Genomic DNA, 117061 nt, shown 5'->3' on the forward strand with positions numbered 1-117061 from the left:
TTCCAGAAGTCGGTGGAGACCAAAACAAAGCTAAAAAAGAGATTTGACTTACATTCTTCTTTTTCAAGTGGCCAAAAAATCAGTTAATGCAGCTTTAAAATTTTGCACTCAGTATAGGCTACCATGTGGAAACCAAAGCCTTGTTGAACTGTACAGATGTGACCTGAGGCTTTAAGGGCCTTTGACATGTGCCTGCTGCTGTTAATCCAGACACATTTACAGATAGGATGAATGATGCCAAAATAATTTGATTACTTGTCTTCTGAACACTTGAGGTATTTGTTTGCAAATATATAAAACAATGAAGAGGGGTCATAGCAATATGTCAGGTAGTAATGGAAAATATAATATAAAAATAAATAAAAAATACAATAAAAACCGAAGGTTCAGGAGGATTAACACATTGTAGATAATGCTTTTGTTTTAAATTGCAGACATCATAAAAACCAAAAAGCACTTTGCAATGAAAAATTACTATAAATGTTATAATGAACATATCTTTTAAAAAAAAACAGTATGGAGACAACTCCAAGTCAAACGTTTTTGACTGTTTGTGTGTCTTTTAAAAATAAATTATTACATTATAACAAAATAAGAATTCAAAGAAATGCCATTCAAAAGCTATATACATTATACATTAAATTACTTGTGCAAACGTATATGTGCAGAAGTAATTTTAGTAGATTTATGTTCCTTTGTATATGTTGCTGTATGCATTGAGTTTACTTGCAATGAAATGTGCGATATAAAAAATGTGCCTTGCCTTTTTTCACCAGTAAATCCACAGAGAGGCCAATTATCAATGTATTTTCTTGTTTTCATTAAATGTTTCGGGGTTGTTGTTTTTTTTGCTGAAAAGCAGTTGGTCGATGGGAGCTCTGAGATGTAGACAGCTTAGTGAGACAAACCTAACCAATAACACCCGGCTCCATATTCTCATTGAGCCTCATGATCGCACTGGCGGGACGGTACAGGATGGGATCAGAGAGATGCTCCCACACGCCCCTCCCATCCAGAGACACAGCCTGCATGTGATCTCTCTCTCTCTCTCTCTCCATCTCTCTCCCTCTTTCTGCTCGGGCTTTGACGTCAGACGTGCTCCTGTTCGGTTGCTACGGCAACATATTTCCCTATACCCCCTTCCTCTTCCCTCCCTCTCTCTCTGCTCTGGTAGGTCCACAATGGTACAGCCAGCATCCTGCAGCACAATGGTTGCAAGGTGGTGAGCGGTGGGGAGAGTGATTCAGCATCAGCAAACCTCGGTTCCGTCCACCTCTGCCTTTAGCTTTCCTCATCGCCTTTTTTGGGGGGGGGATCTTTTTCCCCTTTCGCCATCTTGATGAACGTTTAAATTAAGCCTTCAGCTATGGTCACCGCAATGTTTCCCATCGGGATGTTTTGAAAAGGACTGTCACCGGACTGGGATCGTCATCAGCTGGCACGGAATGGTAAGGCCGGGTGGGTTTGTTTAATGTGGATGCGATGCTTGGACCCCAGCTGCCTGGAGGGTGGAGTGATGAATATTGATTGGAAGGGAAGGTTAATGAAGTCCACTAGCGATGCCTCGGTGGGAAAGGGACGAAAAAAAAAATCAACCCCATCTTGATACATTCACCGTTGATGTTGTTTTATAACAACTAGCAGCACTGTGCGGGGATTTCATTATGGCGTTAGTCTTGGCCTAACAAGACTAAACATTGTCCATCCGCTCTCCATCTCTATACAAACATCCTACAATAGGCTAAAATATTACAGAGCTTAATCATTAGTTTGTTCCCAAATGGACATAGAGAATAACATCACATAATAGGCTGTTATCTACTTCTCTTTATTTATTCTTACTTTAAAATCTGTACCAATTAATCATGCATTTATTTCTGTGAACCACAGCCACAAATTCTGACTAGTGTTAGGGCGAATAAACAATGAATAAAACACTTGACTGTTGTGAAGCACGTTATGCATTTTTGATTAGAAGTGAAGGAGTGGTGCAAATGGATGATGGGTGAATGTTGCTTTTCAAAACACAAGCCTTACATGGGCAACATACTGTCGGCCTGCAGAGTTTGTCCATCCTCCCCCTCAGAAGTCAGCTGCGCACCTTGTGCATTATGCAGACCATCACTACTTCACCAGGGATATGGGACCAGCCTCAGATCCATCATAAGTAGTGCTTGAAAAGCAGATAGCCATATTCTCAGGCAAACAGTCTGAATTAATGGTGATTTATTAATTAATATAGGTATTTTTTTCCTCAGTGGTGGTTTTGATACTGGAGCCTTAAGTGTTTGTGGAGGCTTTGTCATTAACACTGAACAATCATAGCAATCATAATGCAGAGGGGATGGGATGTTATTCACCCTAATGTGGGCTGCATTCTGTGCAGGACACATTGGATTAAAAGAGATTAAGCTACAGAGGAAGGTAATTTGTCGAAATCTGCTTTGTTTTGGGCATTCTTCTGCACATGGATTATTGGAAAGACATATCATTTGACTGTGAACCCGCGTTGCCTATCATGCTGATTGCACAGGTGCAAGTATACAGAGGTGTTAGGATCGCATCACATTGAACTTTCAGGTATTTGTGAACATAAACAACTGGTTTTGTTATGTTTATATTTCCAAATTTCACATTCTTCCCCGAATTTGTTTGATGCATGCCCACAGTCGCGGACTAATTACTGGTGTTGTGCTGTGGAGTCAGTAAAGGTTTAAAGGTGTCACAACAAACTCTCCATGTTCAGGACAGAAAAGAGAGAGGTTTTAGCGCTGTGACCTTGGGTGCTGAATTATTCAGGAGCAGGCTTCAATGCTTGTGAAAGTGCTGCAGAGAAAGCTTAACAATTAAAGCTTTTTGTGGGTGTTTCTGCAGTGGCTGAAGTGAGGGACATCTTTCTTTTAATAGATAAATAGGTTAACCTTACTTCTCTTCATCCTCTGCAAGTGGCAAATCATGTGTCTTGAATAGTTCTTAAATATTTCTGCTGAATTGCTAAAATAGCTTCAGTTTATAAACACTGTTTTATTTTAGGTAGAAGCCACTGCAGGTCTACACAAAATGATATTCACTGATATAGATTTTTAGGTAGGCAGCTTGTTTATCCAATGGAAAATCATCAGTGGAAATAGCCAACAGCAGACTAATGATATTTTGCAGTAGATGATGCTTGCATTTTAATTCCATTTTGTTTTGCAGACTTGCTGATGATCATCAGTATACTAATCCTTTGTTATGTAACAAAATAAGGCAATGTATTAAGACAAAATAATGGTGGGATTGCAGGCAAGATTAATCAGCAAAGTAAGGAACTAATGATTATTTTCATCATTAAATAATCTTCTGATTATTTTCGACTATTTGTTTCGTCTGAAACATGTCACAAAATAGTCAAAAATTCTCATCCCATTTTCCCAGAGTCTAACGGTACGTCTTCAGATGTCTTGTTTTCCAACCAACAGTCCAAATACATTTAGTTTACAATGGTGTAAAACAGAGAAAACCAGCAAATCCTCACAATTAAGAAGTTGACATGATCGAACAATATAATTCAGCTCTTAAAGGAACATAGAATTGTGGATTTAATGAGAAAAGAATGGGAATGACATGTATTGGAAATTGATAAATGTAATGGGTTAAATAGTGTGAAGTGGATAAACACAATAGAAAGAAGTGGTCTACAGAACTTGAATGAATTATGGTCTTGTGGAACTGCCTGGAAGACACCAACAAAACAGGCCAGCATCTTCATTTAAACTTGGGAATTAGGCAAATCAGGAACAGTCATAGCAGCATGAACTACATATAATATTATGCTGTCAATGTTTTCAGACGAGAGGAGCATAACCAAAGAAAAAAATGACAAATAATGAAATACCAGTTCAGTTCAGGCTGAATGTGAAAAGTTCAGAATCTTTTCCTAAACAATTCTTGCTGACCATCAATTACTTAAAATGTCCTCATCAGTCTTTTGGAGGCCATTCTGCCAATGTTCTCATGATTATATGGAAGCTCAAAGTCGTCATTAAAAGAGGATGGATTACTGCTGAACACCGGCACAGTCTATCATCACCCAATGACCCCGGCTGAGTATTGTTCCTTGCGGTGTATTACTGTGGTTTTAATAATCCATCCCTCCATGAAGAAATAGCAGCTCAAATATTAACACAGATTAATTAAATTCAACAGTTGCGTCATGGTACATAACTAAACAAGGAGGAATAAAAGAAGATAGGCAAATATCTTAGGACACCCAGTATCATCTTTGTGAAGTTGTGCTGCTAGTTTGTGCATAGTACAATAAGGCAGGAACGAGACAGAAGGAAGGAATAATAACATCTCAAGTATGATAGTCTGATGTGTTTCTCTTTATCACTGATGTAGTGTTTGGTTGATGTAATTATGCCAAAAGTTGTTTTATGTTTAGCAGAAGAAACAGTGACACAGTATTGCATGTTTTCACACACTTATTTATTAATTATTTACCTTGCCTGATGTTGAGCAAACTGTACTTCTTAATGCTTTTAGGATTGTAACTTCTGGCATTAAATTACACATAGTTATTATTACTGTATTGGACAATTACTGTTTTAATACAGTGACTATATTTAGATCTGAACTGAAAGTTATGTGTGGGAAACTTTCACATCACTTTCACTGATACTATCATTTTATTCTGTTAGTTTTTTTTTCTTTTTTACCATATTCTAATAAATAAAATGAAATTCTTGCTGCATGAAATTTGATTCCCCCAGGCTGCAGTATTGCTTACCACTACAGTCAGAGAATTGTGCCTGCAGAGTGAGATGCACAGTTACATAATTGGATTTGATCTGACAAATATGCAGCTTTTATTTGCTTTGGCACATAGTTGAGTGCAAGACTTTAAGCTGTGTTAGATTCAGTCCCAATCTCCTCGCAGCACATCTGCAAAGAGAATTAGGAGTCACTAAAGGTCAGACATTGTAGCAACTCAGAGGCCATCAAAGGATTTTAGAGGAGTCATTAACTCCAGACTAAATTCAATGCTGAAAACCTTCCTTATATCACCAAATTTTCTCTCAATGCACTCTCATTAAAGATTGGTGTTATTAAAAGCTGCTAAAGCTAAATTCATAGCAGCAGATATTAAAGAAATCCATAATCCAATTTGTTATTAGGATGCACATATGAGTGATTTGGGCAACTCTGTTAATACATCAAGTACAAGGTGTGGTAAAATCTATTGAGAGAATAGACATACTTTTGCAGCAGTGGTCTATTTTAGAAAGCATTATCTACTGTAACCATGGCATCAGAATAGCACTGTGATCATGTCAAATTAAATATTTTTATCATCTTGTGTTTTATAGATGATAGGTTTGTTTTACAGAAAGCACAGTGGTTTCAACAGAGTGCTCCGGTCTTGCTCTCTTCAGAAAAGCTGTAAATCAGATGAATGTGCTCATGCACCTGTCAAAGCTGTACATGTTGTTACCATGTGGCTTATCAGAAAATAGCAGTGTAAGCAGTTTTTCAGCTAACATGTCTGTTGTTTACTTAAAGTGAATCAAGGGATGTGAGCGTGACGACAGACGTGAGCAGAGACAGAGGATAAGTGTATTTCAGCTCTTAAGAAACAAATCAATAGATGTCAGTGAACATTCAGATTCTCACAGTCTGTAGATGAACTTGGGATTCAGTGTTGTCTTGTTCTCCTGGCTGGATCTGCAGTTTGAAGTGCTCTCCTTCCCCTCCCCTGAGCCCAAATGGGAGGCTTTACTGCGTTTGGCTCGGGCTGCACAGTAAAGGCAAGGCAAGGCAAGGCTGCATACTGCAGGAGAGGCTGAGGCTGCTGAACCAAGCACTCACAATGGAGCGCCGAGGGTGGGGGAGGGGAGACGGTTGCAGCGAGGCTGGGAGCCTGGGAGCAGGAATGGTGGGAGCGAGGAAGGGACAAAAGAGAGGCAGGAAAGCGAGAACGCAGGCTCTCATCAGTGTTAAGGATGGAGGGAAGAATGAAGACATAGATGAATATGGAGAATATTGTGGTGCACATTGTGTGGCCTTAACAAAATGTGTATAAGCCTGAAAGCATGAGAATGACAGAGGGAAGAAGAGTGGTGAGAAGAGAGGAAGCAAAGATGGATACGACAGGAAACAATAACACTGGTGTGCAGTGGACATTTAGACAGACACACTGTGTTTTATCAGTAGCCCATAGTGCAATAGCAGTAAATCAAGCTATTTAATGCAGACATAAAACATTGTCTATCACTCAACTTAAATCCTATGTGGCTATATGGATTACAGCGACTGAAACACACAACACTGACATCTTCCTGTATATAGGAACTGTAGGTACTGTGGGCTACGCTGAGCCAGAAACTGCATACTGAAAGCAGAGTGGATGATAGTGGGACCTAACTGCTGCTCAAAGATGCACCTCATTATTGTATATTTCAAACACCTGCTGCTGTAACACTGTTGCCACACATGCACTTGTTATTAAGAGTAAGACAAGATATCCCTTTTTTTCGCAGTCCGTGTAAAATGTTACGATCTATGAGATATTTCACTGTCAATGTTTCAGTGAAATTCATTTCTAGTCAAACACGCTTTTCAGTCAAGAGACATTTTCAGTAGATATTGCCATGCCATGTCCCCTGGCTACACTTCTCCAACAAGTAATGGAATGGACTATCATGACAAATGGTTAAATGTTTTTTTTAAATATCACAGGTGTAACTAATAACATTAAAATAAGCTCCATTATATTTAGTTATGCCAGTGAGCCAGCATGCGCAAAAGACCTTTATCACAGCAGACATTTTGACATCTCATAGCAGGAAAACCACAGGTGTAACAAATAACATTCCCTGGTATTGTGCATCCTGACTCAGTGGTATGTCTTACTGGCACACTAAAATGGAATGGAGGCATCATTTATGTCATTCAGTTACACCTGCCACTGTCTCTGGCACACTTAAATGAAATGCAGCCATTGTGTCATGTTATTAGTTACACCTGTGTTTGACAAGTCAAAATGTCCAGTGTCTAAATACAAGCATGTTCACCTTTGCCTGCTGATTTTCTTTACCTTTTGGCCTGTTTGATAATGCTGCTTTCACGTCATCGTTCAGACCGTAATTACGAGCAACTGAGTGGGTGAAACCGTTCACGTCAGCATCAGAGTCGAAGATGTTAGGAATTTCTTACAGCAACGATATCTCCCACTTGGCGTAAGGAACCATCGCTGGTGGTTACATCTAAATAAAATCCAATATTAACACTAATAGAAACAATTCAGCAAATGTTTTTGTTTATATCTTGTTTCACTTTGTAACAACAACAAAAGAAGCTAATTTAAGCTATTTATCTGACAGCATAAACTACAAGACGTTTGGGACACTAGTGCATTGGGTCATAACAGTTTAATTACTAATTAATTAATTTGACCATGCCATCATCAAATGTTTTAATAGTGGTGGCTCTTATTCCTGATCCTCCAGCCGTCCAATCAGAGGCTTTATATGCACCTTGGCTGCCAGGCATGTGCAATAAACTAGCAGGTAAAACAGAAATCCAAAAGTATCCTTTGGTAGGTCATACTGGATATGAAGAGCTACTGCTGTGCAACGGGACAGTGCAGAGCATGCAGAGATGCAGAGTGATCACTGGTTTGCCTGAGGTATTGTTATGCCCGTGAGGGTGGATGTAACAGAATGCCCAGGATCAAAATACCGAGGATCAGCCACAACTGCAGAGCACACACACATGCATGCACACACACACCAGCACAATTCAGCATCAGCAAGGCCAGCACTGGAGATTAATGGTCTGCTGTATCAGTAATATGCATTAGCCCATTCCAGATAATTAAAACGTTCTCTTCGTTTTATCTGTCTTTTTCTTTGTTTCATTCTTGAGTTTTTCTTAATAACAGTTGTCTCATCAGTGTAACACACCTGGCCTTTTGTAATTGTGCAATACATTTGCGTCTGAATGTGTTAATGAAAGAGAGACAGAGACTATGAGTGCGTGTGACTTTAGTGTGTGAGCTGAACTGCATTTGTGTGTTCTTGTGTGCAGGACATACTGCGATACTGCACATCTTTTCATATATTTTCAATTTTCTGTAAGAGGCCCATCATCAGTTTGAAAAAGTAATTGAGTGTGGCACAGTATGTTCTGATGCCTGCTTAAATAGATAATTGGAACCAAATCAGTGTCATTGCAGCTTTTATTTTTGAAAATCTTCAATCCTTAGCAGTAATGTCCTTTTTTAAATCATCAGGTGATTTGGTTTGCCAATGGTGCAATCACCACTGTGTCGATCACCACTCTGATCACCAATTAAAATGATACATTCCACCCAGATATTCATCGATCATAGGTTACATCCAAACATGACACAGTAATTACATGGTGGTGTGAGCCTGAGGGGAGCATACTCACTTGTTTCTATTGGTCCTGCATGAAATTGCTTTGGCACAGGCTATGAGTTGTCTCTTAAACTAGTTTGAATTTGTGATCACAGGCTGGTAAATTCAAAAGACACTAGCATCAACAATTCCAGAAGCAGTACTAACATCCTACTGACTGCTACAAATTGGCAATTTTATACAATCCATACTACAAAGAGTCCAGAACCCCTGTACATCCTGCCGAAGCACTGTTGCTTTCTAAACTATGATGCAACACTAAGCAACACTCTTGAGCAAGTCTCAAGAGCAGAATACAGAAGGGAAAACTTAAAAAAAAAAAGTGGTTGATGCTCATATCATGCCAAAGTTATCTAATCCCGGTATCTTCCTCTGATTCTCTCCTCTGTTTTTCACTGAAGATCAAGCCACCATGTCATCTTTCCACTTTTTAAAAAACTTTTGAGAAGGGCTGGATACTGAAACTCAATACTATTTGAGTACCAACCATATGGTGTCTGTGGAACAGTACAGAGAGTAAATCTGGCTCAAAACAAGTATTGTAGTATCACTTACAAATGGGCACTGTATTTGCACTGGGATTCAAATAATACACAGCTATAGTTTTTAATAGAGTTTCAAAACAAACAATGTAGTAGCACTGGCATGTGAAGTTAGGAAATACCACTCTTTAGGGACTTTGTAGTATTACACTATAGTTTTGTCAAAGCTTACATTAATTGTAATTGTGTCATTAACTTAAAGTTGATCAACAGTTTTACCCCTGGTGCTAACTGATCCTCACCACTAAACACTAAACTCACAGTACAAAAAGCTGAAGATACCCCGTGCACAGCAGTGCTTCTCTCCTGGGTGCCAGCTGGTGCAGAGCAAACCACAGTAAACCAAAAAATAAATATTCCAGCAGATTATCTCTGTCACAGAGCAAATCTGATGAAGCACTTAACTCACAGCCACAGTCCTTCACAAAGGGAATAAATAGCTGTAGCGTGATTAAATTTGTCATTTTCGTTGCATCTTCATGATTAACTGTTCAAATCAATTCATCTTTTTCATGACATGACAGTCAGCCACTTCCTAACTCATTATTGTTAAGCTGTGTAAATGATAGCTGCAAGGTAAATTGTTTATTGTCTTTATCCAGTTAAGATGCTGCATAGTTTTATGGTTCTGCTCCATACTTTCTGGTCAAACACCTACAGGGTTGACATCACTTCTGAGATAATCCATCAGATATTTTATTATTTGAAATGAAAAACATATGAAAACGACATATAAGACAAACATTGTCATGAGTTGATTTTTAACACAAAAATGAAATGCTATAACATCGTGATTCTGTTTTTCTTTCCTCTTCATCAGTGTTTTTCTCTCTTTCTCACTAAAGGGATGTCATGATACTGCATATGAGTACATCCAAGCAGGGTTCATTCTGGTGAAACCATGCAGTATATTCACCATATATTTGTCCTGTTGGTGGTGAGAGGCCTGTGCTAATCTGTTGATCCTGTTATCAAAATGCATTCCATCAGAAAAAAAGCCATTTATTGAACAGCTCAGTTACAATTTAGCAACATTATGACCTATTTCTTATTTCTACATTAACCTGTTTCTACATTACATGACCTATTTCTACATACATACATGTTGTTGTTTTACAGTGACATAATTTGATTATATTGTGAAATAAAGAGAAAACCACCATCTAAACCAGATAGGTTTGTCCAGTCTTAATGTAGGAATGTAGCGCTAAAGTTTGCCCACACAGCCTACTATCATCTTCAGAGATCATCCAGGTGGTGTTTGAATTATTATAGTGTATACTGCTGGAAGACAAATATTTTGGCCATGTGAGAGGTTTAATATCTTATGTACACACATGGCTGAAGATTAAAATGGCACAGATATAGCTAGCTAGGTGGCCGGGCTTATTCGGTATTGACCTGTTAGATTAATAGCAAATATTGTGCTGGTTAATTTGGTGGCAGTGATGTTAGTCATGTCAAACATACAGCTGTGATGTGAAATTACAATAGCAGTTTGGGGAATTGCAACTGATGCATGGATTATGCACAAAAATCTAAAACCCTCTCTCCTCATAACCTAACCTATAATCCTCGTACCCTTCCCTGTGCATTATTTCTTACTCTTAATTTATCATGTCTCCCTCCCTCCCTCCCTCCCTCCCTAATTCCTGCCTGGTTCCTCCAGTAATACAGGCAATATAGTGATTCAGTCAGTCTTCAAATTGCTCAAAATTTAAGGGCACAAATTACTATGGCATATGGCTCATACAAATGCAGCACAAAAAAATGCAGACGGTAGGAATGCCAGCCATCACTTTGTACTGTGACACTGCATGGGTCTAAAGTAAAAGGCCAGCCTAAATAGGCCAAACCAAAAATCTCACTCCTTTGTGTCCCACATCTCTTTTTTAATGCTGCCCTGCTCCCTTTGGATTTAGCACAGACACTAAAGCCTTGACTGTGACATAATTGGAGGGGCTGGTGGAGCTAAGTGATACATTTGTGTTCAGAAAGTCCTAGATTTACCTCCTGAGAGCAAATTGCAAAACCATATTCTTTCAACTGTTGGACACACCAAACCATTTGGAGACATTTGTTGCTGTTTTAAGACCACACCCCCACTCTTGCTAGGCCAGCGAAAATCTTTTTTCTGTTATTTTCAATGCCAACATTAACACCACATATCAATTTATTCAGAGGACATAATCATTAGCACATTGGGAGCTTCATTACCTAGAAAACCCTTGAAGCCAGAGTCATAGCGATAGCTGCAGCCTATCTAACTCCTGCTTAATGTGGGAGCCAGTGTCATTCAGAGCTTTCTTTCCTCTTTATTCCTCTCTTACAATGTTTTGAACTGATCTGCCAACAAAAAAAGCTGTAAAGAAAGAAAATGTGCAAATCTACATTTAAACCAAATTGACCAATTAACTGCCCCTTCACAGTAAAAGCCTCCCAGCTTTGCCAAAAATGACTACAGTACTTTTATGCAAATGCAATGTCTGATGGTACAAGCTCTTTGGAAGCTTGCTTCATTTATGATAACAGTATTAAATATAACCCTGTGAAACTGCATGCATTATCTCCTCCGTGTCTAAATAAACTCCTAACTCATAGGTCCCCTGAAGGTTGAAGAGGTTAATGAGTTTAATGTCAAAATGATACAATGACAGAAGAAATGTTATGTATATATTACATTCATATTATGTATTTGTTGAGTGCATTCTTTATATATGTATTCATAGTGCTAAGATTGAAATCACTCACAAATGTATGGGGTTGCACAACTCATATGTCATAGATTTCTTTACTTTAAATAATCAATAGACACCGAGGACATATATGTACACTTTCAAATGGATACATATTAAAGCTTTCACTTTTTTAAAGGAATAGTTAGAACACTTTCTAAATAAGCATATTGGCTTTCATGCTGAGAATTAGATGAGAAGATCGATACCACTCATTTCTGTATGCTAAATATGAAGCTACAGCCAGCCGCGGGTTAGCTTAGCATAAAGACAGGAGCCGAAATCAGCCTACTAGCACCTCTAAAGCTTGCTAATTAACACGTTATATCTAGTTTGTTAAATCATGCGGTTACTTCCTGGAATCTCCGCTGTGTCAGGGTGACGACATGACTCCAGGAAGTGACTGCGCCAAACCAAGAAATAGTCCAGCACATAACCCTTTGTAAAACCACAACTTGTCATTTTCACATTTAGTGTTTTCTACGAATTAAACAATTGAGATATAGTGTGTTAATTAGTTACCTTTGGACAGAAAGCCAGGCTAGCTGTTTCCGCCATTTCCAGTCTTTATGCTAAGCTAAGCCAACCAGCTGCTAGCTGTAGCTTCATATTTAACAGACAGACACGAGAGTGGTATCAGTCTTCTCATCTTACTCTCAGCAAGTGAAAAGCATTTTTCCCAAAATGTGAAACTATTCCTTTAGGGGGCTAATACAACTCCAGAAAACCCCCAGAAAGTACTGACATCTTGACATGATGTTATGATATCAGCCTTATTGCAGATAGAGGGGAGTACAAGGAGGAGAAATATTAGCCAGGAAGTCTTCATCAAACATTACAATATTGTCTTTCCCTCCTCGATAGTACCAGCTATTCGGGTCTTTTTTTCAACCCAAGTCATCTTGAAACACATAGACATTGGTCATTGTAGCCATGCTATATTGTACTCTGATGAAGAATCAATATATTGGTCAGTTCTTGTATATAGAGGAGTGGGTAGTGATGACTTGTTTTTCTCACTTTCATTGAGAATGATGGAGACAGAGTAGAGAGAACACAGCAGTGAATTCTCTGGGAGAATTTAATCCCACACCAGGAAAGGTACAAGGGTCCAAACAACTATTCCATCACTGTACACATAAAAGACCATGATAAAATAAACTGCTCTATTGTATAGTATATGGACTGTTTTGCAATTGATTCTGGATAAATCCAGATGTAGATGAATGTACCACTCTCTGTGTTCATCTATACAATAGAGTACAGTTTATATGTTTGGGGTCAGTTTATTTCCCATCATATATATATATATATATATATATATATATATAAGAAATTTCAGCTCACATACTGTAAGTTCCTGTTACTGATGTCCACACCACACACGCTCTCTGACTCTGGCTCTCTCTCTGTTTGTGTCTTGCAGGTATTTATGAGCAGACATTTCTTATATAACTGCAGCCAACCAATCCTGGATGTGAAGATAGCCTTTTGTCAGGTGTGTGTTCCTTACAGGTAAAAAAGGTACAGTATTCATTCACTTCCATTTCCCCTTCACTGCTCTATATGTTGTGATATTGTTGTGTTTCTGTGTGTAAAAAAGTGAGATAACCCAAGAACTGTTTGAGTTTACAAACATTAGCAACATTTACTGAAGAATAAAGATAAAAAGGAGCATAATCCTGTTAGATTTTTTAATGTGAAATGCAAAACGGTTTCCACTTGTGATTAAGAGCTCTAGTGTAAATATCCCGCAGAAAAGATAATTTTTTCAGAAGGTGAAGAGTTTCTAGCCTTGTGTTGATAATTAATTTCATGCAAAGCTAAAATAATTCAGGCAGACCTGATTTGCCATTAAGTTCAATACCTTAGTTTATCTGACACTGAGATCTCAGCTAAAGGCGAAACAGTGACTTCCTAACTGAAGCTTAATCGCCCATCTCCTCTTGAGTTGTGACAGTGTGAATACAAAACTCCTGTGGGCATATAATTTCATAAACTCCACAGTCTATATCACAAGTCTCTCTGTGTGAGAACTGCGTGGTATGCTACAGGCTATTCCACTGTAGCTCAAATTATTAAGACGCTTTGCATGTGATCTTCACATTACATATGCATGTAAAGCTTGATGTTTAATAGCCACTTTAGGTACCACTGGCTGTACATTAAAGGTTGCAGTCCAGTGTATTGAAATAATTAGATCATAGGTTTGGATGACTTGCCATGTTGAATTTAAATGTATTATATCACAAATATACATTTTTCATGGCGTCTGTGGGAAGTGTTTCAAACTTGTGCCTCTCAGTAATACACAGTGACACAGATTTGTTTGGTTTGTGAGCTGTGTTGTAATTACCCAGTCTGTAATTAACTGATATTTTTGTTGTGGCACCATTTGTTCGACTGCTCTGCCCAAATAATTATAGCCTGATTATTGTGTGCATAAAAGAATAATGTATTTAGTTAATACAGTAAAGACATTAGTGGCACTAATGTCATTACATGGCTATTATAGAGTCTACATTTCTGCATGGAAACAATGTAAATGTAAACTCAACTCTACTGTATGTCCTGTCCTGTTTATGCCCCTAACACACACTTTTTTGTTGTTTGGAAAGTACCAATATAGACTAATATTAAATGCAGACAAGGCGTCGATAATGTAGCAGCAGCTAAATACATATTGACTGTTAATTGGTTAAACAATTTATTGATAGTTGATGATTTAACAATAATAACAACATAAAATTTACAATATGAATTTTAGTGGTACCATTTACTGTTATTTTGCGAATTGATGATTCCCTTCCAGATGTTTTATTACTTGCCAGGTAAGTAAACACATAAATGGTCTTCATCATCACTAACAGAGTTTTTCCTGTTGTGTTTACTTCATGCAGGGTTTTGGAAAACAAGTGGATGTGTCATATATTGCCAAACATTACAACATGAGCAAAAGCAAAGTGGACAACCAGTTCTACAGCGTGGAAGTGGGAGACTCCACCTTCACAGTTTTAAAACGTTACCAGAATTTAAAGCCCATTGGCTCTGGAGCTCAGGGAATTGTCTGGTAAGTACTTAACTGTGCATTTATTTTATGTCCTGTTTTACATCATGTCATGCTATTTCATGTGTTTTTAATGTAGTATTTAATGTGTGATTATCTCATTTAGATGTAAGTTGTTTTTCTAATTGTCTTGTACTTTATTGCTATGGGAGATTATTAAGGGAGGAGAATATCTGTTTATTATTTTCCCTGTTATGTGAGTGAAGGGCTGCAAAATTTAATTTTAGAAAACTGTGGTGTAATGGTGTAATTCAGTTTTCCTGAAAACCCTGATGTGGTCCCATTATGCCTAGCCAATCATAACATCTGAAAGCACAGCATGCAGCCATGTGACTCATCTTTGCAGAAATGTTGTGATGAGCAAAGTGAAAAGAGAATGAATAGATCAGCTCAACTTAAAGCTTGTGAATGTAGAAACCCTTTATTTCTTTAAAGGATCATTTGGTCATTTTGACATACTTTGAGTTTTTATCCTGTAATGGCAAACAGGTTCCTTTAAAGGGGTAAATACATCTGAATAATTAATGTTTTCTGTTGTTGGTAAATGTTTATTTTCTATCAGTAATGTTTTAAATGCAACAGTAAAACAAGCCTATATTTTATACTATGATCAGTTGAGAGGCACAAGAATTATAGGTGAACATCTCAAATTATTGCTGTGAATATATCTGCAATTAACATGGTTAAAAAAATACTGATTAGGCTTTAGCGAAACCACAAAGTAATGAGGTAGTAATGTGTTTGTTTCCCCAAAACTAAATCAGGAAAATGGCAGCACTCCAGTGGTAAAAAAGCAAAAGAATCTCCTTATGTCTTGATTGTTTTGGTGAATTTTAATTTCAACTGACTGACTGACTGACTGATGGACCTTTTTGAAGCAGAGCACCCAACTAAGAAGTGTACCTGTTTCCACTTATGAATTAATAAGCAGTGATATTTATTTTATATTTGAATTAAAGTAAAATAATAAATAAGAGTAAGCCAACAAGAAAATTAAAGTGAGTTGTTAATACTTAAAGAAAGTGTCAAAATACCAGTAGTGTTTCTCAGTAGAAGTGCATAAATGTGGAGCATTTGGCCACTTATGGTATTTGGATTCACCACAGGTTCATATCCTCTCCAGCGCTATGAGCCGATGACATGTCTGTTGTTTAGAATATGGATGTGTGGGCCATAAGGGCCTAACAGGAAGGCCACTTAAGTGAATCCTTAATCCGGATTGCAGAGAGAGCTCGTATTCATTGTAATTCAACTCATGCCTGCCCTGTCAGAACGCAGTGAAAACACTGCCAAAGCTCCACTTAAAGGAATGCATCTTACAGTCTTTGTCAAATGACCCAACGGATCTATAAATTATATTTATGTTAATGCTGTGTCACTGTTGTGATATATTTGCCTCAGAGATGTTTATTTTCTGCATTTCTTTATATACTGTTTGAAGAATCACTGGCTCTCAACACTCTAAACTCCCCTGCCCTCCACTCACACTCTCCCATTGTCCTTTCTTTGCTTCCCATGCCCTCGGCCCTCTGCCCTTCTCCCCTTCCGCTCCAAAGCAATTTTGTGCATTTGCAAAGGAGCTTGGGCAGGCTGTAACTGCTAATGCTGGGATTGTGCCCATTTGAAGGATATTGTAGAGATGGATGGCAGGGAGACAGTGCAAATCTAATTTAACCTGCTCTGCTGTGTGCTGCTTGGCTCTGTCCACAGCTGTCATCTGGTGTCATATGGTGATGGTATTACCACAACCAAACAACATAAAACCCCAAAGACTGATATAATGTCTTACTGATTATAGAGATCAAATGGGATACACTATGGAAATAGTCTCATTTAGATTAGCAAGCACATCAACAACATACCACAAGACCGTGACGTGTATTTATGCTGGATGGTTTTGTCATAATATGATGATAAAATAATTAGAGTGACTTGCTTACCATGCTTCAGCATAATCCCCAACTGGAGGACACAATCACATCTACATAAACATCTGTCTGTTTTTGCACAGACAGTTGAATTGCTTTCCACTATCAGTTATACATGCACTCACAGCAGCTTACTGTACACAGAGGAAATGACAATACACATACAAGCAGTTATCCAAAAGCTTATCAACAGTGAGTACAGTAAGTATGTATTCTGCTTTTCTTATGCAATCAGGAGACTCTTGCCCCTGTAAAGCCTGAGAACACGGTAATGAGAGAAAACTTGTAACACTGACGCAGCTAAGACTCACTCTGCCAATGTTGTCGCCCACAAACATCCCAATCTGTGCACATCTCTGCCCTTATGACTTGTGTGCTCGGTCAAGATGAGCTTTCAGAAGCATCTTAGGAGGGATGAAGGCTTTAAGTAGTTTAGCTGGTCATGACATCATCTTTCTCTCAGCTAGAAAAGTGATGACAGACTCATATCCCTATTGGATCAATGCTTTTATGAAGGCTCCACTGTTTCCATGGTCACTAACCATCCCGGGCCTGCAGTCTCCAGAGACATAACGAACTACAGTGTATCCAACTCAGCCATCCACAAACCCACAGACAGCGTCATCTTGAGTAGGGTTGCAATAAGCCTGCATACAGATGCCTTGAAACCTATGCTTGAGACACAATTTGTAGCTTCTTTTAGGGAGAATTTATCAAAAGGCACAGTCTAAGATATAGCTGAGAATGTGATGTGCATGGCATCTTTATGGCTGCTTTTTCTCATCTAGGTACTGCCTTTCATTGAAAGAAAACATAAATCTACACAAAGAGCCAAAATCCCAAAGGTTCTCAGGGGTTGGGATTGTGTTGAGCCAGCAAAGAACTCACTCTGCTGTAATGACCTCTAAAATAGGTTGAGCCACTTGGTGGAAAAACAAAACATCTACTTATAATAAACTTACATTTCACCCTCTATTTCATTGTATTGTACTATTCATTGCTGTTTATAATACAGCAACATCAATAATGTTAATCATATCATAATCAAATATCGTCATCAATGGATATTTAATACTAATAATTAGAAATTGGAGAAGTCAGTGTTCATGGTAGGCTGTCGCATCTGAATGGTTGTAAGTGGAATGAAAGGAATAGTTTGACATTTTGGGAAATACGCTTACTTTGAATAATCAATAGACACTGAAGACATATAGTATATGTACTATGTCACTATGCCACTTTCATGTCTGTATGGTAAATATGAAGCTACTGCCAGCAGCAGGGTAACAGGAGGAAACAGGGGCAAAACAGCTAGCCTGGCTCTGTGCAAAGGTAAATATATCTACCTACTAGCACCTCTAAAGTTAGCTAATTAACACATTAACACAATTAACACAACACAAAAACGTACAGTAAACAGACAAACTGTGGTTTTATGATAACGGTTATCGATACTACTCTCTTATCTGTCCGTTAAATATGAAGCTGGAGACTGGAGAAGCTTAGTTTAGCTGGGAGCAGCTAGCCTGGCTCTGTCCAATGGTAAAATGTGCTGGACTGCTTCTTTAGCCGGTCACAGTGACTTCTTGGAGTCTTGTGCTGCATTCACTTAATGTCGGCAGAATGGCAAGAACAGGTATTCACGCACTATTTCAAGATGGTTATTACTGGATTTGAGTAGTAGTGTTAATATTGAATTTGATCTAGATGTAAGTACCAGCAATTTTAATCTTCTCATCTAACTCTGCAAGAAAGCGAACAAGCATATTTCCCTAAATATCTGAGTATGATTTTGATGTTTCTTTTGTTTCTGACAAGATCGTACTCATTCTATGGAGGAAAATGTTTTCTAGATGAAATTCCGAGTTTAAAACAAAGTCATCTGTCATCTGTTTCCATGAGTCTTTGTTTGCTTGGAGATGTGGAAAATAATCCTTTTGTTTTTGGGACCAATGACTTTCAGGGTGGATTGTCATAATGTCATGCAATCACACATCACAGTGTGAATCATCCAGTTATGAATACTAAATTGTTCTGCTGTTCTCTATGCTTTTTCTTCTGCAGTGCGGGCTATGATGCTGTCCTGGACAGAAATGTAGCCATCAAGAAGCTGAGCAGACCCTTCCAGAACCAGACCCATGCCAAGAGGGCATACCGGGAGTTGGTGCTCATGAAATGTGTCAATCACAAAAATGTAAGTGACTCAGCTGAGGGGTAACAGTGGTAGGAAGGAATGCAGAAAGAAGGAAAATGTATCCATTGTCAGTTTTAAGCTATACCCCAGTCCGTGTCTATTTTTGGTTCTCGATAAATCCCTTCGCTACAAAACAGAGACGAGCGACTGCAATGTTGTGGCTCTGCTAAATTCCATGCCTCCAGAAATGTACCAAACTGGCAGGAGAGTGAAACAGAGAGCACTTCAAGGCATTAATGTAATCTCCAGTGCCGCAGTTTGTGCTCTTTTCTTCTCCGTCTCTTTTTCCTCTCCTCCACATTTATCCCCACTCTTTTGTTCTAACTCACTTCTTCGGTTTACTCTGTCTCTCGCTCAGCAGTGTCCTTCATCAGGGTCATTACCAACTTGAATCCCCGTCCCTTGCTGTAACTCTGAATTTGTGTGTATATTTAACTAGCCATATGTTGATCCTTTCCATGCTCTTCTCTCTTTCAGATTATCAGTTTATTAAATGTCTTCACACCACAGAAATCATTAGAGGAATTCCAGGATGTGTGAGTATAGTAAAATCTTCATGCGTAATTACTTTTCCATGAAAAATATTAATTTAGCTCATGTAACAGGCAAAGAAAAGCTAGTCAATAACTCAATCATACCTTTCAGGTACCTAGTGATGGAACTGATGGATGCCAACTTGTGCCAGGTGATTCAGATGGAGCTTGACCACGAGAGAATGTCCTACCTGCTCTACCAGATGCTGTGTGGTATCAAACATCTGCACTCAGCTGGCATTATTCACAGGGTAGGAAAGCAAGACACCTCAATTTTCTTGTTTAACTACTGAATATCGTTTGGGTTATGGGTTTTATCTTTTGGGATAGCAATTTACAGTCTAACATCAGTAGACTTGCCATAAACCTTGACATACCCTTGGTCACCCATTTGGCGATCCACGTGGCACAGAGGAAACATTGCAGTGACCAGGGTTCATGACCGATCATGTCCTTGTCAATGCACCAGCAGATTTGACTAGTTTGGCCAGACCACCTACATGAAGGGAAATAGGATCGAGGGGATATAGCATGTGTTACATCTTCCCAGTGAAGCTCCTCGCCGGCAGGTCAAATGGAGGAAGCACATGGCCCTTTACAATCACCCCAGGTCAACAGTGGGAATTAGCAGAGACATTGCCACAGTGCACGGGTAAATGGCAAATCCAGATTGGCAAGAAAACGTAATCATTACTTTAAAACTGTTTCACAGTTTCAGGTAGTTTTGATTAAAATAAAAAATTTAACTAACACAGGCAGGTATTGAAACTTAAAACAAAGATTTGACATTTTTGACATTCGCTTTCTAGAAGAGAGTTAGATGAGAAGATTGATACCTCTTTCATGTCTTTACAGTAGATATGTAGCTAGATCCAGCAGTCTGTTAGCTTATCTTAGCATAAAGACTGGAAACAGAAGAAAACAGCTAGCTGGCTCTGTTAAAGCTCAGCCTAAAAATTGTCCTGCACACTCCTTGTAAAATGCCAAATTGTTGTTTTTACACTTTGTTTTTTGTATGGATTGCACAAACGATATATAACGTGTTAATTATTGAGCCTTAGAGGTGCTGGTAGGTGTATTTTGTTACCTCTGGAAAGAGCCAGGCTAGCTGTTCCTCCTGTTTCCAGTCTTTGTGCTAAGCTAAGCTAACAGTACAGTATTTAACGGCCACATAACTTGAAGCAAATAAGCGCATTTCCCAAAACGTCAAACTATTCCTTTAAAAAGAAGAAAAGAAGGTTTGTAAATTACCTAAATATGCACAGTTTCTCATGCAAGTCTTTTCTCATCTCCAGGACCTCAAACCAAGCAATATAGTGGTGAAGTCAGACTGCACCCTGAAGATCCTGGACTTTGGTCTGGCCAGGACTGCAGGCACCAGCTTCATGATGACCCCTTATGTGGTGACTAGATACTACAGAGCCCCAGAGGTTATCCTGGGCATGGGATACAAAGAGAATGGTGAGAATTCATGATAATTCAGTGCGATTAAATCTTGCATGGAAGATGAAATTCAGACATATTTAAAGGATAACACTTGAGTCATTCTATTTTTTGCTCTCTTTATTAATGCACACAAAAAGTCTAACACCCGCTGATGAATATGCCACAGTCAATTATAACAGCTCACAGATATTGATAAGTGTATGTATAGCAGTATTTGCTACAATGGTGTATCACTAAATGAGTTTATTGGAGCTATTTTTTCCCCAAAACTGCACTCTTTCTTGTGGTGGCAGTGAAGAGGGGAGCCAACATCTACCTGTAGCCAGTACTAAAACTTGATTCAACTGTGCTACAGTCATTTTAAGAAGTGAATTACCTTATAGCAGCAGTATGTCTATGTGAGTCGTATGTAATGTATTTTTAAACCAGTGGGACGCAATGACTTACCTGCAGTAGAACAGAGAGCAGGAGCTTCTGACTGTAGCAAAAAATGTAATTGTCCGTGTTTTCATGGGCATTAATGGTGAGGGAAAAAAAAGATAAAATTACATGTGGCATTATCTGTGAAACCTAACAAACAACTCTTTGAGTTGCACTTTGCAAATAAACTAAAGTGAATTGAAGTGATGGAGGCATGAGTCACTGATTAAAAGCCCCCAGAACATCAGACATGAGATTGAATGCCAGCCTAAGCTATGACTCAGTAGCCATATTCCTCCCATGGATAGAAGCCTGTAGGCTCCAAGGCTTTGAATTTCCTGTTGCTAGTTAGCCCTTCTAAGGCTTTGCTTTTCTCTTTTTTGCTCTTCCTCTGCTGTCTATATCTGTATTTCATTCTAATTTATCTCCATGCAACATGCTCCTTGCGAATTATTTCTCCCTCACTAAATAACAGCTAGTTTCTAATCACTGTTGCTTCTCCCAGAAAGCTTGGAGTGTCTAACACTAACCTTAGTCTTCCTCTCTTTCCTTTTGCTCCCTCTTCGTCTCACTGTCACCTCTATGCGTGCAGTGGATATATGGTCGGTGGGGTGCATAATGGGAGAAATGGTGCGCCACAAAATCCTCTTCCCTGGGCGGGACTGTATCCTTGTCCGACAGCGACGTTATCTGATGGTAACATTATTTTTGTTTATAGGTTTATGTCTGCTGTATATAAAATGAAGAATAAAATTCTTTGTTTTAAATACTGCCATCCATGTTGGGTTTCAACATGGATGATGGGTTTCAAGTGTCTGACTCAAGACAGATTCAACTGCCTTTTAAAACATTCTTAGAATCAAGTGCTTGGAGAGTTTGGAATTAATGAAATAGTAGCTACAAACATTTTGTCCATTATTCCTTTAAAAAATGTAAATGTTTAATTCATACAGTAATAGCCATAACGTACCTTTCACATGGTATTTTGGTAAATTTTTACTTTAGTTCCATCATTTTACATTTCTTAGTTACATTTACTTTGAAGATTACTCTGTGCCTGGCCTGATGTTCTCTGTATGTTACTGAGGTGAACTAAACCACACTCACATCTGGCTGTCTTTATAACACATTTCCTTATCAATTCCAACTGATCTTCTTTTAACACTTTTAATTTAACCTGCAATAACCTAATACAATAAGCATCTTAAGTCAGTATGTCTGAATCTTAAACTTTTTTCAGTCTAATATTTTGGCAAGAGGAAGCTCTCTCTGTCTCTGAATATTTAAGTGTGTGCTATTTGTTGTATTGAGAGTGCTTCCTGGTGTGTTCTCCTGCAGTGAGGGGGCTGTAGTTGCATCCCTGAGATGACTTCTTTCAGAAGGATGGATTTAGATAAATAGTCCCCATGCTGAGTTTGTGTTCATGTGTGCACACGTGAAGTACATCTTGCCATCTGAGGGTGCCCACATATGTGAGTCAGACATAGTTATTTAGCATTCAGTGAATTAATAATGAATGATTAATGTATTCATTTTGAGAATCTGTTAATAGCAGCTTAGCTGAACTCACTTGGAAGTGTGAGGAAAATTCAAAGGTTAAAGGTGTAGACCGTTGGCATGTTAGCGTCTAATTAAAAAAATTAGACAGCTGCCATGATGGAGACGTATTAAAACCAGGATGTTGCAAAGTAGAAATTATTTATGTGTTAAAGGATAAGTATTGTCTGTGTAGCCAAAGCCTGATATAGCTAAATCGTTAGTGCCATAGAACTCCACTGTTGTCCAAAAGCTATTAAAAACACATGAATGAGCCACACCATTGTACTGGGTGACACATTCCTTCTTTATGATGAACATGGGTATTGTAGTTCATTTTGAGTCAGTCCCACATACACCATCCTGCTGCTGCTGCTAACTACTCACAAGCTCACAAAATCCCTAGTTGAAAATAATAGTCTTCATCAAATGCACTATTTACTCCAGTTTGAGTAACACCTCTTAAAAACGACACTGTCCAGACTTGTGACACGTTTTTGAAGATTTACGTGTTCAGTAGGAACTGGGAGCCACAGACTCGGTCAGAAAGTATTGTCATGTTATGGACTAACGCATTGTTGGTTTTGGTCTTTTTATGGGATTTGTTGACAATAACAAAAATATAACGTATCGCCAGCATCATCCTTTAAACTTTTTACTGTAAGCTTTTTAGAGGCAGATAAGCAGTGAGAAGTGCTAGTGCTCTGGTCTCTGCTCTGGTCTCTGCATCCCTGAACATGCAGTCCCTGAAAGATTAATGCACTGGAGAACTAGAAAACCCCTGCAATGAGCTCGACAATATCTCTCTCCTTCTCGCTCTGCTCTCATAACGACCTGAAATTCTTAGCATCTAACACTCCATCCTTCCTTACTGTAGATCAATGAACTTTAGTCATGCACACTTGTGTTAATCTTCTGTTTATAGATCAGTTCAGGCAGACAGGTACCCTGTTGTTGCTAATCTTAATTTACTTCATAGCCTTTTCGACCTTAAGTATTGACCTGACTGAGGTTATCTGCACCTGCCTGAGTGTCTGTCAAATGATGATATAGGACAGCAGTCTACATACACAGGTCACTGCACCGTGAGCCTCAGGGTGATCGGGTGCTTGATGGCCATTTAGTACAGCAGAGTGTTAAATAAGTGGCTATGGAGTGATGGCAAGGGAAGTGAAGTATATCTATTTTGTTTGTGGCTTACATGTGGCATAAATATAGACAGGTAATTACTGGCAAAATGCACAGCTATGCGATATTGTCTTGTTGCAGAAGTAGCATAGTATTACTTAATTTTAGGAATGTATCACACCTTATTTGTTATTCATTTATAAAGTGCCAAGTCACAGTGAAACGGAAGTGAGAGCATCTTTAGCTTCAGTAATGTGACATATTCCTAGTGAAAATGGATTTGGATTTGGTCGGGTTTAGTTACGCAAGGGATTTAAATCACATCCCACACAAGTTGTTAGATCTAGAGGAGGATAAGGGTGAAATGATAGATTAGACCTGTAATGTAAACAGAAATGTAAGCAAAGTTTTTTGCCTGCAGAAATACAAACACACGCCTCCTACTAATATATCGCTCTGCTTGCTACCAAGCTAGCTACGTATGCAGTCTATGCTAGCTACCCACAAGCTAATTGTCAAGTAGGCTAATGGGCAGAGTTAGCTAGCCCCAAATCACCAAGAGGGTGCAGCTGCAGAGGAAACGGAAGAGAGTAGGGTCCCTTTAGGTGAAATGCATCACTTCCTTTTCTACCACAAAAGAAGAAAATAGGAAAAAAAAATTATTAAAAAATAAAATTAAAGCAAATAGGCTACTACTTTTCCTTTTAACTCCTTTTCGCTCTGAATGAGAGGGTAATAGTGCCCTCTGTGTAAAAAAATTGCTATAAATGAAATAAAAAACCAAGAAAGGCACACAAAGAGCCACACAGAGTGAAACGTTCAGGTATTCAGTCTTTTATAAAGATGTTTTGTAACTAGCTAAAATTAGCATTTTAACATTAGCAAAGTGTGGCAAAACTATCCAACTTTATGCTAACATTAAACATTATCAGTTAATGTGCTGTTAAAGATTAGCTTGTTGTATATAATGATTTTGTGTTTGTCAATTAAGTAACTGTACTGTTTATCCTGAGCGGGAAAATATTGGAAAATATGTTTTTTGATTTCCATAATTACATTTTATGTATGTTCAGAAGGCAGTAGGAGCACACATAATTCAAAAGAATCAAACACTGTCACTAGCAACACAAGAGAGGTTTATGTTTTCAGTTTTATTTCAGAGGATATATTATATTACAGTCTTTTTCACATGGTTTTATATATAGCTTCAACCAACAGGCTAACATCACCTGCAATTTATGTTTGTATTTTTTAGGTAATTTATCATGTATTTCTTTCATAGCTAGCACACAACAAGAAAGAATTCTAAGTTAGTTTTTTACCTGACAAAAAACATTACATTAATACTACATAAAGTCTTGAGCAGAGAAACGTGACTGTTTTCTGGTAAAATAAAATGATAATAATAAAAAAAAAGAAAAATGAAAAAAACAACCCTCATGTATAGGGAAGTGATCGCATATATTGGGACCCTACTCTCTTCCCATTGGTTTGCAGACCTGGGGTCCGCAGTTCTCCAAATCACATTTGATGGGATACATTTATGTAACCCCACCTGAGTTCAAGATGAGTCATCAAAAATATTATCAGGTTTTACAGTAAAGGAAAGAGAGGGTTTTTTACACATATTTCGCAAAAATTAACAAATATAGGCTTAGAACATGTATTTATATGTACTTATATATAAGTAATTTAGGAGGTAGAAGTGTTAAGTGATTTTTGATAAATGTTGGTAATGCGAGTGTGTGTGTGCATGTGTGTGTGCTTGTGTGACCCTAGTGGACATGTGGTCAGTCGGCTGCATCTTTGGAGAGGTGATAAGAGGGACAGTGCTGTTCCCTGGGACTGACCGTATCCTTCTGACCTCTCAGACCCTCACTCTGTTTCACATGTAAACCTCAATATTGTAGAAACCCCACAGCATTTTCTTGAGAGCAGTTTCGTTCAGGTGCACGAAGCCCTGTTTCAAGACCTGAATAACTCCAAACACAGTGGAGCGTCATGCATTTTGGCACTGACACACTGTGGAAAAACACCTCAAGCTGTCTGAGCGAATCCAACAACTTGCCAAAGAGCCATGGATAAGAACCTTAGTGGGTGAAAAAAAAAATGCCTGACTGAGCACTGGGTGGATCATGGCCAATGTGCAATGGAGACAAAAAGGAGGTGGAAGTGTGTAGCGTTCCAGCAAGATGAAGTAATGGGGATCTCTGGTGGCCCTGGCAGCTAACTTCCTCAACTGGCACCCTCTGTGAGAACACTGAGAGGGGAGGGGTTCATTCAGAGTGTGTGGAGGGGTAAGAGAGGAAATATTTGTTGCCAGCAGGGAGGGGAAACACAAGCTGACACACCCCACAACCATGTTTGCACACACAAACACAACCACATGTACATTTTACAGGTCTATTGTTAATTTAAAACTCATATATTTTCGCCAGGAGGCTCATCAGCACGTCTGTTCCTGCTTGTTAGGTAAGCATTGCAAAGGGAATGTACAGTAGGCATGTCATGTATTTTAAACAGATATCAAGGCAAAATGAATGTGTCATATGGAACAAGGGATCACTTGAGATCTATTTGAGTCCCAGGAAGCCAAAAAATAATAATAATTCCCACAAAACTGGTAGTTTTTGATGAAAGGGAAAGTCATATAAGGGACAGAGAAAGTGAAAAGAAAAGCTTAAATACATTTAAAAAGAGATGTATTAATAGAACTTCGTATACACACATAAAATGATTTTTTGTCATTTATTGGCGGAATATTGATCGGATGCATATTGAGGCCCATAATTCTCAAAATGATCTTATTTCACTTAAAGAGAAAAACTTCTACCTTTTGTCATTTCTCATGGATGCTTAGATGGGACTTAGCTGTTTGAGATCAGAAATACTTTAAGTAACTTAGTGAGACTTGGTGATCATGCTTTTTAGCACTCCACCTATTTGTATCCTTGGTCATTATACTCTAACAGACCCAGTTCTTAATTTATTTTAATTAATTTTATTTGGTCTCACAACCTCCATTATCATTAGTACAACCTTTTATGAGTAAATCAAAAGACAAGTTGTTTTTTTTGTTTTTTTTTACTTGTCTTAAATACACATAATATTGTGTGGGAGTAGTACCTGAGTGGAGGCATACAGGATGCTGCATAGTCCATGTGTGTTTCCCTTAATCCTGACCCACCACACCAGACATCGACCAGTGGAACAAGGTGATTGAGCAGCTGGGCACACCCTCACCAGAGTTCATGAAGAAGCTTCAGCCCACAGTGAGGAACTATGTCGAGAACCGGCCAAAGTATGCAGGCCTCACCTTTCCCAAGCTCTTCCCTGACTGCCTTTTCCCTGCTGACTCTGAGCACAACAAACTCAAAGGTGAGAACTTGAACTGTCTGAATGAACTGTTTTTTAGCCATTTTATCAGACTGCAGTGACGTGTTTGTGAGGTATTGTCATGCATGTAATTGTCCACTGTCTATGTGTCCTCCATTTTATTGATTGATTATTTGAATTTAAAACCTTTGCACGTCTATATAGACAGACACACATAATGTCCCTGTGGTGCGATTCTGTAGTGTAGAGCTCTGCAGTATTAACAGGATGATCTCACAAAAAAGTAATTACCCACACCGTAAAATCACTCATAGGATTTTTTTTTATGCCAACATCTTTGTTAACTACAGAAGCACTGAAACATAAGGTGTATAAAATTACAGTTTATCTCTCAAATTACACACAAGATAATCATGTGAGAGATAAAGTTATATTTTAGCAAGGCAACTGTAAAAACAAGTTTTTTACAACTCACACCACACATGACTGAGTACCGAGGAGGTGCCATTAAAATCATAATGCCTGCTATAAATCATAACAGAAATATGATGTTTGTCCAATAAATGTTTCAATAAAATATATAGCCAGTCTTTGAGCAGTTTTGACTACCTCTGATTCATAGCACTTGATACTAGTTTGTCGAATACTGAATGCCTGCAAAACTAATGACATTCCCATCAGCCTCAGCTGTACTTTGTGTTTAGTGCTAATTAGCAAATGTTAGCATGCTAACACTCTAAACTAAGATGTAGAACATCACAAACATTATACCTGCTAAACTCTTTGTGAGCATGTTTGTTTGCTAATGTTAGCATGTAGCTCAAAGCACCGCTGTGCCTAAGTACAGTCTCAAACAGCAGCTAGCGTGGCTGTGGACTCTTAGTTTTGTTTGTTCATATATAGGAAATAAAACTTTTGTTTTGGTCAACTTTTACCTCAAAAGACATTTATTTTACATTTTGCCTTTGGACCTCCACATTAAACTGAAATGTGTTAGCTAAAGTGTATTTTCTGAACCCCATTCTGTGAGCTTTGGTGAATTCAATCTATTCTAATGCAAAAGGTTAACCAAGACATAATTTCTTATCCCTGTCTCAGTTGCGAAGTGCAATCTCTCTTCCCAGTATTTTAAAAAGTGGAAATTCCCTCCAATGAGATATAGCAAAATATGCTTTTTCTGTTGCCCTGCTCCTACATCAAAGCTCCTGTCTGGTAAAATGATCATGAATCACTTTCGTATTCCGGCTGCTTCCTGCTGGATTGACAGTGTTAAAGGAGATACACCTAGAGAGAGAGAGAGAGAGAGAGAGAGTGGGAGGGTGTGAGACCAGGTTGAAGTGCTGCTGTTTTGTATGTTTTGTACTGTGCGCGGTAGGAACTGAGGCAGATATCCTTTGGGCTTTGGTATTTTTGAACTGAAGGAGGAAGAGACACATAGACAGTACTGTTGGATAGAGAGACGGGAAGAAAGATAGATTAGGAATAAGGAAAGGTGGAAGGAGAGCGATAGAGGAGTCGTCTTACAGATTTACCATCCTTTTGTTATTGACTGATTGATGCTGAGGCAGAACGCAGAGGGTGCGCCTGGCTCATCTGTCCATCTCTGTCCTCAGTTCAGTTTCTTCAGTCCTTTGCTGCTGTAGAGCTATTTATAGTGGGGTCAGTGTCTATAGGAAAGGGATGGTGTGTGGTTGAAGGGTTCTCGATTTCAGATCAGTCCAACGGGGCCTGAGGGTAGAGAGACTGAGCGACTGCTGATGCTGATGGCATTTTTGTATGTTGTGAAGCCAAATGCTTAAAAAAAAAATACAGCGCTTTCAAAATACTTGATGCCCTTATAAAACTACATTTAGAAAGACACCAATGGGAGCAGGTCATTTCTAAGATTTCATAAATTATTTCAGACCAAGTTAACTGAATCAGACTGTAAGAAATAGCAACAAGACCTACATTTTGCATTAATCAGAGATACGAATATGGGACAGAATCTTGAATTTCAATTAGATCAAAAAGGAAGAGATATCTGCATGGCTGATAAAGTATTGCAGAATCATCTTCACTACATACATGTTATCAATTTTGCCCACATAATTCACAATAACAAATAGTCAAAATACTCTTTTCTAAAGCTCCCGCTCTGAAAACGTCTGTTTATTTGCTAATCCACATGTGATTGAGGCTTTGTGAGAATCTGTTGTTTATTATTCTCTTTAGTCCCTGACATCTCTCTCTTCCTCCCTTTCTGCCTTATTGTGTTTCACTTTCCCTTTGGCATATTAGTGGCACAGAGGAATATTTTCTTGCCTCATGATCTCAACCAGATGTTTTTTTTTCAAACCACAGCTAGCCAGGCCAGAGACCTGCTGTCAAAGATGCTGATCATCGACCCCGCTAAACGGATATCGGTGGACGAGGCCTTACAGCACCCCTACATCAACGTGTGGTATGATCCAGCTGAGGTGGAGGCGGTGAGTAGGCAGAGCAGTGAATTGATTACTATCCCAAGCGCAGTCCTCTCCCCCTGTCTTTGAATGGTCAGCACTGTTTACTTTGCATTCGTTGTGGTGTACAAAAAATAATGATGATGACTCCCCTCATTTTATTTTTGTTTTTTAAACAAAATCAATTATAGTGATTTACAACACAACTACAGTATGTTCTGTATCAGTGAAAATTGCTGCATCAGTACATTTATGATTGTGTTTAAAATTTTTGGTTCACATCTCATTTTCATTTTTCTCTCACTTATGGTTTTATACTTTATATCTGAGTTCTGAACTTTAATAGTTTTTTAGATTTAGTAAAATAACCCCCAATTTTTGCTACTCCTTTAGATAAAGAAAGTCACCTTTTGCTGCTATTTATAAAAGACTGACTGGTTCTGTTTTTTTACTGTAAGAGTGGTGGTGTTTCTGGTTGATTTGGTGAAGTCTAATTTCTTATTTCACTTCATCAGTTCCTCATTAGTATGAGGTGACAGTGAGATTGGGAAAAAGCCATCTGCAGCTCCATAAAGTTGTACAGATACCACTTCTACTTGCAGCAATACACTAGTGCATGACCAGCTGATGAATTTCAGCGTTACTCTTTGCTACGTGAAATGTCCTGCTGGTTAGTAGTAGCTTTTGTAAAGATGCCACATGACACACCTCCATTGCAGTTATTAATCATTTTTAGAGGATTTCATGACTGTGCACTTGTCTAAGTTGTCGAATTGTTGATGGTTTTAATGATATTGTTGTTAGAGTTGATGTGGTATGTATGATATGGCATTTCAACACATTTTCTGCTGTTTTCCCTTTCTCTAATGTCATCTCATGCTGATGAAGGCCAGAGATCTCATCCAAATATCCATGGTAAATAACAACCGCCCTGCATCAAAGAAAATTATTCAATGGGACCTTTGTTTATAAAGATTGTAGATTAAAGGAGACGCTTGGACATATTTGGGTCAGCACTGTCAATCATTAATCATGATTAAAAAAGAATCATAATATACATATTATCGAGAACAGAATACAATCTGCATATGGCATTGTTCTAAAATGTCATCATTGGAATGAAGAGGCTTTATTGTAGTGTGTAGAAGAGGTGCAGCTATGCTTGTGTGCAAATCCACACGGCTGCATATAAACCATCTTTAGGATGGTAAGAAGCTGAGATGTGATAACACCTGTACTAGGAAATTTATTTGATAAGTCCTTGTTTGAGGAAACCCCCTCACTTCTGTCTTGCTGTAGCTGCTGAAAGCTGACCTGTAACTGTCCCTCCAAGGTCATATCAGAGAGTTTTATGGGTGGTCCTGTCACCTGCAGTGAGATTATGGTGTCAGAGTCTGGGGCAGGATCACTATGAATGAGTGATAAGGAGGGTTGACTGGGTGCCAGACAGCATATTTGTGTCCTGTTAGATGAAATGACAATCCTATGGGAGATGGACTTAGGCACTTTAGCTGGACAACCCACCACATTTGTTCTTATCTCATTGTCTGTCAGTTGTTTAATGAAATATTCTGATATATGTGTGTGAGGGCAAACAATGTATTGATGTTTAAATTATGTAAATCAATCACCATTTTATGTGATTAAGGATAAATAAAGTACTGTCTGATTATGTTCCTTCATTTACATTATTTATTTCCTTCATAATCCACATGTGCCTACTTTGTAACCCAGCATGTCTTTGTGTACATACAATGCAATGTTAAAGTGTCAAATTATGTTAATAGATGAATGTGCATCTCATGTTCAGATATTTTTTTCATCCCCATATTTTTATTCATTCGTCAACAATTTCATATTACCAAATTTGATGCATCATTATGTAAGCTTTTAAAACCTCTTGTTTCTAAGTCGTTTTCGTCTGGATATTCCACCTGGAGATATCCAGTGATATCAGCCATATAAATGTTATGTTAAATGAATCTTGTTGACTGGATTGGTCGCTAAACCCTTGCTAAAATGATGGTTGTGCTCTCTCCCGTTTAGCCTCCACCTCAGATCTATGACAAGCAGCTGGATGAAAGAGAACACTCCATTGATGAATGGAAAGGTGAGAATTACTTATCCAAACTAAAAACAAATATTGTATTACAACAGGAAATCACCAAAAGTGGGTGATCTGGCAATATTAGAACACACTGTACTCTGTATGCGCTGTAATCTTTTTTTAACAGTGTGTCAGACAAAAATAAAAAATTGTTGTATTTATATTTTAAACATATCTTTTTCTCGATTGTCTGACATTCAAATTCTCTGGTTTATTATCTGCTTGTATGTTATCATGCAGTGTTTTCTTTGTGCTGTTTGACAACATTGTCCTTAAAGCCAGTCCAGGGAATAGTCCAGGGAACAAAAGGGATAAATTACTGTCTTCTTTTCCTTGTCCTGCATATATATATACCTTTTTGAATGACTTTCTCTCCTAATTTTCCTTGGCAGAACTAATCTACAAAGAGGTGATGAATTTTGAGGAGAGAACGAAGAATGGCGTTGTGAAGGGACAGCCTTCACCTTCAGGTACTCTCAGTGCATAACCCTAATCGCTCTGTAAGTGAATTTACTATAACCTTACTGGAGTTACTTGTAAATAGATAAACCCATCGTGTTGTTGACCATGTGTCTATGTCCCTTGCATCTCCTGTTTTTAAACAAGTTAAATGTTGTGTAGTGTTGTCATTTTGTGCCAAGTGTATTTGTTAAATGGCATTGTAGGACAGCTAATTAGTAATTGCTAATTGCCTCTTAATTCAGAATATTTAATGGTAGAATGTGTGAGTACTTTTTTGAGTGTGTAAGTGTATATGTTTAACACGTCATGACTTAAGATTTGGGTCCTTTGGGATCCATCACAGGAAATGTCAGTCCTCAGCTGCATCTGACATTTTATACTGTTCTGATCTCTGCAAAGGACCTTAAGTGTTGTTCTCATGGTTTGCCACAGAGAGGCAGTATGGAGTCAAGTTAGCATATTGACCAACCAGAGGCCACTTTGATCCATGTGAAAAAGAGCTCATTCCTAGGTTAAAACAACAGCCATTCTACATAAAAAAACAGGTGTATTTTGATATAAACAAACGTAGTCTCTCACAATACCCTCCTGTATAGACGCCCTCTTCTTGTAGAAAGTTGTTAAACTTTTAAACTTTCTGACAGCTGAGTCAAAAATATCAAATATTAGTATCTTAGATAACTTTTAGTTTAAAGAGCAAATACGTGTTGTCTTGCTCTGAAATATTACAAGATGAGACTTCAGACATTATAATGAGTAAATAGCGCATACTTTGGGAATCATTTAACACACAACAGCAACAGCTGTTTTTCATCTCTTGATCTTCTTCACTCTGCCTCTCACAAATTCATCACCTTCATCTTTCTTCTTTTTTTTGCCATTAACTAGTAATTGAGCAGATTGGCTGGCGGCCTAGTGTCTGACACTGAGTGTGGCAGATACAGTGCAGTAGCTGCAGACGGCAGTGTTTTACTGTAGCAGGAAAACAAAAGAGCTGAGAGTACACATCATGCCTCATTCAGAACCAGGCAGGTCCTGGAGCTCTTTTTGTATTATTACATGTGTGTGTGTGTTGGAGATTTTAACATCTTTAATGCAGTAATATTATTTATAGACATATTTTCTGGCCAGTGCTACAGTATTTGTTTGTGCCACACTGTATACTTATATTATCTACAATATTATTAACACATTCACTTGTATTCCTAGTCTTCACTTTACCTCACACAATCCTTTCATACCTCTGGAAATATCAAAAGAAAAGTAGTTAAATGTGTGCAGAGGGCGGCTGATTGAGAAATGGTTTAGACCTTGTTAGCAGTGCCAAAGAAGTACACAACAAGAGTTATAATCCCACATCTCAATTAATTATTTTTAATTAACTTGTGATTTAGAAGCTCAATTAGTCTTCCATTTTATTAATCTTTCTTACAACTACCAGTGAAGTTTATGCTCAAGCCAGCTTTCAAGATTTAAACTTATGCTGCACCAGCATGGTGACTTTTAACAGATATTTCTGATGTTTTTTTCTGTAAGTAAACCTTCAAGTGAAGTGACTGCTGGAATTAATGCCAGCCATTAATCCTGCTTTGTTCTCCGTTTTATTTTGGGTCAGCTGAAGTGCCCACTAGTCTCCATTAAGCAATAACCTCCCACAGGGAACGGACACAAACAGCAGATTTATAGTTTGCCTGCACTGTACATGTCCTCTGTAGAAATTACGGGACTACCAGTATGCTTGGAAGTAAAAATGATTGTTTTAGTGATTTCCTCATATTGGCAATACCCTTATATTCTCATCCTTATCCTTTTTAATCAGGCTTTACTTTTTCAACTCCCATGGCAAAAGCAGACTGCCTGTTTTTCTATTGATTTGCTCATAAACCTTTCAAAGAGAGCAGAATCCACTCACTGAGGATTTGATGAAAGTGTTCTCCAAACCCACAGAGGTTGAGCAGTGTGGTTCCTTGACAGATCCCCAGATCCACGTAACACTGAAGATTTGTGTCAACCTCCAAACCTCCAATAATATTCAAAACGTTCCACATTTATGGACAAATCCCATTCCACCTCCAGTACCATCTGTCTGATCTTATCCCCCTCAGTCTTTATGCCATCTGTACCATGGCATGTCAGGTCCAGAAAGAGTCAGTTTATGCAAGAAAATCATCAAACAGAGACGTCCAGGGACTTCAGTGAAGTGTTAATCTCATTACTAATGACAAAATAGCAGCTGAGTAGACTGAATTAAGAGTTCTTTAATGAAATCTCAAAACGTTTACTCTGCCAGCTGCTTCCACCTTTGACTTCAAAGCAACATCATTATGAGAATATCGGATTGTTATTTAAAAAAGGGTGAATGCCTGAGCAAAAAAAATGACATATAACTGTGTCATTGAAGAATGCTTTCCACTAAGCCCAGCCATAGCAGACCCCTTTTGTGGTACATAAATTATACTTGCTGTCATATCAACACGTTTATGGCATCAAAACAAAATAACTTGACTTATGCCAGTATGATAAAATCCTAACCATGTCCGGGTTTATACTGAAATTAATAACCATTAAGTAGCTACTTGCTGGCGTGTAAATGATTACAAGCCCACTCTTGTGGATTGCTGAAACAATGCAGCCTTTGACGACCTTTCCTGTGAAATCTTTTGGACCCAAACCTTACTTACCCCTGTCTCATCATAGACACACTGTGATTGTTGTGTCCCACAGGTGTTGTTGATGTTGTTGACGTCTCGATGTCGTGGAACAAATTCAGCTATATTCAACATTTTTCTCACTGTACCCTTTGTGTGCACTTACAAAATACTGTATATCTTTTTGTTGTATTTCTGCACCTGTCTTTGCCAGGACTCTTTTACGTTGTAACCCCCTGCTGCTGTTGATTCCCTTAGCACAGGTGCAGCCGTGAACAGCAGCGAGAGCCTCCCTCCCTCCTCCTCCATAAACGACATCTCCTCCATGTCCACCGACCAGACCCTGGCCTCAGACACTGACAGCAGCCTGGAGACCTCTGCAGGACCCCTGGGGTGTTGCAGGTGACTAGCCGCCTGCCTGCGCAACCCCATGTTCTTCCGAAGGTGAAGAACCCAACTGAAATGACCAACTGAAAATACGAGAAAAAAAAAGAGTAAAGATCAAAATGAATATATTAAGAACAAAAACAGTTATGGAAACACAGAATCTGAAATGATGAAATCTAAAGCCTGTGCATTGTCATTCAAAAACAGCAGTGGTATTTAAACTGAAGTAAATGAGCTGAGATATATGTTAATGATCCTCTAGTTGCTTTGCTTATATTACCCCACATACTTTGTATATGGCATCCAAACAAAAATGACCAAATGCTTAGACTTGTATCTCCTGTAAAGTGCATATTGACTGGCTGCTGGTCTCCCAATTCCTTACAAAAGCATTTATGCTCCAATCATTGTGGCGAGGTGGGCTGCCATTTTGCTCATCACTACTGTACAATACAAACTTCATTCTCCTTTTCCCCTTTCCCTATCCAATCCTTATGTAATGACAATGCTGTATTTTAACCTCTAGGCTTGGTCTTAGACACCCTCATCTCTACCCAACACAATCCCCAATGTAAGGTTGCCTGATTTGAGTGTTTTTATGTGGTTATTCTGCAGGGAAATGTAGTCGCTCTCACTTAGAGCGGCGCTCCCTGCGCTACTTGTAAATAATGTAATTCTGTACAGCTGAAGGGCACACAGAGTGGGACTGACGGCCAGTACACTGGGAGTTTTTTTCTGACTAGCGCACCTTGCCACATCACTTTTTTCCACCTCAGTTGCCCCTGCCTATTGCTGTAGTCCTGCATGATTAGATTTAAAACAATGCTAATCTCACTGTATGCTAAAATGAGTCTGTATAGAGACTATTGTTTATACACGATGTAAACTAACTCAAATCCAGACATGGGGGGTCTGGTCACAGGATAGGACGTGTGAGTGTGTGTGTGTGTGTGTGTTTGTTAACCACAGGCAAGCCGTTAAGACATTAGTAAATGTCAGGGCAGAGTTTGGGACTTAAAGGGTCAGTACACTCAGTAGAGTGAATTATTTTGATTGTGCTCAGACTTGATAAGATTACCTTTAAGGAGTTTAAAAAGTCTGATTTGTGTGTAATGTCCCTTTTATTTCTCCTGGCAGTGTATGATCGGTCCCTCCACCACCCCACAGGCTGGCCCACAGCCCTGCATGTCATTATCTACCATTAACCCCTCATAGACACAGGAGGTTGGTCGGTTTCACTGTGGTGTTACCACAAGGACACTATGCCTATTTATTTGACTGAAACATACAAGGCTTTTAGAAAGAGATACAAATGATGCAGTAGGTACTTTAAGGGTGAAGGGCAAAGAGTGTAGCAGTGTATCATTTTGTTCTAAAGTAAACTCATTTATCATTATTTCACTACACACTACACACTTAATCATTTTAACATTTGTTAATAAAAAAGGAAGTGGTTAGAGGTTACCCAACAGTTATGTTGACTACATTATTTCTTAGCTGGAAGATTTATTTATTGATTTATTTATTTTGACAGATGGAACCTGAATATGGCAAGTGCCTTTTTGAAATGAAGCATTGTAAGTGCAGAAATTACATTATTTTTGGTATTTTTTCCTCCTGCTTCTTCTTTTTCTGCCTTAAAACTTTCCAAATCCCCAAGCCACTACATCTGGTGGAAACATTTAAGAAAAAAACACTGTTTGGCCAGATGTCGGCGCTTTAACTTTGTGGTGTAAAATCAAATTGCTTTCCTCAGATGCATATTGATTTAATTAAATTTTTCAATCAAACTGAATCACTAGCTTGCACACAAACACTTACATACATTGTTTGCATTGATCTTTGCAAAGGCTTGGCAGCTGTAGTACACTCTTTCTCTCTCACTCTAAATCCATTGTTTTTAAATTAAAGAAGATGTACAGTATGTTTGGCAGACTGGAATAAGAGGAGACAAAATCCTCACCTACATACAATATTGCACCCAGAACCAGCCATCTGATGCCCATCGCATTCAAAACATAGTATATTTTCACTACTCACAAGAGCATTACAGCTACAGAATATGCAATGGTTGATTGCAAATAAGGTGTTACTACAGCTTTCTTTTCATGCTTTAGATAAAATACACTCCAACTAGAAACCATGTAGGTGATCTATTAGTTGTGTATATGTTATTTATACTTAGTTAAAAATGTGAATGAAGACAGGAATTCTCATTATCTTGGTTTCCACTGCCATATTTCATGTTCTCATGCAGGTTTGGTGGGTTTATGGGCAAAAACCCCTTGACAAGAAATCACATTTACAAGCAAAGAAAACATTTCAAATGCGGACATCTGTGTTTGTTTCTCGCACGTCAAAACACTATTTACAACAATTTCTAAGAACATCACTGTATTTCCTACTCATGGAAATTGCATGGCTCATATGTCCACTGGTTTAGAGTAAAGGTTCAATCCCAGTCATGACATTGTTAAAACATCCTTGAGGAGATGTGGTGACGGCACTGTTTGGGTAGACATTTCACGTATTTGTTTCTTAACATGTCAATCGACATGTCAATGTACAGTCTAACTGTATATCTGTGATCTCCGGTTCAGCTCTTACAACACAGTGGTTTACTTTTTGCATGGAGTCTACCTAAATCACCCTGTCACTGTACATACAATGTCTCAGAATACCTCCCCAAAATTATATACATAACTTTAACAAATAGCTACATTGTTAATACTCTTTCTGCCTGTGGCTTGTGTACAGTGAACCGCACACAGACTTACAGTACCTTCACAGAGCTAAGAGGGTAACTGAGGGTGGATTCTCCAGAATAAGCTACGGCTAGCTTGGCTTTCTGTTCAGGGTCTGGCCAGGGCAATCCTTCAAAAACAGGGTGCAACTTTGAAATTTTTTGTGTTTTGAAAATGTTCAGATGAATTTCTCACAAAGGGGTCTAGTGTTTGTGTTGACTCCTATACCACAAATACACATGGTACTGTTGCAGTTATTCTACAGGGCATTTTAACCATCCAAACTACATTATTCTTTTCCTATCTTTACATGTTCTGGTCACTGAGTACAAATACTGAAACATATTCTGTCTTTTTTTAATTTCTCTGAATGTGATCTTTTTATAAGACATCCCTCCAGACAATTTTGTTGTAATAAAAAGGTGCTTTTGGTACTGTTTATTGCGCCTGAAGTAGAGATGAACACAGAAACAGCTGGGTTGTCAGCACTGAATGTAGAAATGAATTGTTTCACTCACATCATTGCTGCTCTGCTTTGTCATCAGTGTGTGTGTGTGTGTGTGTGTGTGTGTGTGTGTGTATGTGTGTGTGTGTGTGATTTCAAGTTAACCAGCATTGAACACAAACTGTCAGGTTGTATTGGAAGATGCGATCTGGCATCTGGACAGATTATTTTACAGTATATGTTTTCAGATCTTTCTTTCAACGCAAGATCATGACTTTTGTGGGATTGCTTTTAAGAATGTTTGATGGAGAGTCAGTACAGTCATGTATTTGGAAGTAGATCATGTGTGTATTCATGTTCAGTCACATAAACCTTAGACTTAGAAATGTGTCAACTACCAATCCTGCTCCTAATTTTTGTCACGAGGGAATTAAAATGATCTCTCGTGGATTCAGGATTAGCCAAATTCATGTCTATTAGCCATTTATTTGTAATCTGAAGATGGCTGACTTGTCATTCAGCCATAATATTATTGCCAATATGAAATACATGTCACAAGTTAGAATACATCTTGTACTCAGCTGTGCCAACATAAAATCTTTGGACTCAGTACTTGTGATCCTTTAGTTTATTAATTTTCACTTCTTTCTTTCAAGTCATATCGTAAATAACAACAATCCAACAATGCAATAAACACTTTATTGCACTCAAACAGGGAGGCAAGCTACTGCAAGGGTCAGGTGATGCTAAAATGTTTAGAGTCTTAAATGTGGACTGAAATGTGGAACTCTACAAATGAAACCCTGTATAGCTCATCTGAATCAGGTGATGTTGTTCTTCGATTCTTTTATGATTCCTTCTCTCTTGTTTCTTTTACTCCGTGCTGTTTTAATGAATCATTCTTTTGACATAGTCAGGTTGAAAAAAAAATTGTATCCGTTTCACGCTGATCTCAAAGCTTCAGGCTATAGCGTTTCAAATAAAGTCAAAACAAATGCAAAAGAAAAAGAAAAAAATTACTGAAAGCTGTTACTGTAAACACAATATTTTAAAGGAACTGTGTATGTAAAAATAGTATATGTATGTGATTGAAAATAAACAAAACCTTTGATCTTGGACTACAGTGTACCTTTTTTTTCTTTTACCTTGGGTGATTTGCAATTTAATATGTTTGATTTATATGTGCCTTTAGTGTTGTTTCTGCTTCTTCTCAACCATCTGTCCAAACTGTCACAGTGACGCTGAGTCCCACCTACACAGACTCTAATTCAGTTTCAGGCCCTCTCAGTTCTGCTGGACACACAATCTAAAGGCTGGCATCCATTAGCCACTTGTCAGGCAGAATGAGTAAAAAATGTTGCCTGGTGTTATACACATGAGAGAGGTTTGCCCTCAGGGCTTTCTGTCAGAAAGCCTTACTACTTAGTTAGGTTCAGGCACCAAAACTACTTGGTTAGGTTTAAGGAAAAAAGAAAGGCAGAAAGCCCTGAAGGCAAAGTTCTCCCATGTGCTGGTGTTGCAGGATGAAAGCAAGTGCACTGACCTTTTACCACTTCAGTGTTATGTTCATGTTAGAAGTGGGCAGTGGTGGAATATAACTAAGGACATTTACTCAAGTTCTGTACTTAAGTACGAATTCAAGGTACTAGTATTTCTAGTTTATACAATTTTATACTTCTATTCCACTACATCTCAGAGGCAAATATTGTACTTTTTTCTCCACTACATTTATCTGACAGCTTTAGTTACTTTTCAAATTACAATTTTTCCTTCCTGTCCAGTGAAAACCGTGTATCGCCAAATTTTGTGATTTTTAATTTTTCTAAAAAACGTAAGGATTAAGTGTTCCCTTATGGGTTGAGAAAATTCTCCTATTTCTTAAAATAACTACACTATTTAAAAAAAAACCTTGGATTTGCTGGAAAATGCATCGTCACAAAGCTGAAAACAGGGCTGTTTTTCTGAGCTCATGAAAAGTTGAGTTTTTGGAGACACATGGTTCTCACAGGACAGTGACACTACAAAGTAATATTAATCTAAAAACATCAAGTAAATTACTGACAGGGAACATTTTACTGCACAATGCCTACTTTTACTTTGATACTTACATTTTGCTGATAGTACTTAAACACTTTCACTTAAGTTAGGTTGTGAATGCAGGACTTTTACTTGTAGTGAAGTATTTTCACATAAGTACTTTTACTAAATACTGTGGGCGATAAGATGATAAACACCATGGGATGATATAAATTTGCTTACTCTCACAAATTTTCCTATATCCTTTATACTGTGGTAACGTTTTCTGGATGTATATTAAGCAATTGTAGACAAGGTTGTAAATTCCTGAGCAGGGCTACTTTTTATATCACACAGTTATCACACAGAGTTCACAAAAAAATTACTCCACAACAATTGTTATTAATTGTCAAAACATTTGATGATTCAATCTTATCAAATGTGAGGATTTGCTGCTTTTGTCTGTTTTATATCATTGTAAATTGAATATCTTTTGGTTTTGGACTTCTGGTCAGACAATGACAATTTTGCTGAGCGTTTTTCACAATTTTCAACATGTTATAAACTAAACCATTAATTTAGCAATTGAAAAATAATCGCTGCCAGTCCTATTATCCACTCATGTGGTAAGTGTGAAATACAAAAAGTTCCAACCTTGAAAGATACACTCTAAAAGTAAAACAACAAAGGGAGACTCACATGAAAATGCATTTTTATTCATATTGTCATTTTTTTTCGGTTATTTTGTGGATCAAGTATCATGTCATGAAAATATTCCACTATCCCAGTCCTCCTCTCCCTCGCCCTGTGTCCATAATCTGCTCTTTTGTGTGGAATTCACAGAACGAGGTGCCACTGTCAGCTTTGCTTAAGCCTATTACTTCCCGGTGAAGGGTGCAAAATGAGAAGCGCAGGCTCCCCTCCCTCCTTCAGTTGTTCAGGCACTTTTTTCCCCTCCATGTGCACATTCCAGATGTCCTGCATTGACCAGCAGCAGGTTTAAATGGGACCTGGTCTTCGGAGGAGTAGAGAGTAGCTAGAGGCAGACCTGTGCACACATAAAACTTCTTTTGACAGATGTCCAGCTCAGGTCTGTAAGATGTGTCCTGTTTTGTACACATTAGCAAATCCACATCGGGTGTACACATTTGGTTTAAAGCTACATAAATACACTTATAAAAGACTTCATCAATATGCAGTCACTTTACAGACATTCACTTATTGTACACTGGCCCTCGTGGACTCATCATGCACACACCACTTGCTACTAAATCTAGCAAACAGGCTGTTAATGTCCTCAATATTACCACACTTGATGCTGTAATCCCCTTTTTTCACAGTTATGACCCACAAACACAACTCTGTGTTGGTACTTCGTTGCTGCAGCTTGTTATTCTGTGCTAGGTTAGTATGAAAACCAGTTGTGTCAGGTGGATAAATGATCAGAAGACTACAGGAGAGTATTTTTTAAAAGTGGCATCTCATATGCTCAGAGGCAGCCTGTAAACTGCAATTCCCAAGAGCATTCGTAGAGTGACAACAGCTACACATCTGTTAATGGGAAGAGTACAATTTGTCACCTGAAATTCTGAATTCATGACAGACATTTTTATTTTATCTGGGATTTTTGCCAATGACCCATTGTGCAAGTCTTAAATTTCATTTTTACAAGCTACAAAACATTCTTCAATCAGCATCAACTTAACACGTGCCAAAACACAGTGCAGACTAACAAGTAGTGTCTACAATTATCTATAAAATATTTACAGTACAGGCTCTTTTTTTTGGTCATGGGGTAAATGAAACAGCACAGATGCACAGGCACATATACAATATATTGTCCAATTTAAATGGTACACACATTGACCGACAAACATTCAGTACCACCTTGCTGAGACTAAACAAACATGTAAGTGCAAGGAAAAATCTTAATATAAAATATCACACATTGATAACTTTGCTTAAATATCAGATAAACATTTAAGTATTATTTTCAATTATTTTTACATACATATGACACTGTTTTCTGCATTGTTTCCCTCTATGTACATGAGCAGATACAGAATTACATGGAACAATAAGATGTTGTTGTTGTTGATGTTAGATTTTAAAAGTTAATTAAGATAGGGAGGGGTTTTTGCATGGTCTTTATGTGTCCAAGGTTGGTATTTGTTTTAGTTTTTTACTGAATACAACATTTTTAAATGTTTTGCCTTCCCTCGTATATGGCTCTAGGTAGGAGCTAAAGTAAAATAATAGCAGTACTGTGTATCATCATAGATGGTGTACTGTGCCTTTACGCGACCTCCCAGTCAGATGAGTGATTTCCACCACAGTTTCTGAGTAGGTTGGAGACAGTCTGTGAGTTGTTTAAATAATGCTGTATTTACAGATAATAGTCTGGCATCACTCCAGGTGATGTCTACATTTATACAGGCGGCTTGCATTAGCCCTACACCTCCCATTTCTTAAATTAAAACATGCCATTAACCATTGTAATGCAACTTCCCTACTTGCCCTCTACAACCAGCAGCCAAATCCAGTTTGGAGCCCTCATAATGTTCACATCATATAATAAACCATTTCCAGTCTTTACTAGCATTTCAGCCCACATTCCCCCGCCTTTCTTCACTGTATCCAGATGCTGTTGTTACGATCTGGTCGGCGGGGGTCGGTGGCTGTAGTGTTGCCAGTTGCAGTGAGGTCACTAAATGTGGAGAAAAACTGTTCCATCTCTTTCTGCAGCATCTGATTTCGCCGCTCAGCATCATCCTTGGCGCGCTCAGCGTTGCGCAGCTTGATCTCTGCCATGGTGTACTTCTTCCTCTCCTGGTCCAGCTCTTCATGGAGGCTCACCATTTCTGTCTCCAGCTCCAGGTTACACTGCTCCAAGCTGCAAAGGAGGTTAACACAGGGTTAGAAGAAGAGATGGCATTCACTGAACAGGCAATGGCTCATCTGAGAGCAGAGTGTAATGACAAAACAAGTGGAAAACAGCTGCGGTTCATTTTCAGTAAGCTTAATGAACCGCTGCAGCTTAAGTTCTTAAAACGTGTCCAATGCTGTTGAATTGTTTAAGAGGTCACCCTGAAATGTAACTGGAATATCTGTTTAATCCAGTGGTTCTCAAACCCCCCTGGGGGGCATAGAGCCACAGCAGGGGGAGTGTGAAAGACCAGGGGAGAAATATGGAGTGGAACTAAATTGAATGAATATGATTTATGTAGGGAAATAAAAAACAAGAGTTTGCTGACACTATCGTGCTGACTTGAATCATTTCTTTTATTTCAATCGTATTCAACTTGGCTCCTTTTTTATTTGTTGCTCACCCAATATTGTTAATGATGGATAGGAATTCAATCCGTTTACGGAGGTGTGGGGGGCATGAATTTTTTTGAGCTTCTGATCAGGGGCATGACAGAAAAAGTCAAACAGAACGTCCTGTTTGAAGTATTAATTAAACCAGTGGTTCTCTTTTGAGGAAGTCTATCACACAATATCCAGTCCTGTTTCATTGTTATACAGCAGTATTTTAGCACATGCTCCATTGCAGTCATGTATAGCTTTCTTGCACATTCCCTTTGCATTGTACTGTATGTGAAATCCTTTTGTTTTTGTACAGTACATTATCTGCCAGTGTGCCCTGTCAAAGATATCAAAGTAAATAAGAAAAAGTGCAGTACTGTATTCAGAGATTAAAGTACTAAGTATTCATATTTGCCTGTCATCTTTTCTTTTTTTAGATTTTTATTTTTTTGTATAGTGACAGCAGAGATAGACAGGAAAGGCGAGAGAGAGAGGGGATGACATACAGCAAAGAGCCGGAATTGAACCCGGGCTGCTGCGGTAATGACTCCCCGGTAATGGTACATACACTTCCAGATGAGCTATCGGGGCGCCCTTTTGCCCGTCATCTTTAAAGGAATAGTTCAATGTTTTGGGAAATATACTTGTTGCTTTTTAGCAAGAGTTAAGAGTTAGATGAGAAGATCGACACCGCTCTCATAACTATACATTAAATATGAAGCTAGAGCCAGCAGCGTGTTAACTTAGCATGTGGACTGGAGGCAGGGGGAAACAGCTAGCCTGGCTCTGTCCAAAGGTAAAACAAATCTGCCAATCAGCACCTCTAAAACTCACTAATTAGCATGAAATATCTCATTGGGGTAATTTGTACAAAAGCCCAAGTGTAAAAACAACTTGTGGTGGATGTCTTGAAGTCACTGCGCCCAGCCAAGAAACATTCCAGCAGACAACCTCCTGTAAAACCACAACTGCACTTTGGTTTTTACAAATAAGATTATCTGTTGATATTGATTTAGATGCCATTTGGAGACATACACTCAGTGGCCAATTTATTAGGTACACCTAGCTAGTTTAATACCTAGCTGCACCTAATAAACTGGTGACTGAGTGTACTGTATGATTTCATTTCTATTTTCGATACAGATGTAAAGACAATGATGTACAGTAGATACAAAGTTGCAGAGTCATTGCTGGCCAGCATAGGTGGCAATATTACAACTGTCACTGTGTGTATGTTCATGCCCTTCATTTATCTTTAGCAACTTCTGTCTAATGTCATCAAAAAACACTATTTTTCACAGATGGGCCCCTACCTCTTTATCCTGGCCTCATACTCTGTCTTCTGCTTGTGCATCTCCTGTTTAAGACTGGCCACTAAACTGTGCAGAGCACTGTGACTGCCGGGTCCATTACCAACAGTGAAACAGTCACTATTATCACTACTGCTGGTGTCCCGACTGCTCCTCTCTGCTCCATCTCTGCTTCCTTCTCTGTTGCTGTTTCTGCCCTCCCCCTCTCCTCCTCCACCAGACTGGGGAGGCTCATTATCCTGTGCTGGTCCATCCAGGTCTTCATAGTGACCTCCGTAGAAGTCCTGCTCAGGGCAGGTAGTGGTGGAGGAGCGACAGGAAGTGGAGTTGTCGGGAAGAGAAATTTCACAGGAGGAGGTGGACCAGGTGGCGCTGTCTACGCTCTGCTTGTCCTCACAGCTGCTGTTCAGACACGTGTTGGTGATCTGGTTCTGCTGCTGAAGGTTCTGATGGTTTAAGTGGACATTGTCATACGTGGACAGACGGTTTTGATTGGATGTTTGATCCCCATTGGAGCAGTCACGCATTTTGTTGTTCTCGCGTAACGTGACGCAGCCATTTGGTACCCAAAGACCACTGCGGCTGTTCAGACCCCCTGTGACCACATCAGCGCTGGAAATGCCCATGCGCACAATTCCAGTCCCGTTCCCTCCAGTGCTGCTTCCACTCGTCACGCCACTGGTGCCCATTTTTGTGCCGGAGCTTTTGAGCGCCCCACTACGTCGCATTGGTAAACTCCCACCTCCAGTCAAAGTCTGGCTCTTTTCTTGACTGGGGTCTGAAGAGGGTGAGGAGCTGAAGGAGCCGTTGGTAACGATCCCACTGCCTTTACTGAAAGCCGGGTTCTTTTTAACAGTCAGCGGTGGACTGCGGGTGATGTCAAAGCGTCCTAAGACACCATTACGAGGGCTTGCTGATCGCGGGGAGCCACTGTTGTCTACATGCGCGCGGTGCGAAAGAGACTCGGGTGTTTCCCAAACACACTGCCGCACCACCTGCGTGTTGTTGTTCTCAGCGTTCTGAGACACTGTAGTGATGGCCGAGGTAGTTGTGGTGGCTTGTCGCCGTTGTAGTTCGATGTTATTGTTGTTAACAAGCTCGAGGGCCGTGGGGCTGTCCTCATCCCGAGGGAATAGCACATCATGACGGCCAATCAAAACGGCCATTAGCTGCTGGACCAGAACGGTACCTGACAACATGGGACCACACATCATTATCTTTACTTTTAAAATGTTCATTCAGTTAAGCTCAACATTAAAACTAAATGTCAGAAAGCAAGACACATGTGCACGATTAGCATGAATACTGACCTTCCATAATAGCTACTGGATCCTCAACCTTCGACCTCAAGATATTTGGCCCAAAAACTGTGGCCAAGTTTTGGACACTCATTTTATTCACTCCTGAATATGACTGAACTTCATCTAGAAATCTGGCAAACAGGAAAAAAAAAAATCAACTTTTCACTGTTCAATAATGTTCACAATTTGAAATATCATCCACTTTAACAATCAGTTAATACCTGCAGATGTACTTGAGAAGGTTGTAGTTTACTGGAGGTAGACATTCCACAAGCCTTCTTAACTCCTTCATACCCTGCAGATGATGGAAACTTTTTAGGTAATACAAGCTCCATCAAGAACAATAATTCATATCAATTCATACTGCAAGTTATGATCAATCACGGGCAATTTACATAATATTATATCAAATATAACAATCACGCCCACAGACCGAATAGAGAACAAAACAAATCAGTAAAAAAAAAAAAAGAAAGAAAAAAGCTTTGTGCACAGCATGTACTACCGAGCTAGATATATTGGCAACTGCATGATGAATATTAAGTCAGAAAACACATTTCACTTAGTGATTCATCAGGCTCTTTAAAATATATTTTTATGAAAGCAATGAGAACAAAACAAATTCAGAATTCATCATCTGTCATCTAAAAACAATGAGTACTAAATTCTTCCCATCACAAAAACATGAAAGCAAAGAACTAATCAAATATAAAAAAAAAGATCAAACAATATGATGATTTATATACTTTCTATATTTTTGTATCATGGTCACCGGTGAATCTGAAGTGATTGCACTGGATTAGTCACAACCAAAAAACCTGTGGCAATCCGCTGACATACGTAACATTTTCCCTTTTCAGGAATATTGTGAATTCTTTTCACTGTGTTCCTCCTTTAGTTCAAAGTCCTAGGAGGTTTAAAAGGCAGGGCAGCTTTAATCTACATTTGAGGTGTACACAAAAGGCACAAACTTGGGCTCTTAAGTGAAAATGAGAGAAAGATGTTTTGGACATTGCAAAGAAGCACAAGACTTGTCCCCTGCTGTGACACATGCCTTATGGTGTGAAATAAATCCTATTTAGACGTTAGAAGTCAAGACAGGCACAGCAAAGTCATTGTGTGAGAAACAGCAGAACAGAGCATGGATGACCGGGCAGCAAGAGGCCAGCTTTAATGCCACAGAACAGGGCTTATGTGAGAGCTTTTCAGTGCTGACTTCTGCTGATATATAAATTGAACTTGAAAAAATTTTACGCAGAGGAATAAAGTGTGTGAAAGCCAATTCGTTGGTAGATATAGGTAAACAGAAGGTCATCAAGTACTCTTTCTTACCATTTCATCATCTTTGCTGAGGAGCTTGGCGCAGGCCAGGAACTCATCATACTTGTTGAAGGGGATGACAGGCTCCGGCAGCTCTCTGAGATACAGCTTCAGTAGAGAGGCTACTGTATGCACATCTGTGTTACTATACAGAAACAAGAGACAGACAGAGGTAGAAATGGGGGAGGGTTAAAGTTATAATTTATTATGGATGCATGGCATGGGGGCAAAGACAAATCATCATGAATACTCCTGCAGCTAGAGGACTGTTGGAATGGGTGGAATCAGAAGGAAAAATAATGTAAGAATTGGCCACCTGTCGAATTCATACTCCAAACAAATAGCGGGTAGCATATCAGCAGAGTAACGACTAACTGTAGCTGCCGTTAGATAGTTAGCTCAGTCAGCCATGCAGCTAGCGGTCCTATTGCTCGCTGATTCTGCCTGGACTGGGAGTCACCACTAGCACAGGAGCTTTGGGCCGCCGGGGCGGGGGTTGGGATCGCGGGGAATGGGCACCAGAACCGGAGCTGAGCGAGAGGGCAAGGAAATGGGACCAGCAGCTGACATAATGGTGGCACTTCTGAGTGTGATTTTATATCCTGTCTTTCTAGGAAGTGGTAAGGTGTTGATGTATAGCCTGGATCCTGACAGTCCTATCTAGGTTTTATTTATGGTCAACAGAGTAGATGGTGGGAGTGGTGGATGGAGGGCAGAGAAGAAGAAATGTGGAGGTGGTATGTTCCATCACCCATCATTTCTCTGTCACTCTGAGTTACTGATTGTTGCTTGATCAGTACAGCCACCTATACACCACATAATATGAAGGCAGATTGTAACTCCAATTTAGTTGATTTTTAAGATTGTGGAGCGTTTGTACTGGTTTGGAGACATATCGTGTAAACTGTGTGAATTTAGGATTTAAATGTCTTGCCTCCCCTTCACAATTCTATCAAACAATTTAGCTTTGTTTACACTAACATCTGTGTAAACATGAATGATTTTTCATTCATGCCCCTGACCATAGGTGTTTTCACTTGTTCATTTGATTAGACCTCTGCTCACGTTTAAGTTGTGCAGAGCCATGCCACTAACAAAAATAATAAAGGTGTGCTGGTCACCCCAGCATCTAAAACAGTGGTGTTAGAAATGGTGGTGAAGAAATCAATTTCAGTGGATTCAATGGAATCTCCATGAACAAAGAATTTGCATGCAAAGGTAAATCTAAGTGGATTTTTCACGTCAAGTTCAGGGAATTCATCTTCGCAAACCATCTTGACAGTGCTTACCATTGAGGTAATGGAGAAACCAAGCATCCAAAATAGAGGACACTATCGCAACTTATTAGCTGTGTCACCATCCACTTTTATTTCACCCACCTCTGTTGGAGTATAAACGTACAAAAGAGGCATAGTTTTTGGACAGTTATGTGTTTCAATTTAAGTTTTCCTTTATTGTAATTCCTTCATGTATTTGCATACATAAAAAACCCAAAATGCTGTTCCCTAAAGTGCCAGTTGTTAGTAAAAAAACAATAAATAATAAAAACAGTAACAATACATACAAAATAAAAAAATGTTATGGTAGTCTATTGTACAAAGATGTCTCAATATGACAGTTAGCAAGCTAGCTGGCTCGAAGAGCTTTTTTACCCCCTTTTCAGTAACAATTTTTTTAATGAAATGATGTACAATATGACACACATTTTAAATAGAAAGAGGCAGAGCTATTGTGACCAACTAGCATGTTCCTGACTTGCTAGCATGTTAGTTAACTACTGTAGCTAGCAAGCTAACTATCCTGCGAGTATTCCTTTATGCAATCAACCTTCTAGCACCACCTATTTTGCTATGACGCATAAATTAATTTAGCTGTTCCCCTTTCTGTGTGACCGGGCCTAAACAAGAGAGTGAGAGAGATGTCAATGAAGCATGATGTTCACACACCCACACAGACCTGAGGAGAGGTGTAATCAAGCAAGTAGAAACACCTGTGGGGGTGGACAGAGGGTGTGTAAGCTCTTTAATTGTACAATGTGGTCAGTGCCTGCATTTGCTATGTATTTGTTCTAATGCTCATGCAAGTTGGACTTACTAAAAATGATCAATTTAGAAAAGCTTGACCTAAGATTGACTTTTAATGTAGATCTGTTGTAAAATTGTTCTTAAACTTTTCAATCTGTAACAAACAGGCCTCTTCCTCCACAATCATTTTGACTTATCATGGCAGGAAAAGCACAGGCGGATCTAATAACATTAACAACTGATCGGTTTCATGTGTCTCAGTGAGTCAGCAAGCAACACAACTAAATGGAATGCATTTCATTATCAACCTGATTAATTACACCTGTGCTTTGCCTGTGATGACAAAGTGTCTGCAGAGTTTTTCCCAAAGTTCCTTGGTTTGTCACAAAGGATCCTTCCTAATGTCTTTGTTGTGTAAGGCAGGTTTCTGGTGCATAACAGGTATTCAAAACCTCTATCATTCAAGTCTCTAACTGGATGCAACTAAACCTTATGCCTACTCACCCACCTTTGATTTTTGTAAACTTCTGGAGGCATTTGTTCCAGGCCAACAGGAGCACCCATGTGGTTCCAGAGGTGCAGAACTTGACCAGTCAACAGTCTGAACATATCAACTTCACATTAAAATACACTGAGGAAATCCAAGAAGCCAGTACGCTCATGTGTTTCCTTACCAATCAAAAGAGGGTTTTTCTCCACAGTCGAAGGCATCCTGCAGCTCTTTGACCAGGTTGGCCTGTCCTGGCAGCCTGAATAGACCCTCCTCCCGAAGGCCCCATTGCCGAATGAAATCCACACACTGCTCTACTAGCATAGGGGCCAGCTTGTTCCCAAACCGGCGTTCAAACCGCACAGTTTCCTCCAACTTCTGACCAAAGATCCCTGAAACACAAGACACAATGTTTAATGATGGTATGAGATGGATAAATGGCAATGCTACAAGAAATCAGCATTAGGTGATTCAGTTTTTACCCCATATTTGAACATTTATTCATAGCAGCCAAGCTTATTTGTATAAGTTATTTATAATAGGAGAATATGCTGTTAACCGCAGGGTGCAATGAGTGAGTTCAACATATCAAAGAAGCTGAGAGCAGTGTTTCAGGGTTTAATAATGTTTTTTTTATCACAGATATATATAATTTGGTTCTCTCTTTGCAGCTAAATTATTTAGGGTATGATTCTGAAATGACTGAAAATTATGGTTTAAATATTAATGCTGTTTAACATCCTGTACCATTTAACTTTCTCTCCCAAAGGGAAAGGAGCATTTTTCAAAGTAGTGGAAACATTTTTTTTGCCTAGCATCTGCAGCTTAAGGCACATCAAAGAGAGAAGTTCTATCGATTGAAAAAAATAAATAAAATTCTGATAAGGCCGGCTAGACAGTCCAAGCAAAAAATATGTACACCCACAAAGCCTTAGTCTGATGATCAAATCTCTAACTTCCTGCTGAGCACCTCTCCCCTTTTGTCTGAAAAAAGGACTGATTTCCATTTGCAGCCGTCTCATGTGGATGCAACACAAGAGGGGATTAAGGCAGCCTTCCTGAGAGATTTGGATCTGCATACTTTTCCGGTCTCCAGATACAGACAGAGGCTACTCACATACATGCATACACGTGGTACGACGAGTGACTGAATTAAACTGAGCTTACCAGGATCCTTGTGCTTTTGACAGCATTTGGCACAGCAAGAAATCGCTTAAAAACAACTGGTGTTAACACAATTGTAGTGATATGGTTGCTTTTTCGCCAATAATGTCATGGTATGTTGTCATACTCACCCCTCTTGAAACTGACAACTTGTAAGCTTCCGGAAGAAACGCCTATTAATAAATTTGTGATAAGATAACACACCAGAGGTGCAGAATTTAAAGTGCCTGCAATCTCTATTTTCAAAAAAACAGCCTCAGTTGTTGCAGTTATGACAGAAAGCAAAAAAAACAATGCAGAAATAAAAGAGATGAATGAGTTTCATAGCAGGTCAGTCAAACTGTCTTCATTTCCATCTCTTATCTCTCTTTTTTTAAATCGTCTTTCATGGAAAAGAAGCTGCACAGAACTTAACAGTGGAGTCTTGTGTTCTTTTCTTTCTCCTCTGTGTCAGCCGCTTTAGGGACTTTTCCAATTCAATCTTGCAACACAGCAACACAAATAAGACAAAACAGTAAACAGTCACAAATTCCCCAAAAATATTTGAAGCTGTGTATCGATTTTCTAAATGTTAGACGGATCAGAGTGAAATATAGATAAGTCAAGCTCCCCCAGAGTAAAGAATGATGAATATTCTCATGTATTGAAAAGAGCATCAGAGAACAAATGAGAAAGTGTGACTGGATGAAAACGAGGTCATCCCTCCAGACGTTCTGGTCATGAGTCTAGGAATTTTTTCCAGGGGTCACATGTAACTGTGTGTGTGGACCAGCTTATGATGAGTGTGTATTGTGTTTATATGTATGTTTGCTGTTCCCACTCAGCAGGTTCCTTTAACACTCACGTTCTGTCAGCTACACAGAGCGACTGCTGTACACACACGCACACACACACACACGCGCACACACACACACACACACACACACACACACACACACACACACACACACACACACACTTACTTCACTAAATGCTAATGTTACATATTCATAGAAATATACAGTGAATATACAAAACAGCCTCAGCTGTGTACATATTATACACTGACCCAAGGGGTGAATCAATATTTAGGGGAGGAAAAATGTTGACCGTAGAGCTTGGTGAGATTTTATGTTACTGCAATGAGTTAGAAGAAGGCTTTAAACAATGTTCAAACATTCAATGAAACAAACTCAAGTTGGTCTAAGCCCTCTCCTCAAAGGCTCACAGCATACTGTATCACTGCTATGTTGCACTGACATGCATGCACTAGAATAGATACTGGATTGTATTTTGTATTAGAATGAATATTTAAACCCTGCAACATGGGAAGACATTGTCATATTTTGAGTGACATTTCATATGCAAATATTTGAAAATCCAATAGCGCTAGAAGAAGAAGATTTACATCATTTTATCACAACATGGTCATAGACAGCTACTGTATATTAAGCCTCTCAGGCTTATAGTCATACCTGGGAAATATCATTTTAAATGTTAAAAAGACAAGAAATCACTATGGGTGAATGGACTGCTCACTATCTTTTTAGAATCATGAAATAGACATAATAATTAAGAAAATGAGAACTTCTCGGCTTTCTGTGCTTATTTGTCTTCTATGTCTGGTGTGGAGAACTCAATCCACAACCTAAAGGCAGGTAAACATCACATTTCACTGTGAAGTAACTTTAACTGCAGTGTTATAACTAAATATTAACTGTAAATTAGTTTGTTGGCTGTCAAATGATGTTGAAGCCAGACTGAAACAGACATCACACACATCAGAAATGTAAGGGTGATTGTCTGCGGTGAAACATTTTGTCAAAACCAACCAAAAAGGTTGTGGAATATGTGGAAATTATTACCATGATTTCCACCAGTACTGAATGTCACTGCACCACAACCATTACACAAAAATGGATGCAATCAACAAAACAGTCCTGAAAAGACATGGCTGGAAATAAAAAAAAAACCTTAAATATACACAGGATGTGGCACTGTAGTGTTTTAACATGACGAACTGTTTAAAATGGTCTTTTTAATGTTCTACATAGCATTAATCCAACAGCAACAACAGTTCAAACTCTTTCCCAAATTACAAATAAACAATTGATAATTACCATGAAATAAATCTCCAAAGATCCAGATGGAGAGGCCACAGCTGCACATTTCTCAGAGGTCTTACTTCGAACTTTCTCTTGTCCAAATGTTTGTTCAAGCTGGCCAGTAATTAATTCAACATCATAGCAAGTGTTGAGCACAACATGACAGCAAACCATCAGGGGCTCCGAGCTCTTCTGTGGGTCAAACACAGGGACTTCGTTTTGGGAGCTCCCTCCCTGCCTGTCACTCTCTGAATAGAATTTTTTATCACACTTCAGGGGCACTGACCAGCCAATCAGAGCTCAGTTAGTCTCTGCTGCTACTGCAAAATGTGAAAGCCTGTAATATGTGTGTGTGTGTGTGTGTGTGAGAGACAGAGAAAGCACGGCTCTGCTCCAACTTGGAGCCACCTTTCTTGTGGCATCTTTGACAAATGGCTCGTCCTTTTGAAGAGCAGTCAACTGCAATAGACATCAAACTCCCTGCACTGAAAACAGAGGGGCCAGCTCAGCCTTATCTATTCACTGTGTCACCGAGAACGGCTCGAACTGCCTGTCCTGTTACAAACGCTGCACTTGTGCCCCGCTCATACACAATGTAGGCCAATGTCTGCCAGTAAAGTCAATAACAAGTCGTAGCGGCGGAGCGGGAGACTCCCACCAAAGTCAGGAACAACTTCATGAGAACAACTGAAACATCATGCACTTCAGCTATGAATCACTATATATTTATTTGATGATTAATACGTTGACATTTTCTGTTAGTTTATTTGATGTAATTAATTTTAACACAGTACTACGTTGTTTATTAGCATGAGCAGGTTGGATAGAAAGCGAAAACAAACATGCTGGATGAAGACGCAAACATGAGAGTGGAGATTCAAGCAGCACAAATCTGGTGCTGGTTTGGATTTCACAATTGAAAAGACAAAGCAAATATTCCTATGACATCTCGTCATGGTGAAGTCACGCATTGTAGTGATGCAACCAACATGTGGCAGGACACCACCATATGGATGAAAACATGGACGAGGAAAAAAGGAGGCAAACACACAGTTGCTAAACCTACCAACAGACTCTGGAAACATGCTTATTTCAGATACAACTTTGAAGATACAGTACTGTAAAAGTTATGATAAAAAGTACTGTGGAAAAATACAGTCAACTATTCCTCATAGTCCTCTAAAATAAAGTAAAACTTGAAATATGTAATCACAATATTACAGAATGGTAAAACAGGCGTATCTAGGTGGCAAATGCAATATTGTACCTGGAAATTACTGCTAAGTCCCGTCTCTATCATGCACCCACAAATGGAATTAGGTTATACTATTATCATTGTGCACAAGGCAACTAAAGATGCTTTCTTTCCGTCTCTGCACATAAAATATGCATTTTGTCAGTGGGATCAGAGCACACAGTCAGCAGTTTATGGGGTTGTGTCTTGCTCAAAAACCCTTAGTAGAGATGGTGGTGAGAAGGTAGCTCGCTCAAAGATTGAATACACACACTTATCCATCCTCTGGCACGGCTACTGGAAACTCTTCCAAATGAACACCAAACTGGTTACACAAATCTCATCCACATCAACAAGTTAACAAGTCATTCAGCTAATAAAAACAATGGCTGTGTGGATACTGACCTCCACCAAAAGGAGCCCAGATGACCCTGCGGATCGTCTTCACCCAATCCTCCATGTCATTCTGGGTGCTGGCCATAAGAAGGTAGGTCTCATGGTTGGCTGTCATCCGCTCTCTGTCTCCCCCTGTTCAAATAAAAGAGACAGAAACATAGATGATTAAAATATCCTGTAGATAGTAGCCAAAGTCTATCTAGTGGCAAAACTCTCATTGTTAAATTCACAGAGAATCAAACTGTCCAACACAAAGAGAAATCGTCAGACTGTATGCTATTTGGATCTCTTAATCCAGTGAAAGAAGTTAAAAGGTCCCCTCCAGACATGTTTGCCAGACATGCTTGAATTAATCATTTGGGTTTGATATGTTTTTTCCAGAAAAATTATAAATTCTTAAATGACATTTACTCCTTGTGCCTAATCAAAAAAATCCAGAATCTTTGAATATGCAAATATTTTTCATTTCAAAAGTTTAACTACTAGACACAAGATGTCTCCTTCTTGACTGAAAAGTCCATTTTCATTGTATGTGCGCTGGAGGCTTTTAGTTTCCACAATACATTTGTGCAAGTTGCAGACTGGACTCCGATTGGCTTAGAAACTAGTTGTGATGTCACAAAATCAAACTCAGACTTAAGGTGAGCACTGAGAAACGTTCCCCCTTCAGCAGATGAATGTGAAAACATCCTTCTAGCATCAAACTCTTAGCATACAATATTCTGTACAGTGAAGGTTAAACATCTAAATGACATAAACAATAAGAAAAAGACAATTTTGAATGGAAGGTGCCTTTAAGGAAAAGCTCCAAACAGTGTCCGACCTCCCGGTAACCAACACAGCACTAAATTTAAATATCCTTGGATGACAATAATTTACTTGAACCTAACCACTAGGTGTCTCTAAAAATATGGCAATTTTGGACACACACACACACACACACACACACACACACACACACAGCCCTTTTAACTCACCCACAGTTATAAATCAAAAGAAATGTTTATATTTCTGGGCTCTGCCCCAGTGTATGCTCCATTAGAGGCAGGCTCAGCTATCCTGACTCGACTTGTGGATAATGGCCACAAGCACTCTGCTGTCATGTGATACCGGACAGATCTGAGTGGAGGACCTGTTTCACATAACGAATCTGGTTGCAGCAATTACTATGACAACAGAACGATTTGCACGCCTCCACATCAGCTTTATTAAGATGAAGCAAACAAACAACAACTCGTGGCATTTCACTGGAAGGCACCTGGTTGAATTATTCATGACTTTGACCAGAAGGGATCCTGCTCAATTGATTATATCCCAGGATGAGATCTGTGTGTTGCATATAAAAATATTTATAGACTACTACAACACAACATGAAAGGCCAGTTAAGCGATCTGATTTACCAATATGAAGTCCTAATGACTTGCAATGAAGCAATATTGATACTTAAACAGATTTCTGATACAAACCAAAAGAGTCACTACTTCCATGCAAGCTTTTAAAGTGAAGTTCAAATCATCAGAATGGGATTACGCTAAAATCTCCACACTTTCATCACCAGTGAATGTGGTCAGACTACCAGTGATGTAGGACGCAAGATTGATGAGGTTCTACTTAATAGACGTGCAAGAGACTTTTAAGAGATAATCATAAGCCTGCTATGAAAATGAAACCTTACTACAATCTCTTAAAAAAAGCAGCTTTAATTGCATGAACAATGCGAGTTCTGCAGTTAATCATTTAATAAGTTTTAATGTTCTAATGACCAATTCCAATTTGAATATCAAATTAAATGCCATATGTTCTGGCTCCATTGCTCTTTTAACAGTACCTCAGACTAAATTTGGCTTTGCTCCTTTTTAGCGTACAAACTTGATTTTATTGTATTTTTCTATCATGTATACAGTAAGTATAGGTAACTCTTCATTATGAAAATTAAATTGTGATAAATACACCAACAGATCACAGTGATTTATCAGCAACCTGCATGCCATCATCTAAAATCATAACACTTTCATTATAAATCTAAGAAAGCGAGCCATTTGTATTTGAAAATGAGTTCATATATAGGCTGGCTAGCACTTACTTATGTCTCGTCTCTTAAAAAAAAAAAAACATCTCGAAGCACTTGTACTGCAGCACTTAACAGGCTTTTAGTTATTTGTTTAAAAAGGGATACACTCCCAATTTTGGTTGATATCTAGCTGTTCCTCCTACGTGGTTTGAATAAACTTACTGTAACAAAATTGGACAAATCTTCCGAGTGACTGTAATCTAATGGGTTCAACCTAAAACTTCTTTGTCATGATCCAGCTAACTGTCATTAAGCCTGTACTTTTGCAGGTTTGGGCTTAAGGACTTGTTGCTCTGAAAACAGCTCCAGATTTTAAACCAGCTTCGAAGAACCAAAAAATCCAGACTCATGCCAAATCGCCAACAGTCTAATCTGGATAACTCAGTTATCCATAGACAAAGAACGGGAGCCCAGGACAGCTATATTTGGAGCCAAACTTTGACAGTGAGATTGATGCTCCCTGTCAGTCTTGATGAGATCTCATTAGCAGGCAGCAGATGCCAGTGTTTGCCCTGTGTGGCATGTTCACAATGTTCAGGCTCCCTTTACAAACACAGACAATGTTAACTCAATAATAATAATAAAGCTACAGTAAATCCAGCCGATATGTCTCAGAGAGTCAAGAGGTTTCAAGTGAGGAGTCATTTTACAGTAAAAGAGTAAGTGGAGCTAATTTGAGATATTCAGGGTCATGTTGCCGTCTTCTGGTAACATTAAAAAAATGACATTTCCTTGGCATCATTAAGTGCTGCATGGTTTCTATAGTCTGTAGTTTCACCTCATGAAGCAGGTAAAATCAATACTTTATGCTGCAATCCTTAACAACTTGTTTGTAGCATTGTATACCTCACCTCGCAGGCATGATGGCATGTATCAGCAGGTAGTGATTTAGTGTGTTTTTGTGTATGCTTGATGGTGCGCCTGTGTGTGGAAGCTAGTTGGTTTGGCTTATTGGCTTAATATTCAGTCCTCTTTACAATCACTAATATTGCTCTGTCTTATCCTCAACATGACTTTTACTGTACACTCTCACATACAGCATTTCCTAACTGCTCCAATACACTGTAATATACTTAAGTCAATTAGGAACGTTTTTCAAGCAAAACTGCCAAATGTTCTCTGGTTCCAAGTGCCCAGGACTATGTCTTCAAATTAATTACGTCCAACAAATAGTCTAAAACCTAAAGATATTCAATTTACAATGATGTAAAACAGATACAAGCAGCAAATCCTCACAAGAAGCTTGGAAATTGTAAACTTTTAAGCAGATTTATCAATAATGAAAACAATCATCAGTTGCAGCCTTAAATAAAACAGTAACAACAGGATTTATGGTATCTATATAATAGAATTTGGGGTATCTATGTCTGCACAAACTAAATCAACACAAACCGATACATAATGAATCTGTGTTTTGTTTTGTTTTTTAACAGAGCAACTATGAAATTTGCTGTTCATGTTAAGTTCAGGTTCAAGATAATAATATTTGGCGAGTTTGAAAAGTCACAGCTTACACAATATTGTAAAAAGCAGAAGAATGTTGCTTATATGGTTCACATATATCATTGCAGCCAGTTCAAACAATTCATGCTTCATCCATCCACTAATGCATCCACACTGTGCCTGGAGTAGCAGTGAGGATGCCTAATTAAAGCTTGCACAGACCAACTCTCACATTAAAGACATAGAAGTTTTGACCCATATTGTTATTTGCATACAGGAAGCAAGCTCTTACCTTTATTAGTAGGTTAATGCCCTCTGTTCCTGATCCAGTAATTAGTCACTACCCACTACTCATCTATTACACCTCACATTATGGAGTAGACACAATTGATTAACGTTGTCAATCACGCCCCCAATCTTTAGACTTGGACATGCAAAGCAACACTTGTGTTTGAGCTACATCTGCATTAAACTTGCATGAAATTATCTCTACTAATATTTGAACGTTCGCTATTTCTCCATTTATGACTAAAATATAAACAAAGTGGCAGCTTCACCTCACCTCTTAAGTGCAGCAATCACACCCACGATGTCATTTCATCTTTCGCTTCCTCAACCTGCGTGCAACAGATTTTCAACGACGCACTGATCTGCCGGTTAATGTGCAGCTCACTTACATTCGCACATGTGAGTCTTTCAGCCGATGTAAACGCTCCGTCGCTCCAAAATGCCTCGTTTGTGAGACTTCACACTTTTAGATTATCAACCCGGAGTCCTCCGTACAACAAACTCCTCACATGATCGCTGATAAAACATGGATTTAATTCAGAGAGAGAGGAAGAGATTATCGATGTGTTAGTGTGTCCACTGTGAGAGGGAGACCGTGTGACTACCAGGGCCGTGCCAAGCTTTTTTAAGGGTCCGAAGCAAGTCAGCACTGAGCCCATGTTCCTACTAAACTTTAAATCTTTAAAAATGGCTCACAAATAGCCTACACCAGTCCTATTCAATTGGCGGCCCGCGAGCCACATCCGGCCCAGAAGCAACCTCCAGAGTGGCCCAGCATACATAAATTTGATACATGACAAAATAAGTAAAGTACATATATAGTGTATGGCATTAAATAAGGAGTGAGCCATCTCGCTTCCTTTTCATCTCTGTTGAGAGTTGCACACGCGCAGTACCGATCGGGCAGGATGTTTACGGAAATAGCGACACCGCCAATCATAGCTTTCACAAATCAACGTTTTCTCGTATTAGCTCCGACCACGCTTAGTAGCTTTTCAAAACATCTGGCTATTGACAGTCACAGGTAGGGAAGTGCTCTACTGAAAATATGTCTCTGTCAACCCTGAAACGCAACTTTGACAGTGAAAACCGTTAGTTTAACCCTGCCTAGACTGGTACAAGTATTTGTTTATGTTACCGTCATCTCCAAACGCCTGCTATTTTTTATTGCATTCATTTGCATTTGTTTAACATTTTTCATTACCAAAAACAAACAAAAAAGGTTTTAAATAGGCTGCTGAAAATGTCTGGCCCATCTAAATTTCCTGGTTTTAAAATCTGGCCCAATTTGTAATTGAATACCGCTGATTTATATAGTTTCATTTTTAAAAAGGCAAAATTATATCCTAAAACAGGGGGCATTGTAGTTTTCAGTAAACTTTACAGAGTAAATTGTGCATTTATTGTGGACTATTTTCAGCTGTGGATTAATACACATTTGAGGCTCTACTGAGGATGGCATATGTGCAAAATAAACTACAATGCCCATGTTTGTGGTAATGATGGTACATGTCACACAGTGCAACAGTGTGGCTGATTGAAGTGTTTTTAATAGTTTGTGGACAACAGTGGAGCTCTATGGCACAGCAGAATAGGCTGCATCAGGCTTTACCACACAGGCAATACCTGTGAATAGTTTTGTTGGTTTTGGTCTTTTCATGGGATTTATTGACCATGAGAAAAATGGAGAATGTCACCACACCTTTCCTTTAAGCTAGGTAACCATTTTGAAGTGTTTCCTCCATCAGAACAATTTGCACATACTTAAAAAAAAAGTAAAATTAACTGTTCAGTACAGTTTCCTTATTGAAGAAGGTGCACACCTGTATAAAAATGATACAAATGCAACATAGGGAATATTTAGATTATGACAATTACTGACAAAAAGAACCAAAAAAAAAGGCATAAATATTACTTTCAAAAAGTTTATGCATACTTGAAGGGCAATAATCAAATATATAAATATTGATGACAATGACATATTGCTTTCATTTTGTGGTCCTTGACAGAAAGAGATGTAAAGTACACATCAATTAAGGAAACCTTCTGTCTATTTAGCTACAACTGACATCTCAGATTACCATGTCACAGCAGGAGCGGGCTATTTTTGCATGTCATTTATTAGGCTGTGCGTGGGGAAAATACACTTTCTTGTAAAACGTGCTTTGTAAAATTACCAGCGTTTGTCAAAACTGGCTCAGAAAATATTCTAATACAAACACAATCAACCTGTTTTTCATCCGAAAGTACAAGACAAAAAATCTGCCTCTGCAATGGTTCATTTGACCTGGTCTCGGTGCAATGTCAATATCTTGTAACAAGACAGAATAAGCATATTGATGCACCAGTATCAAGAAAATTGTTTCGAAATCTCAATTATGTACAGTTTTGGTCAAAATATCATATTACTCAACCCCATCAGTCTGACGCTCATGTGTTGACCACTGAAGTGGATACCAATTAGTAACAGTGGCCAATTTGGCAAGCAAAAGTTCCTCAGTCACAGGCATCTCCACCCTGACAGCATTGTTTGTATAGATTGTCACGCAAAGTAATTGGGATTCCCTGGTGCCCCTGTGAGTGCTTTTGTCCACATTTAAAATCAATCCGCCCTTAACATAGAGCCTGTGTTTCCATTACTTGCATGGACAGACAGTATTTCCTTTTAGAAACAACGGTTGTGAAGCTGTTAAACAAGCGCGCAACAGTTTTATACAGCATACCATGGCTATTACAACACACTCCTGTTCCTCCTGCCATTTCCTGTTGATGCTCAACTTTCTTCCACAGTGGCTGAATTGGATACATGGTTTATAAAAATGGGCGATATGTCAAACTCACTGTCATTACAAAACCTGCGAGAGAGCTGTTCCTGAGATTTCTATACGACTGAGAAACATATTTTTCATTTGCTACCTATGCACCCATCTATAGCCCTGTAAACTGTGTTACTGGTATAAGCATGAATCTAATGTAAATATAGTGACAGAACACATTCGCATATCACCTCTAATGAAACAGACACATATCAGGCGCATCATATAGGCTGTCTTTGTGTGCATATCCAGACAGTTAATTTTACTTTCTGGCAGAGATGTGTCAGTAAGCTTTCAGCCAAGTGGCTTGCCTTGTGTCTGTAACTAAGAGCAAAGGGGTTTATATGAAAAACAGACCTAAATCTAGCAGCTGCAATGATTGAGTCATCATTTAGGGAATGACATAGGTGCTGTAAACTGCTCCAGGGATTAATGAAAAGTGTTATTTTTTCTATGGGACCTCTTTTTAGCCAAATGCAATAATAATAATCTTTTATGTGCACAAGTGTTAATTGTTTGGAGACTCATGTTTAGCCCAATCACAAACACACAGCATTCCCAGATAACTCAGCATTGTCTCCGGTACTCAGACACATAAATGTCAATCAGTGATTTGACTCCAGGTTTAAACCACCATCAGATAAAACAGATAATCAGCGAAAACCGAAGCCACGTCCCTGTGAAGAACAAATATTAGCTTTTCAATCTCTGGTCTGCAACTTTCACAGCCGTCAAGATTTTGGTCAATTAAGCATTAACTGCAGAAAGATAAAAACTTTTAGCTCACATATCATCTTGTCGCCTGTGGGTAAATTCTCCATATCTGTCCACTAAATATAATGACTGGAGGCTCCCATCTTTACTGGCTGTGGTTAAGCTGCCTGCAAGTGTTATTCCCCACCACACAATTCTCAGACAGCTTGTGGTGTGACTGGCTCTGTGTCTCAAAAAAACCCCTCAATCATTGCTTCTTAAATGAGACCAATCCTAGCAGGAATTCCCTGCCAGAGACAGTCGAGGTTCTTCACTTAAAGCACGACTTTACCTGAAGAGACAACCGTGACAGCTGTCACAATTCCCCTGATTCACCACGCTTCAGCACTGCTCCAAAGTTTTAGAAACTCAGCAGTGAACAGTTGTCAGCTTTACAGAGGCATGCAGACTGGTACTTCAGAAGACAGCTTGTATTAAAGAAGGCACACAAGATTCCTTATTCACCTTGAGACTTAGTCTTCATAAAAAGGTTCAGGAGAAGAGAAAACGCCACACCCTTACACTGTAATTCTATTGACAATATTCTCTGCAGTCGAGCTCCTACTAAAATGATGACTTTATTTATACTAACTTCTGCTATTTACATACAGGAAACATTGTACTTCAACTGCATTATGCTACAGCATAACCACAGACAGGTCTGTGTCATAAGTACCATCTGAGTCTGGCTGAGTGCAGACAGTTAACAACTGTTCATTCCAGTTTTGACCACTTGCCTTAATAAGTGGCCAAACCCAGCTGCAGACTAGTCTTTAACTAATGGCTCAAAACAGGTGGGAGACAACAAAGGCTCCCACTGTGCTGTAATTGCTCGCAAATACCTGAAGCCCAGATACACTTCACTCTGACCTGTATCTCTGCAAGTAAGTCCTGTAAAACAACACGCAGTGCATCCATTCTACAACATGCTGCACTGGACGGTAGGATCACAGAGTAAGTGGTTTAAGTTTGTGCAGAAACAGTATTAATCTTTTGCCTTCCACTAGCACTGCCACAGGATGCTAGCACTATGTATTATGCTAGCACTATAAAATGTTACATGAATACAAACATGATCGGTATGTATGCATTACCGTGTGTAATACATTATCATGTATGTATTGATTAGACTAGTTGGGAAATACACTTATTCTCTTTCTTGCCGTGAGTTGGACGAGAAAATTGATATCACGCTAATATCTGTTCTTTAAATATGAAACTACAGCAAAGAAATGGCTAAGCTAAGCTAACTGCCTCCTGGCTGTAGCTTCATATTTAATGAACAGATATGAAAATGGTATCGATCTCATCATCTAACTTAATCTCTAAGTGAATAAGCATATTTTCCAAAATGTAAAACTTTTCCTTTAATGTGGTCAATTTCAAAAATAATTCCCTGTTCTTAAAATGATCTAGGCACAATACAGGGCAGAGTATACAACTGAAATCTTAAAAATGTGGTGTCTCCCTACCTTCAAGGCAGTCCAACAATGTGAAAACCTTGTGTTTACCTCATTGTGAAAGTCTAACAATAACAAATGGTCAGTTTGTTTTAATTTAGATTTACATTGCCCAAAAGGGAGTGGGTGTTAAAGGGTTCAAAATGACCTAAAAAATATTCTGCTCAAAAGTGGACTACATTTTGTCGGAGCCTTTTTGAGAAAATGTTAAGTTCTTCCAGACTTTGATTGTGCTGCTTGCCAAGTGGAGGAAGCAGCTGCTGCTGGCCCAGAAAACAATGCAGACACTGTAACTACCTTGTTTAGCTTTAAATGACAAAAATCTGTGTCATAATTCTCCCAGTGTGTGTGCGTGTGTGTGTGTGTGTGTGTGTGTGAGTGCAGTGGGAGATTAAATGAATACATCAGTGTCTGTTCTCTCTTGTCTTCAAAAGTCTTTGCATGCAAGCAGGGGCAAGTTGAGATTCAATATTGTGTCTAATGATAGTCTTCTCAGAAGTCCACACATCATAAATACCTCCAACAGAACAGGAAGTCACTCACCGAGCGACAAGCCACACAACAATGCAAAATGTTTGTTCATTCAAAGAGAATGATGACATTGATTAAAAGTGGAAACAAAAACTCCCTCTATTTCCTTTTTCATCTTTGGTTTACAGCTGATGGCACCCTTATAGTCTGTTTCATTCATGAGTGATATCACCTCCAGATGATCTAATCCCTCTGCAAATGCAGCTGTTACAACAAAGTAGTCTGTAGTAGAGACATCAGTGTATGTTTAGAGAAATACATCCACTGTATTGCAATGGAGAGATAATGCATATAAAGCTATCAACAGGCGCAAAATAGTAATTAAAAAAAAAAACAACCTGCACTTATTATTGTTACCTTGATGTGAGGATAGTAAATCAGAGGATCCATACTGTGGTAAACTATGAATCGCCTGATGAACCATCTCCATGTCTCCTCGACACTCCTATCTCTGGCAATCCAGAAAAGAAGCTCCCTGAATGGGTTACAAAGTCCCGGCCGCCTGGGTTAATTTGAGGACGGGAGTTCCTGACTGAGGAGGTGCTCTGCCGGTTTTTGGCCTGGCTCAGAATGAGTGAGTGAGCACAGCTGAGAGGGTGTGAAAGAGAAAGGGAAGGAGGGGAGGAAGGTGAGGTTTGAAGAGGGGGTTGGGGAGTACACACACACACACACACACACACACAGATGCACATACCTCTCTTAAGCACTGTAATGGGAACAATAGGCAGATCCCTCTGAAGGCTAGGGTTTAAAAAGGCCACTGGTTTGACACAGGGCATGACCCCATAAGCAAACATGGGATGTCCCATTCACACTGCAATGCTTTGTTAACATCTTCAACCACAAACTGCTTAGAGCATAATGATGTAATCACATTGCCTTTTTGCCTGTGGAATCAAATAAGCCTTAATATGATTTATAGACAATATATTGTCTATACTATTGTTATTAATATTATCACATGGATACTACGCTATATTAGATTATTTTTTCAAGTTTTGGTATTGTATTGTAATTGTTTTGTATTGGACTTTTGTTTTGTATTAACAAACGTAACAAATTTATTTAAACTATTAAACAGTTTATGTAGACTTTAATAACTTAAACTACTTAAAACAAAGTTAAAGTAATGACAATAGTGCTGAATCGAATAAATAGTCAATTATTCAACTGAATGAAAATTAATTGACAGCAATTTAGATAATCCATTAATCATTAAAGTCATTTATTTTTTACACAAAAAAACAGTCCAGCAACACTCAGATTCTTATCAAAATGGGAAAAGAAGCTAGTTAACAATACATATCAATAACAAGAAAAAATACTGAGGTTGTCACATGAACAGTAAAAATTCTTAAAGTTGTAAAAAGCCTCATGTGGCTCTAGCGGGAGCTGCCGGCTGAAATCTGATACAGTGTGATGTTGCTTGAGTCAGTGTCAGTTGGGGCTGAAGACTACAAGTTTGAAACTGGCAAATATTTTGATAATCAAATAATCAATTTCACACACCAAACGTTCTCTTGTTCCAACTTCTTAAATGTGAGGATGTTATGGAATCATTGGAAATGTAATATCTTTGGGTTTTGGACTTGGTCAGACAAAACAAAAGATCTTAAGACGTCACCTCACACTCGGATGATGAGCTTTTTTTCACTATTTTCTGAGATTTTATACACTAAAGGATTACTCATTCTAAACATTAATTGACAGATTAATTGATAATGAAATTAATTATTAGTTGCAGCCCTAGATGACAATATACTCATACTATCTTCACATTATGATGGTTGATAATGATATAAAAATGTCAAAAGACCAAATAATCAAAATGATACCAAATCTTACTCTTTCATATATAATCTTACTACTTTCATTACAATGTGTACATTTGTCATGCTGCACAGACTCCTGGTATATAGCTCCTCTCTCTACGGCTACATCGTCCCATGTATCTATAATGGGTGTCCTGTGTCACCTGAACCCCCTGTAAGGTATCGATGGCTAATTCTCTTCCTGGTGTCACGGTGGTCCTTGCCTGTCAATCGACATAATCTGAAGGCAGACACCACAACATTAGCCTCCCCAAAGACATTGTCTGGTGGAGAACACAGACTCCATAGAGTTACTATGGCTATCCATTACCATCTGATGCTGAATGAGTAACAAAGTGAATAGGAGTGGGGAGGTCAAAGGGGACAAGGATTGTTTGGCTCTACTGTCCCTCTACAGGCGCCCATGGGGAAGAAGGTAATCATGGCACAAAAAAATGGAGAATAATGGCCACATCAACTTTAACTTCTTTGTTTTCTTTGGTGCTGAAAGGCAAACATGATACCTTGACTACTTGGGTTCTGGAGCCACAAGGTTCGCCACAACAATGCAGAAAGTCTAATCTATAAATTCTACATTTCAAAAAATGTTCCTCAATAAAACAAGTGATTCAGTCACTACATAGTCACTCCTCAGTTCTCCCGCCAGATGAAAATGGAGTGAACTGCGCTGGTGAGCTGTTGAGTAGTACGAGTGAGCAGAGTTGTAACGAGTTGTCGTGAGGACAGTAGGGGAAGCAATGGGTCAGTCTGTTCAGGGAGGTCACAGGGCTGTCAGAAAGCCAAGTGTCTCTGTTCTGATTTCATGCCAACTAAATAAAGAGCTATGTCTGTGTGTCCTGCCAACGCTGCTGTAAATATACCATTATGTAAGGGGAATCAATTTCAACTTTAGGAAAAGGAAACACAGCTCAGACTTGACTTAAAGTCCAGAGCTTGTGTTGGAACATACGTTGACGTGATAATTACCTAGCACCTGCCTTTTAGTATGTTTTAGCCCATTTACTACAAAATAGCATTTTCTAACGATGCTGTGTTCTTCTTTTTCCAATGTCCCTCTGGCAAAAAAAGAATGCAGAACATCGTGTTTACTAAGATTATGTTCTGTATCTTAAGCTAGTTTCAAGTTTCCCAAAGTTGGTGTTCATACTTCACTGAAATGGCAGCATTCAGGGCAGGAAATTTTAATCAAACATTTTAAAATAAACTGTTTTGCTTTTGAAAATGACTGTAAGGAGTGTAAAGTATATATGAGTTATAGTAAATGTGTTAACATATGTAAAAAACAAAAGATAACAACACAAAAAAAAAACTGAGCAAAACAGAATGATTCTTTAATATTTGACTTGGTTTTAGAGTGTTAAAAGCCTAAACTGACAATTGTAAATATAAATCACCAATGACATTTATGAACACTCTCAGCCATTGGTATGAAACCACAAACATTCTCTTCAACCTATTTATTACTGTGGTGACTTGCAGTATAACGTGAGATTAATTCTAGACTAATTCCAAACATCTTTAAACTATGCAAGACAACACTTTGAGGTTTGTTAAAATACCAAAATCCTTACGAGTGAACCATCAAGACCACTGACAGCTTCAGTGACTACTGACTGGGGGATTAATATCCTATTAAAATGTTAGGAGTGTTGAGTTTTGGTGAGGGCTGGCAGCTGTTGTCACTTGAACACTTGCATGCAATGCTGGGAGGCTGAAACATTACATCAGTGATACAGGCAGACTGATACTTCAGAGGAAGGTGCAGTACATTCAGATCCAAGAGGAAAAACCATGAGTGGCTCCACAGGAGAGCTCTCTAAAGTCAACCTGACACTAGTTTTTAATGCACTTTTAGGTATCATCATGTTTCATGTACAGCCAGACACACTTTAAACAAACAGTTAAGCTCTCTGTCGGGCTGCAGTGTGTTTGACAGGATTTGTATTTTCATCTACTGTGAAACGGTTATGTAAACATATCTCACTATGACGGATCACCAATTCGACAAGTGTATATCATGCACTCATGGCCGTGAGACTGTAAATCTGTACGCCGTGAATGCCAGGAATTCATACTGTGTGTGCACTCTGCGACCCAAAACAAATGATCTTCCTCGATGTTTTTCCAATATCCAAATTGGTTTTGATTTAGATACAGGATGTTGTCAGTGCTAAGCCTCATACGCACGCATAGACACACACAGATGCAGACAAGGATGCTACTGGTAAAACGATTTTCTGTAGGACAACGTTTCACTGCGAAATTTTTGTTTTGTTTTCTTCAGTATGGCATGTAAATAAACACAATCTGCGCCTTTGTTTACAAATGTTTGAGATATTACAGCTTTCGTCGTAATTGCTAAGACAAAGAAAAGATAAAACATCCAATAACAATTATATTGGAAGGAAAAGATGTAGACAAACATCCTGGCACTCTGGGAAGGGAGTGAACCTCCCTTTATATATGCCAGAGAATGAAACAAGGAGTGGACTTGACAAAGTACCTGTTGCTCCACTCACTAATACCTTCTAATATCATCTTTCAGCACTGATGAGGGCTTCAGGCCAGATGCACACCTGCACTCCCCACAGCCAAAATTGGTAGGTTGAGTCAGCCTGGCCTTTGGGAAAGCCCTTTGAACTTTTCAGACAGCATTATAGAAACCTGACTTCTGGTTTATGGTGTGACTACTGGAGGCAGAGAAACTCACTTATTCTGTCTTTCCCTCCTGAGAACCAAAGAGAACTAGCAACAAAGGAGGATGTGTGATCAAAAGTGAAACAGAAATAGCCAGAGTCTGGATTCGGGTGTGTAAGCTCCGGATATGCTGCTGGTGAAGACCTATGACCAGAGAGATGCAATAATAATGTGAAGAAAAGAAAAATCCTGACAGCTGGGTCTTAAGAAAAATACGTCTCATGATTTTCATTCACCTGAAGTAATGTCGTTATAAAATGAATTCACTCTGGTTATGTGTCATAGAAGAATTAATCAATGTTTTCATTTGCTAGATTGCTTTAGGAGATTGAAGGGCCTGTCAGAGGTGAGCATTATTGTGATAGAAAGTAGAGCTAAATCTGACATTCATCAATCATCACCCTGCATGAGCCTCTCCCACCACTTCATATTTCTACCTAGTGACTGTTGAGGTCAAACATGGAATACGAATGACACCATTTTTGGTGCAAAATAGCAAATGTGTTCACAGAGCAGAAGCATCTGTGTCACTGTGTATTAAACTCATGCTTGTGTTATTTTCGATTTGTTTCTGCACACATGTCTTTGCCAAACTCAGAAGGCATGCACCATAAAACTTCCTGTTGACTCGCTGCCCAATCATTTGGACAGCCAAAGGACAGTGTCCATCAGCTTCGGCAAGATAAGCGTGTTTTCATTTTGGCCATCGCAGCAGTCCTGTCTGCATTGCCGCTCCACATCCTCGTTGTTTTCTCTGACAAAGCTGGCCAAAGCACTGTCGGCCTGAGAGGGCTGCAGTACAGGGGGAGTTCAGGCAAGCTGGATCAAAGAAAAAGACTGGTGGTGATCTAAGTGGAGAGACAGAGAAATGCTGACGATGAGGTTGGCTCTTTGTGTGTTTGAGTGTGCGTTGCTGAACTTTTGCTGATGTTGTTTGGTCAGTTCTCTAGGTTCAAACCTGTGCTATAAATAAAGCTTTCATTAACTGCAGTCACCGGTACTGAGTTACCACATGTGCATCATTTTTTTTAAATCAGCGTACAGTTGCTGTGCAGTGCTACATGGATTAACAGGAGTTTTTGATGTATTTTAACCATAGAGATCACTGTATATAGTGTTGATGCCCTTAGTAGAAAAAGTGAAGAGGTCTTTAGTAGGGCTGCCACCAACGATTATTTTGATTATTGATTAATCTGTCGATTATTTTCTTGATTAATTAATTAATCATTTGGTCCCTAAAATGTCAATTTCCCAGAGCCCAAGGTGATGTCTTGCTTTTTTGACCAACACTAATTTGAGAAGCTGGAACCAGCAAATGTTTGGCATTTTTGCTTAAATAGTTACTCAAACAATTCATTGATTACTCAACTAATTGTCTCAACTCTACTCTTTAGTATTGCCCCATCTGACACTATGACCACCACCACCACCACCACACTGGATCACTTCCACATTGCAGTCTTCAATTATGAGGTTTCTTTGATGACAGATGTGAAACATGCTAGTCATTTAGTTTTATTGTCTAGTCACTTATTAATTGCTTCACCCACAGGCCAGTAATAACAGAGATGTGTTGAATTCAACCAGCAGATGTTTCAGAGACAAAGTTGCTAGGTGTTCTGATGTGTTTCCTCTCATCACATAGACTGGTTTTATGCAGGTATTCACAGACAGCCAAGAGTGATCCATTTTAGGAACAACAGTATTAAATGCTTAACTTATCAAATTCAAAATGAATATTCATCAGTTATTTTATACGTTCACCAACTGTTTTAATCATTTTGTTTTTTGAGTTCAGCAACTCAAACACATAAGACACTTCTCTTCTATTTCCTCCTCACCTCCATCAGCAGTTCTTGCACTCTCATTTCTGCCCCAACAATTCTACATATACACTATTTCTTCTGCCTGCTTTCTCTCCCATCTGTTGCTTCAGATTTTTCCATGAGAACAGTTTTACCAGGATGGATTTACAGGCAGGCTGGGAGCCATGAAATCAGGAGTGTGTTCTGTTATCTGCCTCAAGCAGCCAGAAATTTGACCCAGCTATGAGAATGGTTTTTTGCTAAGCATGATTTTTCTTCCTCTGCCAAGATTTTTTAAAGCTACGTATCTAGTACAACCATACCTTAGTGGCATTTAAACTGCATATATGATTTAAAGCTTATGTTATTATACAAGTTATTCTAATAGCTCCAATGGTTAAATCCTTTTCACAACATTTCAGTGGTGTTTACACTGAGTACAGCATAGGACAAAATTATACAGCATTGCTTAATATTTATAAGTCATTAGTGTACTTAGGAATTGCTGAACTTTCTACTTCATATTCCTTTTCTTAAAGTTGAAATGAAAAATAATGTTTTCTATATGTCATGATTAGTAGAGTGCAGTGCAGTGAAACACGAAAAACGGAGCATTTACTGTTGGAGATGCTCTCTGTTCTCTGCTAATGAAATGTCAATATGGTTTGTTGGTGTCACCTGTCTGGCTGATAATGGCAATGCCCTTCATTTCAGCAACTACTTTGCAATAACGTTAACCAATTGGTTGATGACATTTTGTACCAAAAATTAGGTGAAATTATTTCAAAAGCGCAACACAAGATGCTCCATTGTCTTTGACAGATTGTAGCTTTTATATTTACTAATTCTACAGTCAATGGATGGGAAAGGGGAACTCTGCTTGTTTTTTCCACATCAAAGTGTACAGGTCTTGGGGACTACTACTGAATTTGTGAAAGCTGTATAAAGCCTTTTGTGGCTCTAGTCTAGGAGGATGTCACTTGAGTCAGCGTCACTTGGGGCTGAAGTCTGTAAGTTTGAAAATGAAAAAAATCTGGGGATGTGAGTTAGAAAGAAGTGAGTTTGCCAGACCTCTGTAGCCCGCTCCTCATCTCTGCTTGAGGCTAACGGCTCGAGGCTAAAGCAGCCACTACTAAACTAACACACCCAAATCTCTGATATTAACCGTCTGCGGTTGAGTTGCATTGTGGGTCATGTAGGTGCCAGGTTTTGACTAGAAAGAAGAATGTGTGGAATAATATGGTATTATATCTCTGCTTATGCTGCATCAATTTTGATACTTAAAAAAACATTCGACATTGTTATAGGAGTGCTATGCTATGCTAAATCAGTGGCGTTCTCTCCGAACTTTTCATTCCTTTTTTATATGCAGTTTTTGGTAATGTAAGAACTGAAATGTGTTGTAATGTGTTCAGCATAAAGGAGGATCTTCATCAAGCTCCAAGAGATTGATGGTCATTCATATCTGGTCAATACAACGCCACAGAGCAAAGCCCCTCTATGAAATGAAACATTTTGTCAAAAATAATAACTCCATTATTCACAGAGCATGTTTGCAGATGTTATAGTGGACAAATAAAAAGGAAGCTGCGGTGATGTCACCACAATGGCAGGAAAATCAGGAATGCAAGCATCATGAACTGCTCATCTGAGATCATAGCTGCAATAAACAAGTTATGAACGGTAAAACACCCATCTGCTGACATGATGAATGGACAGCATATGGAAAAGACACTTTCTCAATGAGAACATAGAGTAATTTGCAACTCAAATGCAAGTTGCTTTGTGCCTTAAGTTTAAGATGAGCGAAGCTGTCTGAGAAATCCTTCCACCCCTTCCGTCAGTCGTAACTGAAACTTAAAACAGTGCAAAGTCTAATAATATCACTGCCATCGTCAAACCAGATGCAAACGTGTTAGTATTCATTACTGTTATGTAAAGAGACAGACCTGGGTTGGAGTTAAGATCCATGGGGTGCAGAGGAAGACGTGCACCCTTCTCAGCTGGAGGTTGAGGGAGCAAAAGCCACACTGTTGCTGCTGACCGCCGGCCCCCCAGTGCCACTTCTTCATCTGTTCTTGTTCTGTGCCACAGATAGATTCATCTCCCTCTGTTTCTGCTAAAACACACTCCACCACACTCTCTACTGTCCTTCTTACTCTCCCCCTCCTTCCTTTGCTTCTCGCTTTCCTCCACCTCATATAACTCTTTCGCCTAAAACTTCATTTCGTTAAGTCAAAGGCAGGTCAATGTGACAAACCAATCAGCAGCACTTAGGCAAGGTCAGGCTAAGGCTAGTCTGTCTGCCTCTCAGGAAGCCTTTCCTCTACATATACTTCTGTCAAAGGAGCTGAAAGAGCAGAGGAAGCATATTTCTAAGACAAACACAAAAGAAGTGTAGGAGAGAACTGCCGAATGAAACCGAGTGAGACAGCAAGCCGAAGGCAAGATGGTGTGTCTCTGAAGGAAGTGAGAGGGGTGGGGTGGGAGCTAGTGGTGGTGGTGGTGGAGGGGGAGGGGGTGGATCGTAAATCAAGCAGCCCTTCCCAAAGTGGGGACCTGTAAATCTGGCGAATGAAGAGTGGGCACTCGGCCAAATGACTCATCCACAGTGCTCTATAAATACAGCTGAGCGGGGTCGGCGAGGCTGCTGCTACTGGTGGCCAAGAAGCCCTGAGACACTGGGGTTTCTCCCTCTTGGAGGAAGGTCTTTAATAGCCTCCTTATCGTTTTTCAATCTCACCCTGACTTAAAGGCAAACCACACATCATTGGCTTCCATTAAATGGCAGAGAGCGCCCCTTTGAACCTGGGCTTGGAGGGTGATTAAATTTAAGAATGACACTACAAACTGAGAGGAAAAAAACAGGTAGTGGGGAGACTTCTAAATATTTATCCAGAGAGAAATCAGTTTACATACCACTGGTCTGAACATTCAAGTCAAGTGTCCCCATCAGACAAACATACTGTAGTAGTCTTCACTGGAGGCCAAAATATGCCCTGGCTGAGACCTGGCCAACCTGACACATGTGGGAGCAGGCGTTGTGGCGGGGGTTAGAGTGGGCTGACAAAAGAGATTTCTATGTGACAAGTCAAATACCGATCCCCTCAATAAGGCTGTTATGTAAGCATCTATGAGCTTCCTGTCCTGTCCCTCTCTTTGGCCTGAGACTCTGCCTGTTTGCAGGCCTCAGTGTGTTTCCTTCTGAGGATCTCACTGCCATAGAGTCTCACACACAGGGATAATAACGCACGGACACAAGAAAGGAAGAAGAATGAATTTTATTACTAGAGCACAGATGAAAATGAGGCAGATATTTCAAATAACATCTACCACATTCAAAAAGTATGCAGGTTATTGTTTGGACATGCTGACTTCCCCAGTCTCCTGCTTTTTGTCACGAACCTTTTTGAATCTGCAAGTCCAACATTTTTTACCACATGAGAGTCTGTGTCTGGCTGAGATGTGAAGAATGTATGCATGGGTTTTGTTCAATTGCATTTCATTCTCCGTACCTCATGTACCATTTGTTGTCCTTCACAGCTCAGGTACAAAACCCTTTACCACCACAAGCTGCTAGTTTATCATCTTTCAATTATCTGACAGCTTTATGAGGGGCTAATGGAGGACGCATCATTAAGTGACACACCTCTCCTGTGCAATATAAAAAGTGTAGCAGGCAACATTACATGTCCACTCCTACATGTTATCCTCTTGTGTTGTTATTGTAGTTGCCTTTTCCCATTTAGTGGTTGATCAATCATGGCTTTATGAAAAATGGGCTTCGTCATTCACTTGCAGTTTGAGCCATAATGTGAACTCCCACAGGTTTTGGTCCCATCACTAAAATACATAATCTGCCCCTTGTGTTGTTACAGAGAAACACAAGAGGACTGTAACTATTGATCAGACTGCTGAAGAAGATACTGACAACATATAAAACCATCAATCATTTTCATGTGCTGTTCCAAAGTTGTAACCTCCCACTAACAAAACAAACTGCTTTGTTAACTGTTAAATCCCATGCATTCACTCTGTCATTTCCCCCCGTTATTATAGCAATCTCTCTTTTAATTTAATTTAAATGTTTGTATACATATATGTATGCAGAAGTGAGGGAAAACATATATAAGCTGCATCTTTTTTTTAAAGGAATATTTCAATATTTTGGGAAATTATTAGCTTTCTTGACGAAAGTTAGATGAGAAGATTGATACCACTGTTATACTTGTCTGTCAAATATGAAGCTACAGCCAGCAGCCAGTTAGCTTAGCTTGGCATAACAGTGGGAAACAGCTATCCCAGATCTGTCCAAGGTATCAATGAGAAGATTGATACCACGCATAAAGACTGGAAACCGCTGTGGTTTTACAAGGGGTAATGTGCCGGACTATTTCTATGACTTTGCAAGGCAGGGGTCACGTGACCTATGGAGATAGCCGAAAGTGTCAGTAGGCTAGTTTTTGGTAGCCTTGCTAGCTTGTCAGCTGCAGTGACTTCCTGGGGTCTCTGCTGGTTGCCTGGCAACCTCACAGTCACAACAACACTCCAGGAAGTCGCTGCACCCAGACAAGAAATAGTCCAGCACATAACCTCCCTGTAAAAAAACAACTGTTAGCAGTCTTTATGCTAAGCTAAGGTAACTGACTGCTGGCTGTAGCTTCATATTTAACGGATAGATAGAAGAGTGGTATCAATCTTCTCATCTAACTATTGACAAGAAAGCAAATAAGCATATCTCCAAAAATGTTGAACTATTCTTTTAATTCATTTGAACACACAATAACAGTTAATCTCTTGATTTTAACCTCACTCCTGAGCATAACCCCAAATACTGTTGCTCCCTCCCTTAGGGGCAGTTTTTCCTCCCTCAGCTGGATGTGACAGTCCATCCCTTTTCTCAACAACCATTGCTTCAAACTTAAAGATGTTCATCACACTCAGCATGTTTCATTGCATATTGGCATTAATCATCACATAACCGTAAAAGGACAATATATTCTACAAATAGCAGATTTCACCCTACTGTCCGAAGTGAACACTCTCCAGACCTTTTGCTTTACTCATCAGTCTGTGAAAATCCCACACAGAAGGGAGGTATCCTTGTCAGAGAGACCATGACGAGACAATGCCTTCTTTAACAAACCTGATCTTTGTAAGAATCTCTGAGTGTACAATGACCAAACAACTTGCTGCTGCAGCTCTGGGAGCCCAGACTCCCACAGCACCTCCTGCAAGATACCTTAGGAAACCTGGTCAGTGACCTTTTCCTAATCCACCAAGCCACATGTAGTCAGGATTAGCAAACTCCAAACCTTTCAACCCTCTGTGAGAGGGTAAAACGATGTTGCATCTGCTTTGAAAACTAACAGGGGTCTGCATTGTTACTTTTAAATCCATTTGACAGTCGGCCAGAGTTTCCTTTCCAGCCCCTTGTCACAGGCTTTCAGAGGAAGGGAGTTTGAGTTGTCTGCAATCTGTTTGAGCACACAATCCCCAAAATGTTCTGCTTCCAACATCAGCCAATACAGTACAATGGAGCTGCTCCTAAATTCTGTGACACTGAAGAGTCTTTTCAATCACGGCACTCCAACATTATCTAGACAGATTTCATCCATGCCCACTGCCTTGACATTAATGAGTTTTCTAACTATCTCAACAACCTCTGCCAAGGACATTTTCTCAGACTCCAAAATTGTCCTCCTTTTTCTCCTGAATTAAGGATGTGTCTGCTGGGTTTTCTTTCTCAAACTGCCTCCTAAACCTTCCAACTATTTCCCCAGTCAATGTCAGCATTTCCCTACCTCTGCAAAGGCAGACTGAGCAACGTTCTGCCTGCACCTTCTGGGACACTGAATGGTTTTTCAGAACTCAGTGAGGAGGAACATCTAAAAATCATCCTCCATTGTCTCTGTTATCTCTTCCCAACCCAATATTCTGCTTTTTCAACTATGCAGCATAAGCCTTGCTGGCCTGCAAATACCTTTCAGACTAAGGAGTACCAACTGGGTCCAGAGGGCCTTCAATTTTAGACTGACAGCACTGGTCTTCATATGGGTCAATCAACCAACAGGACTTTGAGCTACCACCACCAACCAGCATTTGAGGACAGCTCCAATTAGCTGATTCCATTACAGAGGCATTTGAAGGAGTGGAAAGATGGTGATAGACATTTTGGTTGGCATCCAGCTCTGTCTTTATTTTCAAATTAAATAATTTGGTTTGAATAATATGGGGGAAGTGTGGATTTGTTTACAAGCTGTTGACCACTCGTGTTGTTGATTCATCATCTGGGAACCATGAACATCCTAATTTTTTTCCAATCCATGTTATAGCTATAGAGATATTTCCCTGAATAAGTGAAAACTTTTACCTGCTTGTGGCGCTTCATGGAAGTCAACAAAGTCATTAGAATTCATCCTCTGGGGACCGTGAATATCTGTACTAAATTTTATTGCAATCCATCCAATAGTTGTCAAGACATTTCCCTAAAAAATAAAAATGTCAACCTCATGTTGGTGCACGTTCAGTAGTAATTGACATATTTCCATCTGGACCAAAGTGGTGGACTGACCAATCGACAGACTGATATTGCCAGCCACGCTGCTAATATGGCTTAAAAAATGATTATTCCTTTAAATGACACAATGTATGTTTACTGTAATGTCAACACAATGCATTTAGTCTCCTATTTCAAAAGGTCTCTGTCCTATCGAGCTATAAAAGCTTCATAATTTCAGAGTTGAGAGCCACAGCACTGAGCTCCAAATGAATTGTCACAATCTCAAACACAAACATCCACCCCTGAGATCCTCCCTGGGGAAAATGTCACTAATGAAGCCAGTGGGTGGCTCACTGTTTTCAATGTTTAATGTTGCATCAGAGGAAGAAACTCGGTGATGTAGGCTTAGAATATTAAGGAACATAAAACTGATATCTGATATCATGACCTAATTCAATATGAAAAACTTCTGTGTTGCATCAGGGGGGAAAAGAAAGAGCCACTGTCTTCACTAAAAGTCAAAACAAAATTCTACAAGCTACATGCATTATAGGCAAACTATAGACTCTGAACTGATCTGTGGGTGAAATTGAATCTCTGCCATTGGAGCCTTTGTAAATTATTTTCTTACTTCATGCTGTCAGGACATTGAAATCCACTGTATGAGGTTGTCCTCATACAGTGGAGTGCTTGGGGTCATAAATTTAGATATCAAGAGAACAACAACAAGGGATGTGAATCTCAGAAGCCCCATTTGAGAAATGTCAACAGCAGCAGCTTGCCAGGCCATAACTCCTCCTCCAGGAGGCCATATGCCGCTGTGTCACAGACAGCAGGCTATTGACTTTATATGCACACTGGGAAAACATGGATGTGCGTAAACATGTCTGCACACATGCACACAAACACACCCACACACATACAAACATACGCTGAGGAAGAGAGAGAGAGAAGAAAGAGAAGTTCAGTTTCTGACCTTTTTGAAAATGTCATATCACAAAGCGAATTCTTGAGAGAGAAAGGACACAGACACTATCCCACAGTCTCTGACCAGACAGACTAGTGGGAGACGTACAAATGAAGATAGTCGACACTTTTATATGCAAAACAGTCTTGTCATTCATGCTTCTTCGGGCTTCATCATTTTACCACAGTAATATCCATAAAATCAGTTTCCCTCTTAATTAATGTGTGCCTAGATACTGTTGCTCTATTCCTCCTGGATTTATGATGCATTAGATGCTGTGTGGGCACTATGCATCCAACTGCTAATTAAATCAATATATCAAAACTTGTTTGTATCTTGTGTGTCAAATTAATTTGATCAAACTTGTATATGGATTAATATCTATTCTAGCTATGACAGTAAAGTGAGTATAGGAGGTGGTGTTCATGTATGTGTGGTGAAGAAGTAATTTTATTTCCTGGAGCTTTTAGATTTATTCCAGCTGGGTGGGGCGTCCTCCCTGGGCTCGTTAGAGTTCAACAGCTGAGCATCCTGTGAAATTGTTGTTTTTAATTTTGTATGTATATATATTTTTTGCATTTCAAGATATGTTTGTTTCTTCTCTTTTTTCCTATTTGTTTTTTATTTTGTGGATTATTACCTTTATCATGTTTCTTTTTATTTTGACACGTGATGCTGATCTTGTTTGTTGTATATGTACTGCCACACCCTTTCCTTTGAAATCTGCTCTATGTGAACTATTTTTATGACAGTGTTTGATTAGTTTTGCACATTTGTCACACCTTTTAGCTTATTATATCTTCTATTTTATCTTACTGTACTTATCCTTTTTATATTGTCTTGTGTTTCTTTTATATCTTGTCTTAATGTCTTTTGTGTCTTATGTAAAGCACTTCGAATTGCCTTGTTGTTGTGTGCCTGCACACTGAGGAAAGTATTAACCAAAACATTTGTGCTTGTCACTCCTATGCATTGTAAATGAATGAGTAAAAAACTCCTGATTTTGTGTGGAAACCAGTTGCTTCTCTTTGAAGCATGCCTTGAAATAGAACTGCAAATGAAGCTGTGAGCCTGTTGTCGGATTAAAATAGTCAACAGTCTTTCAGACACGCCATAAACACCATCTTACATCTTACATCCACAGATGTATGTAATGTTTTATGGGGTGGGAGTTATGTGTTTTCTTTTCTTTTTTTTCTTACTATGTGTCTTGACTGTTATGCTGTGGTTGTTGTTGTTCTGTGAGCACACTGAGGCAAATTCCTAAGAACTAAGTTGTATAGCAATAAAGTACTGAATCTTGAATCTTATAATATGTGCGCAGTAGAGCTACGGATAATATGAGATGATAAAAATGGATTAAAGTAGTTCAGCCAACTCCGAAATAAACATAATTACAGTATAGTTAAAGCTGCACCAGTGGCCATTGAACCTTTGTTTATACAAAGGGGCACACACATATACACACATACAGCTGATGCCAGCACCAGAAGTTATCCATGACTAATGTGACATTGGGACCTATTTGAAAACCACCTCCATATATCCTGACACTGAAATGTCGGCACCACAGATTAATATGCTTTCTCATTTACTCTACTGGGGCATCTTAACCTTAAACACTGATGCCTAGAGGGTAATAGTCTCAGCCTGCCATATTACCATCCACGAACAAGTTGAATAATTGTTTGGGTTATTAAAGGCCCCCTGCTAGTTTGGGCTTTTTTATTTAATTCATCTATCCATCACTCCATCATCAACTTTAGGTGCTTATAGTCTACATGCCAGCTTATAAGTAACCCCTGGCTTACTCATAATGAACAGTGCAGTGGTCTGTGGTCTTATGATTACATGTCTGTCTTCACCCTCCAATAGTAATCATTCAGTCATTACTGTTTAATAAGAGAAATATACAGGTTTAGGTAAGATTAGCATGTTATCCTGATAAAGGATAAGGCTGTAAAGAACTGCAATAAACTAAAGGTATGAAGTGTTTCAAAAAGTTTAAGTCATTCTGACAAAACAATCTTAACTCAAGATCCACTAAGTAGCTTTTTCTGAAACTCTTAATTGCATCTCACAGTCTTCATCAGCAGATAGAGTTTGCTCAGTCATTGCTAAGCAAATGTTTACAAATGCTGAAACTACAAATGATGCTATAATGCTCTACAAAGTATTTGTAAACTTAATAATTCACTCATATTACCGTATTTTTTATGGTAAATCTAGAGAAAGTGTTTAAATGTTAAATTAATGCTTAATCAAATTCTGCACTTTTCAATAATGTCACCACAACTTATCAGCAATCTTGTTGTTTCATAAATCCAGTGTGAAAGAAACAAACCCCTCAAATGAGGCAGCTCTCCTAGTCATTACTGTATATGAACTCACATTAACTCTCAGCACAAAGACTACAATCATGCAGAATTCATTAAGACTTATGCAAAATGACATTGTTTCCATTTGTGAAAATACATCAAAATGCACTACAAGGATTAATTTTATTCTCCTCAGCTTCCTATTGAATTTAAGCTTACTTATTTCCCCAGTAATGTAATGACTTTGAAAACCACATGAGGGCACTATCACCTTTACTTAGACAGGCTCTGAGGCTTTTCTTTGACCTACCTTCACAACAGCACTATGTCAACTCACACTTAAAATGAGGAAATGCCTAGACACTACTTTACTTTATACAATAAGCTGAAGCTAAACATAAGGACACTCCTCTACTATACTCTCCAGGTATGTATTATAAACCTGCCCTGTAAACAGCATTTATGTTTGAGGCCATCCACCTGCTCATGGCAACATGATCCCAAGGTCCTCTCATGAATGAAGGGATGGTGGCCTCTGGGTATGAGCTGAGAAATAATCCCATAATTCAGCAGAGGTGACTTGCTGTGGCCTGACCAGCTACTCTAATCATGCTACCAAGAGAGAGAGCGAGAGAGGGCTAAGCCTGGGGCAAAGAGAGAGAGAGTGACATACTGAACTCATACTGCAGCCAAAGCCTTGTGTTTATTAGAGCTTAGGGATAGAGAAGCACACTGTTTCTCCATCAAAAACACAGCGGGAAGCGTTTCCTGTGTTGATTCTTGTTTTATAGGAATGGGATGATTAATCACAGTTAGTCGACGGGAAGTGACATTTAGCTACAGGTACTCATGCAAATTTGACAGTTAAAAAAATGAAGAGTCTGTGCCATTTTGTCTAAAATCATAATTTGTTAAAGGCAGGCTCACTGTATTGCAGTCTCAAAACCCAGATCTCTCGTGCTCAGAGCTGTGTTATACCATGCAGCTGTGCTCAGATCAGACATTCTTGGGAGGATTCAACAACATCAGATAAAACTGCACACTGATCCTGTGCGGCAGGATGTTCTGATATGTATTCCAGATATATGGACTGAGAGAAATCCAGTTTTTTATTCTGTCAGTGCTGCCTGTGTATGAGAGATACTCTTAAGAAGTTACTTTTCCTGTGATCCCTTAGGAAGTACCAGAATTTAGGATAGTTTGCAGGTGCATCCAAATATGGCTACACAGAAAATGGCATAATGTAATCCTTAAGCATAGCATAAAATGTCCTGCACAGATAATCTTAAAAATAAACGTTTAATGCCAGAAACAGAAATTCTGACAGCTGTATTCATGCATTTTTTTGTTATTCCTCTTCCCTTTAGCTCAGGCCCACGTGTGCTTGCACATGTTGTAACGTGTCAGTGTGATGGAAGACAGCGTCACTGGTGCTTCAAGTCTTGGTTTGGGTGAGCAAAAGTCCTGTTGTGTCTGTACCTGTGTTTCTCTGTCATACATAAAAACAAAGATATAACATTGATTCTAGTCTAAATATTGTTGGCCATGTGGTGAATCTGCTTCATAAGCCCCCTCTCTTCCTCAGAGACTTTTCCTGCAGGTTTAACACGCATCATCCAGATGTGGATGTGCACAGTGAAAGAGACAAAGACAAGAGAGATGAGAACAACAAGAGAGAAGAACAGAAAAAGCATCAGAGTGAGCACAGCACAGGTGAATGAAAGTTGCAGAGATGGTTTCTGAACTATTTTGTACATTTTTCAAGGCACAAAGTGACTAAGTAAAACTTTCCAGAAAAGCTAAAAATACAGAGTTGTGTGTTCATCTGAGAGCAGAGTGTCCCTCTCCATACAGATGTCCCAATGCTGCTCATGTTCAAACCTCACCACCACCCTTGCAAGACAACGGACATCTCTGTACAACTCTGACTCCCCCCTCCGATCACTTCCCGTCCATCTGTCTGCCAGAGACTGTCCATGTGTTGTGTTCAAACTGCAGAGCCCCATTTAGACCAGTGGAATATATGTGTTGTGTTTTCCTTTCATTTTCTCTCTCTGCTTCTCTAAGACCTCTTTCTTTGCTGTTGCCATGTTCTTGTTTTCCATCAGTATGAGGTCGCAGTAGATGTTGCAGAATGGGGAAAACAGTTCAGTAGTAGTGGTACTTAATGAAGAATGCTGAATCTCTCTTCAAGTCTATTGAGTCCTGACGAGGCCCTTGTAGTGAACATGTGGGTAGTCACATTCTTATCCACATGTTTTGGTCTGCGTGCGTAATTTTACGGCATCTGACACACGGCCATAACAAGCCCAGCCTTTGATCGTTTTAAGAAAAAGGTTTACTACAGACATTGTGGCCAGTGGAGTGTGAGCCTATGTGTGTAAACCAGAGAAATCATATGTGTGACTAAACCTTGTGTACTGGAACTACACAGTAATACTAAGAACAGTACACTAATTTGACATTTTGGGCAATATGATTTTTTGCTTTCTTGCAGAGAGTTAGATGAGAAGATCGCTATCACGCTGGTATCTCTGATCCAAGACTACCTGATTAAATAAAGGTTATATATATCAATCTGTTAAATATGAAGCTACAGCCAGCAGTCGGTTAGCTTAGCTTAGCATAAAGACAAGAAATAGGGGTTATACAGGGATTATACACCTATAACAAAAACTTGTAGTTTTACACTTTGGTTTTTATACAGATTAAACAATGAGATATATTGTGTTTATTCGTGAGTTACAGAGGTGCTGGATTTTGTTACCGTTGGACAGAGCCAGGCTAGCTGTTTCCAAGTTTTATGCTAAGCTAAGCTAACCAGCAGCTGGCTGTAGCTTCATATTCATCCTTCAGACATAAGAATGGTCATTCTTCATATCTACCTCTAAGGAAGCAAATAAGCGTATTTCCCAAAATGTCAAACTACTTCTTTGAAGTGAGACAAAGTAACTTTAAAAAAAAGAAATAACTAAATCTTCATCTTACAAATGAAAGTTGAATTCTTAAGTAATAAAACAGACACTCGGGTTTTGCTGCTACAGCCTTACTTGGTCTGGGGTAGTTGGTGGCTAATGTTGGCTAATGTAAGCAAACTTTAGATATGACATTACTGATTCAGTTTGCTGACTTTATGACTCCACTCTACTTGTGCTACTGTTAGACTATGCTTTAGAATTTATCTTTATCCTATAGTTGTAATTTGTGCCATTGTTCAGCAAAAGTTACATAGTCTCACTTTAATCAAAGTGCTTAAAAGGGTAAATACAACAGAGAATATGATGTAAAAGGATCCAACTTATCCACCTCAAACTATAGTTTCTATTTTTCTAAATAAAAAGTCTAAATCCTCTAAATGTATATTATATAAGAACATTTTATTCATAAAAGAAGACAAAAGACAAACAACACATGCAAACTGGATAAGGACAAAAGGATGAAAAATGTTACATATACAATAATGAAAACCTCATCAGTCAATGATGACCTTGGTTTCAAAAAACAGAGATCTGAAGGTGAAGTCATTAATTATTTTGGGCGTCCTACTGGTAAACGCCCCTGAATTTTAAACTTGAACACACCACAAACATTTTAGGATACAAGCTGGTAGGAAAATATTTGTCCTTATTTATTCCGTAATGGCAGCTAATATATTATCAGGACAAAAAAAGGATAAACTGCCTCAGTTGTCTATTACTTTTTACACTGTAACTGCACTGTGTTCAAAGTATTAGTATTATGACTTTTTTCAATAGCTTTTTATACTTCAATCACTTTTCCTTACTTTAAACAATACACTAAAGTGAAGATATGGTATGGTTGATATCAAAAACTGAAAATGCATCATATGGTGCTTTATCAATATGTTAACATTTGATTTACAGGATCTGTATTAAATGGTAGCACATTATCCCTGTGGCCTCACAGTCATACAGGACTGAAACAATAGCATGAGCTGCATAACAAGGTTGAAACTGCTCCCTGACAGATATTTGACCACATTCACCACAAAAGACATACCAAACTGTTTCATAAAAACCTCCATATCCAACATAGATAACCAAAATACTCCAACAGATGACATCTTTTAAGGTGCGTTAAGTGGAATATGGCAGCTGGGAACAGCACCTGGTGTATCATGGAAATTATGTTATGATTGCTATTGCAGGTGGAGAAAAATGTAGTCACTGGATTTCAAATTTCCTCTCCCCTCTTTCAGAATTTTTACAGAAGCTAATACAGTCTGGTCCCACAGAAGAAAAACAAAAGACAACTGTTTGTAGTGGTGCAGACTGGAAAACACAAACACTAAGTCTCATAAGTCAAGAGAAATTGAAAATCTGTCAATACACCACACACCACAAACTGTTTACTGTAACAATATGTCTCGACAGTAAGGTTGTATATGTAAATAATATGATATTACACAGCGTGCAAAACCAACAGCATATATTGTAGCACATGGAAAGGGGAACTGAAACTGAGACTGAAAGGGGGCACATGAAGTGAGGCATGTGATAATTTTTTTAGTAGGTTTTTTTTATTTTATTTATAAAAACAGGTTTATCTAACCAAGCATAGCCAGAAATTCAAAAGCATAACTGATTATTTGGACACTTTTTAGATACATGTGGATGACGTCAGTCATAAATGGTGTTAGAGCGCCTATCCCATGACTGAGATGTTGCAGGTTTGAAAATTCACAGCAGCCAATGTGTGTAATATCAGCCACATGTCCTTTCAAAATGTCTTTGAGCAAGCGTCCAAACTCACCTGATCACTCACTGTAAGATGATCAAATAGCATCAAAAATAGCATGAAAACACCTCATATCTAATGTCTTTAGAGTGCTACTTTATATTGGAAAAACAATTTTTGTTTCACTACATGTGTGCTGATACATCAAAATGCATGTAGAAAAATTGTGCGAAAACTAAACTGTTTCTGTATTGTTTCTCCTGTAACACAACCACCTCCAACCATGAGAACTATTAATCACAAGTTGACAAGTTGACTTTGCTTAATTTCAACGTGAACATGGAATGGCTGCAGTGAAAAGTAGCAACAGAAAGTGCATGAAATTATCTCTGCAGGGAACTGTTAATCCTGAACTGATGTTTAAACTATTAGAGAACCAACAATAGCATCCAAAAACAAAAACACCATCAAGAGTCTTTCAAGCGAACCTGTGACACACCTGGACTTTTCATCTGTCAGTTCTGGCCAACTGCCCAGATTACTTATTGTCTACTCATTCTGGGCAGCCTTTAATTGACCTTTTACTGACAAATGTTAGGATGAACTTGCACCATTATCTGCCGGGTAACATTGTTTTTGAGTTTGTGTATGTCCGGTGGGAGCCGCAAATCATGTGAAAAAATGTCTTGATACTTATATTTTGGTTTCCTCTGAGAGAAACTGTTGTAGATACACACCAGGGAAAAGATTAAGATAAATAAAATACAAGTAGGCCTAGTTGTTGCATACATCCTGTGCTTTCTAAAGGCTTTCACTGTAGGTGGATCAACTGTTGATGCACTCTGCTACTGTATCTTTTAACAGCTGTCTCTATTTCCCCAGTGTGCATGTGTGTTTTAAATATCTGTCCCACAGAATCACATTCCTGGCATTGCGCCGCCTGGGAAAATACCCCACTATTCCTTTGTGTTGTATCCGACCACGTTTTCATACAGTCTTCTGGCGTCTGTGCGTGTGTTCGTCTTTGAGTTTATGTATGGGAGTATGTGTGTGTGGTCAGTGGTTTATGTAAGTGAGCTTCTGAGCCAAGTTTCTGAACTCTGAATCAAAGGAATAGTTTGACACTTTGGGAAGCACTCTTGATCTCTTGGTTACCGAGAGTTAGATGAGATGATTGATACCACTCTCATGTCTGTACGCTAAATGTGAAGCTACGGCCAGCAGGTGATTAGCTTAGCTTAACATAAAGACTGGAGGCAGAAGGCACTATTCCTTCAAAGAGAAGTTAAAAAGTTTTTGCCACCAAAATGGCAAATTTCAACTTCAGTCTACCTGTCTCTTCAGTGAGAAAAGGGTTTATTGTCAGAGGCAAAACAAAAAGGTTCCTCTTAGTGGAATAAAAACAAAGTGAGAGTACTAGAAATGGAAAGTAATAGAGAAAGAATGTTGTAAGATTACAGTGATCCCAATTGCACAACATATGACTTCCCTTTTTCTTCTCTTTCCAATGAAATTTCCCTCTACCATAGAAAGCAGCATGTAAAAATAGATAATTTTCACAATGTTTAAAACTTCACCGAAATGTATTAACTGCAAACAAGAAGGATCAAATCCCTATGTTTTTGTTCCTGCTCATGCTCCAGTCACCATTGTTATCATCATATGTCCTCAGTAATTAAATTGCTGTCATCTTTTCCTACCTGGAATGACCTCAAAGAGAAATTTTCCCCCATCATCGCCGCTAGTTGGATGTTCTGTAACTTTGTTTCCAGGCAAGAAAATGGTTCCCTGTGGATAATAAAGAACAGACTGATCAGAAGCAATATCCCAAACAGAGTATTTTGCTTAAAACATTTAGGACTAAACGATAGTTTTGTTTATATATGCATTAAAAATGTTTTGCATGTAACTGCACATTTACCATGTGATCTAGAACAGTTCACGCTGCACAACCTTTCCTGCTGTTCTCTTGCAACGGCAGCACTCCTGAGCTCAGCAGCACACCAACTCTCACACGTTATCACAGGAAAAGTATGTTTAAAACACTGACGTGTTTGTCAAAGGATTTTGCAATGTCATGTGTATCAGGTGGTGTATAGGTCCCCAGGGACGGGTCTGGATGATGGAGCTGAGCTGTTATAAAATGTGGCAAAGTGGCAGCATTATAGAGGATCACCATCTCTCTGGCTCAGCTCTGTCCACAATGATACATCATCTGTGTGACACCAAAGGCCAGAGATTTGCTGCTTTAAATAGCAGGAGCATCAGCATCAGCTTTTTCCAGAGTCAACCTCTCAACAACCTTACTGTCGAGACTCACTGTCTGTTAGAAAGGCTGTTGGGCAGATCTATGTATCAAGTCTTCACAGGGCATCATGGCTGTCACACTCATTGACTGGACCAGTGATACCATTACCAGTGATAACCAGAATATAATATTTACCTCTAATATTGCTGGACTCAGAAGGGTCACAGTATGTGTCTGCAGGTGCCTGTGAGTCATATTAGTGATAGCAGTGGTAGAAAACAACTGCATTTACTTTTCCTACTTCTACTAGATTCTTACTCCTTTACATTTATTTGACAGTATAGTTATGAGTTACTTTGCTGATTAACATTTTACCTATAAAACATATGATCACTTATGAAACATGCTACATTGTTATTGATTAAACTACCCGACAAGATATAAAGTTGTAAATTTAGCTCCACATCAACGAAATGCTGCTTATATGTTAATGTCTCCATATTAATAATCCAATAATATATCATATAATCATGCAACACTGATAGGGGCCATTCAGCTGCCTTATTAGTACTTTTACTTTTGATACTTTAAGTACATTTTTCTAATAATACTTCTGTATTTTTGTTAAGTAAAATTATGAATACTGGACTTTTACTGATTGATTGATTTTTGCATTGAGCTATTGCTGCTTTTTAGAGGTACAATGAATTAATTGTAGCCAGAAAACTCAGTGATTCCAACTTCTCAAATGTGAGTATTTGGTTGTTTTTCAGTATTCTATGATTGCAAACTGAAAACCTTTGGGTTTTAGATTGTTGGTCAGTCAAAACAAGCAATCTGAATATGTCAGGTTGGGCTTTGGGAAATTGTGATGGCCATTTTTCCCCATTTTCCTGACATTTTATAGGTCAAACGATTAGTTGAAAAAACAATCATCTGATTGATCGATAATTAAACTAATTATTAGTTGCAACCCTACTGAAGTAATAATAATAAACTTTATTTATATAGCACTTTTCTTAACAAGGTTACAAAGTGCTTTACAGATTACAAAAAACAAAAACAGTAGATAAAAACAATGACAAAATAAAAACAAATAGATCATTAAGGGTCTGAGTATTAGTGATAAAATTATTTTAAATTGTATACGCTGCACACTCAGCAGTTTGGTAACCTTACCAAGTAAATGACCAAGTACGTGCACATGTTAATCCTATGAAAATGACAAAGTAGTTACTTACTTCACTTAGTCTTCTCTTAATTAATGTGACTATAAAGGATTACAACACAACCAGCAGCAGGTTTGCATTCAAACAGTGACTATACAGTTGATTAACAACTCAGACATCAGTACCACTATACAGCATCTGACAATCATTAGAGTGTCCTCTGGGTTAATGTTAATGCAGACAAGATGTGTATCGGTGACAGCATCAGTATTAAGAACACCACACACATTAACAGGCTCTGAGGGGAGTCAGTTTCCTTCCTGCTGAGAGAGAGAGCTCTTTAATGAGCCATAACTGTGACAACCAGGAAGTGGAAACCCTACCTGAGCCCCCAGATGAAGTGCTTTTAAAGGGGGTTACAAAGATGGGACAGACATGTTCCAAAGTGGAGGAATGTGGGAGAGAAAGAGCTCGTTTGATGTGGCTGTCAGCAAGAGAATCTGTTCAGCATTAGTATCTTGGGATTAAAAGCTTCTTTGAGAACTTTTTTCAGTGAACACAGATTTTATTGTCATGCCCATTGTACTGATTCCAGGGAAACAGGAGATGACTTAAATTAATCGTGTGTGGGTGAGATAGACTTCATAAATGTGTGCCTTTTGGACTGTAAATATTCTTAAAAAGAAGAAAAGGACCTGTGTAGTCCCCCCATACTGTAAAACCACAACACCACTGATATTCTTCTCCTGTTTCTAAGCCACAGCTACACTTTCTATGCGGACATCCTCCCTGGTGGGCTGTTGTTTGCTGCAGGCAAACCCAGCCACAGACACAGTAATATTTAACAAGCAAAGAATACGGTAGCCTGGCCCAACCCAACAAGGCAAAAAAACCCCAACCTTTTTGGAGTGTTTTCTGCATTTTTACATTGTTGTTAACTAGGATGAGGTCATTTTTGGAAATGGTGTAATGACACAAATCCAATTATCTTTTGTTCTTAACCAAAAAGCTACACACACATATGGGAAACAAAAGTTTTAGAGAAATCTGTTTGAGAAAAGCGACAGCAGGAGGCTTAGGCTTGTAAGCAGCAGCCCAGCCTGTCAGGGGGCCGTTTCTGAGGCTGTGTCCAACAGTATGCTCAAAATTAAATCAAATTTCGTGTTTTCTCAGACTGTAAGCAAATACCAGAATACTGACTGTGACTCCAGCTCTGCTCATTTAATAGCATCTACAAGTTTGTCTGACGAGCCTGCACACATTGCAGCAATTAAATCCAAATGAGACGTTTTTTTGGTCATAAAACTAACATTCAAGTTTGTTTGGAGTATATTGATGGTTACAGGGTAAATGTCTGTGCAATTGTGCGCCTCATTGTTCCCTGCAGCCTTGGGTGTTTCATTAATTACCCTTAGGTCAGATAGGCTTTCTCAATTAAATGATAGGAAGACACTGTGGGACCAGCTTGTACACCGTGGCATATAAAAGGCTATCCATTATTAATGTCTAAATGTTGTTTTAATGAGTTAATACCATTAAAAGTGTGTCCTCTACATGATAAAGAAGATGCTTAAAGTCTCATGGGAATTAGCAGCTAGTTTGGTCACCTGGCAAGTTGCCCCAAGAGTGGATCTCTCTGCAGTTAAATACCATAGCTAATCTATCGGGCCACTTCCATTGCTTACCTTACCTAATGACTTATTTAAAACAGAAGTTTATTTGGAAAGCTTTAGGAGTCTCACGCTGCTTGAACCGATATACAGTACTTTGTTATGCCACAAGAATAACAGAATTGCCACAATAATGTGAAAAAGACACAGGCTGAAAAATACTGCAATGTTTCTTTAAACGCTGGGGAGTGCTATAAACACAACACTGACATTTAAAGTTCATAGGCAAACTTGCTAGCAAAGAGTTGGCTATTTACACATCCAGCAGATACAGAGCAACATACGTTCATTGAGAGTCGTGTTTTATGGCCACCTGATGAATGTAAGTTCAAAATTCACTCTTGCTCTTTCACTGCTAAATGCTCCACTATATTCACCAGCTGGTTGCTAACTTTGTCATTCTGCTGTTTGGTGCTGAGGTAGTGTGCAGTTACAGAGCTTTTCACTGAAAACAGCTGCTTACTGCACCAGACAATGATGCTGTGAGAGCGGTGAGAGTGAATTGCAGGTCGGAAAATGATGAGCTCAAAGATGCTATAAAGCTCCGTAGAGCTACAGTTAACTGCAGAGTTGGGTGATTATTCTCTGAGGGTTCATCACTAGCAGCAACCCCTTTTCCATACAAGTAGTCATGTGATCCATCGTTAACATAAAAATATTGATAATAGTTACTTTAAGAATAAAAATTACACCACTGGAATTTCTCCTGGAGACTAAGTCTCTAGCATTAGCAAAATTTGTTTAAGGCTAGTAAAATAAATCAATCAAGTATGAAGTTTAAGTTTAAAGATAACCTTAGTTTATTAAATAATGATCTGGTTTGATGAATGAGTGTAGAAAACAGGACATGTGGCAAGATAATGAAATGCAGGGCAATATATTGTGGAGCAGAAATTGATTTCAGATTGCAAACAGATAAATGCTCACAGTGAAGTCAATTAACCAGAAGTTATTGGTGTAACAGATCATTTAAGTGCTCATTAAACCTTGGCTGGTTGATCAGTAGTCCTTCTAGCCAATAATTACTGTTCTGCAGCTTCAGTGACCTCTCAGACACAGGAAGTCAAACTCAGTGGGAGACCTGGAGACGGTACGTATACTTTTAGCCTGTGTGGACTATAGTAAGTGTGTGTGGACTATAGTAAGTGTAAGTGCATCTGTATGTCTATGTGTTTTTTTCTTTTCACTATCGGAGTCTCTATTTTTGCCTGTGTGCCTGCTATAAGACCTGCCTATTCAAGTGTCTATTCAACGGTTGTTGTGCTCTGATTGCTTCGCTGACTCCATCAATCCAATAAATGTCTTCATTATTTCACAGTTTTAAAACAGGTAGTTCTGGTTTTCAGCTCTGACTGGCTGAGCCTTGTTCAAAAGCCACTGTAAAACACTCAGTAAACCCACAGCTGCGACTGCATAACATTCACTACAATATTAATATGCCAGTCAAATAGGGTGGATTTTTATTTACTTGGTGGATTAACTGTGGGTGAATGGTGTGAGAAGTTAGACATGAAAAGTGATGCTACTGAAAAGACTGAAATTAACAAGAGGTGAATTAAAAAGTTGGGAAAATCACAAAACACGGCTGTAACCATTAAACAGGTTATGTGAAATATTTGCTGAAAACAGTGAGTGGCAGAAACAGTAACCAAAGATGAATGAGAAAACTCGCCCATGTTTGGAGCTATATTGCCTGATATGATGGTCTGAACTTGTAATGCAGGCAGACTTTATGAAAATCACACAATCTCTGGCACTAAATACAAACGCAACACTGGACCGTCTAGCAAATAATTGTGTAATGTAGAACAAAATCTGGGACAGAGAGCTATAGAAGCAGACAACAAGTACAAGAAATGGTCTGAAGCATGTTTCAAAAACTACAAGATCCCTAAGACAAAAAAGCAAGAAAGCCTACAGTGTATGTGCAAGCAGCTGGAAAACACAGTGTCCTGCCACTTTCTTGCAGTAATACCTGTCACTGCTGCTGCTGCCTGCGTGATGCAGAGACTTTTTATCTTCATCCAAAAAGAACTCCCATATATGAAGTTTCGTGAAATATCTTCTGCCTAACCCAGGACTGTGTGTTGAAAAACGACTTCAGTCTGACATTTCTCAATTCATGAAATATAAGGAAAGATAACGAAATGAATGATTTTACACGGATCCGTTTTTTCCTTTTAAAGAGAATATAAAATGCCAAAGCAATTACTGTGAAATCTTATAAAAATAAAAGGCTAGAGATTAAAGGGTACACAGTCCTCTGTTAAAATGTAAAACCTTAAGAAGTAGAATGTAATGGCTCAAGAATGTTAACAACTTGTAGTTTCTCTGCCCCAATTCATTTTCAAAAATTGGATTTTTGACCTTGTGAGACACATGTACCTACGGTCATATTACATATACATATTTGATATAACATGCATGTTGGAGCAGTATATCAACAATAGTTTTTATTCACACACACATCACAAAAATATCACAAAATGCACACTCTAATGATGCACATGAATATCTTACTAATAAATGTTCCTCCTCTGCAGTGCATAATCTCTCTCAATGTCTTTATGTAACCTTATTAAAGTCAGCATGCTCCTTTGACTTTATGTGCTTTATGGATTTATCTTCTTCTAAGGCAAATAACATACAAAACATGTTCAGATATGAAGCGCTGTGTCATTGCAAGGGCATATTGTATCATAATGCATACTGATGGTGATAAGACTGAAGTTGTCCTCACTTTTTTCAAGTATAAACTGTGACGAACATAATAAGAGGTTTTTAGTAAAAATACTGTGAATTCTTTGCACAGCTAATGACAATTCGGTTGCAAATGTGGAGGCTTGAGCATGTGGATACAGTTTTGTGTAAAGTACTGTATGATATTATGGACACATACTGTATGTACATGCTCTAAACTCAAGATATCAGTTTAATGTGTTTCCTGTTTTTATAGCTATAGCTTATTCAGCTGAACTCTCAGTTCCAGTATATCTGCACTTTTAAAACTAGAGCACAGCTGCAGTTGCCATCACTGCTATGGCTTGCAAAGTATACAAATAACCAACCACAGAACATGCAGGTGGCATATTCCTTCTCATCAACTATTTTCCAGTGATATTAGTTTGCAGCTAGTTCAGCTGCTCTTGATTACAGCATAGTCCCACCTTTAAAACTAGAGCACAGCTGCACCAACCACAGAACAGAGAGAACCCATATTCCTGTTCATGAACTATTTGTTGTGTCCTGTGCTGTTTGTGTGATCAGTTACCAATATCCAAAATAAATAATACTGTAACACCTCTCTGGATACTTTAACTACAGAAAGTTTAAATCCACGAATAATAAACTGGTCCACAGTACGCAAATTAAACTTGACAGTCACAGCTTTGTTTTATTAAGCCAGAGAGAGAGGAACAGATGAGTAAAATGAGACATCTAAGAAGCAGACTGCCTGGAGTCTTAGATGGTAAAAATCCCTGGGACTTGAAGATCACCAAGAAAAAAAAAGTAGACTAAACGCTTGATATACAGTACATCCTCTGAAGTGATAATATGATGACATTTAGTTTGGCTATACCAAAGAAAATCAATGACACAGATTAAAACAAGGTTGGTAGGTTGTATAAATGGAGTCTGCACTAGAGCTACAAACAAGGAAAAAATATAGTAAAGACATAAACATTAAAATGTTTACACATGGTCATGTGGATACCAGGTACCCACACATACAGATGAGTATATGAATATACAAGCATGAACATGCTCAGCAAATTTCATGAGAGTCTGCCTACAGCAGTATGAGATATTTTGTGTGTAATTTTATCCAAAGAGAGGAGACTTTGAGCAAACGATGAAAACCGCAGTTCTTTCTCCGGGGAGCATGACTACCAGCAGGAAATTCAATGTGACCAGTCATTTTCGAGATACCTTGTCATGGACAAGAGTCTTGGTCTAGGGGAATAGCTGTGTACAGTTGACAGAAGCAGTTATAGCTTTAATAAAAACTAATTTTCCAGACTGTGACTGTGTAAGACACCCAATCTTATAGGAAACATGGATGCAACAAAATCCCAGAAAGCTGCTGTAGTAATTTTGTACAGTACTTTGAATCAGTAGAGATCCTACAGTTCTGCCATACCAGTGTCTATACAGTATATTACCCACTTCCCCTTAAAAAAACATAGTCAGTTATTGTTCATGGGACATGTAATCACTTTGCAACAGAGATATCAGGAAAAAAAATAGGAGCTTTATGATCCAGTACTTTTGCATTAGTGTGATAAAGTCATGTTGCACTTGTAACAGTATATTGCAATACAGCAAGGTCACATGTTAAATTAACTTCAGAACATCTTTGGATTGAGTTGACGGATTACATTTGAGTATTGTGCATCGTGTCTATCCGTTTCTATGTGTGAGTGTATATGTTTTGTGTTTGTTGTCTACGTGTGTGCATGTAGTGTATATTGATATGTCCCTTTGCACGTGTGCTCCACCTTGATGTACCCTTAGTGGTAATTTAAACTCTTTCCTTCCTGCTACCCATTAAGCTCTCTCTAAAGCTGATGATGTGGAGTACCTTACTGAGGCATGTTATACTTGTACTATGATACCAAATCTCAAGCATGGCTTTGATTTATTGGTCAGTTTCTTCACAGCAAACTTCACAAAACAGAAATGAAGATGATGAACTAAATGCATAGACTACAAAACTACCCATATGGAAGTGAGGAAGTCTTTGTTTCAAAGATAGAGTTCTGTTAAACATGTCACTGGGCTAATGCAGGAAACATGATTTCCATCCTGAGTTGCATGTATTTTTACAACCACACAGAAAGACAAATCACTTCAGCTATTGTATCATCTCTAACTCTAAACCTAACATTGTATTAATAAGATATAGAATCACATGTTTGCAGCAGTATGGCAGGTTATTCCATTGAATGGATGACTTCCATAAACAGCCATAGACAAAGAGAAGTCTTAAAACGTGTATTTTTTGACATCAGGTGATCTGAGTTACTTACCATTAGTGATAATGATGCCATGATATTAGCTGTGGCTAAGAATCCTGTGACTGAAAATCTCCCAGCAGTCCAAAATGAACATTAGCAGAGTCAACAGAAACATATTAAGCCACAAGGCAGCATGAAAAAATATTTAAACCATCCACAAGAGCAAACTGCTTTTGTGTATTTCTGATACTTGATTCTGCTCTCAGACCTCCCTCCAGGGCATCTGAGAGGGCACAGTGGAGTGGATTATATGCCACAAACTGATACTGCTGATACACATTTTTGTCTGACAGGTCACTTCTGCCGCAGACTGGGGACTGACTGAGCAGTGACCTGCTACACAAAATAAAAAGCACCTAGTAACATATAGTGCTTTAGAATGTCTCTGTTAGCTTGTCCAAATGTTTTGCTATTCATTTATAATCTGGCAAGCCATCAGCTGGATAGGAATTAAGACTTAAAAAAAACATTAATCAATAGTTATCACTACAGGTTAGTAACTGGTACCACCTTATGCCAAAAACAATTTGAGTTATTCCTTTAAGCTTAATCTGCAATAACTGATGTTTTGACCACAGACGGAGCAACATTAGCATTCATTTGGAGTTGTGTTTCTGGACACCTGATGAATCTAAGTCCAATATTCACTCTCCTTTTAGCTCTGTTTTGGTCTCCACTAACTCCTGAGGGAAATATCTGGCTCTTGAGCTGCTAAATCCACTATGTTCACAAGTGACTTTGTCTGTCTGTCATTTGCTGCTGAGCAGGTAGTGTATAGTGGGTTTTTAGAGCTTTTTGCTGAGCTGCCTGCTGTGGTTGAAAATGATGCATTAGGTCGAACAATAAACAGTAAAGTTGTGGACAAGAAAACCAAAACAATGATCTGAAAGATGCTTAAATGCTCTGTAGAAGTGAGTGGAACTGCAGAGTCAGGTCCCCTTTCACATACAAGTCATGTGATCCTTTGCTAATAATATATAAAACTATTGATTATAGTCACTTTAATACTAACTACAGGCATTAACCAACACTTACGATTATATGCTGAGGGACAATACAATAGAAAGTGAAGTATTTTAAGTCAGACAAGGTCTTTTGCCTCGGGATACCAAATGAAACCCCTGTTGTGTGTGAGGAATTTTGATGTGATTCAACTCTTCATACAGCTCCTGCACCAGCTGCATACTCATGTCTTGTAAGGAAATGTGCTCCACCACTTGTACAAATACCACTACACCTGCACATACCTAAAATTCATATGTACCCTGTTACAACGTAAGGTACTGGAGACAGAGAAAGTGCTCAGAAAACAGAACTTGCAGGTCCTTGTTGCAAGGCCAGCGAGACTTAGCTGACTTTTACATCTATCAATACAGAGCTTATTAGACATGTAGTCATCATACAGGAGTCACAGGGACTAGTCTCTGTATTTGGTGTGTGCACTAGGAATACTGTCATCCTGACAACTGTCTTCTGTTAATGATTAATTTTTTCACTGCTCTAATGTATTGAGCCTCCTGAAGAAAATGTCGGTGCCTGAATATTATTGTATAACCAAAGTAATAATGTCAGGAATGAGAGAAGATGCAATAAATGGCTTTTAGTATGTCACTCATGCATCAGGTGGCACCCAGCCATGTCCATACAAAGTCTGTGTTTGGCTCTGTAACCAGAAGATGATGTCAGGCATGTGTTTAATGACGTATACAAGAGAGTGTTTGGATAATGTCCACATTATTGTCCACATTCCTCCAACATTCAAATCCAATGTGAGTCAGATCACGTCTGGATGCAATGTGAATCACTGGAACCTTCACAAGTGAATGTGCATGTTTGTCAAAAGTGAGTTACTGTAGGAGTGAAGTTCAGACAAATGGTACAGTGTTAATGTTTCATCAAATGAGCAGTAAGGCGACACAGTCTTGCAGTATGAAAAATGACTGCAGTGGCATTTTATTTACTTCTGTTAAATGCCAAGGTCAAACAGTTTCCAGCTCAAGCAGGTAAAACAAAGGATTTTCATTGCATTATTGATTTAACGCAATTTCTCATTAAAGGTGGGGTATGTGATTCTAATCCAATGCACGACTTTTTGTCAAATTCAGCAAATTACTCTTCACGGTATGCTAGCTGTCCACTCTGTGTGTGCGAGCTGAAAATAAAACTCCTGGCTCTGTAAATGGTAAATAAACAAAGTGGCTCGGACCGAGCCACACAACACTATTCGAGCCATGATTTGTGTGTCAGGTAACGTTACATGACTTGCCCGCGAACATTCAGCTTACTTTCTAGTTTGCCAAGATATGCTGTTGTTGTGATGTTAGCTATAGTAGCAGGAGAGTTGTGAGTATCGCTGTCTGGAGCTGGTTTGCTGGCTCTGGGAAACTGTCTCGTCCTCTCTGGCTGTTAGTTTCGCAGCAGCAACTGTAGGGACAGTTTGCTAACCCGAAACCTAGCTAAGCTAACCCACAACCTAGCAATCGTTAGTTATATTACTTGCTGTGTCGTTGTTCGCTCTAAATCATGGTATTTGTCATAGTATTGGATTTCTCCAGAATCGCATACCCCACCTTTAAAGCCAACTACTTTTCTTCAGATAATTTTATCTGAGTTCAGACACAGACCCTCGTGCTATGAATATTAATGAACTAACTTGTAAGAGTTGTTGTGGCGAGAATCGTAATATCCTAATTAAATTTGAATTTAAGAAATTCAAATTTAATTTATAATAAAATAAAATTGCTTCAATATATTCATTTACAATTCTTTCATTCATTCATAATGTTACCTCACTTACTTCATTGGAATACAGATACAATACTAAGTGGTTTAAATTACAATAATCATGCCATTTCACCCACTGAATGAATACTGTCTTTGTTTATGGCTCAGCCAGATGAAATCTGAGCGTGTGTGTGTGTGTGTGTGAGATTGTGAGTGAGTACATGCATGTACTTGTGCATGCATACATCTCCATGGACGAGTAAGGGCAAGCAGATGGCATGTTGACGCTAAACCCACACGTGCCGTACCCTACGCATACTTTTCAGTGACCCTTCACCTCCATCTGACTCCCATTCTTCAGATTCCACACGTTGCTCACAGAGGTTTGGCCCGATTGTATAGGACACAAAATGGTTCCCTGTATTGACAATAATAATGTTATCTACAAACATCAGAATTCCTCTGAGCAGCAGCATTTGAAAACCAAATCTCATCTCATTTCTTATTAAGTTATTAAGTGCTAGTATTGTTACCTTTATTTTCTTAGGACTGGTTCAGTACAGTATGTTTACTATGTACTGTGTATTGCACATACAAAAACACAAAAAGGTGGCCACAACAACATAATGAACTATTGTAATCCAATAAAACAGTCATGCAACAAATATTACCACTATAAATTGGTTCAATTCAATCCTTATGTCTGGAGACTATTTATTTGGCTCCCCATTATAACCTTTAGGACCTGTTGTGTTCCCCGAGTGTTTTCTGATATAGCATCCCTATTGGCAGGAATTTGTCAGCGCTTCCAAAACAACCCATAACAAAGGATGAAACGACAATGTGTAATGTGAAAGGTGTCGCTAGTAGTGACGAACCCACAGAAAGTTATCGCCTGATTCTACAGTTCCCCTTAGCTCTACGAAGGTTCATAGCTTCTTTCCACTCATTGTTTTGGTTGTATCATCTGTACCTTTACTGTTTTGGTTCACTCTCACTGCTCTCATAGCATCGAAGCAGCAGGCAGCTCTTGCCAATGAAAAAGCTCTAGAAACCCACTGTGTGCTACCTTCTCAGCACCAGACGGCAGACAGACACAGTTAGTGACTAGCTAGTGAACATAACGGAGCATTTAGCAGAGCCAAAAACAGAGCTAAACAGAGATTACATTCGTCAGGTGGCCCAAAACACCAACACCAAATGATGGCTAATGTTTCTCCACATCTGCTGGATAAGTTAATAGGCAACTGTATGCTAACAAGTTTTACCGAATCAACATCAAAGCTGATCAGTGTATGTCAGTGTTGTGTTTACAAATTGTTTCCGCTGCCCTGAAGTGGCTAAAACATCTGTTATTGCAGGTTTATGGATTCAGAGTTAAAAGGAACCAATGTTAAGTGTTGGTAGGAAATTGGACGAGAACTGTGGCCTTAATATCAAAGTTGGACACATTGTATGCCCAACTCACCAACCCGACCTCCTCTCTGGGATAAAGAGAAAGATTTTGTGGCGCTATAACAATGTCACTCTTCTGCCTTTGCTTCTAAGAGACAATTATTCGCATGACCACAAAAGATCGCTTATCAGGAAAATGTAAAAATAGATCAACAACTTATGTAATAAACATTCAATAGATGAATATGAGATTTAGAAATCATTGTCTGGTGTAAAGTTGTATAAGTGTAATTTACACATAGAGCAAAGGCATTGTGGAGTTTTTAGAAAATCATAGTGTAAATGCTATGGACACTACTATATAGATGAGTCATTTTACATTTAGAATTTGACACTCATAAAATAAAACACCCAATGGCAGAAAGTAAATATAATGCACAAAGTAGTAAATAGGGAAAGATTTCTGACGCTTGTGTCTGTGTTTCCATAGGCAACAGAGAGGGGCAGATGTTCCTGCTCTCACTGAGGAGGCAGCAATTAGGCAAATGTGACAGGTAACAAATGGAGACTTCACAGCACGTGAGAGAATGAATTAATAGCCGATCTAAATAGGGCTTCAGACCCTGCCTTACGTGGTTCATGGCTCAGGACAGGGACATTTAACTCCACTGCACACCACAGTTAAGAGATATATCTTAGTGTGTGTGTGTGTTTGACCTGATCTTGAACATCAGTGTTAGAGGCTGGGAACAACTTCAGATGAGGCTCTCTCTCTTCTTTGCCCTACTTGTGTTCTTTCTTTCGGGGCGTTGGAAACTCTAGACTAGTTATCTTGTATTCTGTTGGGTACTGTGTCATGTTAGGGTGTTGTTTTTGTGCTATTCCATGCTGCTCTGCTTTGGAGGTCATGGAGATTTAAGGACTTTGAACACACTGCTCTGTGCCTGACCTAGTTTTATTGAAATTTCCCATTCTCTGCAAAAAGTGGCAGTTTTAGGTATCTGAAATTCATGCTGGCTTTGTTTCAGAAGTAGGAAAGAATAGAAAGTTACAAAACGTAGAAGAGTAGAGTGCTCATTAGGTAGATGAATTTGTAGGGACTAATGATCAACATTTCTGGGTGGATAAATATAGATGGAAGGAATATTTCAAAGGGAAACAAATTGTCATTTTCTGTAAATTATTAGAAATTAAAAACTTCCCCACAGTATTTGCATCATTCCCTCAGGATATTCACAGCACCAAGAACTAAAGCAAAACTGTTGGTGCTCCTTATATGAGACCATGCTCTGTTTTAAATAGTCTGCTTAAGAACCAGCGCTACCCAGAAATAGCAGTGAAGAATATCTCCTCTCCCTGTATCTGGCCAGTGGCCCACCTTCAGGTCTGGAGCTTTAACCTTCAGAGACTTCTGCTGCTGATGTGGCTTGGGTTTGGCCTGAGCTGAGCTTGCTGGGAAATCAGCCAGACAAAGAAGTGTGGGTAGATGGGCAGCAGAATGAAGATTTCAATTGTGCTCAAGTGTTCAAGTTTCCCCTGGAAAAAGAGGATATTGTTTGGGTGGAATGGATATTAGAAAAGGTTGTGGTCATTTATGTGTTTTTTGTATAGACAAAGAACAGAGCTCCTGGTGTGAAACAGCTGGCTTCGACAAATGCAAAAGGGTATCTCCACAAGAAATAACCAAATAACCAGAGTTGTTACCAATCAATAAGTAAGGGAACTGCTAATTAATAAAAACATAACAGGTAGACTTTAAATAACTCTGAATTAAGGATTATAATGTATTTAACTTGTGAACAGACTCCTTGATACAATGTTAATGAATTAGTAACTTCTAATTATTTCCTAGACATCTGTGAATCTGCGCACTGGCCAATCTTGTAATCAGCTGTCAGCCCTTAGCTTAGCATAAAGACGAGGGGCAACAGCTAGCTTGGCTCTGTTCGAAGATAGATAAAAATCCACCCACCAGCAGATCTAAAGCTCACTAATTAACATATTGTATCTTGTTTGTTTCATCCGAGCTTTAGATGTGCTGGTAAGCAGATTTTTTTCCCTTTGGACAGAGCCATAATGTACAGGCTAGCTGTTTGCACCTGCTTCCAGTCTTTCTGCTAAGCTAAGCTAGTAATCATCTCATGGCTGTAGTTTCATATTTAACCGCTATGAAAGTGGTATCAACCTTCTCATCTAACTCTTGGCAAGAAAGCGAATATGCTTTTTCCCCGAGATGTTGAAATACTCCTTTAATATCGCTTCTAATCTGTATTCAGTTGTCCCTGGCTTTCGACACTCAATCCCAGCAAACTGATCCCTGAGCAGCCCTAAAACAGAAGTATACATATATCAATGACAACAGATTCTAATTTCTCTTTATCCCAGTTGTCAGTTCAACTTCACCAAAGACAGTTAAACAGAAAACATGAAGCGCCTCATCAAACTAACCTGGTGGAATTAATTATTTATCTTCATCTTCCACATTTCCACATGTCTTTGACTTTCCTTTGTAATGAGAATCAAAAGTCTGTCTGGTTCTCCTTCTTTGTTCAGTCCACACAGTGTCAGTGAGAGAGGCTGCCTGGTTACAGTAACATTAGAAACAGCCTTATTGTCTGCATCACTCATTGTCTCCTATTCTTTCAGGATAGCTTTGTGAGTTGGCTTCAGTTAAAACAAGCTTGTAACAGTTTACTTTGACTTATAGTCAAATAGTCAAAACAACCCGACTCATTTGAATCAGAGTAGGATCTTGTTGTCTAATTTGGCTGTAAGATGCATGTGCTCTGTAGACCCCATGTGTCCATTGTTCAGAGACAGAACAAAATTTTTTCTTTGTGATGGACAAAACATCCACACAAACTCTCTTACATTTTATTTTTAAAATCAGTAGGAACAATTTCAGTTGCACAAAATAACATAATTACAGGAACTGAAGCTTTAGATAGAGACAGGTGGTCCCTTTGTTTGCAAAAGGCAGAGTAATTTTACATTCATAGAAGTAAGTCAGGAAAGTGGGACATTAGCCTACCACTTGATGATTAACCACTATGCATCGCATCTAGCGATTTGAATCAGATATATAAAACCTTCAAGCTTTGTATTATTTACCTTTATATAAACAATTTCATTCCTATTGTAAGCTAATACTGGTAATACTACTATGCCCTGTTGTTTTTATTTCATTCATTTTAGTTTTATATCAGTTACTTAGTTTGTTAGAAACTTAAAAATCCACAATGAAGAAAATATAGAAGAATATCTGGCTTTACTATATATATATATATATATATATATATAATTATATATATAGAACACAAATATATATTTGTGTTTTTAGCCATGTTTGTCACCTTTATCTTTAGCTAAAAATACCTGTATTTTTCTTTGTGTTTTGATCTCATTAAATCCAGCATATAGATCTGTAATAGTAGGGGGTGACTTTGGCTGGAGACACAGAGGATTACTTTAAGCATATGTGGAAGTCCCGACTATGTGGAGGGGAATCCCCAGTCTGAGGTTGTGACTGACAGTTCCAAATCAATTAACGTGACTAAGAACAGGTGCTGCAGCTGTCACAGAGCATGGGAACCAAATAATTCCCAAATATTTCCACCCGCAGCATGTATCTCTGATCTGATCAACTACTCTTCAAGTTTCTAAGGAAACAAGTTAGTTGACTGCTGGAATGAATTTGTCTGCTTGATCAACTCAGAAGAGATTAAATGGATTTGTTGATTTAACTGACAACAGTACATAGTTGTATAGCAGCCCAAACTCAGTTATTGTTTTTGCATAATTACTTTGACTAATTTCTGGTATTTGATAATGCACAATAGATCAATGTGAATATTCATAGTACCAATATATGTTCTATTATGTAAGTTCCTGCATGATTTAAGGACTTGCCGTCTGATCATTTTTGTCACTAAGAGACACAGCAGTCCGTGAAGTCTGTTTTGTGCCATTATTTCAAAATTATTGGTCTAGTCTTTCAGTGTGTTCTCAGCCTTACCAGGGCTTTGGTCTCCTCCTCGTCTTTGTAATAGTAGAGCTGGTCCCCTCGTAGAACAAACCAGCGACTGTGCCAAGTCTTGACAAAACCTCCTTGCTTCCTGAGCCACCCACACCTGATGACACTCGGCCGTCCCTGCCTCTGGATCTCTGTGCTGGCCTGACCTCTACTGCGCTGGGGACTGCTGTGGGAAACACACTGGTCGTCCATTACAGCAACTCTAACCTGCAAAAAGGCAAAACAGTTTAAATCTGTTTAGATTTACAGAAGTTGCAAGTTCCAAGTAGGCAATAGGTAAACATTAGGTAAACAAATACTTTCTGCAACATATTACAAACAGATGATGCAGAATTCATAAATTCTCTCCTTTCAAACTCAGTACAAGTATTTAGAAGAAAAATTATGAAGAAGTCAAGTGACTCTAAAGCTTAAAGTCCAAATATTGTGCAAGATTTCAACCAATAGAGGAATGTACTGTACTGCAGCAACAAGTCTGTTCGTCTAAACTATTAATTCAGTTCATTTAATGAAAACCATTTTCATGGTAGAGACTGTAGATTATCCTGAGTTGAGTTTTTCAAATGTCAATTTCATTTCTAACAAATGCATCACCTGTCTTTCTCAAAACCTCAGCAAATAACACCTAAACTATCTGCGTGGCCAGGTACCACTTGAAGTAAATGGTTTTGTGGTTTGGAGGTATTAACCCTGTAGCAGGAATGTTTGGCTTATTTGTTGTGGTTTGCCAGTTGTGGGGCATTATAGAATTTGAGACAGACAGAGTTGAGTGTTGCAAAGGCAGAAGGGGAAGTGTGGGAGGAGGAATTCATAAGCCAGATAACAAGACCACAGGCCAAACTTCTGCTCTCTTTAATCTATTTCTTGTGTTACCGCATACATATGTTGGCCTGCCAGTGTTTCTCTTGTCTCACTGTAACATTTTGTCTCTGTCTCTTTGAACCCTCAACGTTTTTAACTGTTTTGAAGTTTTAATGACCTTATTATTCAAGTAGATGAAATCGGACAAATGTGACAAATATCCTTGGCTGCACCTAAAACACATCAACACATGCAGTAAATACATGAGTGCAGTCACAAACAATAGCACCATAAGTCACCCTATACATATTGTTTCCATAAACATAATAGATTGTTTATACCTGTGCATCATTCAGTGACATATGCTACTACTTGGAGACTGCTGCCGTCAGCTCTAAGCATTGCCATGTTATCAGTGGCTCTGGTTGAGCTTGCCTTGGTGGAAGTCCAAACAGCCCACAGGTCCAGATGAGGACCAGATGTAGCCCAGCAGTGTTCCAGGCAGCAGTGGAGCAAGTGCAGCAGGGCTGCTGTGGTGATTTCAAAACTTTCTCTGGTTCCATGCACACGTAAGAAAGCGAGTCCTGTATGCATGTGCAGGCACAAACACGTTCACTACTCTGTAATCCTCTAAGAAAATAGTAGTTTTTCACTTGTTTTGCATTGTGGTGGCCAAAACCTACTTATTATCTTTTGTCCATCTCTACTTCATCTTTGCTCCCCTTATAATCCTGGATCTATGTGGGAAAAAAGTGGGCAGTGCTCAACAGAGCTGAGTTCATTCAAGGGAAAATTCTGCATTGTGTGGGATCATTTAACACTAATATTGGAGGAAATAACCTCTCTATCCCTGCTGCTTCCTACGCACTTGATTCTCTTAGCTTAAACAATCTGAAAGTATAGACATGAACACACACACACAGCATAAATCACGGTCTAGGGTTGACACACCCATCTGTTGATGGAGTCACCTGCTATGTTGCCAGTCTGGTTCCACAGCCCCTTTACAATTTCATGCCTTCTGCACAGGGCCTAGTTAACAGCACTGCTGGGACTGGCCTGTGCTGCTATGAATTGAAATGGTAAATAACTCAGAGGTTTCTTAATGTGAATAACTTGGTGCTGGCTGAGAGTAGAAACACTACTTAAAATTTACATTACACTGTGGTGTAGTCCATAGCTAATAAATTGCCATACAGGGATAGAAGGCATAATCATTACTAAATATATAAATCAACACACAAATGGAGATTAGTGTAAAAGTTACTGGTTCTTTGACCCATGAAGGAACAGCATGATGAATTGTGACCTTTAGAAGGTTACTCATTTAAATTTTTATGTCCCCTTCTATCAGACTTATCTAAAAGAATCATGGGGAAATTATGTGTTAACAATAGCCATAAAGTAATGAATACTATATTGTATGCACAACATGAAGATGAACTATGGTGGAATAAACAACTGCTTTCAAGCTGGACATTGGAAGATGACATACAGGAGAAGACATACAGTACTTTTTTATATGTTAAGTTCACTGTTGGTCTTTTGAGTCATGCAAGTGGTAAGTGGTCAAGGGATGGCAATGTTGCTCCAGACTCAAATGTTTCAGCAACAATTGGCTAGCCATTAAATTTTGTACAGATATTCATGGTCTCCAGAGGATGAATCCTAATGGTGACCCACTAATTTTTCCTTTAGCACCATGAGGTTGACATTTGTGGTTTTGAGTTAAATGCCTCAACAACTATTGGATGGATTGCCATGAAATCTGGTACAGACATTCATGTCCCCCTCTGCATGAATTGTATTAACTTTGGTGATCCCACAACTTTGTCCTCTAGCGCAATCATCAGGCCAAAATTTCAATTTGTCTAAGAATTTGGTGTATGACCAAATACCTGCAAAACAAATGATGTTCCCATCAGCCTCAGTAGTAAATGTTAGCATGCTAACACGATAAACTAATATGGTGATCATGGTAAACATTTCCTGCAAAACATCAGCATGTTAATATTGTCAAGTACAACGTCACAGATTCACTAGCATGGCTTTAGACTCTTACTCTTGTTACAGTATATTGTGATATAATTACCAGATAACAATTATATATATATACAGTATCATTCTTTTATTTATATTAACCACTTTGCATATAAATACTAGTAATATGGATTGCAAGGAGGCTATATATTGTTTTGTTTTAAAGATTCCGCAGCCAAAATTCAAAAATGCTGAAATACAGAATTAACACTCATGGCTTCTCAGTTACAGCTGCTTGAAAGGCTGTTAAGTCAGAAAAGATTTGCGGTATCTGATAGGGAACACTTCCTCACTGACTCACACTTCTGACTTTTTGCTTACTATATACAGTTTGGTAGCCAGCATAACTATAATAGTCATTTTATAAACACATTGGCGTAAAATAAATCATAACAATAACATTGGGTTCTTTACCAGGCCAATGAGCTAGCTAGCAAAGCAAATACATTTGTTTAGGTTAATATACCTGATTTTTCTGAAGCAACAACCCGAGCAACAACAAGGGCTAAAGGCAAGGTAGTTGACCTGTTTTTCCAACCTGGATTTTATATGTAGCCATTATTTTTGCTGACAGTGAACCTCCTGATGGTGCCAAATGAGGTTGTATGCACATTTATGACGCAACTGCAAAGTCTCTGCAAAAAGACATCACTACATGACTGTTTTGTCCAATCAGCACATTGAAAGCAGCCTCTCAGAGGTGCATTCTTTGTCCCTGTAAAACACCTGTGTGTGCAGGTGCGTATGTGGGTATATCTTGTGTGGCAGTAGTGTCTCTGTATTCTGAGCTTCAGTCTCCAAAATAAGCAGTGGAACTAGTTATGTAATATTGATGATTTTTTCCCCATCATAAAAACAAGGTTGGAAAAGGAATACCTAAAACAAAGACATAGGCTATCTACTTTACAAGGCAGCCTGAAATAGTAGAAAGGTAGTTTTAAGAAAAATTAAAGGAAGGAAAGGAAATTTTACCTGTGAATCATAGAAAGAGAGATTTAAATAGTCCCTAAGGTGCACTCTATTTTAAAACTGATGCCTAAAATTCCTTGTTTAAAAAGATGTCCATACATGTGTGTTACATTTCAAATTAAGTAAGAGTTGTATTCAAAATTGCTAGAGGAGAACTCATTTTGGGATGAAACTCTTTACTTACCACACAGAAAAAAGTAAACATAGTTAGAGATTGACATGAAGTCCAATTTTTGTCTTTAAGTTTGGTGATGACATCAAGTCTGATCTCTAGAATAATGAACGTGACAGTATGATGGAGCATTTCATTTCCAAAATGGCAATTAACGCTCTGCATTACCATCTGTTCATGTCTAGCAACACTTGCTTCTGTCTCATCTGTCACGTAACATTCAAGACATCTTGAGTTTAAGAATATCCCAGAATTTTCTCACAGCACGCCTGAGAACTTTGACCATACTAAGAAGTCAGTGGGAAGAGGCACCCGGACCTTCCCTATAAACAACATCAGCTCACAATACAGCACAGACAGCCACACATACACATGTCACAAACACACACTGTACACTTGAAAGGACAACACAAAGATAGTCGTGAATCAGCCCCCTAAGATTTTGTGGCATGCTCTTTAATTTCTTAGCAGGATGCAACTGTGGCTCTGTGGCAGTCGAATAAAAAGAAAAAAATTCAGAAGAAAAGAAGGAAAGAAAAGAAAGGGATGGGCTCACTTTTCTATGACGGGTACAAATCTTTCAAACCACCATTAGTGTTTGTCTCTATTTCGGCACTGAGGTATTAGTATTCTCTGTCTGACTGTGTCCATCAGTAAAATGGATACTGAGCCAGGTCATATCAGTATTGCGCCTTGTTGTGATTCAGAAATATGCGTCTGTCAGTGAAATAATAGAATACAGCTTCTGGACATGTCTTTAGTTATGAAAGCTTTTCTCAGAGCAACCAACAGGCACTGAATTGTACAATAAATTATTTTCAATTGTTTCCTCGGACAAAACCATTTTATGTAAACTGATACTTGTGATGACAAACCTATGCATAATGAAAAGGGGTCCTGTGTTTTGTCGAATGCTATGGGATGATAATTCAGCATGCATGCAGGTTTAAATAGTGATTGCAACCTTTACATATCAGTGAAGTATTTTCTTCATGTGCAAATGATCTCAGAAGTACCACATGTTGGCTACATCATGAATAACATTATACCCATAACCATTGGAAATAAGGATTTCTAGAGGTCTAAAAAAGAAAGGATGTTTGATGAGATTGTACAATCTCTGAAATGTGAAACTGCAGATCGTCTTGTCCATACAGGACCAGTCTCACAGCATCAGGAGGTTGCTAGATTTCAGTGCTTACACAGACTGTTTGTTCCCCATATGGGAAAGTAGTGACGCTAACAGCACACAAAAAGCCTTAAGCTGTTTGACAAGTCTTTGTTTGAATTGAGCTGGTTTGGAGGAAAGGAGATTGAGGCCTCACTTCACAGTCTGGCTCATCCTTTGGGAAATTAAATTTGTGCTTGAGAAGATTGTTGGGGGGTAAAAATACAGCCAGGTTACCTAAATCATACATTTTGCGCTGCAAAAAGAAGAGCATTCAATTCCCCCTAATTGAGACTTTACACACTGTTGTCCAAACTGCCAAAAATGTTGGTGTCGGGTAAGGACAGTGGCAGGACATTTTCTGTGACCACAGGAAGTGGCCAGTCACAGCAGCAAGGGAGTACTCTGTGAAGAAAAGATTGGACTCAAACTTAAATCTACTGCCTTTCCCATCCTGTGGTTGCTATAAAGCATCACAGGCTGAAATGGTAAACATGAATGTGCTACAGTGCATTTTACAGACATCATGTGACATGATTTCATAGTTTTCAAACTATTGACCATTTGCTAAGCCTCACCCCCTTTTTCACTGTTGCTATGCCTGTTAAGCTTTCCGTTCTCGCTCACATGATAACGGTGTAAGGTTTACCACTTGAAATTTTTAGTAATCTTTGAAATGATTGATTTCAGGCAGTCAATTCTTTGGCTGATATTTCAACTTTTGCTAGCAGGCTTTTGCCAGCTGTAGCTAGCTAGCTAATTAAGCTAACATTAGCACCATGACTTGATAGAAAAGACTGTCTCTGACTAACTTTTTAATGTTTCCAGCTGACTCGTTTTAGTGTTTCTTGTATCTTAATAGGGGTCTAAAATATGCACTTGATGGCCACATACAGCTAAAGTTGCATGCCCCAGGCAGTCAAGCATCCTCACTAGTTGATTATCCATATAAAAGATATATAAATGAAGAAACAGCATTCTTCTTATATTGTAGTGTAGAGCTAAGTCCTAGTATATATGATTAGGAAAAATGTAAGATCAGACTACTTCATTCTAACATAACCCTGTTAGGCTGCTTAGCTTTCATACTCCAAATCTTATAAGGAGCAGGACAGAGATGCTAAATTGTTAGCCAAAACTGATAGCATCCTGTTTTTTTATCGTAAGCTTTAACCCCGCAAATGAATGTAGTTATAAAGATGTTCTCTTTGGCTTCAGGCGCTACTGTAGTTAGTAAGCTAGTTATCTGGGCATGCTAATGATAGCAGCTTATTTTAGAGCAGATAAACACACAGTTTAATGCATTTGTTATATTTTTGCTCTTTAGTTTTTGTTTTTAGAAAGGCTATAAAAAAGACCACACCCTCCAAACTTAAATGCAGAGTGTTGTTCTTACTATACAGCCCCATGTAGGCTACTCTGCTTCAGTAGGCTATGTGGAGAAATCCAAAGCTTGACAGGCCTGCCATGACTTAAGGTTAATAAGCTATGATTGGACAATAGCTGTTCGGGGGAGGGATGTAGCAAATGGTCAATTGCCAAGGACTTTAAATTGATCGCATGTTCAAAACATGTTGATCAAAACTCGTAGTAATAATGTGCATTTTGTATTCATATTAAAGGTTATCAAGTGATCACAATTATGCAAATAATCTCCTGCTTGAAGCCTTAATGATTCACTGATGAATAGCAGACATTAATTCTTTATTCGTGTCCTTTGACATATGGCCGATGGTGCCATTACCATCTGTCTGTCTTCAGTCCTCAGTTTTGCATTTTCAGCAGCTGCTGAACTCCACATTGGCCCCAGTGCTTGCCAGTAAAGCCTTTCCTTGTGCCAATTTTCCTTGGATGACGCAAAGGTCAATGGTGCGTTAAACAGAAAAGTCAGTATAGAGAGTCAAAACAGTGCTACCATTTAGTCTTATCAAGTCTGATAAAATCTCTTTTGACAACTAGAAGTGTATTTTCTTTTTCTCTATCTATCTATCTATCTATCTATCTATCTATCTATCTATCTATCTATCTATCTATCTATCTATCTATCTATCTATCTGTCTCTCTCCTCCATTACACCACCACAAAGATGCCGGTACAATGACATTGGTGGACACACAGGATGTGACAACTTTTTTGCATATGCAAGTCAGCATGTTTGACAGTTGATTGAATCCACCTGGATATGTGCACAACCCACCTTCGTACCCTGCTAACAGCACACAAAAAAACACTATAAAACATTCAACAGAGGAAACATGAACTTCACATTGCCAGTCAATGCTGTCAACCCTTTAAATATCCCTAAGCAACCATCCCCCTTTAAGTCTGCACAGTAGGGCCTCCATGACCCACATGTGTTAAAGACAAATATAACCCTTCGCTACCAAAGCTGCTACCTCGAGAGCAGTCTGTTTCGTTTCAGAGGTGAGAGAAGGGCATGTTTCTTGCTTTGCCGTTGTTGTTGCTAATCTTGGAGAGGATGTGAAAGAGGAAGGGCTTCAGAGCGGTCACGGATAAAAGTTCTCAAACCCTGATCCACCCCTTTACCCTGAAGGGAAGCTATCCTTCATTATAGGGTAGGTACGTAGTCCATGATCAGTCACTAGCTACACAAACCACTGTGAGTCACAGAGAAATAGGTGGATGGATGGAAGCAGGAAGAGAGGAAGGGAGGTGAGGGTGGGAGATGTAATGTATCACAAACACAGAAGGATTGCTTCTTGGAGACACATTTTCTTTTTGCTCGTGCTGTTGAAATGCCAAATAAACTCGCTGGCTTTCCTGTATGAATCAATGTGATGAGTCAGTGTCTGTTTTGTCTACACATCAATTTAGACGCCATATGTGACCCCCTTCATACTCTATGCAGGCTTTTGGTATGATACACTCGTTACCCACTCGACAAGCATCGCTGCCCCTCCCTCTCCATTTTCCTCCACGCCATGTGTCACAGTATGTCTGGGAACTGAGCGGCAGCCTTGTGGAGAAGCGAGGGTGAAGTCTTCACATTGACCACTGACTCATTCTACATATGTTTGACACTGTTATAACTGAATGAATGATACTGTTTAAGTGGCTATCCTTTGTAATGCAGTAATGTGAAAACAGGGGAATATTTTCCAGACAAAATAAGATACAAGATGCTATGGTCAAAAAGTGAAAGGGCGAACTGAAAATCACACCTGTGATCATAGTCATTTTCCACAGAGATGTCATTTGCTCTAGCATTTTGGGGAAAGCTAAGCTACACCTTACTATAGATTCTCTGGGTGAACTAGCCTGTGTCAAGTTAATTTAACTGATGTTAAAGGAGTAGTTTGACATTTTTATACTTTATACTAGCAACGAAAGATGGTAAATTGTTGTTTTTTTACACAGTTTATGTATGATTTATACAAATGAGATATTATGTGTGAATTAGTGAGCTTTACAAGTGCTGGTATGAAGATTTTCTTACCCTTCGACAAAGGGTAGGCTAGCTGTTTCCCCCGTTTCCATACTTTGTGCTAAGCTAAGCTAACCAGCTGCTGGCTGTAGACTTATATTTAATGGGCGGAAATGAAAGTGGTATCAATCTTCTCATCAAACTGTCTGCCATAAATCGAACAAGAGTTTTTCTCCAGTTTTGCTGCAGTTTCAGTCCTCCTCATCTCCATCCATTCCTCTCTCTCAATAAACAGAGTTAGACCTGGGAACAGTCGAGCGCAGCAGCTGACATGGGGAACCTGATCCCTGGGCTTTCCAGCAGCACAGCTTGTGCACTGCAGACATTCCTGGCACACAGGGATCATCATATCTTCCCTTCTTCTACCTCAGCTCGTGCCTTGTTTGCTTTCACATCTTCCTTTTTCATTAACACACCAGGTGGGGGAAACAAGTTGCATAGATGTCTTTTCTGTCTTCCCTATCATTTTATCAACATTTATCCTCCTTGTTCTTTCCTTCTCATCCTTTCATTCTTATTGTTTGAAATCTTTTCTCATTATCCTTTTATGCCTCCTTTCATTGTTATTATGTTGTGAGTAGTTGCAGTCAGCGACATCCTCGTACATGCACTAGCAACTAGCACGTTAATCCAGACATAATTGAGTTTTCTTCTCTGTTTGGCCAGCCGACAGGGGGTCAGTGTTTTGGATGGCATGTGCAACAGTCTCGCCATCTGTACGTCCTGCACCAGAATTAGTGAGCCATTGCAAAATTTGGTCTAACAGGCCGACAGTACAGTAAGTGCACAGAATTTTAATTACTTGACTTAAACTTACCTGAAAAGTACAGAAAATTGATGCTTTCCAGCTGTCCAACAGTCATTGCTATGGTTACTTACAGGAAAATGGTATATCAGTTATGCTGTTACAGGCTAACAATCTAGCTAATATGCTTTAGATAAAGAGTGTAGCTTTTTCACAATATGTTTCACAGATTGCCAGCAGGCCCATATATACATATATATACCCAGGTATATATTACTGAAAGTTGGGCACTTATTTCCTCCCTACTCCAATCTCAATATGATGGTTACTGCTGGTGACACAGCTGGATGAGTTGTGCCACTAGTTTAAAATATTTCACATTAATGAACCATTAATCTAGTGATCAAATCCATTAGAAAATGAGTGTTGCTGGGAGTTTGTTTGAAAAGCTTATTCCAAAAAAATGTTCAGTCACCAAAAGCACTGATGTATCTTATCATTGTTCAGTAAATTGAAGGCACTTGCTTACCTCCTCTACTTGTGGTCTGGGATCATATGTGTTGCAAGTAAATGAAACACATTTATGCAAAACATTAAACAGATCCAGGAACCCCAAAACACCATCAAATGTCAAAGCTACCACCATATACTGCTATGCTAGAGAATGTGGAGCTACTACTGCAAATCCAGGGATACTTGCTTAAAATATAAATTACATAACTTAAAGCATCACTCAACCTCTCTAAGATTGGACCAGTCAATCAGACTATTTGCCTACAGCATCTTCACGTTCCTATTAGCAAAGTGTGTAGAGATGTGTGAATGTGGTTCAAGAGTAATGGGGACATTGCCACAAAATCACTAATATATAACAATACCTCAGATGCAAAAACATACTATAAAACTGTACAACCTCAAACAGCAGACTCACCTTTCAAATAAACAGCCTTGTTAAATCCTTCAGCTCTGGCGTGTGGTGATGCTCAACTATTGTATCCAATCCAGTGACAGGTAATCAGTCAACATCAACAGAAATCCTGGACTGAGATGAGCTGAAGTTGCTCTCCAGATCAGCTGCTGCTGCTGCTGCTGCTGCTGCTGCTGCTTCCCTCCTGAACTAACTGGATTGAGTTAGCTGAGGCTCAGACGAGCTGTTATAAACTTTTCCCTGACTGCTCACACCATCTGCATGCTGAGAAAGTCTCTGCTGTGGACAGAATGGCTGTCGCGGTCAGCACAGTCACACATAGGGCACCATTACAGCGGGAGTCCGCCCAGACACATGCACACCCACATGCACTCACACACAAACACACACTCTGTCCCAACAGTGCAGCCTATGCAGTCCAAACTCCTCCAGTCATCCTGGCTGGTGAGACGCTCACACTCAGTCTGAGAAGACAGTGTGTGTATGTTGGTTACAGAGAGGAGGGAGGAGAGAAGGAGGAGAGAGGGAGGGGGAAAGTGTGTGTGTGTGTGTGAGCATGTTTTCAGGAAGTCTCCAGATGAGAATGAGCAGTGCTCCAGCAGTGCAGCTGACTTTATCTTGTATTTCAGATTCTACAAAAGCAACTGGCAGTTTTAAAACTCTTCTCAAAATGTCTAGAAATTCCTAAACCTTGCTGTGGTTCATAATGTGGGGTATAATTTCCCAAATAGCATCTGTGAGTAATTCAGCATACAAACACAGAAAGCTGCCCCAGTTTTAAGGTGTCTTCAAGATGACATATACAAATGACTGCATGCATGCATCTCGACAAACATTTATTCAGTGACACTATCCTCACTTTGGCGTGAGCCCAGCTGTATACACACCAGCATAGAGTGCATCTTGTTTACCTGGGAGTGGTCTGCAATGTCTTCCTATTCTATAGTCTCGCAGTGGTTCCTTCTGAAGAACATGTCTGCCTGAGTAAAGAGGAGCATTTTGTATGTAATATACTAAAATAAAAATGTTGAATGTGTATGATTAATGGAGATAATATCATAGGTAAAGCCTTGATACTGTAGTTATGGATGTGAGGCATGCTATCCTGTCATGTCTGCTATCCTTTTACAAACTGAGGAATTCTGACATGTACAGTACATTCCTGAGCTCAATCATGCAATTATTAAGCTCCTCATCGACTCCTCACAACCTGCTTAATGACCAGTCGTAGACAATGATTTATGACAAGAGAACAGGCAAAATGAAATGATAAGATGTTACTCTCTTACAGATTCCAACGCATGGCTGCCATGCAAGTCCTAAGAATGCAGAATTAGGTGATTATATGTAATTCTATACAAAGAGCGTTCACTGGAGAACAGTTTGGAAATATGCACAAGGTTCCCAAAGAACTGCATACAAAATGAAAAGGTTGGAAGACACATCAATGAAGGGGAAGACGAATGGAGGAAGGAGGTTTATTTTTTATGCTGTTTTATAAAAAACATAAAGACAAAAACAAAACAAAAATGTGTATTAAGAATATTCTAGAAGTCTATTTTCCTATCTATTATATGCTGAAATGGCCAACCTGCAGGCTAAAATTAATATTATTACCACAAGACAGATACAGAACCTCTACACAATCTTAATGTATCTCTGGCACGTGTCAGTCACATCCCATGGTCCTGGAAAATGTACACATTACTAAAAGGGTGGGAAATTGCAATCTATGTGGGATGTGACTGATGTTTCAACAATAATTACTTCCTCAAAATCAAATCAGGATGAGAATTAGTTTATTTAAAAAATCACATACAATATGGTAAATGAGAATGGGGGCAGATCTGACTGGGGTAGTGTGTGTATTGTGATTATGATTCTAGAAGAGCTGGTTGAGTAAGGTGATGGAGGAGTGTTGAATGTGGAGGAGGTAATGTCAACAAACATGATCCTGGTTGGGTTGATGAGGTGTTAGAAGGTTTAGTGTAGGGTCAGACTGAACACATTGCTTATTGATCTGTTTGATCTATAGGCAGACTCTGAGCAGTGAGGCAGGAGTGAGGCCACTGTCACTTATGGACCTTCTATTAGCATCTGTCAAACGATTGATCAAAGAGGCAGCAGCTGTACACGAATGTGTCCAAAGCTTCAAATAACCACTTTTCTGAATGCACAGACCAGATTTTGGCCAGATGTGTGTGTGTGTGTGTGTGTGTGTGTGTGTGTGTGTGTGTGTCCCACCAATTGCGGGATAATTGCAGCTGCAGTGATCAAATTTGTGACTTTTTTTGTTACAGCCCAATCTTTCTAGCTATCTAGACCAGTGGTTCCCAACCTTTTCTGCTTCTGACCCCTAAGAAAACAAAACACTGTTTATTTACGACACCTCATCACAGTTGATGGTGATGTGTGATGTGGGCAGTTCAACCAAAAGAGTAATTTTTCCCTCTGATATTTTACATTTGAAGAGGCCTGAAGTATCCAGTATTTCAGAAGAAAAAAGCACAAATTAGAAGTTAGAAAAAAATAAATACAATTATGTGCAAGAGAAATATATATGTATTATATATTTTTTCTATCTTATTTGTTTAAACATCCTGAGACCTGTCAGATATATCTTGGGACCCTTTGTGTTATGACCCCCAGGTTGGGAACCAATGATTTAGCTAAATCCTGGCACTAACTTAGGTCAATATGCATGTCTTTTGCAGCCATCATTATGAGACTTGCACCCTAAATGTAACTTATTTGATGGCACTGGTTATTTGCATTGTCGCTACAGCACAGCCAAAATATGATCAGTTTTGCATACTGACTTTGGTACAACTTCTGTGACCCATGCTCGCTAATGCGCAGTAACCATTAGGTATACTTGGTGGAACACTTTTTGCTCAAGAGTCCTCTTTGTTTTTTTGTTACCCTATATGAAATGTCGTTATGAAATTATATGGCATGTCATTAAAAGATTAAATGTTCCAATTATTTTTTATTTGCAGTTGTGTAAAAATATTTGTATTCAACAGTCAACAGTGAGAGTAAAATCCATTCCTCCCAATAAAATCTCATCTCCACACAGAAGGTGAGTTTTCTAGGTGTTATGAAAAGCCTCATTAGATTAGATGAAGATTAAATGAAATGTTGAGACTTAACAACAGTAGGCTCTGAGCCATCTGTCCTCAGCCAT

At 38.9% G+C, this 117061-nt stretch overlaps 2 protein-coding genes across 14 annotated transcripts; one reads left to right on the forward strand and one right to left on the reverse strand.

Moving 5' to 3' along the window:
* Positions 1-1113: 1113 nt before the first annotated feature.
* On the forward strand, positions 1114-39640 carry mapk10 (mitogen-activated protein kinase 10). Of its 9 annotated transcripts, none has more exons than XM_044174428.1 (14): positions 1114-1448; positions 13127-13198; positions 14601-14770; positions 18760-18889; positions 19367-19425; positions 19535-19673; positions 20718-20883; positions 21881-21952; positions 27148-27330; positions 29632-29756; positions 30618-30644; positions 31776-31839; positions 32229-32306; positions 35205-35358. In XM_044174428.1, exons 1-14 carry the CDS (start codon positions 1446-1448, stop codon positions 35219-35221), a joined length of 1305 nt encoding a protein of 434 aa, XP_044030363.1. In that variant the 5' UTR covers positions 1114-1445; the 3' UTR covers positions 35222-35358. The 9 variants fall into 9 exon arrangements, with proteins under 9 accessions (XP_044030363.1, XP_044030366.1, XP_044030360.1 ...); XM_044174431.1 differs by having other exon boundaries at positions 32229-32336; positions 35205-35343; XM_044174430.1 differs by having other exon boundaries at positions 1115-1448; positions 32229-32336; positions 35210-35348.
* A 1598-nt stretch (positions 39641-41238) lies between these two features.
* Positions 41239-114340, reverse strand: arhgap24 (Rho GTPase activating protein 24). Of its 5 annotated transcripts, XM_044174223.1 has the most exons (10): positions 113878-114340; positions 103589-103813; positions 87050-87137; positions 55177-55299; positions 50474-50681; positions 47788-47920; positions 46677-46750; positions 46465-46586; positions 45158-46343; positions 41239-43431 (listed from the first exon to the last, which is right to left on the reverse strand). In XM_044174223.1, exons 2-10 carry the CDS (start codon positions 103796-103798, stop codon positions 43167-43169), a joined length of 2409 nt encoding a protein of 802 aa, XP_044030158.1. In that variant the 5' UTR covers positions 103799-103813; positions 113878-114340; the 3' UTR covers positions 41239-43166. The 5 variants fall into 5 exon arrangements, with proteins under 5 accessions (XP_044030158.1, XP_044030160.1, XP_044030159.1 ...); XM_044174225.1 differs by lacking the exons at positions 87050-87137; positions 103589-103813; positions 113878-114340 and adding an exon at positions 72814-73299; XM_044174224.1 differs by lacking the exons at positions 87050-87137; positions 103589-103813; positions 113878-114340 and adding an exon at positions 64888-65113.
* Between the last annotated feature and the right edge of the window lie 2721 nt (positions 114341-117061).

This window comes from Siniperca chuatsi, linkage group LG18 (assembly GCF_020085105.1).
Source record: "Siniperca chuatsi isolate FFG_IHB_CAS linkage group LG18, ASM2008510v1, whole genome shotgun sequence".
Taxonomy (NCBI): Eukaryota; Metazoa; Chordata; class Actinopteri; order Centrarchiformes; family Sinipercidae; genus Siniperca; species Siniperca chuatsi.

What these genes read in the sequence shown, in the direction of transcription:
- mapk10 (XM_044174423.1), top strand. An exon ending in GGAGCTCAGGGAATTGTCTG is followed by an intron (nt 14,771 to 18,759) that starts GTAAGTACTTAA and finishes TTTCTTCTGCAG; the next exon opens with TGCGGGCTATGATGCTGTCC. An exon ending in CATGGGATACAAAGAGAATG is followed by an intron (nt 20,884 to 25,731) that starts GTGAGAATTCAT and finishes GTGTGACCCTAG; the next exon opens with TGGACATGTGGTCAGTCGGC.
- arhgap24 (XM_044174223.1), bottom strand. Translation starts at nt 103,798, where the DNA reads ATGGACGACCAGTGTGTTTCCCACAGCAGTCCCCAGCGCAGTAGAGGT. An exon ending in AGGAGGAGACCAAAGCCCTG is followed by an intron (nt 87,138 to 103,588) that starts GTAAGGCTGAGA and finishes TATTATCCACAG; the next exon opens with GGAACCATTTTCTTGCCTGG. An exon ending in TCTCTTTGAGGTCATTCCAG is followed by an intron (nt 55,300 to 87,049) that starts GTAGGAAAAGAT and finishes TTATTTGAACAG; the next exon opens with GGGGAGACAGAGAGCGGATG.